This window comes from Jaculus jaculus, chromosome 12 (genome assembly GCF_020740685.1).
Source record: "Jaculus jaculus isolate mJacJac1 chromosome 12, mJacJac1.mat.Y.cur, whole genome shotgun sequence".
In the NCBI taxonomy this organism is placed as follows: Eukaryota; Metazoa; Chordata; class Mammalia; order Rodentia; family Dipodidae; genus Jaculus; species Jaculus jaculus.
In genome coordinates this window covers 18,071,006-18,214,467 of record NC_059113.1, presented here as the reverse complement: position 1 = coordinate 18,214,467, position 143,462 = coordinate 18,071,006, and the positions used below count along the sequence as shown (strand labels likewise).

Sequence of the window (143,462 nt, the reverse complement as noted above, 5' to 3'; positions counted from 1 at the left end):
TTTTATTGTACTTAGTGGAGGCCACTGAGAAAATAGAAATGATGGACTGCTGAAAGGAAAGTTCCTTTGAACAATTAGATTTGGTAGAATTCGTTTGAGTAAAGAAAACCAAAGCGAAAGAAAGCAAAACAAAGCAAAATGTGATCCAAGAATCAGGCAGCTTTCAGGGTCAGAGCAGGTTCTGAGAACTCCAGCCAACAATGCGATCTGACATTTACACAAAATAGAAGTGAGGTGTATAGACAATTTAATTGGCTATGGCTTAATTAGATAATTGGTTACAGAGCCTCCTGTAGTTAACTAAAGCTCAGCTACTGTGATTAAATTCCATCCTGGTTTGGCTTGTTAGACTTACTCCCAGGCAATGGCTCCTGCACGACTTTATTTAATAGAATAAGGGGTGATGAGATCTAGATTCGAGCCTTAACTCCACAACTCCCTAGGGGCGCCTATGTCTTCAGCACTACAAATCTTGTATGCCTTTTACTATGAGGATTAAACAAGATAAACGGAAAGTGGTTTACAGAGGCCTGAGAGATGGCTTAGTGAGTTAAGCACTTGCAGTACAAGCATGAATCCCCAGCACCTGTATAAAAACTTCTGGGCATCAGGCCCAGAAAGCCAAACGTCACATGTTCTCTCTCATATGTGGATCCTAGCTATGTGGATCCTGTGTGAGTAGGAAGAAAATCCAGTAGCAAAGGCCAGTAAGCTAGAAAAGAGATATAAAGGGAAGAGAAAGGAAGGGAGGGGGTACTTAATAGGATGGTATTGTATATATGTAAATAGAAGAATAGATTAATGGGGGTGAAAAGGTCCAAGTGAGGGCAAGGGAAGAGATTGAGTAAAGGAAAGGTGGAGGGAGGGCTAATCAAAATCTAAGAGGATATAAATAAATCATATGGAAACCTACTTTTTTGGACAATGGAACACTGAGGAGCCATAGATCATTACTAGAAAATTTTCAGTGCCAGGGATGGGATACCTTCCAGTGAGTTGTTGGCCAGGGAGGTCCCTGATGCCCCCAAAACATTACAGGTCAATGCCAAGGCCCTTGGTTTCCCACCAGGAATAGATGGTAAGACCCTACTGCTGAAGACTCCACATACTTGGGCTGCAAGGCCACTGAGAAATGTTGCTGGAACTGAGCTGATAACCTCCTCCATGTAGACCACCTGACAGAAAACTGGAAGAAGTCATTCTGCATGCAGTTCATTAGGACAGAGAGAAATTACCAGTGAAGATACTCAACAGTGGACACTGCAAGCCTTTTATTTGGCCAGCCAGGCCAAATGAGCCAATGGGTGCAATAGTGGCATATCTGTCATGGTGGAAACAAACTGCTCTCTAATTGGACTGGAAGCCTGCTCCATGGGAGGGAATATATCCCTGATACTGAATACCTAAAACAGGGGTAGTCATAAGCCATAGGTGTCTGGATAAATGTATATACTATGCTTATCAAACTGCCCAGTAAGCACTTCTCTTAATGTTCCTACCCTTATATTAATGCTACTCTCACTTTTTGTTAGAGAACCTTCTCTTTTCAGATGGCAGTGACCTTGGGATAATTCAGAAGGCATCATGGTGCTGGGAAGAAGTGACAGGAGTGTTCAGCACTGCAATATCTCTATCACACTTTCCAAGGCTCAGGGTCCACTGGGGAATATGTGGAGGAAAGAATGTAAGAGCCAAAGGAAGGGTAGGACTCCTTACAACGTGATCACCCCAGACACAAAATGGCCTGGATTTCCATGACCTCACAGTGCCTGACATTACCTACACAAGACCATCATAATAGGAGGAAAAGATGATGACATCAAAATAAGAGAGACTGACTGAGACAGGGAGGGGATATGATGGAGAGTGGAATTTCAAAGGAAAAAGTAGGGGGAGGGAGGGCATTACCATGGGATATTGTTTACAATCACAGAAGTTGTTAAGAAAAAAAGTAACAAAACCTGAGCATGATGGCACATACCTGTAAACCCAGTGTTGAGGTGGGGACGGAATCCCTGGGGCTCATGAGTTAGCTATGCTACCTCTATCAGTAAGGTCTAAGGTCAGTGAAGATCACTTGAGAATGACTCCTGACATGACCACTGGCCTCCATTCACACACACATGTGCACCCACACATGTACACGAGTGTGCACACATGCACATATGCCATACTCACATGCACTTGCAAAACATAAAAGAAAGAAAAGTGGCTTCCAAACTCTAAAGAGTTAGACAAGTAATATGTCTTGTGTAGTAAATTGTGGAAGACTTTGGTCTTTTGGTCATTATCATTGGAAATTGTGAGGACTCAATGGAAAATAAAGCGCAGTATAAAGACTTCAATAGATAAATTCTAGAACCAAAATGAATTGTGTTCCATTAGATCATATTCTTAGAATGGTAACAACCATCATCTAAATCTTCTAAAAAACAAAAACGAAAAAGAATAATAAGAAGAAAAGCCAGATGTGATCATGTACACCTTTGATCCCAGCACTAGGGAGGCAGATGTAGGAGGATCATTGTGAGGTCAAGGCCAGCCTGGAACTACATAGTGAGTTCCAGGTCAGCCTGGGCTACAGTGAGACCCTACATCAAAAAATAAATAAATAAATAAATAAAAAATGAAAAAGAGGACGGGGAGGAGAGGAAGGAGAAGATGAGAACACCACAGTGTTGTTTTTTATTCAATCATTTCAATGTGCGTTGTCTGCTTATCAGCATCTGCCTCCTGCTGCTTATGACACGGCAGTCACATAAGGACCTGTGGTGTGGAGAACTTCCAAACGTACTCTCTAGCCCCTGTCTACAGTTTTCTTGGTACCAGGCTGAAGTGCGCCGGGATTTGAAATGCAGGGAGCAAGTCAAGCTTCATGCTGGTTTTCTGCCTCTTCAACCACCTGCCATTAGCTCTCTGATGCCATCTACAGGCTACCAAGAGAAACAGACCTGAAGCTTCAGGGAAAATACAAAGGGTGCAGAGTCAAAATTAATTTGTTCTTTTTCTTTCCTTTTCTTTTTTCTTTTACTTTGTCAATGAGATAGGGTCTCTCTCTAGCATAGGCTGACCTGGAGTTCACTTTATCTTCTCATGGTGACCTTGAATTCATGGCGATCCTCCTACCTCTGCCTCCAGAGTGCTGGGATTAAAGGTGTGGGTTTTATCCATGCCCAGCTTCCAAAATCAATTTGGAAAGCCAGCAATGAAGTGTGTGTGAATCATCTGGGGATGTTATTCCATCAGTAGGCCTGAGGCAGGGTCCCAGAAATCTACACTTCTTTTTATTTTATTTGTATCTATTTATTTGAGAAAGAGAGAGAGAGAGAGAGAGATACAGAAATAGGGAGGGGGAGAAAGAAAGAGAGAGAGAACAAGCACGTTAGGGCCTCCAGCCACTGCAAACAAACTCCAGACGTATGTGCCCCCTTGTGCATCTGGCTAAAGTGGGTCCTGGGGAGTTGAGCCTGGGTCCTTTGGCTTTGCAGACAAACGCCTTAACCGCTAAGCCATCTCTCCAGCCCAGAAATCTACATTTCGGAAAAGCTCCCCAGTAAGGCTACAAGACTGTGTGTCCACAACCACTTGTGGAAAACTGTGGAAGTCAGAGGTAGAAAGATGAGAGGTCATTTTTCTTGATTGACCTCCTGTTTTATAGGTGAGGAAACTGTAAAAAGAGAAACAGGCACTCCCACAAGTTTATTCAATGTTTCATTTATTAAACGTCATTTCCTTGCCTGTAATGTCTATATCAACTCAGAAAGGCTTTCCAAAATATGCTACTTTAGCCAGGCGTGGTGGTGAACGCCTTTAGTCCCAGCACTCGGGAGGCAGAGGTAGAAGGATCACCATGATTTCAAGGCCGCCCTGAGACTACATAGTGAATTCCAGGTCAGCCTTGGCTAGAGTGAGACCCTTCCTCAAAAAAACAAAAACAAAACAAAAAAAAACCCTACTTTGGCTTAAGGATTGTTTTAAGCTGAAAGCAATAAGAAGACATAAATATAAGATGAGCTCTCTGCTCTCCCACAGAACTTTGTAAAGATGTCTCTCTTTCCCTCTCTACCAGCAGAGACTAAATAGGTCACTAGAGATGACTTGAGACCCTTATCAGCCTGGAGACCCTACTAGGGAAGCCTATGTGACAAACTAGTCTATATCTACCATTAGTTTCCCATTTGTATTTCCACCTTTGGCTGCCCTTAGAGACTCAAAACCAGTGTCCTTTTTTGACACTTGCCTAAAAGTATAGTTGTTTGTTGAAGATCTTATGTAAGCCCAAGGGCTAGAGAGATGGCTTTGTGGTTAGGCGCTTGCCTGTGAAGCCTAAGAACCCCGGTTCGAGGCTTGATTCCCCAGGACCCACATTGGCCAGATGCACAAGGGGACGCACATGTCTGGAGTTCTTTTGCAGTGGCTGGAAGCCCTGGCGTGCCCATTTTCTCTCTCTCTCTCCCTCTCTCTCTTTCTCTCTCTCTCTCTCTCTCCCACTCTCAAATAAATAAATAAAAATGAAGAAAAAAGTTGTTTTATGTAAGCCCAAGTTCTAAGCTACTTCTTTGAAAGTCAACCCTTCTGTGGGTATTTCCTCACATGCTAATATGTGTCTGGTTTTTCCTCTTGTCACTCTGTCTTTTGTTACAGGAAACCTAGACAAAACAAAAGAAGGCAGGAGAAAGTTATTGTCTCTTCCCCCATATTTTCCAGTTCTTGTGTTCAGTGGTAATGGCACGTGCCCAGAGCCACCCTGATCCTCACCTTATCATAGCTCCTCTCTGCCTCCTTTAGAGATCAGGTTGCATGGCAGAAGCCACCACTCATTTTATAACCCAAAGTCTTGGACGTGAAATGGCTGTTCTTAACAATGTATCATCTTCCTGTTGTTGATGCCTTGCTGATTGGGGAAATAACCAATTTTTGAGGCAGAAGATGCTCCTGATTTGGCACACAAAAGTGATATTTTCCAGATGGTTGAGGCCCGGTCTAGATGGTTTGGCAAGAGAGGAAGGAGGAGGTGTCAAACTTGGAAATAATGGTAAGTCCTTACTATCACCTCAGGCTGCAATGACAATGAGAAATCAGATTCCCAAACCCCTCGAGTCTGTCACTCACCAAGTGACAGGGAGGCTCCCTCAAGCCTGACTCTCATCACTCCCTGGGATGCCCACTCCCCGTGGTCCTGAGGAGACCTTGCAGCAGCATGTGGAAGCATGGTTACTGATCCCCATAACCATGCTATGGGGGAAACAAGGACATAGGGCTTGATGTTTTTTCTAACTCAAGGACATTTAGAGACAAACTCAGCTAGCCCTCAGATATGTTAGGCATAATTGGTCTAAGCTTTGGAATGAATAACCTTAAAAAAAAAAAAAAAAGCTGACACCACACTTTATAAAACAGATTACCCCCAAGCCACCATTAATTGGCAGAATATGGAAAATAAACACTGACTCATGGATTCTGTTGGCATTACCATTTAAAGAAGTGGTTAAGGTATATGAACTCAGAAAGGCAAAAATTGACACTCGTGTGTATAATCTGGCATGGGGCAGTGGAAAATTCCTGAACTGGGAAGCAGAAGATAAGAGCCTTTATCCATGAAACTGCCACTTACTAGATGTGTCCTTGGGCAAGCTATTTAGCCTCCATGGGGCTCAAATTCCTATGTTTGTAAGATGGAAGGAATTGTATTGGAGAGCTGGTCTTTCATTTCCAGTATTTTATTACCTCAAAACCCGTGCAGCCTAAAGTACAGTATTTGCAATTTCTTTGATTATTTTTATTTACTTATTTATTTGTGAGAGAGATGCAGAGAGAGAGAGAGAGAGAGAGAGAGAGAGAGAAAGAAAGAGAATGGGTACACCAGGGCCTCTAGCTACTGCAAACAAGCTCCATGCACCACCTTGTGCATCTGGCTTTATGTGGGTACTGGGGAATCAAACCTGGATCCTTAGGCTTCACAGGCTTTGACCACCAAACCATCTCTCTAGCCCTTCAATTTATATTTTTTTGAATATTGTAATCTATTTATTTGAGAGAAGGGGAAAGAGGCAGGGAGAGAGAGAGAGGGAGGGAGAGAGAGAGAGAGAATGATGAACTCCAGACACATGGGTCATCTTGTATAGCTGGCTTATGTGGGTACTGGGGAATTGAACCTTTGGCTTTGTGGGCAAGAGCCTTAATCACTCAGCCATCTCTCCAGCCCAATTTATATATTTTTTTCAGTGTTTGGCATGTGTGTGTGGCACACGTATGCATAGTACATGCACACTGTGCATGTGTTTGTGTGTGTGTATGTGTGTGTGTGTGTGTGTGTACAGATACATGCACCCATGTGCAGACATGCAGTGGCCAGATGAGCCCAAACCAGGAGCTGATGTTTTGGCAATCATGCTGGCTAAGTGACCAGCGGGCCCCAGAGATTCTGCAGTCTCTGCCCGCTCCACACCAAACCGGAATGACAGGCTTGTGTGTAGCCATGCCAGGTATTTTTACTTGGGTGCTGGGGATTGAACTCAGGCCCTCTCGGGCCCTCATGTTGGTGTTCTTACATCCACTGAGCCATGTTCCCAGACCCCTAGTATTTATAGCTTCTACAGAAGAAAAAAAAAAATCTGCTAGCAAGACCTCTCTGGAAGCTGGATGTCACACACAGAGCTGCTTGCTCTGGAGCACACGCAGGGCCACTGCACGCGCAGCTAGCTGCTTGTCTGTCGTCTGGGGCCTGGCCACGCTCGGCTTTGTGTCCTCAGCAGGTAGCCCAGTGTTTGGCACTTTGCAGGGCTTTGTGAATGTTAAGTATATGAGTGAGTGAAAATTTAAAAAAAAAAAAAATCAAGTCAATTTGGAAATCCTAAAATTTTGGCAAGGCTTAAAACAGCTTCCTTGATTACACTTCCAGTCACAACCCTGTTTCCTCTTTAAAGCCAAATCTCAGATGAGACCATCTGCTGGCTCTGCTTCCCCAGTCCCTTCCCATTCAGCATATTCCAGGCCATCTACTGGGATCGGGGTTGCTGGAGCAGTCCCATGATTACCAAAGACTTCTGCGTTGGTTAAAAACAAAAACAAAACAAAACAGCAAAAAAATAAAATAAAATAAACACGTCTCTCTCTAGCACTTAGGCTGGGGTAAACTATTGTTAAGCACTGAGAAACTTGTTGAGAATATTAAATTTTTGTTGAGCCTTCCTTCTGTATTTTCTATAATGACTCTTTGATGTTCTGCGAATGGATAAAACCATCAAAAGCGGAGCCAATCAACAGATGATTCTTTTAAGCCTGGCAGCCAGGAGCCGGGAGAGAGGCCAAACACATGACTCCAGTCCCTAGAGACTTTGTTCCAGTCACCGTCCATGCCAATGGGAAACTGTCACTCCAGGCAAGATAGGCCTAAGGTGACGATTCCCAGCTGCTGCCCCAGAGCTCAGCGGCTGGCTGCTCTGGGTCTTGGGGCGGCTGTCCTCCGGAGGGACAGAGGAAGATCAGTCTGCCAGTGACTCAGCAAAAAGCTTGGGCTTGAAAAGATTTGAGAGTTAGTGAGTTCCAGATAAGCTTGGGCTAAAGTGAGACCCTATCTCAGAAAAACAATAATGGGGCTGGAGAGATGGCTTAGTGGTTAAGACACTTGCCTGCAAAGCCAAAGGACCTCAGTTCAATTCCTCGGGACCCACGTAAGCCAGATGCCGGAAGTGGTGCGTGTGTCTGGAGTTCATTTGCAGTGGCTGGAGGAATTGGTGCACCCATTCTTTCTTTCTGTCTCTCTCTCTCAAATAAATAATTTTTAAAAAAAAAAGAAGAAAAGAAAAGATTTGAGAGTGAGACCCATGCTTGGCTGTGATTAGTCTTGGTACAACTGGAAATTGTGCTGCAATCAGTGTGAATTACAATCATCACATTTGCACTCCCATATCCCTGCACTACCCTTCCTCCTGACTGGATAACCAGGCTGTTTAGCTCACTTTTCATGTTAGCCTGGACAAATTTTCCTGTGCTATCTCCCGGCATGGCAGCATTAGGTCCCCATCAAAAGGTTTCTCCTGGGCTGGAGAGACGACTTAGCGGATAAGCGCTTGCCTATGAAGCCTAAAGACCCAGGTTCAAGGCTCGATTCCCCAGGACCCACGTTAGCCAGATGCACAAGGGGGCGCACGCATCTGGAGTTCGTTTGCAGTGGCTAGAGGCACTGGCGCGCCCATTCATTCTCTCTCTCTCTCTCTCTCTCTCTCTCTCCCTCTCTCCCTCTCTCCCTCTTTTTCTCTGTCTGTTGCTCTCAAATAAATAAATAAAAATAAACAAAAAAAAGTTTCTCCTGAGCAGTCTTTTCTTTGCCTAATTGTGATTTTTGTAATATTTTCTTTTTTTATTATTTATTTGTGCCGGGTGTGGTAGTACCACACCTTTAATCCCAGCACTCAAGGCTGAGACAGGAGAATCGCTGTGAGGTTGAGGCCAGACTGGGACTCCTACATAGTGAGTTCCAGGTCAGCCTGGGCTAGAGTGAGACCCTACTTCAGAGAAAAATAAAACAAAAACTTCTTAATTTATTTGTTTGTGTATGTGTGAAAGAGAGAGAGAATGGGTACTGCAAATGAACTCCAGACACATGTGTCACTTTGCACATCTGGGCTTATGGGTACCAGGGAACCAAATCCAGGCTGGCAGGTTTTGCAAGCAAGCTCCTTTAACCACTAAGCCTTCTTGTGTTGTGATCATTAGCAGAGCGGGCTGAGCTGCATGAAGCTGGGCTTACATTCTGAGCTGGTACAGGGAAGAGGAGACAGTTGGGCAATAGTCGAGAGGGTGGCTGGTGATTTCCAGAGAGAGGCTAGGGGCAGAGGCGGCGCGGGGCAAAGGCAGTAGAGCATAGATGGTGAGAAGCACAGAGGCCGTGGACACACAGAGGCCAAGGCTGGTGGAGAGCTAAAGCTGGAGAAGTCAGAAGGCCGGGAACAGACAAAGTCAGGAGAGCCCTGGCTTCTGGAACAGCACCAGGGCTCGGCCAAGGCTCCATCCTGACATGCAGGTAAGGGCTATAGCAGTGGTTGCCACTGTTACTGCCACGATCTGCCGAGGACCAGGCTACTGACCACTACTAACAACCAAAGGCCGGACCAATAAGCCCCCTATATGAGTAATTAAACCTACGAGTCCCTGTCTTCTAAGGCCTGGAGTCATAAGTCTCGAGATCTCAGTGCTCCAAGCTGGAAATCTGTATTTTCTATCCCAACCCATAAGCCTTTGGCACACTAGGGCCCAACAGGACCATGACTACTAGAAAGGCTATTCCTCACCTACCAGTGATTTCTATGCAAGTAGCACACAAGGACTCTAGCCAGCTCATTAGCGACATAACCATGGTTAAACTCTGTTGTTCACCTTCTTTTATGGGCAGTGTGCCCATTGTGATATGGAAATCTGGGGTGTCTTGAGAGCATCAGGGCCTTATCTCAGCTCTGGGGAAGGCCAGAAAACTCAATGGTCAAGCAAAGCTTCCATTGAGTCAGTAGCCTCTGGATTCTTATCTTATAAATTCAAAGAATTGAAATACACAGACCAGAGGATAAGCTTTAGAAAGATTTTAATAAGATATTTATATTTTATTAAATATATCATACACACACACACACACACACACACACACACACACTTAGTATAGATAGAACTTAAGGAAGGAAGGTATGGCTCTTGCCCACAGAGGCAAGAAGGGCTTTCCAGAAATGAGGAAACCCACCCTGAGACCTTTGAGACTGTCTTATATGTGAGCCCCCTGGATGTGCAGCTGATCTGGTCCTCACATCAGATGTTTGGGGTCAGAAATTCTGGCAAAGGACAATGTTCCCAGAAGTCCTAATTCTCTAGGAAAGGCTTTCTCAGAATGGAATAGAAGGACTCTAAGGGGCAGAGATGAGAAAAGTCGAGCCCTTTCCAACGTTTCTGACCTGTAGCAGAGTGAAATGTCCTAGACTATCTCCCTCAGGCTCTAAGACATTCCTTATTGTTACTTGCATGACTGTCACCCCTAAACTGCCTTGTCTGGACCTTCACACATACCTGGTTGCTCTCTAACCCATTCAGGCTCCCCATTCTCCCTGCCATCGGGTGCTGATACACCTCACAGTCCAGCACTAGGGATGTGCTTTGGGTTACCATCTGTACCTATATGCCCTGCCTCGTAAATGAACATCTACAGAGAAAGCATCTCTGAGCCTCCGGCTCATGTCTCCAATGGCCTAGATCGTTGCCTAGACATCACAACGGTATCTCGGATACAATGCAGCCATCACACCGATAAGAAAAGAAACCAATTAAAAAACTAGAAAAAAAAGAGTTCAACACACACTTTAACCAAGAAGATATATTTATGTCAAATAAGTACATAAGAAAATGTTCACTACTATTAAAGTCATACTCATGAGAACAGATAAAACTTAAAACCGCAAAGCTGGGCATGGTGGTGCATGCCTTTAATCCTAGCATTTCGGAGGCTGGAGTGAGAGGATCACTGTGAGTTGGAGGCCAGCCTGAGACTACAGTTCCAGGCTAGTCTGGGATACAGTGAGGCCCTACATTAAAAAAGACAAAAAACAAAAAAATGAAGGAAGGAAGGAATGAAAGAAGTAAAGAAAGAAAGAAGGAACAAATGAAAGAAGGGAAGAAGGAAGGGGAAACTAAGGTAAGGAAACTTGGGCTAGAGAGATGGCTTAGCGGTTAAGACACTTGCCTACAAAGACAAAGGACCGAGGTTCGAATCCCCAGGACCCAGGTAAGCCAGATGCACATGGTGGCACATCCATCTGGACTTCATTTGCAGCAGCTGAAGGCTCTGGTGCACTCATTCTCCCTATCTATCTATCTATCTATCTATCTATCTATCTATCTATCTATCTATCTATCTATCTATCTGCCTCTTTCTCTCTCTTAAATATAATGAAGTTTGTTTTTTTTTTTTTTTAATTGAGAAAGAAAGGAAGCTTTTCAGCCAGTTTCCATTGATGAAATTGGGAATCTGCAGGGTCGGGTTCCCCCACAGCCCCTTTGGACGCCTTTACCCTCTCGCTGTCTGCACTCCAGCCCATGGGCCTTTTGCTTTCTCTGAAGCATTAAGGTCAGGATCCACCTTCAGAGTCTTCTGTGTGCTCTTCCTTAGTCTAGAAAATCTCCCCATTTAACTATCATCCATTACAAATTTCAGCTCAAAAATTCTTTCCTTCTTAGAGACTTTTGGAATTCTCCTGGGCCAGGGCAGTAGGCTTAAAAAAAAAAAAAAAAGTTTTCATTGTTACCCTGGAATCTGTCTTCATGCACTTACCATAATTTGTTACAAGAATGAAAATGTTCCTGCTTTCTTGGAATTAGCCAACCAAATTTGACTCCAAGAAAAGATTTATGACATTAGAAAAGCATATGCCTAAAGGCTTTCAAAAGTTTTTAAAACATTGTTTAACTTCATTTAAACCATTCTTTTTTTCCTCTCTTTTTTTTTGCTCAAGGTAGGGTCTCACTCTAGCCAAGGCTGACCTGGAATTCACTATGTAGTCTCAGGGTGGCCTCGAACTCACGGCGATCCTCCTACCTCTGCCTCTTGAGTGCTGGGAGTAAAGGTGTGCGCCACCATGCCCCACTATTTAAACCATTCTTACCACTATAGTTACCTTGTCTTCATCAGGACAAAAACGCCCAACCAGAATCAGCTAATGGAAGGTGTTATAGTCAGCTCCACATCGCTGGGATGAACATCCAACCAGACATGGTTTATGGAAGGAAGGGGTTTATTTCAAGCTTACAGATCAAGGGGAAGTTCCACCAGTGGTAGAAGCTAGCTCCCTTTCACAGATCCAGAGAGAAAAACCAACAGCTATTACCACCAGGGAGGCACAAGCCAGCAGAACTAAAACTGTTCTCTACAGATAGAACCACCCCCCAGTGACACCCCCACCCCACCCCATAGCAGAAATCTGCCTGCTAGGGGATAAAGATACAAACTTAATTTTTTATTTTTATTTTTTATTTTTGGTTTTTCGAGGTAGGGTCTCACTCTGGTCCAGGCTGACCTGGAATTAACTCTGTCATCTCAGGGTGGCCTTGAACTCATGGCAATCCTCCTACCTCTGCCTCCCGAGTGCTGGGATTAAAGGCGTGCGCCACCAGGCCCGGCACAAACTTAATTTTTAAAAAATGTTTTCTTTATTTATTTTATTTGAGAGAGAGAAGCAGATAGAGAAAATGGATAGCCAGGGCCTCTAGCCACCGCAAACGAACTCCAGATGCATGCACCCCCTTGTGCATTTGGCTTACACGGGTCCTGGGGAATCAAACCTGGGCCCTTAGGCTTCACAGGTAAGTGCCTTAACTGCTAAGCCATCTCTCCAGCCCCAAACTTAATTTTAATAAAACACCGTAGTCTATAGAGCCATACGTTTACGATATTGTATTCAAACTACCACAGAAGGAAGGATTTAATTGAGTGTATAGTTTTGAGTGGCAGTCTCACGATGGCTGGGAAAGCGTGACAGTGATAGACGGCAGGCCATCACATCTTGTCACGTCAGCTGGGAGGCAGCAGCCAAGAGTGAGCCACTAGCAGTGTGGTGGGGGCTGGATTACAAAATCCTAAATCCGCCAGGCATGGTGGAGCACACGCCTTTAATCCCAGCACTCGAGAGGCAGAGGTAGGAGGATCGCCATGAGTTCAAGGCCACCCTGAGACAACATAGTGAATTCCAGGTCAGCCTGGACTCTACCTGAAAAAGACCAAAAACAAAATCCTAAGGCTCACTCCCAGAGACACAAGGCTTGAGTCTCCTATGGCTGGAGATTGAGTATGAGGCTTAATCATGAACACATGAGGCCATGGGGACATTTTTTTCATTCAGGTCACCACGCTACCCTCTTCCTAAAACTCCATTCTACCAGCTTTTGTCTTTTGCCTAGTGTGTTGAATCCTTTTACACTTAATGTAATTACTGACAAGGCAGGATCCGTTTCTTCCATTTTGTTATCTGTTTTCCACGCTGTTTGACCTGGGATATTAGTGCCTCTAAAACATGTCTTCTGAATGCTTGATTCCCAGCTGATGGCAATTTGGGAGGCGGAGCCTGGCTGCAGTAGGCGTGTTGCTGGGGGTGGACTTTGATGGTTTGTTAGCTCCAGCTTGCCAGCATTAGTTCAGCCCACTCTGTGGCTACTGTTTGACACCTGCTGCAGTAAGGAGATGATGTTTAGCCTCTGTTTCACCATCTTTCCCCTTCCATCATGGAGCTTCCCCTCAAGACTGTAAGCCAAAATAAACCCTTTCCTCCCACAAGCTGCTTCTGGTCAGGTGATTTTTACCAGTGATGAGAAGGTAAGTGCAACATGGGCTTTGCAACTAATACCTTTAACTGCTGAGCCCTCTCTCCAGCCCTCATTATTTCTTCAATTATTCTTTCTGCCCTGTTCCCTCTCCTGTCCTTCTGAGAATCCTATTATATGTATGCTGTCATGCTTGGGTGTATCCCACAAGTCTATGAGACACCTCTTTATTTTCATTCTTTTAAAAAATATTTCCTGGGCTGAGGAAATGGCTCAGGAGTTAAAGGTGCTTTGCTTGCAAAGACTTCTAGTCCATGTTTGATTCCCCAGGACCCACGTAAATCCGGATGCACAAAGCAGCACATGTTTCCAGAATTTGTTTGCTTTAGCAAGAGACCCTGACATGCTCATGCTCTTTCTCTCTCCCTTTTAAAAATATTTTCTGTATATTTTTATAAATACTTTTATTTATTTGTTTGTAAGAAGAGAGAGAGAATGAGCACTCCAGGGCCTCCTGACACTGCAAATGAACAGCAGACATATGCGCCACTTTGTGTATCTGGTTTTATGCGGGTCCTGGGAAACTGAACCCAGGCCATCAGACTTTTCAGGCAAGTGCTTTAACCATCAAGACATCTCTCCAGCTCCCAAATTACTTCATATCTCTTTAGTGATATTCACTATTTATTCAGACATTATTCTCATAATCTCCTTCAGTTCTTTAAACAGTTCTTCTTAGAAATAATTTGAAATTGGGCTGGAGGGATGGCTTAGCAGTTAAGGCATTTGCCTGCAAAGCCAAAGGAGCCAGGTTCAATTCCCCAGGACCCATGTTAGCCAGATGCACAAGGGAGCGCACGCATCTGGAGTTCATTTGCCGTAGCTGGAGGCCCTGGTGCGCCCATTCTCTCTCTCTCTGTGTCTCCCTCTTTCTCTGTCAAATAAATAAATAATAAAATATTTTTTTAAAAAAGAAATAATTTGAAATTATTTACAAATAGCTAATTTAAATTCTGTGACCAATGATTCCAGCATCCAGCCATGCTCAGAGACAGCTACCATGAATGCTATTTGTGTGTGTGTGTGTGTGTGTGTGTGTGTGTGTGTGTGTGTATATGGAGTACACCTTCCTATTTTTTTTGCTCACTTATTTTGTTGAAAACCAGGCAGTTAAGTAATACAATGCAGCAACTGGAGAAATTAGATCTTTCCTCCTCCCGAGCCCACAGGATTCATGGTACATGCTGTTTGTTGTGATTGTTACTGTTTGTTTAGTGATTTTTCTGGATGAATTCTGCAATAACTCTGTGTGCGGCCACAGGAGGAGTCTTTTTTTTTTTTTTTTTTTGGCTTGTTTGTTCATTTGTTAGCTTAATGGTAAGTCAATACTTAGATGGAGATTTTCATAACTATCATTTTCTTTCTTTCTTTCTTTTTCCTTAACTATCCTGAACCAAAATGTCTTTCCAGCTTTTGCTAAAGGGCAGTGTGTGTTGGGAAATGCCTTGAGTGCTCTGGCAGGTGAAATGCAATAGTGTTTCCGGCTTACATGAAACCTCAAGGTCAGCCAGAGGTGAGAGTATAAGGCCTACTTTGGGCTTCCCTGGGCATATGTGTATTATCTTCCAGATTTCCAGAACTGCTCCAAAGCTTTGCAGAGCCCTCCCTGGATATGTTATTCCCTAGCTCTTTCTTTTAACTGTTTTGGTCAGTTCTTAACTTGCTCCAACTGTCAGTGCTACTTGGGATGCGCATCTGTAATGTTAAACTTTCTCCTGATTATTTTTTTAATTTATTTATTTGAGAGAGAGGGAATGGGGGATGTGGGACGGGGAGAGAATGGGTACTCCAGGGCCTCCAATCACTGCAAATGAACTCCAGATGTATGTGCCACCTTGTGCATCTGGTTTATGTGGGTCCTGTGGTATCAAATATGGGTCCTTTGGCCTTGCAGGCAAGCATCTTTACCACTAAGCCATCCCTCCAGCCCTTGGTTATTTTTTTTAAAAAATTTTGTTTATTTTTATTTATTTATTTGAGAGTGACAGACAGAGAGAGAAAGAGAGAGAGAGAGAGGATGGACATGCCAGGGCCTTCAGCCACTGCAAATGAACTCCAGACGCATGCACCCCCTTGTGCATCTGGCTAACGTGGGTCCTGGGAAGTCGAGCCTCAAACCAGGATCCTTAGTCTTCACAGACAAGCGCTTAACCACTAAGCCATCTCTCCAGCCCCCTTGGTTGCTTTTTTTAAAATGCACTGGGGAAAGGCTGTTCATTCTGAGTGAACTCTTAGTCAGGTCACATTAAAGACAAGCTTTGAAAGTAGATGTGTCCAGGAAACTGCCAGGCAAGTCAAATACTGGCAATGGGGAGTTGGGGGAGCTCAAACCTGTTTCCCCTCCATTGGTTAACAGGCTGCTAATTTTCACTGCTAGTATGTTAGTGAGTGTGTTGGCTTTCAAGGCTACCGTGGAACAGGGAAGAGGGAGGTCAGAACAGAGAAAGTTGAGGTTTCATAGTGTGTAAAGGTGCTATGCAGACTGATAGCAGAAAAAGGTTTCCTGTGCTTTCACCAGTGGCAAATCCCGCATTCTACAATACTGATTCACCAGCTAAGACACTCCTGTTGCAATAATGGCAGAACTGTTATGGAGATAACCAACTGCTCTACGTAGATTTAAGCTCCATGGGAGATAATTCATTCCTGGTACTGAAAACCAGATCAACATCCCATAGGTGGGGAGAATATAGGGAAGAATCCACCATTGTTAAACTGATGAAAAAGCCGGGCGTGGTGGTGCACGCCTTTAATCCCAGCACTTGGGAGGCAGAGGTAGGAGGATCACCGAGAGTCCAAGGCCACCCTGAGACTGCATAGTGAATTCCAGGTCAGCCTGAGCCAGAGTGAAACCCTACCTCAAAAAACCAAAAAGAAAAGATGTGTGGTCAAACTGCTTCCTGCCTTTATACTCACAGATCAGCTCCAGTGAGAAAAGCATTTTTCGGGGGGGGGGGGGGTAGGGGATGGATGGCAGTTAATGCAAAGAACCATAACTGGCTAGCTGTTGAAAATGAGTGACTGATGAATGCTTGCCTTCCATGAGACATAAACAATCATCCCCCGAAAGTTGCTCAGGGGACACTGAGGAAGATGGGATGGAAAGAATGGAAGAACTGGAGGGTGGGGAGGAGCACTGTGGAATTCTCACCTAGACAGGACAAGGCCACTGTTCTTATGAACTCACGTAGCTGGGCTACGTGTATGACAGTTACACATGATGAGGCCAGTCCACATTCTAGTATAGATGGAAGAGGGCCTTGGGAGGCTCCTCCCCTTCCAGAAGAGCTAAAGGCAGTTAATGGTTGTCAGAGAGGAGGAGTCATCCTCTTCCATGTTGTAGCCTCTGGAAGGGATAGACAAAAATGAGCGCAGTGGGATAAAACAGAGCAGTATGATCAAAAGTGTGTGTGTGTGTGTGTGTGTGTGTGTGTGTGTGTGTAATTAAATTTAATTAAAAAAAGAATAAACCACTTGAAATGCCACAATAGTCATTCTTCTTACTAAGATTACGGTACTAAAAAAAAAAAATAGAAATGGGGCTGTAGAGATGACTTAGTGGTTAAGGCACTTGCCTGCAAAGCCAAAGGACTCAGGTTCGATTCCCCAGGACCCATATAAGCCAGATGCACAAGGTAGCACATGTATCTGGAGTTCATTTGCAGTGGCTAGAGGCCCCAATGTGCCCATTCTCTCTCTCTCTCTCTCTCTCAAATAAATAAATAAAAATAAATTTTTTTTAAAAAAGAAATGCTCTCCATTTTATTGCAGATCCCTGTTTCATTCCCAGAGTTCTTGAATAAGTTTTGACAGTATTTTTATTGCTTTGTTGGGGAGAAGATTTTGAGGGGCCTGTGCTGCATTATGCTACAAGTTAGACCCATAAAACTTCTGGTACCTTCCTTTACTTTGTTTTTCTATTTACTTTTAATTTACTTTTATTTATTTATTTGAGAGAGGGAAAGAGACAGAGGGAGAGAGAGAGAGGGAGAATGGGTGCACCAGGGCCTTCAGCTGCTGTAAATGAACTCCAGACGCATGCACAACCTTGTGTATCTGGCTTACGTGGGTCCTGGGGAATCGAATCTGGGTCCTTTGGCTTCGCGGGCAAATACCTTAACCACTAAGCCATCTCTTCAGCCCCAGTTCCTTTACATTTTGTTAGCATCGTTTCTTGTACTAGTCACTTTTGACAGCACTGTGACAAATACCTGATCAAAACAACTGAAGGAAGAAAGGGTTTATTTTGACTCACTGTTTTGAAGGGTTTCAGTGCATTGGGGTGGGGAGCAGCTCAGGTCCTAGAGGAGGCAAGTGCTATGAGGAACACAGAAAGCAGAGAGGCCAGAACCCGGGCAAACTTCAAAGGTCTGCCTGAGTGAATGACTTCCACCACCCAGGCCTCACCTCCTGAAAGCCTCATCGCTTTGCGAATAACACTACCAGCTGGGGGCCAAGTGTTCAGACTGGGAGTCTGTGAGGAACATTTCAGATTCAACCCATCATAAGGGCTTTAATCATACTTACAATGGCTGCTTTGAAATCCTTGTTGAATCCAACATTTGGGCTCTTTTTACACACAAGAACCTACTACATTTTTTTTTTTTAACTATGTATGGAAACATCTTAAGAAAACTTCAGATTTCTTTGGATGCCTTGTATTATTTTTGTTCAAAATTGGGGGTTTGGATAACATATTGCAGCAAATCAGAATGCTGCTACCCAGGGGCTAGTTCCTTGCTTGTTTCTTTGTTACATCCGGCCTGGGTTATTTTAATGAAGCCTATTTCTCATTGGGATGTGAAGCTTTGGATGTTGGTCCTCAGGGGGACAAAGCCTTGGGCAGGCCCAGTCTTCTTGGGAGGAAACTATTTTTGTAGGATTCTCTTTGGCAGTCTCTTTCCCCAGACCACACCCTCTGCTTCTAATTCTCTTTATCTCTCTATGGATTCTCAGCAATGCTCTGGGGCTAAGCTTCTCCACAGTCTTAACCAACTAAATATGAGGACCTTGGAGAGGATAATACTTTTTTTTTTTTTTTGAGGCAATGTGTGTGGGGGGGGGTGTGTATGTGTGTGTGTGTGCATGTGTGCGTGTGTACAGGCACACATGTGCCACAGCATACGTGTTCCATGGAACATGTTTGGCAGTCAGAGGACAACTTTCCAGTGTCAGTTCTTGTCTTCCACCTTGGTTGAGGCAGGGTCTCTCTCTCTCTCTCTCTCTCTCATTTCTGTTCACCATTGATTCACCAGGCTAGCTGGTCCACAAGTTTCTGGGAAATTCTCCTGTCTCTGCCTCCTCCCTCCCGGCCATGCTGGCAAGCCCACCACAACTTCGGGCTTTCTTATGGACCTGGGCAATCCAAACTCAGGTACTCACACTTGCATAGCAAGTGCTTAATGCATGGAGCCATCTCTCAGTTTTGAATAGAGTCAGTTCCTATGCGGAAAGCTTTGAAGAGTTACGTCTTTCAGACTTGCCTCTCCCCCTAACAACATCCTTTAGCCACAATGTGATCCACTTCTCTGGTTGACACCTTGCCTTAAGTAGAGAGCAGGGTGGAGATGTCAGCCTCTGACCTTCTGGCTTGCCGGGGCAGGGATGACAGGCACTCCGATGTCCTCCCTGTGATTTACCTCATAGGAACTTTGATCCTATGAATGGGTGCTGAGTAAGAAGAGAGAGCTGGGGGAAGAATGTAAGAGCCAAAGGAAGGTGGGATCCCTTCCAGACACAAAATGGCTTAGATATACATAGCCCTTCAGTGCCCGGCACTACCTACACAAGACCAGTTTAATAGGAGAAAAAGATGATGACATCAAAATAAAAGAGAGGGCTGGAGAGATGGCTTAGCGGTTAAGCGCTTGCCTGTGAAGCCTAAGGACCCCGGTTCGAGGCTCGGCTCCCCAGGTCCCACGTTAGCCAGATGCACAAGGGGGCGCACGCGTCTGGAGTTCGTTTGCAGAGGCTGGAAGTCCTGGAGCACCCATTCTCTCTCTCTCCCTCTATCTGTCTTTCTCTCTGTGTCTGTTGCTCTCAAATAAATAAATAATAAAATTTAAAAAAAAAAAGAAAGATTGATTGAGAGGGGGAGGGGATATGATGGAGAGTGGAGTTTTGAAGGAGAAAGTGGGGGAGGGAATTACCATGGTTTATTGTCTATAATTATAGAATAATTATATATAATAAATAATATAATAAATAAATAATATAATAAAAAAATTTAAGCCAGGCGTGGTGGCGCACGCCTTTAATCCCAGCACTTGGGAGGCAAAGGTAGGAGGATCACCGTGAGTTCAGGGCCACCCTGAGACTACATAGTGAATTCCAGGTCAGCCTGGGCTACAGCAAGACTCAACTTCAAAAACAAACAAAAAAGATTAGAATATCAGGGGCTGGAGAGATGGCTCAGCAGTTAATGCACTTGCCTGCAAAGTCTAATGGCCCAGATTCATTTCCCCAGTACCCACAAAAAGCCAGATGCATAAAGTAAGTGGTACGTGCATCTGGAGTTCATTTGCAGTGGCTGAAGATCCTGGCACCCCAATCCTCTTTGTCTCCATCTGCTTGCAAATAAATAAATGAAAATATCTATATATGTTTAAAAAAGAATGGACTATCAGACCTCTTGGCTGTACTTACCTGTACCTTGGCCCCTACAACCCATAACTGTGGGTATTAAAATTTTTTGATGGCCTGTTCCTCCCAGGAAGGCCCTTCACAGGAAGCTCTGTGTTCTCTGCTTCCTCTGCCTGTGGAGGTGTTGCTGACACTGTATTAACTGGGAGTAATGAGGGAGGGAGTCATGGTTCAAATGTCACAGACTCTCTCTCCATGTTCTAATCAAGTTTTAATAGTTTCTCTTGAATCAATGCTTCTTTATTTGCTATATGCCCTTAGGATAATTTCCAGAGGCTTTTAATTATGAGGCTTTAAAAATGACTCTCACCAATATGTTTGCTGGAGACTGTGGAATGCTTCATGCTGTCATTCTGTAAGTAGAAATCCAAACATTTGTTGTTTGAAGCTAATAAGATTGTGGTAACTTGTGGGGTGGCAAAGAAAATTGTTGTGTACAGTAGATAGATAAGTAAGTGGAAGGGCAGAAGAGTGGGGGCCGACTTGTCTAAGGGGCCAGGGGAGAGGAAGGAAGAGTAGGTCGGAGGAAAGATGTTATAAATAGCCATATGGAAACCTACTTCTTTGGTAGCTAAATTCTGTGAATGTGTGTGTGTGTGTATGTGTGTGTATGCATGCACGCATGTGTGTATTAAAAAAAGAGTGAGTTTGGGGCTGGGGAGATGGCTAAGCGATTAAGGTGCTTGCCTGCAAAGCAAAAGGACCTAGGTTCAATTCCCCAGGACCCACATAAGTCAGATACACAAGGTGGCACATGCGTCTGGAGTTCATTTACAGTGGCTGGAGGCCCTGGTGCACCCATTCTCTCTCTCTCTCTCTCGTTCTCTCTCTCAAATAAATAAATTCATTAATTAAAGTGAAAATATTCAAAATGAATTGTGGATCTAAATGCAAAATCTAGAATTACAAAAATTCTAGGATAGCTGGGCATGGTGGCACACACCTTAAATCCCAGCACTTGAGAGCCAGTGGTAGGAGGATCACCGTGAGTTCGAGACCACCCTGAGACTACATAGGGAATTCCAGGTCAGCCTGGACTAGAGTGAGACCCTACCTCAAAAAACCAAACAATAAAATAAAAAACAGTGAGTTTGGGCAGTAATACTCTGTGGGGTAGATAATGCTATGCCCAGAAGCCATAGTTTTTATAGGAAAATTTTAGTGCCAGAGATGAGACACCTTGCTGTGAGTTGTTGGTCAGGGAAGCCCTGGATTCCCACTAAACATTAGAGGCTATGGCCAAGGCTCTTGGTTGCCCATCAGAACAAGATGATAAAACCTATTGTTGAAGACTCCACATGTTTGGGCTGCCGGACTGAGAAATCAAGCTGGAGAGCTGAACGGGAACCTTCCTCCTTGTGGAATAGCTGTCATGATGCTGGAAAGAGCTATGCAGCCTGTTAGGAGAGAAAAATCATCAATGGTTTTAACTATCAACGAACTCTGCAAACCTTACAACTGGCCAGCTACATCAAGTGTGCCAACTGATGCAACGGTGGCATGTCTGTTATTGGGGGAAAGACTGCACTCACTTGAACTTGGATTAGAGGTCCCCTCCATAGGAAGGAATTCATGCCTGGTACTGAAAACCTAATCAAAAGTCTGTGGCTGGGAACCAGTTTGGTTCCTCCCTCACACACCTGAGCCTGGTGATGGGGCCCATTCTAAATGAATGCTGAATGTGTGAGCTATCTGATCTCTCTCTCTTAGCTCTTGTATTAGTCAGGGTTCTCTAGAGGAACAGAACTGATAGAAGGAATTGTATTAAAAGGGAACTTTATTGGATTGGTTTATAGCAGTCCACCAATAGCAGTCTGCAGGCTTGAGAGTCAAGGAACCTGGTAGCTACTCAGTCCATGTGGCTGGATGCCTCAGCAGTCCCAATCCAGCACCGAAGGCCTGGAGGATTTCTGGAGAGCCATTAGGATTTACTTACAGCTGAAGTGGGAAGTTCCACTGGGGACAGAAGAAACAGCTTCCATACTTCCAAACAGAGAGCAAAACTGCAACAGGCAAAATACACACACACACACACACACACACACACATGACAGAGCTCAGACCTCTCTACATACCTTAAAGCTGGAAATTAGATCTGGACCCAAACACACCTTAGGGCTAGACCCCAGGATCTGACTCCTCCAGCCAAGTTGCTGGAGATCTAAGTTACTTCAACAAAACACAGGAGTTTATGGGGGACATACATTCATACAACCAGAGCTCTCTTAGCCTCTTTGCTTCCTAGCCTCAGCTTGTCTCCTTCTCTATGTGAAGGTGGTCTTTTTGGCCTCCCATCTCCCTTATATTCATATATGTTTAAGAGCGAGAGAGAATGGGCATGCCAGGGCCTCCAGCTACTGCAAAAGAACTCCAGATGAATGTGCCACCCTGTGCATCTGGCTTATGGTAGGCTCTGGGGAATCAAATCTGGATCCTTAAGCTTTGCAGGGCAAGTGCCTTAACCACTAAGCAATCTCTCCAGCCCAGGGGGAGAATTTCTTTTCACTTGGGCTTTCCTGCTTACGTGTCCACGTGTATGAACATCTTCCCACAGACACTTGCCCAGGGGCGGGTGCAATGCTTCTCCTGCCTTGTGTTTGACTGGTGTGATACGGTCAGCATGCTGGGCGGTGCGGCCAGGAGTTCTACCTGGTTATGTCGCAGCTACTGGTTAGGAGCACATGCTGAACAGCCCCTGCCGGGAGTCTTCCATCTTGGAAACCCCTAAAGCAGCAGGATTTGCTTTGGCACACTGCTCAGGAAGTTGAAGGTTCTTCTGAGTCCATAGCGATGTCAAAGAGAAGAGGGATGCCGGGCATGGTGGCGCACGCCTTTAATCCCAGCACTCGGGAGGCAGAGGTAGGAGGATCGCCGTGAGTTCGAGGCCACCCTGAGACACCATAGTGAATTCCAGGTCAGCCTGGGCTAGAGTGAGACCAAAAAAAGCCAAAAAAAAAAAAAAAAAAAAAAAGAGAGAGAGAGAGAAGAGGGAGTCCTTGGCCTCCAGGAAACAGTGTCATCACCGCTGGAAGTAGCCTGGAGGTCCACTCCACAAGAAAGGCCAAGGGGTGCTGGCCCTTTAGGAGCAGGCCCACAAGTGTCAGGAGGTGCCTGAATACGCCCCTGAGGCAGGCCTTCCCAGATGGTCTGTGCATTTGAGCTCCCCTTTACCTTGTTTCTTTAACCTGCCAGTCTCCAGATGGTCCTTACCGAGCTGGCTCTGTTCTCCGGGCTGGTTTACTGGGTTCTGACCTTGAGCATTCCGTGGTAAAAGTTGGTTTGGACCTCCCGATTCTCACCAAATGACAACTGCAGGGACACGGATATTCCTCTCGGCTCATCCCTATGGCACTGTTTGGATGCTAGGGTGGTTTGAACGTGAATAGCCCCGTAGCCTTAGGTGTTGGTGACTGAGCTTCCTGTAAGAGGCATATTGCTTGCTGGGAAGTGGACCTTGGGGTTGGTGAATGTAGCCTACTGAGTGTTCAGAGCCTGTCCCGCTTGCTGCCCTCTCTCTGTTGTGGATGTGTGATGACCTGTCATGAGGAAGCTTTCCTTTGAAACTGTAAGCCTGATATGAACCCTTTTCTCCTGTCAAAAAAAAAAAAAAAGAAAAGAAAAAGAAAGGGCTGGAAGGATGGTGTGGTGGTTTGATTCAGGTGTCCCCATAAACTTAGGTGTTGTAGATGCTAGGTTCCTAGCTGATGGAGATTTGGAAATTAACACCTTCTGGAGACAGTGTATTGTTGGGGGCAGGCTTATGGGTATTATAGCCAGTTTCCCTTGCCAAATGTTCGGCACATTCTCCTGTTGCTGTTGTCCACCTTATGTTGGCCAGGGGGTGATGTCCACCCTCTGCTCATGCCATCGTTTTCTCCTGCCATCGTGGAGCTTCCCCCCCACCCCGAGTCTACAGGCCAAAATAAATCTCTTTTTCCCACAAGCTGATCTTGGTTGGGTGATTTCTACCAGCAATGCGAACCGGACTGCAACAGTAAAGTGGTACCGAGGAGTGGGGTTGCTGCTAGACACCTGACTGTGTGCCTTTGGCCTCTCGGAGCTGATTTTCAAGAGGAATGTGAAAGAGTACCTAAGAGATGCCTTGCAGTGCTCTAAGTACAGACTCATGGACTATTCTGGTCAGAGGTGAAAGACCTGAATGCACTAAGAACTATGGACTGTGAGATTTGGCTTATGAGGGTGAGAAAGAGCTTTCCTTGGACTGGGCTAGCAGTCTGTGTGAGAAGCTTGCTGTTATACCCGTGTCCTGAGAAGTTGTACATGGTTGCTTTGCATAGAAATGAACTGGTGTGAGCAGAGGGATATGGCACAGAAATAAATGAAACCTTTGGGCCTAAATTGCCGCCCCTCACTTGCAAATTGTTTGAGAGATGACAACCTTTGAGATGGGCAGATGATCTGCACTAGGGCCACAGGAAGAATGTAGACTCTTTTGGAGAGGCCTGAGTGCTCAAGAAGTGTCCTGCTCTTCAAAGTCTGCTTTATTCCCCCCTGGATTAACAAATTAGCACACTGCCTGGGTGTATAAGGAATGCAGGAAAAAGAGGGTTGTTGAGTTGGTCTTGTGTTTCGGAAATGGTCATGGGCAGTGTGAAGCACGTTTGCTGGATGCCTGCATGAAGACTCGTTGGAGCTGTGAGGATGAACCATGGGTTGCAGTGAAGACCCGGTGCAGATGCCAGGACCACGAGGTGGCTGCTAAGGAAAGCTGCCAGCCCCAGATGAAGTTTTCCAGGACTGTGAATAGCCTACCTGGAGGGGCAGAATTGGAACTCCAGAGACTTGTTGCTGCTTCGAATTATCGGACTTGGAGATTTGTCATTGACTAGAGTTGTTGTACTTGGAGCTATAGAGTTTGATGTTTGCCCTGTTTAAATCTTGTATTTGTTGAATGTTTCTTTGCTATGCCCAGTGCCATCTTTTGCAGTGTGGTTGTTTATTCTATGCCATTATGGGATTTGGGGGGATTTTTTTGATATTATGGCTCAGTTAAAAGACCTTGGACTATGGGGATGTTTAAACATCATTGAAATTGATAAAAACTATGGGAACTTTTAAAGTTGGACTGAATGTATTATATTTTGTATCATGGATGAATATCAGTTTATGGGGACTGGGGTGGAATGTGGTGGTTTGATTCAGGTGTCCCCCATAAACTTAAGTGTTCTGAATGCTAGGTTCCCAGTTCATGGTGTTTTGAAAATTAATGCCTCCTGGAGGCAGTGTGTTGTTGGGGGTGGGCTTATGGGTGTTATAGCCAGTTTCCTCTTGCCAGTGTTTGGCACACTCTCCTGTTGCTATTGTCCGCCTTACGTTGGCCAGGGGGTGATATCCATCCTCTGCTCATGCCATCATTTTCCCTGCCCTCATGTAGCTTCCCTCTCAAGCCTGTAAGCCAAATTAAACCTCTTTTTCCCACAAGCTGCTCTTGGTTGGGTGATTTCTACCAGCAGTGCGAACCTGACTGCAGTAAAGGGCTTAATGGTAAAGGTACTTGTTTGCGAAGCCAAAGGACCTAGGTTCAATTTCCTAGGAGCCATGAGAGCCAGATACACAAGGTGACACATGTATCTGGAGTTTGTATGCAGTAGCTGGAGGCCCTGGCATGCCTATTCTCCTTCCCTTTCTCAAATAAATAAATTTAAATTTAAATTTAAAAGCAGTCAAGCCAGGCGTGGTGGTGCACGGCTTTAATCCAAGCACTCGGGAGGTGGAGGTAGGAGGATTGCCATGAGTTTGAGGCCAGCCTGAGACTACATAGTGAATTCCAGGTCATCCTGGGCTAAAGTGAGACCCTACCTGGAAAAACTAAAAAACTTAAAAAAAAGAAAAAACAGTCTATGGCTTAAGAGCTCATAATCCCTATGGGGGGACTACAAATGTAATTTAGCTAAATGGATATATTATGTCTACCAAACCGCCCTCTAAACTCTTGTTTTTATGCCCATATATTAATACTACTCTCACTTTTGGTTAGAGAAGCTTCTCTTTTCAGATGATGGTCACCTCTGGGGTGACTCAAAACTCACTGCCACTCAGAAGTGACAGTGGATGGGCTGGAAGGATGGCTTAGCAGTTAAGGCGTTTGCCTACAAAGCCAAAGGACCCAGGTTCAATTCCTCATGCCTCATGTTAGCCAGATGCACAAGGGGATGCATGTGTTGGGAGTTCGTCTGCAGTGGCTGGAGGCCCTGGTACACCCGTATTCTCTCTCTCTCTCAAATAAATAAATAAATAAATAAATAAATAAATAAATATTATATATTTTAAAAGAATGTAAGAGCAAAAGGAAGGGAACAAGTGCTTTGCAATACTGTCTTCCAGACACAAAGTATCCTTGGTATTTATCACCTCACAGTGGTTGATGCTACTTACACAAGACCTACATAATAGGAGGGAAACATAATAACATCAAAATAGAACAAGGCCTGGTTGTAAAGAAGAGGTGATTCAGTGGAGTGGGGCAGGTGAAGGGGTATAAAAGAGGGTGGAAGGAGGAAATTCTAATCATGCACTATTGTGCATATGTATGGAGATATTGTCAATGAAAAGTTTTTAAAAAGAAAAGAAAATTATTGTGCAAAGAACTAATGCTATATAACATTTACATTAAGAAACATAGCTGTCGGGCTGGAGAGATGGCTTAGCAGTTAGGCACTTGCCTGTGAAGCCTAAGGATCCCCGTTCGAGGCTCAATTCCCCAGGTCCCACGTTAGCCAGATGCACAAGGGGGCTCACGCATCTGGAGTTTATTTTCAGTGGCTGGAGGCCCTGGTGTTCCCATTCTCTCTCTCTGCCTCTTTCTCTCTCTGTCTGTTGCTCTCAAATTAATAAATAAATAAATAAACGAAAAATAAAAATAAAAAACATGGCTGTGAGCCCAGCGTGGTGGCACACACCTTTAATCCCAGCACTCGAGAGGCAGAGGTAGGAGGATCACCCTGAGACTACAGAGTGAATTCCATCCAGGTCAGCTTGAGCTAGAGTGAGGCCCTACCTCAAAAAAAAGAGAAAGAAGCTGGGCGTGGTGGTGCACGCCTTTAATCCCAGCACTTGGGAGGCAGAGGTGGGAGGATTGTGAGTTCGAGGCCACCATGAGACTCCATAGTGAATTCCAGGTCAGCCTGGGCTACAGTGAGACCCCCCTTGAAAAACAAAAAAAGAAAGAAAAAGAAAAAGAAAGAAACATTGATGTGGGCTGGAGAGATGGCTTAGCAATTAAGGTGCTTGCCTGCAAAGCCTAAGGACCCATGGTCTATCTCTCTCCAGATCCCATGTAAGCCAGACTTACAAGGGTGACACAAGCTCAAGGTTTTTAGGATTTTTTTTAAATTAAGGAATACCTATGATCTATATTGGAATGATTTAGGATTAAGTCCCAGGACCCATTTGGCCAGCTTAATGCATCTCTGAGAATTTCTGCACTTGAAAAGCAGAGCAGCTGCTCTGGACTTCGCCCAACTCAGGCTAACATCTCTATAATTTTTCATGCAACTAATAAAGTCTCTGGAGCCTTCTTACTGTGATTAAATGCGAGCAAAGGTCTTGCCAAAACCACTTAGCCAAGAACTGGCACAGTAGGTTTCCAGTAACTGAGTGGCCACAGGCTGTCACACCAAAGAGCAGAATCAAATTCTGTGGAAAATACATCACATTTGAAAAAAGAGCCGGCTCCCTCCTCTGGCCTCGCAGATCCTGTGGTCAGGCATCCTCTATGCAGTGTTTGCTGAAGGCAAACAGAATGTGGTTCTGGTGCCTCATTTTCCATTTTTAATTCCATGTTCCTCCTCCGGAGAATACTAAGAGGTTTTCATTTTCTACTCTTTTTTTCCCTCTTTACAAGAGATATCAAATAATTAGTTCTTCCCACAAACTACTTGGAAGATGGGGATAAATGGAGCAGAGCAACATCGCCTCCAAAACAAATAATGTTGAGGTCTTAAATTCTCCCTTAGAATATAAAATGTTAAGAAATCAATCATAATTCTTGAAAAATCTCCCCTGCTGGACTTTCAGAGTAGGGAGTCAAGATCTAATCCCATCAAGCCAAAATGAGATCCACCTCAATGATACTCCGTGCTTCGTGGAGCACAGCGGCTCTTTCATGAAGCTTTCTGTCTGTCTGGGAAGGACCACCTGTCTGAGCAGTCAGCACACTGCAGGGATTTCTGTTACGAAGGTTCTGGCTGCAGCTTACAGTTGACCAGTCATGGCATGTAGGCATGTGCTCACTGTACATGTTTGTAACAGCTCAGTCTACACCAGAGTTAATAACTAAAAAGGTACACGCGTTCATCCATTTTTATTATTGTAGCAAAGTACCTGAGGCTGGACGGTTTGGGTGACTTAGTTCACAGTTCTGGAGGTTTAAGAGCCTCTGTTTAACTCTGGCATGGACCTCATGGTAGATCGCATTCCCATGGCATCCCCATCTACACCACAGTGGCAAGTGGTACATGCAGAAGAGGCATTCAGGAGAGGTGCAGGGATCCCTCACAGCACTCCATTCTTGAAGGAACTAATCCAGTCAATTGCATTCATCTCTTCTGAGGGTGGTGCCCATGACCTGGTTACCTTCCACGAATCCCCATCTTTTAAAGGGTCCATCTTCTCATCACTGACATGGTAGATAGACCACGCTCCTGGCACATGAGCCTTTGGTTGATCATACTCACTGTCATATCAAACCACAGTAAGATTCTGGGCCTAGCAGTCAGAAAGCCTAGATCAAATGAATGGTGTTGAATCTAAAGTATTCCCAGGAACATAGTCTCAAAATCTGGATCTAAAGCCCAAGTGAAGAGGAAACTGGCCGGGCGTGGTGGCGCACGCCTTTAATCCCAGCACTTGGGAGGCAGAGATGGGAGGATCACCATGAGTTTGAGGCCACCCTGAGACTACATGGTTAATTCCAAGTCAGCCTGGACCAGAGTGAGACCCTACCTCAAAAAAAAAAGAGGAAACTGCCAGGCAATACACAAAGGTAAACACTGAGATGAGAGGAAATATACTAGAATCAATTTGCCCCAGCATCTCCTGCTTTGAACCGTCTTGTCTGAAGCAAGTGCAAGAGAGGTACCCTTTTCCACAAGTATTTGTTGTAGAATAATAAAGACTATACATAATAATAGCAACATGGGGCTGGAGAGATGGCTTAGCAGTTAAGACACTGGCCTGGAAAGCCAAAGAACCCTGCTCCAATTCCTCAGGACGCATGTAAGCCAGATGTACAAAGTGGCATATGCATCTGGAGTTCATTTGCAGTGGCCAAAGGCCCTGGCACATCCATTCTCTCTCTCTCTACCTGCCTCTTTATATCCCTCTCTCTCTCAAATAAATAAGCACAAAATAATTTTTAAAAAGGAATAGCAATATGGCCAGGTGCGGTGGTGCACACCTTAAATCCCAGCACTTGTGAGGCAGAGGTAGGAGGATCCCCGTGAGTTCTGGGCCAGCCTGGAGCTACAGAGGGAGTTCCAGGTCAGTCTGGACTAGAGTGAGACACTATCTTGAGCTCCCTTTTCCCATCAACCCTCCCCTCAAAAAAGGATAGAAACATGTATGAGAGACTTATAGAAGTTACCTTTCAGCACTCAGGAGGCAGAGGTAGGAGGATTGCTGTGAGTTTGAAGCCACCCTGAGACTCCATAGTGAATTCCAGGTCAGCCTGGGCTAGAGTGAGACCCAACTTCGAAAAACCAAAAAAAAAAAAAAAAAAAAAAAAAGAAGAAGAAGTTACCAATAGGAGGGACAGAAGGACATTTATTTGAGAGTGACAGACAGAGAGGTGAAGAGGCAGATAGAGAGAGAGAATGGGTGCGCCAGGGCCTCCAGCCACTGCAAACGGACTCCAGACGTGTGCGCCCCCTTGTGCATCTGGCTAACGTGGGTCCTGGGGAATCGAGCCTCGAACCCAGGTCCCTAGGCTCCACAGACAAGTGCTTAACCACTAAGCCATCTCTCCAGCCCCAGAAGGACATCTTTTGAAAGTGGCAAACTGACACACAGGATGCCTGACCTGGCGGATATGAGAAGACTGAATGTTAAGCATGAAGTTTAGGACTCCTGCGGTGTCTGCTTCTAGAAGTTGGGTTGGAGGTGGCTGAGAAAAAGGAGGCCTAGGAACAGGGTTTTCACCTGAACCAATTATCCCTGGTCATGTTCTTTAAAGGTCATATCCCAGTATAGAAAAAAAAAAAAAAAAAAAAAAAACATGGTTATGTTTTTGTTTTTAGAAATAACCGGTTTTATTTAAGTCAAAGGCCAGAAATATACAAGATAGTCCCTAGACATGTTGCCATATAAATTAAAAGGAAGCTACCAAAAATCTGTCAAAATTAAGACCACAGGTTTCTTCCCCCTCCCACGCTGCTGGTGGGACGTGTTTGTGACGGAAGTTAAGGACGGGACATCGGCCAAGCGGGAGCACCAGCCATTTAAAGTTTTGGCGACCAAAACAGTAAGTGACAAGGCCATAGATGCAGATGTCTACAGTGCAATTCCAACAGAAAAAGTGGATGGGACATGTGGTTACATTACTACATACAAAGGTCAGCCATACCTTTGGGCTCGACTAGATAGAAAACCCAATAAACATGCTGACAAAAGATTTAAAAAATTTCTACATTCAAAAGAAAACTCAAAAGAATTTCTTTGGAATACTGAGGAAGATCTCAAACCTGTTCCAGAGTGTTGGATACCAGCGAAAGAAATAGAACACAGGGATGGGTAACCAGTGCCTGATGAAAGTGGACACATTCCTGGGTTAGGAAGCAAGAAATATCCATTACATTATCTTACACCGCATGGAGCATTTCAAGTGAGCAATCTGCCTATATTGAAGTATAGTGACCTGTTGTCCTGGTTTGAAGGCTGCAGAGAGGGTAAAATTGAAGGAATCCTATGGTATTGCAGTGATGGCTGTCTAATTAAGGTGCATTGCCATCATCTTGGTTTATGCTGGCCACTTCCAGATACTTACATGAATTCTAAACCTGTTATCATCAACATGAACCTGAACAATTACGACTACCCCTTTGATCATAAGTGTTTGTTTAATCAGTTTTCAAAAATAGACAAGCAGAGATTTGGTAGGCTCAAAGATATAATGCTTGATGTATAAAGTGGAAATGTAACAGATTGTTATTTTCTAGTCTTGATATTCTGTCATGTTTACAAAGGTAAAAAATACCTCAAGGCTCCTACTATTTGCTGTACAAATATCAATGTATACTAACATTTGAAGAAATTAATTTTCCACTTGCAAACACCTATTCAGATTTTTATTTATAATCATCCTTCTTAACTTCTGGAAGTTAGAATATGAAGAGGTAAGCTTCCCAGCTTATACAAAGGTTTGATTCTGTCCACTGTAACTGGAACACCAGTTAACATTAAGTCAATAATTTTATATTACTTACTTTCAAAATTAGATTGTTTAAGCTTAATTTAATTTTGCTAGATATTTAAAAACTCATAGCCTTTAAATGTGTACATACCCACATGTTTATATACTATATATATAGAATATTTGTAGGATTTGAGTATTTAACACAAAAATAAGTATGTATGTACTTGCAAAATTCTAATTTAAACATTAAAATTGTTTAAATTAAAAAAAAATTAAGACCACAGAAGCACAGCCAGGAGCCAACGTGAAGAGGCTCCCACTGGCCAAAGATGTTACAGGACAAGTGTTCAGCAAAGACTTTATTCTCTATGTATTAAACCTGCTGAAGGCCATGTATTCATGACGACAGTTCTATTTTCTGGTCATGCTGGAGATCAAATATAGGGCCTTAGGCATATGAGGCAAGTGCACTATCACTGTGCCACAATCTCAGCTCTTCCACCCTTTTATAATATTTTTTTTCAAACATCAAAGTGATCTCTTTTGGAGGGTAATAAGAAATTAATTCATTTTCTTGAAAACTGGGTAAATACTGAAAAAAAAAAACCTAAACCATTTATTCTGCCTTTTAAAACATAAGTAGTATAATTGAGTTCCAAAATTATTATTGAAAGGAAGTTAATAAATTAAAAGGAACTGAGTGAATTAAAATAGCATCACTTTATAACCTCTAAGACATGAATGGGGCTAGGGACTGAACATCAATAACTCCCAACATCATTAAAAGATAGACAACCGCATTTTTCCCTTTTGGAATGGAGTTGATTTGAGGAGGTAACCATACTCTGAGAAACTAACTTAGAAGGGGGAAGTATTGGCTAATTTAAAATTCACAAGTAAAACATACAAAAAAAAAACCCTGGTTTTTCAGACTAAAATTCTGAAATGAATTTGAATAGCAGCATTAATAGTGTTTTAAGATTTTAGCAAAGTACAAAATGAAGTCTAGTATTTGTTTAAATGCTGTGTTTATAGCCACACTTTAAAGCATTGTCTAAAGTTCCTGAGTTCTCAACATATGATTTTTAACTACCATCACTTTAATCCTTAAATTTAAAATAGCTGTGCCATTGTATATATGTTCAAATTTAAACCTTTTTTAAAGTGTGACACATGAACTTCATGCAAGTTGGCAAAAGTTCTGGTACTAAAGATTATACTCGTTTCTTCTTTTTACGTAACGTGTTTAGTATTGAATCCTCTACCAAGAGAGGCTTCCTAAGATGAGTGATGTCATTATTTGTCCCAATGTCTACAACCTGTGATAGGAGTTTTTTAAAGGGCTTCATGTGAACTATATTGTATTGTTTTTCTAAGTATTTTTTAAAAGGTAACAAAGTTATGTTTATGTACTAATTGTGATCAGAAAAGCCAGGAAAAGTTGATGGTATTCATTAGGTCTTGATGAAGTGGATCAGTTCCTTTTAACCATTGTATAGTAAGGATAAAACACTAACTTGATGTGTATTCAATTTAAATTGTTATGTATTTTTTAATTGCCAAGAAAATAAACAGTTTTTGTACATTTGAGGGTTTTTTTCCCAGCAGCCTCCATCTTTATTGTTTTACTATGGAGCTTTCCTGTACTAAAAAGAATGTTAGCAAAAGCAGCCTTCAGCCCAAACACTTTTTTAAATGAATAATGGTAGTCTAAAACTTAATATTTTTATAAAATGTTGTAATATTGTTTTGTGGATAATTGAAATAAAAATCTCATTGAATGCAAAAAAAAAAAAAAAAAGATAGACAACCGAGCCAGACGTGGTGGCACATGCCTTTAATCCCAGCACTCAGGAGGCAGAGGTAGGTGGATCTCCGTGAGTTCAAGGCCATCCTGAGACGCCATAGTGAATTCCAGGTCAGCCTGGGCTAGCGTGAGACCCTGCCTTGAAAAAACAAAAAAAAAAAAAAAAGAAAAAAAGATAGACAACCAGGGCTGGAGAGATGGCTTAGTGGTTAAGGAGCTTGCCTGCAAAGCTAAAGGATCCAGGTTCAATTCCTCAGGACCCACATAAGCCAGATACACAAGGGGGAGCACACATCTGTAGTCTGTTTGCTGTAGCTGGAGGCCCTGGCACGCCCATTCTCTCTCTCTCTCTAGCTGCCTATTTCTGTATCTCTTTCTCTCTCTCAAATAAATAAATAAATAAACAAATAAATAATTTTTTAAAAGATAGACAACCATGTTACCTACCTCCTGATGAAAAAAAAAAAATCCACTATCAATTATTTCATTTACGAATCCAAGTGTTCCGGGTATACTTTTCCAACTTTGTTGTATATTTAAAATCTTTAAAATAAAAGGTGTTTAATTCACACTTCGTGTCAGTACTATTCACAGGTGAATTGCACAGTGGATATAATTGCTTTTCATTTCCTGCACATTCTTTTACTTGCCTTTGAACTAATAGTAAGTTTTATTTTTAGTTTCCTACACATTTCCTACAATTCAACCTCAAACCCTTTATCACTCTCTAAATCTTTACCCAAGAATTTAAATGTGCCAAATATCTCATTTCATCTGTTGCTGCAAAACACACAGCTTTCATCTCAAAGGGAGTAACAGTTTATTTTGGAGCCTAATATGAGTGATCATGGCCCTGGAACACAGATTCAGGTTATCTCAAGTGCCAGGTTCCAACTTGTTAACAATTTATTGGGTTTTGTTTTGCTTTGTTTTTCAAGGTAGGGTCTCGCTCTAACCCAAGCTGACCTGGAATTCACTATGAAGTCTCAGGGTGGCCTCGAACCCATGGTGATCAAGTGCTTGGATTAAAGGTGTGCGCCACCACACCCAGCTTTCATGAAGTTTTTTGGGTTTTTTTTTTGTTTTGTTTTTCAAGTTAGGGTCTCACTCTGGCCCAGACTGACCTGGAATTCACTATGGAGTCTCAGGGTGGCCTTGAACTCATGGCGATCCTCCTACCTCTGCCTCCTGAGTGCTGGGATTAAAGGTGTGCGCCACCACGCCCGGCTTTTTTTTTTTTTTTGGTTGATTTTTCATGAAGTTTTATTTTTTTAATTTAATTTTTTATTTTGAGAGACAGAGAGAGAATGGGTACTCCAGGGCCTTTAGCGGCTGCTAACAAACTCCAGATGAATGCACCACCTTGTGCATCTGGCTTGCATGGGTCCTAGGGAATCGAACCTGGGTCCTTTGGCTTTGCAGGCAAATGCCTTAAGCCATCTCCCCAGCCCCTTTTATAAAATTTTTATAGTTACAGAACAAAAGGACCAAGGCACATGTCACATACATTGGTGCAAACATCAGGTAGGCAAATAAAGCAAACCAGAGAAATGTCTGTCATAGGCTTCACCTGCCCTCTGCCAGGGACACTGCGCTGTCAGACACCTCGTATGGGATGAAGTCTTCCTCATCGTTAAGCAGTCACACACTCTGCTCCGTGATATACTTATTCCACTGTAATGTATTTATTTGCTGATTAGTCTCTATAATCCCTGAAGACAGACTTTTTTTAATTTTTAAAAATTTTTTCTTTTGCTGTACTTATTTATTGATTTTTTTTTTTTTTTTTTTTTGAGGTAAGGACTCACTCTGGCCCAAGCTGACCTGGAATTCACTATGTAGTCTCAGGGTGGCCTCGAACTCATGGCAATCACCCTACCTCTGCCTCCCAAGTGCTGCGATTAAAGGTGTGTGCTACCACGTCCAGCTTCTATACTTATTTTTAATTGTTTGTGTATGTAATATTTTAGGAGAATATTGATATAGGAATATGGGGTGTCTTTGAGAGCAATGAAAGCTTTCTCAGCTCTTGGATGGCTTGGTTTTTCAAGATAGAGTCTCACTATGGCTCATCAGGCTGACCTGGAATTCACTATGGAGTCTCAAGGTGACTTCGAACTCATGGCAATCCTCCTACCTCTGCCTCCCAAGTGCTGGGATTAAAAGCATGTACCACCACACCTGGCTTTTGGATGGGCTTTTACCTCAGGAGTTAGGGTGACTGTCACACAAAACTTCCATGGAATCAGTAGCCTCCAGGTTCTTGTCTCATGAATTCAACAAATGAAATCCATGGATCATTGAGAGTGAGATTTTGAAAGGTTTCATTATCCAGCTTAAGATAAGGAAAGAAGGGCTGAAGACATGGCTTAGTGGTTAAGGCACTTGTCTGAAAAGCCAAAGGACCTAGGTTTGATTCCCAGTACTCACATAAAGCCAGCTGCACAAAGTGGTGCATGCATCTGGAGTTCGTTTGCAGTGGCTCGAGGTCCTGGTGCACCAATTCTCTATCCACTTCTTTCTCTCTCTTTCTCAAATAAATAAATAAAATATTTTTTTTAAAGAGAAAGCAACGGGTTGGGGGAAATGGCTTAGCGGTTATAGCATTGGCCTGAGAACCCTAAGGACCTGAGTTCGATTCCCCAGGACCCACGTAAACCAGATGCACAAGGGGGCACATGTGTTTGCAGTTCATATGTAGTGGCTAGAGGCCCTGGCGTGCCCATTCTCTCTTTCTCTATATCTGTCTCTTTCTCTCTCATAAATAAATAAATACAATTTTTTTAAATAAATGTTTAAAAAGAGAAAGAAAGAAAGCAGGGCTCCTGTACAGTGGGAAGAATTCCCAGAACTGGGATACCATTGAAGTTATTGCCATGGAGGGATGAGCTGGTCAGTCCAGTTCCCATGCCAGGTGACAAGGCACCTTGTAGTCTTAGTCTCTCTCTCTCTCTCTCTCTCTCTCACACACACACACACACACAAATAATTTTTTTTTCAAATTTTATTAACAATTTCCATGATTGTAAACAATATCCCATGGTAATGCCCTCCCTCCCCCCACTTTCCCCTTTGAAACTCCACTCTCCATCAAATCCCCTCCCCCTCTCAATCAGTTTCTCTTTTATTTTCATGTCATGATCTTTTCCCCCTATTATGATGGCCTTGAACAGGTAGTGTCAGGCACTGTGAGGTCATGGATATCCAGGCCATTTTGTGTTGGGAGGAGCACGTTGTAAGGAGTCCTACTCTTCCTTTGGCTCTTACATTCTTTCTGCCACCTCTTCCACAACAGACCCTGAGCCTTGGAAGGTGTGATCGAGATATTGCAGTGCTGAGCACTCCTGTCATTTCTTTCCAACACCATGATGCCTTCTGAGTCATCCCAAGGTCACTGCCATCTGAAAAGAGAAGATTCTCTACCAAAAGTGAGAGTAGCATTAATATAAGGGTATGAACACTAAGAAAAGTGCTTACTGTGCTGTTTGATGAGCATAGTATATACAACAAATAAATATTTTTCAATGACTTATTTATTTGCATGTGTATAAGTGTGCCAGGGTCTCAGTACTTCAAACAAAAGCCAGACACATGTGCCATTTTTTTGTGTCTGGCTTTATGCGGGTTCTGGGGAATCAAACCTGAGCCTGCAGACGTTTCGAGCAAGTATCTTTAAACACTGAGCCATCTCTCTAGCCCTGTGGCTGTTTGGCTGTAATATGTATCTGTGTGTACATAGCCGGGATAGCCCCTCCTTTACACTCACTTCCTTGAGAAAAGGGCCTGAGCCAGTGAGTTTCATGTCTTGAAAAGATGTTTGTTTTTTTCCTTTCTCGTCAAATAGTATGTTCCGCCAGTGTGTTGTCTGGGGGCCAGGATGATACCACTTTTTTAGCCCCTGACCACCCTATATGTGCCAAGTAGGCACTGAGCAGTTAAAGTGTAAACCACCAAATATTCCTTCCTATTACTCACTGTATTCATCCAACCTTGGAGGCCTAGAACAGAGACCATTTTATTCCGACTGATTTTGAAAGCAGAAAACGAAGAGCACTGTGGAGCAGCAAAGACGTCAAGATGCTGAGGCTGTGGCCAGATGTCGGGGCCAGCCTGGAGCCTTGCACAATCACTGAGGAGGGAACACTCAGCTTTGTCCAGCATGAGGTGAGCAAGGTCTTCCCTTAGGGAGGGTTTGAATTCTCTGTCCCATCTTCTCAGTTTGCCGGACCAAGGTGGAGGCAGCAACTTGTCAATTACAGGCGTCAGAGATTTCCAGTACATTTTCCAAAGCACATCTTGTTTTTCAAAGTCCCTGTTCCCAGAACCAGCAGTTTACTTCCTGGAGGGAGAAGTCAGAATACTGCAAATGGAAACATTTAGCTAGGGCAGGAGCGAAGGCTGATGGGACCCTGCCTTCCCCGCAGGCAGTTGAGAGGGGGACTGCCCGACCCAGGCTTTTCTCTTGGACTGTAGCTAGGCCTTCCATCCCAGGTGGCTGGCTGCTGATCCAAAACTCTAAATGCCCAGTGCTTCCGGGGCGATAGGAGAGTCTGCTTTTCATGTGTGACTCTGTATACGAGTTGGTCACCAGAAAGATTCAGCCATCACTACAAGCATAGAACTTTTACCTCACACCCCATACTTAGGGGAAAGAGCAACTGGTGACTGAGTTACTAACTGATCATTCTTATGAAATGAAGTCTCCATAGAAACCCCTAAAGGATGGGGCTGAAGAGATGGCTTAGTGGTTAAGTGCTTGCCTGTGAAGCATAAAGACAGTGGTTCGAGGCTCGATTCCCCAGGACCCATGAAAGTCAGATGCACAAGGTGGTACATGCATCTGGAGTTCATTTGCAGTGGCTGGAGGCCCTGATGTGCCTATTCTCTCTCTCTCTCTCTCTCTCTCTCTCTTTCTGTCTGTTGCTCTCAAATAAAAATAAACAAAGAAACAACAACAAAAAAACCAAATCCATTAAAACAACAACAAAAAAAGATCACAAAAGATCCCTAAAGGAAGCCAGGTATGAGGAGGTAGGAAGATCCCTGTGAGTTTGAGGATACCCTGAGACTACATAGTGAATTCCAGGTCAGCCTGGGCTAGAGTGAGACCCTACCTTGAAAAACAAAAACTAACAAAAAAAGAAAAGAAATCCCAGCCAGGCATGGTGACACACACCTTTAATCCCAGCACTTGGGAGGCAGAGGTAGGAGGATTGCTGTGAGTTTGAGGCCATCCTGAGACTACACAGTGAATTCCAGGTCAGCCTGGGCTAAGTGAAACCCTATCTTTTTTTTTTTTAACATTTTTTGTTCATTTTTATTTATTTATTTGAGAGTGACAGAGAGAGGGGGGGAAAGACAGATAGAGAATGGGTGCGCCAGGGCCTCCAGCCACTGCAAACGAACTCCAGACGCGTGTGCCCCCTTGCGCATCTGGCTAACGTGGGACCTGGGGAATCGAGCCTCGAACTGGGGTCCTTAGGCTTCACAGGCAAGCACTTAACCACTAAGCCATCTCTCCAGCTCAAAACAAAGGATGGGATGAGGGCACGTCCATGTTGGTGACTACGGCCATATGCAGTTCCTGCTCCTGGGATCCTTCCTGAACCTCCATGTGCCTTTTCCACTGGCTAAAATATCCTTTGAAATAAATCGACAATAGTAAGTCAACTATTTCCCTGGTTTATGAGTTGCTCTGGCAAACTACTGAACCCATGGAGTGGAGAGTTATAGGAAGCTTTGCTTTATAGCCAAATTGGACCAAAGTTATGGGTAACCTGGGGACCTACCACCTGTGATTGACATTTGACATGAAAGACAGTCCCGTGGGAATGGAACCTGTAATGTGAGGCATCTATGCAAAACACACCACGTTCACCTCAAAGGAAATAAAAGTTTATTCTGGAGCCAAATATGCGTGAACATGGCCCGGGAACTCAGATTTAGGTTACCCCAAATTCCATGTTCCAATGTGTCAACAATTTCATGAGGATTGTATAGTTACAAAACAAAAGAAGTTCATAAACCAAGTCACATTTCAAATACATTGGTAGAAACACCAGGAAGGCAGCTGATGACATTCTTGCCTGTGGGCTGGTGAAAGCTAGTGGTGTGTTAGTATATTTCAGAAAGGTTTCACCTGATCACCTGATAGTCACAAGGATAGTAGGTCAAACATAGTGGTGGGTGACAAATAGCTACTAAAAGGGCTAAAATTACTTCAAAATAATCTGGCTCTGAATCTGCAACATTCCATCTTTCTACAACCACATTCTGTCAATCAGCTTTGTAAGATGTTTGAGGCGCATCTGCTTAAGGGGAACTTCAGTTCCCAGTGTCAATTAAAGTCAGCGTCAAGTTGAACTGGCCGGTTTCTCTTTGTACAAGGACAGGAATCCAATCAGATCAGACCCAACCTTTCATGACTTCATTCAAACTTAATTCCCAAAGACCACAGCTCCAAACATCATCATGGTAGGAGTTAGGCAATCAAAATATGACATTTTCTGAAGGGTGGAGTGATGATGAACACAATTCTGCCACATAAAATGGCAAACATATGCTGCTAACTCATTAAAGTTACAGCTCACTGACTAATCCCAGACCAACTGGCATATTCTCTGACACTGAAAGAGATGGATTCTCTATGAAACAGTATTCCATTAATATATTTATTTATTTATTTATTTTGGTTTTTCGAGGTCAGGCCTCACTCTGGCTCAGGCTGATTTGGAATTCACTATGTAGTCTCAGGGTGGCCTTGAACTCACAGCGCCCAGCTCAGTGTTCCATTTCTTTCTGAGCACTCATCTAGTCACATGGAGAAGGCTCTAAGACTAATACTCTAGGGGAAAGATAAAAGTAGAGAGAATTCCAGGCCAGGCGTGGCGGAGCACGCCTTTGATCCCAGCACTTGGGAGGCAGAAGTAGGAGTATTGCTGTGAGTTTTGAGGCCACCCTGAGACTATATAGTGAATTCCAGGTCAGCCTGGGCTACAGCGAGACCCTACCTAGAAAAAAACAATAAAATAGAGCAAACTGGGTGTGGTGGTGCACGCCTTTAATCCCAGCACTCAGGAGGATCGCCGAGAGTTCAAGAACATCCTGAGGATACAGAGTGAATTCTAAGTCAGCCTGGGCCACAGTGTGACATTGCCTCAAAATAAATAAATAAATAAATAGGAGAGAGAGAGAGAGAGAGAGAGAGAGAGAGAGAGAGAGAGAGAGAGAGATCTCCACTGCACCAGAGTGTGCTGCACTAGAATTGGGAGATGCTCTAGCAGACCAGAGGAGGAGCAACCATGCGTGTGCACTGTGGGGGAGCAGAGAAGGCCCCAGGAGTGGATGGGCCTGAGCTGAGAAGTGAAGGGTGATGTTGATCCAGTCACGAAGGACTTTTCTAGAAACTGGGGAGATGGTTCAGTGGCTAGAGTGCTTGCCGAGTGTGGCGATTTGATTCAGGTGTCCCACATAAACTTAGATGTTCTGAATGCTAGGTTCCCAGCTGATAGAGATTTGGTAATTAACGCCTCTTGGAGGCAGTGTATTGTTGGGGCCAGACAGTGTCCCCCTGCCAGGGTTTGACACACTCTCCTGTTGCTATGGTCCACTTTATGTTGGTCAGGGGGGTGATGTCCACTCTCTGCTCATGCCATCGTTTTCCCCTGCCATCATGGAGCTTCCCCCTTGAGCCTGTAAGCCAAAATAAACCTTTTTCCCACAAGCTGTTCTTGGTTGGGTGATTTCTACCAGCAAGGCAAACCTGGCTGCAACACTGAGTAACCATGAGGATCTGAACTCAGATTCCCTAGCATCCCATTACATCACATGTGTGTAATCCCAGTGCTGGGGAGGAGAGGCAGGAGGAACTCTGGAATTCATTGGCTAGTTTGTCTTACCGAATTGGTGAGTTCTGGATTAAGTGAGAGACCCTGTTTCAAAAACCTAAGGTGGATAATGATAGAGGTACACACCCAGTATCAACCTCTGGCCGCTACATGTACACAGATACATGGGGTCCCACACGCATGAACATACACACATGCATGCACTCCACTCAACACATGCACACGTGACTTTTCTTGCTAAGAGGTAAGCGTATGGGAGCTGATTTGAAGGAACATGAGCGCTCTGGGCATTATTATGAATTTAGTCTAACCAGAGACCAGAGTGCCAGTTGGTTGGGTGCTGGCCAGATTTTGAAGGAATACCACATATTTAATGTTTCCCGCTTATGTTAGCTTAGATGGAATAGAACCAATGTACCTAGAAGAAGTGTAAATGCTCCTAGGACTTTAAATGTCGCACTTCCGTCTTCTGAAACTGCAATAGGGGAAAGATTCCTCTGATGCTAGCGAACAAGAATTCCGTGACTCTGAGCCTGACCCCTTTGGGCAATACATAACTGCGTTATCTCAGGAGATTCCTAGAACATAGCCACTAAGGGTCAAATTGAAAGGCCCAAGAATTCAGAAGCCCAGAAATACTATCACGCTCCAAAGGGAGCTTAAGCGGGCCCCTGCATACCTCAAACTCCAGGCTTTACTCTCTGTTGGAAGCAAGTAAAGAATCCCTCTTCGCATTATATCAGAGCCCGCTCCTAATATAAAACTAGGTAAAAAGGGCATGAGATAGCCCTCAAGGATGGGAAATAAGTAATAAAGTGAACCACTTATTTGGTTTCTGTAAATAGCCTGCACCATAAGCCTTAATAGCCCACACTGTAAGCCTTAGTAGCTCGCACCATAAGCTGTAGCAGCCTGCCTCAGACCACCAAGGTCATAGGAGGCTGATACCATACTCTGCTACCCCCACCTAAGGACCTGCGCAAATGCTGACCTCCAAGGTCATAGGAGACTGATACCACACTCTGCTACTCCCACCCAAGGACCTGCGCAAATGCTGACCACCAAGGTCATAGGAGAATGATTGGTCCACGAGGGGCTTGAACAAATTAAACTAATTGGCTTAGAAACTATGGGGTGGCACAAACTGACTGGCTCGCACCCCGTGGGCTCCTGATATTAAAAAAAAAATGATTGGTCTAATGCACAGGCTTTGTTAGAAACCCTATAAAAACTGTCCCGTTCCTGCATTCGGGGCTCTGCAGTCCTCTACCCCTGTGCGGTGTACGACTGTGGGCCCCAGCACGCTTGGAATAAAATCCTCTTGCAGTTTGCATCAAGACCGCTTCTCGTGAGTGATTTGGGGTGTCGCCATATCCGGGCAGAGCGTGGGGTCCCCCTTCCTGGGGTTCCTTCAAAATCACAAGGAGGGTGGGTTTTGCCATGAAGTTTAGGAGGTGCTCTGAAGGATTTCCAGCATGCGAGGTGACATGATGAAGTTTACAAATAAAAAGGATTAACTGGGCAGCAATGTGGCAATCAATAGGAGGGGAAGGGAAGTTGGGTGGGGGGCGGGGAAGGCAGGGCAGCAAGTCATGAGCATGAGCGGTGGGAATGGACGGCTCGTGGTCCAAGCAGAGGAAGAGAGTCAAGAGATGGAGGAGGAAAAGGTGTCTGAACCTGGGTGGAAGAAGAAGGGGTTAGCAGCAGTTCAGGCCCTGGGTATGGAAAGACAAAACAGCAAGGTAGCTTTCTCCTGACAGGTGGCTAGCTAAGGACTGATCCACAGAAACATGAATGCCACCTTGCCTGCCCTAGCAGGGCACATTCTCCCCAGGTGGAATCATGTCTGCTTCAGTCTCATCCAAGACGGCTGAAGGCAACAATTTCTGAGCAACAACTTCCTGTTTCTTCTCCAGTGTTCAGGGCTCCTGCGTGCGGACCCTTCCTAAGTCAATGTTCCCCTGGGGCTTACCCGCCAGGCCAGTCGGGGCTCTCCCTGCACACCTGGGCCTGGTGATGAGGCTCATTCTAACTGGATGTCTGATTCATATGTAACTGGGCCTGAAACATGCTGTGAGCCTCCTCTTCCCTCTCCACCAAGGAGAGAGACTAGCTTATGTGAAGGAGATTATTCCAGTCTCCTCATTCTATTTTATTTTATTTTTTTTCAGTACTTAAAGTCCTGTATGTCATTGCTTAGCCAAAGGCCATGGCGCTGATGTGTGGCTTTGACCCTACAGTCAAATACAGACTTATTTTATTTTTTTGGTTTTTTGAGGTAGGGTCTCACTCTAGGCTAGGCGATGATCCTCCTAGCTCTGTCTCCCAATTGCTGGGATTTAAAGGCATGGGGCACCACACCCAGACAGACTCCTCTTTTGATTTAGATCCTTGCCTGCTTTTCTTTCCTTCTTATCTTAACTCTTTTTAAAAGGAATCTTGCGGGCAGGAGAGATGGCTTAGCGGTTAAGCACTTGCCTGTGAAGCCTAAGGACCCCGGTTCCAGGCTTGGTTCCCCGGGTCCCACGTTAGCCAGATGCACAAGGAGGCGCACGCGTCTGGAGTTCGTTTGCAGAGGCTGGAAGCCCTGGCGCGCCCATTCTCTCTCTCTCTCTCTCTCTCTGTCTTTCTCTCTGTGTCTGTCGCTCTCAAATAAATAAATAAATAAATAAAATAAAAAATAAAAGGAATCTTGCAAGCCAGGTGGAGCACACCTTTAAAATAATAAAACAAAAGACCAGAGAGGATTAAGCAATAGTGAAGGACTCAGAGATCAAAGAAGAAGCATCTCAGCAAGACACATGGTAGAAGGCAAGAAGGAAAATGCCCAGACAGAAGTGCCCACCCACTTTTTTGGCAAGAAGGAGGGAGATTTACACTGGTGTTCAGGCAAAACCTTAGGAAGAAAGGGAAGCCTTACCTGGTCAGGCTCCTGTATAGGGATTAAACATACAATTAGGGTGAGCCTTGTTAACGACACCCATGTGTAAGGAGAGACCTGATTGGTTCCTGGGATCAAGGGAGGAGGAGCCAACCCATCTAGGAGTGCTGAGCTGAGGAAGAAACAGGAAATTCCTGCTGGGAAATGTTGCTAGCAGCCATCTTGGATGAGGCAGGAACAGATGCTGGTCCTGGTCCTACCAGGGCATGCATGATGGCATCTCTTTTGGGGCCTCTTTTCCTGTCTGTCTATAAAAAGCTATCCTGGTCTGGAGAGTGGTTAAAGGCACTTGCTTGCAAAGCCTGACAGTTTGGGTTTGATTCCCCAGTACTCACTTAAAGGCAGATGCACAAAGTAGTGCATGCATCTGGGATTTGTAGTGGCAAGAGGTCCTGCTGGGCCCATTCTCTCTCTGTGCTTGCAAATAAGTAAATAAATTTATTTATTTATTTTTAAAGCTAGGTTGTTTCTGTTTCTCCTTCAGGAACAAGATGAAACATTCTTCTTTTCTTTTTGCCTAAACATTCCCACCATTTTCCTAGCTAATCTGCAACTATACAGCTTCAAAGAGAATTATAATGTATAGCACAGCAGTAAAGAAAGAGAAAAAAGCTAATACTCTAAAAAGAAAGAAAAACTTTCAACTTAAGTCCTTGAAAGTAAAATAGGAAGTTTGGGGCTCCTTGCCAATCAATGCATGGGTATGATACAGAAACTTGGGGGTTTTGCCCAATATGAAACAGGCATTGGGGTCCTCTGCCAATATGTGCCAACATATTTATAATTTTGGGATGTCACTGGACTCTTGCCTTATGAATTCAAAGAACTGAAATCCACAGACCAGTGGGTAAAGTTTGACAGGTTAAAAAAAAATATTTATTTGAGTGAGAAAGCGAGAGAGAGAGTGGGCATGGCAAGGCCTCTAGCCACTACCAGTGAACTCAGAAGTATGTGTCACTTTGTGCATGTGGCTTTACCAGCAGGGCCTTAACCACTAAGCCATTTCTCCAGCTCTAGTTTACAGGTTTTATCAGATTATACATAGAATTCAAGAGAAGGAAGGAGGACAGAGCTCATGCCTAAGAGCAGGGTTCCCAGATAGCAGGAAGCCCAGAGTTAAGAAGTAAGGAGGCCAGTGCATGGTGGCACACGCGTTTAATCCCAGTACTGGGGGGGTGGGGAGGGTTGTGGAGAGGTAGTAGGATCGCCGTGAGTTTGAGGCCACCCTGAGACTACTTAGTGAATTCCAGGTTAGCCTGGTCTAGAGTGAGATCCTACCTTGAAAAAAAAAAAAAAAGAGCGAGAGCGAGAGCGAGAGAGAGAAGGATGGAACAAAGAATCTAGAGCTCCTGCCCATGAGAAGGCAGAATCAGGGTAAAGTCCACCTAGGGACCCGAATTGGGCTCATTTGTTAGTTTTGAATGGTGGCTGAGCAAACTAGCCACAAAGCCAGGTTCAGATTTTAATCCTTTCAGGAATCTTCATTCTCAGAGAGGAGAACTCCTTCTTCCTAGGGAGGGGAGGGACTCAGGTTGTTTATGGAAAAACAGTTCTAGGGAACTCCTTTAGGTAGCAAGACCTAAGGAGAAGTGGTATCCTTCTCTGGCCTCTAGCAATGGTAGGCCAAGGTCATTCACAACTTTTACTTGGGGGGAGGGAGGGACTGTGGTCCTAAAGTGTCTCAAAACTCCAAAGATGAGGACATGAATGTAGAAATTAGAATTTATATTATAAAGTAGGCCATGGCGCTGATGTGTGGCTTTGACCCTACAGTCAAATACAGACTTAGCCCTTTGGCTAAGCAATGACATACAGGACTTTAAGTACTGAAAATAAAATAAAATAAAATAACAGATCTCTGCTCGAAGCTGTTCTCCATGACAACTAGCTTGAATGTGAGGTTCTGAGATTAATGGATGCATTTCACAAGCAATCACATTAAACTTGTGAAGTTCAGCCATTTCCGTGGATAATCTCTGGAGGTATTTTTATGGTTAATGAGATGGGGAACAGAACAGGACAGTTATAAATCTTACGCAAGAGCCTTCACTTTCATACCTACTTTTGGCCTCATCTTACACCTGTGTCAATAATCTCATCTCCCCAGAGTTTTTTTTTTCCATAAGCAATAGTTAATTAAGGAGCTTTTGGGCTGTGGCTTTAGACAGCATTTCATTATCCCATAAGCATAGAACATAGAGAGCTTGTAAAATGTCATACTTAATAAAACTATAGACATTTAAAGATGGTGAGGTATGTAACACTATGCCTCCACAAAAAAATTAGAATGAGAATGGAGGGAAGGTGGGACTGCTGCAGATGTTCTTACTTAGTCCTTTGTCTCATGACCATGGAAATTTAGGCACAGACAAGATGAGGAGGGAGTAAAGCTAAGGACATTTGCCGAGAAAAAGGTGAAAAGGCCCTATAGTGTCAGAATGAGTATGTTTAGGATTCTATCCAGCAGCCAAAGAAGAGATAGAAGAAAAGGAAAAGTTATACTTTTTGAGTTAAACTCAGAAAAATAGTAAGTGGCAGACCTAGCAGTAAGGATCTATGAGGAACTGGACCCAAGGAGGGGCCCCTGGGTATCTCACCTTCTCAGCATGTCTTTAAAAAAAATTTTTTTTTTGTTTATTTTTATTTATTTCAAAGCAACGGACAGAGAGAGAGAGAGACTGAGAGAGAGGGAGGGAGAGAGAGAGAATGGGCAAGCCAGGGCCTCTAGCCACTGCAAATGAATTCCAGACGTGTGTGCCTCCTTGTGCATCTGGCTAACGTGGGTCTTGGGGAACTGAGCCTCGAACCAGGGTTCTTAGGCTTCACAGGCAAGCGCTTAACCGCTAAGCCATCTCTCCAGCCCCTCAGCATGTCTTTAGATGAGGCCTGGTCTCTTGATTGAGAGGTCTCCAGGGATTAACTTTTTTTTAAAATATCTATTTATTTGTATGAGAGAGAGGCAGATAGAGAGAGAGAGGATGGGTGCGCTTGGGCCTCTAGCTACTGCAAACTCCAGACACATGTTCCACTTTGTACATCTGGCTTACATGGGTACTGGGTACTGGGGAATTGAACCTGGGTCCTTAGGCTTCGCAGGCATGCGCCTTAACTAGGATTAACTCTTAAGGCAGGGGAACATAGCTCTGCTATCTCCACCCTCCTACCTTTCAAGTGGTATTTTAAATCCTCTTGCGGGGCTGAAGAGATGGCTTAGCGGTTATGGCACTTGCCTGCAAAGCCTAAGGGTCTCAGGTTCAATTCCCCAGTACCCACGTAAGCCAGATGCATAAGGTGGCACATGTGTTGAAGGGACCAAACTTATGCCATAACAGGCTTCAGTAAGGTGCCACCCTAACTAGGCCTAAGTTTCAGTTTCCCAGAGAGGCAGGCAAGACTTCTGGGAAAGGGCAGGCTGTTCATCAACAGTCCTGAGAAGACAGTGAATTCCAGGTCAGCTTGGTCTAAAGTGAGGCCTTACTTTGAAAAAAAAAAATTGAAATAACTTTTAAAAAAAGATTGATAGGGGCTGGAGAGATAGCTTAGCCATTAAGGCACTTGCCTGAGAAACCCAAGGACCCAGGTTTGACTCCCTAGCATGCACTTGAGCCAGATGCACAAGGTGACACATGTGTCTGGAATTCATTTCTGCAGTGGGTGGAGGCTCTGGCATGCCCATTCTCTCTATATATATCTGCCTCTCTAACAAATAAATAAAATATTAAAAAAAAATGATTGATATCCTAACTACACATCTGTAGATACAGCAAATCTATAAATACACGTTCATCTATTAAAAAAAGAGAAAGAAATGGAAGCCAGGTGTGGTGGCGCATGCGTCTTATTCCAGCAGTTGAGAGGCAGAAGTGGGAGAATGCCTGTGAGTTCGAGGCCAGCCTGGGACTGCAAAGTGAGTTCCAGGTCAGCTTGGGCTAGAGTGTGACCCTTACCTGGAAAAAACAACAACAATTTAAAAAGAAAAGGATCTATTACTCACTACAACCTGAACAGTGTGCCTTCTAAACAGTCATCCATATTCTTTCCATGAGGATTTGTTCCTCTGAAGGGCTTACATTTGTCATAAAATCGGTCTGTTTTTTCATCTCACTGCCCTTGAAAGCGTCTCTATTTTGGTTGGTGCAGAACCCAGCTCCGTGGAAAGAGCGAAGGGCGAATGCCACGTGTTCTGACCCTCGCGCCGCCCCGTAGGCGGCGGCGCGCGCGGCCTTTTTGAACGTGAAGGGCGGTTCAATCGCAACCGCTGCGGCTGCGGGTGGGCGTGGGCGGGGCGTAGTTGCGGCTGAGGACGCCGAAGGAGCCGTGGGGTCTGGTGGCAGACCCCGATTTTCAAGAGAGCCTCGGGCCGACCGCTTGTCACCTCGGAGCTTTTCTTGGAGGGCGCGGCCGGCCGTGGTAAGGGTCGCTGGGCGGGACGCGGGGAATCGTGGGCGCCCCGGAGATGCCGAGCAGGGTGGGAAGGAAGCTTGGGGAAAGACGTTCGGGTGCCCTCGCCACGTCAGAGATGACAGTCCTGTGGCCTTGGACAGATTTTCATCCTAAGGGGTTTATTTTTAAGTTTTGTATTGCGGAGGAGAGAGGATCGCTGTGAGTTCGAAGCCAGCCCGGAACTCCAGAGTGAGTGGCAGGTCAGGTGTACAGTGAGACCCAGCCTAAATAATAATAATAATAATAATAATAAGTTAGCAAGCAGGTGGGCGTGGTCACGCACGCCCGTAATCTCAGCACTTTAAAGACTGCGGTGAAGGCCATTCTCATTTTGTGTTAACGGCTCAGCGAGCTCATTCACCGACTTGAGCAGTTGTCAGTAATTTGAACCCCAAGCCAACGGAAAATATATCTAATTTATCGTCATCAAAAATATTCACTTTTGTGCTGTTATTTAATTAAGAACCCTGTGATTTCAAATTAGTGTAGTGACCTAACATCATCTATTCTAAGGCTCAGCTTGGATTCCAGATCTATATTCAGTTTCATATTTGACCTTTCCACATGGATATATAAGGCATCCAAAAGTGAATGCCCACCCCCTACAGTCTCCGGAACCCCGGCTTTTCTATTTGTGCAGTCTCGAAAAGTCAGAACCACTATAGACTTTTATTCCTAGCTACAGCCTACTCTTTGGGAAACCCGAGCATTTTCTGGACAAATCTACACATTTTCGATCAATGGACTCAGCATATCTGTGGCCATCTGTATCCAGGGGCTTTCATTTAGCATAATGTCTTCCAGGTTCGCTTATATTGTGTGTATCAGTGCCTTACATTATTCGTTGTATATATTATATATATATATAATCTCAGTCTTAGTTATGCATTTGTCATCTAATGGATATTTCTGTTTTGCATATTTTGGCTATTACGGCAGCTTGCGTATACAGTTTTCTACTTTTGTTTTGCTTTTCTTGAGGCAAGGTCTCATTCTGTTGTTTAAGCTAGCTTCAGACTCACTGTGTATCCCAGGCTGGCCTGAAACTCAGGACAATCCTGTCTCTGTGTCTCAAGTGCTAAGACAACAGGTGTGCACATAGGGTTTTCTTAAAGGATAAAGACAGCTGTTAACTTCTGGGAAGGGTGATGAGAGGCAGATGTGCTGTGTAGCTGTTGCCTTTTTCTAGTTGGTGAATTTAAAAAATATTTATTTATTTACTTACTTACTTACTTGAGAGAGGGAAAGAGGCAGAGAGAGAGAGTACGCTCGAGAGAGAGAATGGGCTCGCCAGAGCTTCCAGCCACACTGCAAACGAACTCCAGATGCATGCGCCACCTTATGCATCTGGCATATGGTGTCCTGGGGAATCAAACCAAGGTCCTTTAGCTTTGCAGGCAAGTGCCTTAACCACTAAGCCATCTCTTCAGCCCAGTGAATTTTTTTTTTATTATTTATTTATTTATTTATTAGAGAAAGAGAGAAAGAGGCAGACAGAGGGAGAGAGCGAAGGGCACACCAGGGCCTCCAGCCATTGCAAACGAACTCCAGATACATGTGCCCCTTGTGTATCTGGCTTACGTGGGTACTGGGGAATGGAACCAGAGTACTTTGGCTTTGCAGGCAAATGCCTTAACCATTAAGCCATCTCTCCAGCCTGAATTTTTTTTAATCCAAGTATAAATAATTGGAACTTAAACTCCAATTCACAAATGGTATGACCATGGGTAATTGTACTTTGATTTCAGTTTTATCATTGTAAATGAATTTGAAATAAGTATTTGTCGAGGTCATTTTCAGTTTTCACATTTTATGTTTATATGATAATGGTAAATGATGTTAGAAAAATTTCACCAATTAGAGTTTTTTTTTTTTTTTTTTACTGAGTAGAGATATCAAGATATTTTATTGGAATATAGTTAATTATTTTAATTACCAATACCATATTTAACACCACCATTTAATAATTAACCACCCAGTTACATAATTAGCATGTTCTCACACAAATTTCAGATGTTTAAAAATTTGAAAATTTTCTCAAAACATTAATAAAATTTGTGGTGACATACTTCTCTAATTCAAACAGTCTTGAGGATTATGTTTGGGGGTATGAATATCAGGAGAGAATCAGCTCAAATATGAGTTCACAAACAGTATTGATGAGGCATTAAGACTATGTTTCAAAAATAAACAATTATGAAACTTCATTTTATTGAAAATGATCATAGAAATGCCAGAGAGCAAGGCTTTATAAATTTCTTCACTTTTTTTTTTCCAGGTAGGGTTTCACTCTGGCTTAGGCTGACCTGGAATTCATTATGTAGTTTCAGGGTGGCCTTGAACTCTTGGCCATCCTCCTACCTCTGCCTCCTGAGTGCTGGGATTAAAGGTATGTGCCACCATGCCCAACCTTAGAGTTGTATTTTTAATCCTTGCTGTGTGGCTTATTTTCGTAGGACCTACAGTGATGGCTACAATGGAAGGAATCAGCAATTTCAAGACACCAAACAAACTATCTGAGAAAAGGAACTCCGGTAAGATTGTGGAAGCAAGACCTTCATTTCTCCTTACTACTAGAAGTGTTTTAGTACTATAACTTGTTTCTTTTGTATCTTTGTATAATGTTAATCATAACAGTATTTACCTAATAGAACTGAGTCTGGCATGTGTGGACTGTTTTTACTAATGTTCAGCTTCTTGCTGAAGAATCAGTTTAGCTTGAACCATTAGGGAGTTGCTTTACCTGCCTCCTCCTTTCATGCTGTGCTCTTATGAGGAAAAGGCATTTTCTAGGGTAGTTCAGTAAGCAAAGGAAAATCTTCTCAACAAACAATCGGATATCATATGCAAAAAACAAGCTTCTACCCTGAACTTAACATCACATACAGAACATTTTAAAAGTTTCTATATAGTTTCATAAAAAAATCTTACACTGTTCATTTCTAGTGTATACAAATTATATATATTTATCTAGTATCCTGAAGTCATGCTAAACTCACTCTGCTAGTTTCTTTTTTAAAATATTTTTTATTTATTTGAGAGAGAGAAAGAGGCAGATAGAAAATGGGTGCTCCAAGGCCTTTAGCCACTGCACATGAACTCCAGATGCATGTGCCACCCTGTGCATCTGGCTTATGTAGGTACTGGGGAATCGAACCTGGGTCCTTAGGCATCACAGGCAAGCACTTAACTACAATAACCCCCCACCCCACTACTAGTTAGCTTATAGATTGCTTAGAATGTTGTAAGTAGTTCATCATGTGTGAATGAATAAAGGCACTTTCAGTACTCCTCCTTCCTCCCAATCTCTATGACCTTGTTTTTCTTTTTTCTTTTGAGGCAGGATTTCAAGTACCCCAGGCTGGCCTTGAATTTGCTTTGTACCTGTAGATGACCTGAAACTCCATATCCTCCTGCCTTCACCTCCTGATTGCTAGGGTTACAAGCATGTGACACCACACCTGGTGGAGGTGTAACCTAGGGCTTCATGCATGATAGACAAGCACTCCATCAACTGAGTGCCATCCGTAGCCCTTTTTTTTTCTCTCCTTTCTCCTTCCTTCCCTCTCTGTCTCTCTTTCTCTTTCTTCCTTTCTTCTTTTCTTTTTTTGGTGTTTCACACTGCCTAGTACTACCTTCACAAGACCCTCTAATAGGAAAAAATGATGACATCTGCAAGGTCGTGGTTATCAAGGCCAGTTTCTTTCTGGACATTTGCTTTGTGAGCAGTCTTACCCTTCCTTTGGCAATACTTACAATTTATACACACACACACACACACACACACACACACACACACGTGTGTGTGTGAGTGTGCATGCGCATGAGTCATTGTTTGGCCTATGCTTTCCTGGTTTGGTGAATCCTGCTCACTGTGTATTCAGTTAAGCACTTAGCCAAGTACTCAGTGGGAGGTCTTTTCAATCTTTAGAATCCTCTTTTAGGTCTCTCCTTATTTCTCTGCTCCACAAATTCTGGCTGCAAGACCCCCCCTTAATGTTTGTCTGTCTCCTCAGTTTGACAGATCTGCTTGGTTGTGTTTCCTCTGTACTTGGAAAGTGCCTTTAAGTAGTAGGTTTGGGCCATTATACTTCAAGAGAGGTAACACCTCTGTTCTGTGGCTGTCAAGTATCTGAAAAGCATTGTATCACCAAGTTTTCTAGTTTATGGTGAGATGGCAGTTCCAGGAGCAGTCATTATTTATGACCAACAGTCTCTTTAGTGATTATCTAATATTCTCTAAAAGGCACTATAGTTACTTTCAGATAATAATCACACAAGGACTTTATTTTCCAACTTCTCAGCTTGTTTGCCATAAAAAGTCCATATCCTGACTTCTGCTTTGCTGTTAATGTATGATAGCATTCTAAAAGCTGACCTGGTAAAGGGCGTTCGTTTAAAATGTGGATGCCTGTCAATGTATGTGTTGAGAGCTCCAGATCAGTATCTTAAGAGTGTTAACAGGCCTTTGTAGAAGTCTCTCCAAATGCTAATTTTTTGCTTTTGTTTTTGACATTTAGTATTAGGTTCAACTCCACATATAAATATCCCTGCCTCTCCATTTATGCAGAAGCTTGGATTTGGGACTGGGGTCAATGTTTACCTAATGAAAAGGTAAGTGTGAGATTTTATATAAACTGTCTTATGTGGAATTATAGCTCTCCTGAGAGACAGAAAAGGAATATGAAAACTCACATACCTATGGGTGATCCCACCTTCCCGCTCTAGTCCAGACCCTAGCTACTGAGCTCTGCCTGGCAGACTCCCTCCTGCTGGAAGAGGAAAAGTGAAGTAGCTCATCTTCCTCTGGCTCCTATAGGGGAAAGGCAGAGGAAGGGCTTCCTTTGTGGTTAGTCTAATACCCTCAGCACTAAAATCTTGAAGAGGAAGCCAGGATGACATTGGCCAGTACTTGTCCTACCCAGAGATTTGTCCTCCACCTAAGAGATGTCAAATGTTTTCTTCTTATGGCATTATTATTAAGAAGAAATAACATGAATTTAGAGTAGGAAAATCGTGTTTGGAGAAAAATGAAGTAATTGAACAAGAAGGGTGCTCATAGATAGTAATATAGATATCAACAGATTTGCTTTTCCAAAATTTCTTTAAATTTCTTTAAATTGTTACTGTGGACTGGGCTTGCTGGCAGTTCCAGTTTTTAATCTCAGCCTTCAGGAGATGGGGGCAGGAAGATTAGGAGTTCGAAGCCAGCCTTGGCTGCATAGAGTTTGAAGCCAGCCTGGGCTACATGAGATCTTATCTCAACATCCCACCTCCTGCCCCACAAACAAACAAGTCCCCAAACCAAAGTCATGACTCTGAACTTACTTTCATGTTTGTTACATGGCCAACACGTCTGTATAGTGCATTCTTGGAATCAGCCTGACACACCCAAACTTTCTGAGGAAATTTATGTTTCATCTATGTTTATTGTTTCCAAATAGACACATCTCTTTTTTTTTGTTTGTTTTTGTTTTTTTGTTTTTTCAAGGTAGGGTCTCATTGTAGCCCAGGCTGACCTGGAATTCACTATGGAGTCTCAGGGTGGCCTCGAACTCATGGCAATCCTCCTACCTCTGCCTCCCGAGTGCTGGGATTAAAGGTGTGTGCCACCACGCCCGGCCGACACATCTTTTAAAAAGAAGCCAATGAGTGAATATTTTACCAGTTATATGTTAATAGGTATTCTAGAAGCATTTTTTCAGTTTAAACATTACCTTTGTGTGTTTGTATGTACTTGGTTTATTTTATAAATGATTGTTTTCCAGTGTTTAACTACCATTCTCACAGACTCATTATTGAATTCTTTTTTTTTTTTTGATTTATTAAAAAATGTATTTATTTGAGAGTGAGAGAAAGAGAGAGAGAGAGACTGGGTATGCCAGGCTGTCTTGCCACTGCAAATGAACTCCAGACACATGTGCCACGTTGTACATCTGGCTTTACGTGGTAGGAAATTGCACTTAGATCCTTAGCCTTTGTATGCATGTGCCTTAACCACAGAGCCATCTGTCCAGCCCTCATTTTTATTTTCTCACCTCTGTAATCAACTATTTTATGCAGCACTACATGTGGCTTATGAGAGCTTTCTGTGGGGCTGAGATGCAGTGCAGCTCAGTGGTGTGGAACTTGTGCTGAGCATGGAGGGAGCTCTAAGTTCTGTCTCCCTTAGCTAGTCCCCCCAAAAGCTTCATATATCTTATCTTAGAAAGCATTGTCTTTGACTTCTTTTTTTTTTAATTTTTATTATTTTTTTTGACAACTTCCATGATTGTAAACAATATCCCATGGTAATTCTCTCCCTCTCCCCACTTTCCCCTTTGAAACTACATTCTCCATCATATCCCCTCCACTTCTCAAACAGTCTTTTATTTTGATGTCATGATCTTTTCCTCCCATTATGATGGGCTTGTATAGGTAGTGTCAGGCACTGTGAGGTCATGGATATCCAGGCCATTTTGAGTCTGGAGGAGTATGTTATAAGGAGTCCTACCTTTCCTTTGGCTCTTACATTCTTTCCACCACCTCTTCCGCATTAGACCCTGAGCCTTAGAAGGTGTGATAGAGATATTTCAGTGCTGAGCACTCCTCTGTCACTTCTTCTCAGCACCATGGTGCTTTCTGAGTTATCCCAAGGTCACCGCCATCTGAAAAGAGAAGCTTCTCTAACCAAAAGTGAGAGTAGCATTAATATAAGGGTAAGAACATTAAGAGAAGTGCTTAGTGGGCAGTTTGATGAGCATAGTATATACATTTAGCCAGATAGCAGCAGATGTTACACCCCTAGGGCTCATGACTACCCCTGTTGCAGGTTTTCAGTATCAGGGATGTATTCCCTCCCATGGAGTGGGCCTCCAGTCCAATTAAGGGGCAGTTGGTTTCCACCATGACAGACATGCTATTATTGTACTTGTTGGCTCATTTGGCCTGGCTGGCCAAATATAAGGCTTGCAGTGTCCACTGTTGAGTATCTTCACTGGTGATTTCTCTCTCTCCCATTGAACTGCATGCAGTGTGGCTTTTTCCAACTTTCTGTCAGCTGGTCTACAGGGAGGCTGACTCTTGACTTCTTAATGCTCAGCACTGTGGACAAGGTTTTCTCTACTGAGAACCTGTAGATTTCTTTTGCTTCTCTGAATTGGATATTCTTTTTTTCTGTAGTTTTGTGTCTTATTTCCTGGTTTTACATTTTGATTGAAGACATTGGTAGCTCCCCATGTAAAGGTTCCTAGTGTATGTTTTTGAGTCCTTGTATTTCTAAAAATTTTTCATTTTAATGACCCTTTTTGTTTTTCTACACTAGAAATCATACTTTAAAAGCTGAGCATGGGCTGGAGAGATGGCTTAGCAAAGGCGCTTGCTTGCCTGTAAAACTTAAGGACCCAGGTTCAATTTGGTGGTACCCATATAAGCCTGAGAACAAGATGGTGTATGTGTCTAGAGTTCATTTGCAGTGACTAGAGGCCATGATGCCTCCATTCTTTCTATCTGCTTCTTTTCTTTGTCTCTCAAGTAAATAAAATGTTAAAAAGAAACAAAACAAAATAAAACAGGTTGGTGGGGTTGCTTGGCGGTTAAGGTGCTTGCCTGTGAAGTCTAAGGGCCCAGGTTTGATTCCCCAGGACCCATGTAAACCAGATGCACAAGCTAGCACATGTATCTGGAGTTTGTTTGCAGTTGCTAGTGGCCTTAGTACATCCATTCTCTCTGCCTCTCTCAAATATATATATATTTACATATATATATATGTAAAAAAAAATTTAAGACAAAAAAGCTGGGCATGGAGGTACGTTCCTCTAATCTTAGCACTTTAGAGGCTGAGGCAGTAGGATCATAAGGACAAGGTCGCTCTGGTATACATAATGAAACCCTGCCCTCCCCCCTAAACAAAAAGCTTAGAAATAATTTTCCTACAGAATTTTGAGAATATTAGGTACTGGCTTTTTGAGTTTACAGTGTTATAATTCAGAATTACTATTTTCCATCTTTCTGTCTTTCAAGTTTAGAGAGATTTTGAGATTAAGTGAAGAAAAGAGGAGAGATTATGAAGAGCTCCTGCCCATGAGAAGGGGGGAGGAGTGTGTTGCTAAAAGCCCCAGAATTAGTTCCTGATTGCCAGTTATTTGTAATGTGATAGTTTATGTACCTGTTTTTCCCACTCTCTTGGGTCCTCATGCGATTTTTTTGTCACCAGTGTTCTAAGAAATTTTACAATGATATGGATGTGGGCCTTTTAGAATCTGATTGCTCCTGTTAAATTTGGTTTTATTTATTTAGGGTTTTTTTTTTTTTTGTGTGTGTGTGTGTGTGTGTGTGTATGTGTGGTAGGGTCTTGCTCTAGCCCATGCTGACTTGGAATTCACTATGTAGTCTCAGGGTGGCCTTGAACTCCTGGCAATTCTCCTACTTCTGCCTCCTCAGTGCTGGGATTAAAAGCATGCATCACCATGCCCGGCTTCCTGTTAAAGTTTTGAGAAATTATTTTTAAATAACTGTTGATTTTCACCTAGCTTTCTGTGTCTGAATTCCCATAAATGGGATGTTGAACTTCAGGGACTGATCACTGATCTTTCTACTCTTATTTATGAGGGTTGGGAACAAATCCATTTTCCTATTTTCTATTTATCAAAAATCTAAAAAGACATTTTAGTTGAGAGACAGACAAAGAGGAAAAAAAAAAAGATTATGGGTTTGCCAGGGCCTCCTGCCATTGCAAAGGAATTCCAAATGCACATGTCACTTTTTGCATCCGGCTTTACATGGGTACTGGGAAATTGAACCTGTGACACCAGGCTTTGTGAGCAAGCACCTTTAACTGCTGAGTCATCTCTCCAGCCCTTAAAAATTTTTGCTACAATAATGAGTTTAAAAAATTAAAAATTTCGCCAGGCGTGGTGGCGCACGCCTTTAATCCCAGCAATCGGGAGGCAGAGGTAGGAGGATCGCCATGAGTTCAAGGCCACCCTGAGACTACAGAGTTAATTCCAGGTCAGCCTGGACCAGAGTGAGACCCTACCTCGAAAAACCAAAAAAAATAAAAAAATAAAAATAAATAAAAATTTCTACTATATTTTCTGCTATATTAAAAATAATCTTTGGTCATGTGCACAAGGGAGCACACACATCTGGATTTTGGCTGCAGTGGCTGGAAGCCCTGGCCTGGGACTACAGTGTGAGTTTTAGGTCAGACTAGGCTAAAGTGAGACCCTGCTTTGAAAGTACCAAGAACAAAACAAAACAAATTACATACATACAAGTAAACATGCATGTGTAGGTATATATACATGTGGTTGGTTGCTCCAGGGTCTCTAGCCACTCAACCAAATGCTGTGTGCCACTGATTTCATCTGGCTTTACATAAGTGCTGGGGAATTGAATCTGGGCTGGCTAGCTTTTCAGACAAGGACCTGTAACTGCTGAGGCATTTTCCTAGCCTAGTTCATAATAATTGGTTCTTTTTTTCACTTCTCTTCCTTCCTTTCTTTTTTATTTATTTGAGAGAAAGAGAGGGACGGAGAATGGGCACACCAGGGCCTCCAGCCACTGCAAATGAACTCCAGATTCATGTGCTCCCTTGTGCATCTGGCTTATGTGGGTCCTGGAGAATGGAACTGGATCTTTTGGCTTTGCATGCAAACACCTTAACTGCTAAGCCATCTCTCCAGCCCTCTCTTTCCTTTTTTTTGAGGCAGGGTCTCACTCTAGCCCAGGCTGACATAGAATTCACTCTAACCCAGGCTGGCTATGAACTCAAGGTGATCTCCTACCTAGCCTCTTGAGTAGCAGAATTACAGGCATGAACTGCTATGCCTGGCTTCATTTCCCTCAGAATTTAGCTATCATACATTAGTTATTACACTAGATACTTAATCTTTTAGTTGAGCTAGAACCATAATAAAGCTGTTGATAATCTAAAACATTTTAACTATATTTTTATTTTTATTATGTTTTAAATATATTTTTTAAAATAAATTACTATTAAGTTCCCTTCAAAACTCAAAAGTTCATATTTGTTTGAACATGTATTGTTTTTATTTATTTCTGTGTTTTAAATTTATACATGTAATTTTTTTTTAGATCTCCAAGAGGTATGTCTCATTCTCCTTGGGCTGTGAAAAAAATAAATCCTATATGTAATGATCATTATCGAACTATATATCAGAAGAGACTAACTGATGAAGCAAAGATTTTAAAAAACCTTAATCATCCAAACATTATAGGTAAGTTTGGTGGTAGTGTGTAGTACAATAGTATTTGTAGAGCCAAACACAGTGTATATGCTGTTAACTAGTTTTACTTAAAATGAAGAGACAGACCTGAAGGTATTTGTGAACCACATAAATGTAAATTGTTTAACAATTCACAGTTTACTTAATTATTTATTTGAGACAGAGAGAGAGGGAGAGAGCCAGAGAGAGGATGGATATGCCAGAAGCTCTAGCCACTGCAAATAAGCACCAGAAGCATGTGCTACTATGTACATCTGGCTTTATGTGGGTACTGGGAAATAGAACATGTGTCTTTCAGCTTGGCAGGCAAGCTCCTTAACCACTAAGCCATTTCTCCAGTCCCCAGTTTTTTTTTGTTTTTTTTTTTTTGTTTGTTTGTTTTAAGCTGACCTGGATTTCTGTAGTCCCAGGCTGCCCTTGAACTCATAGCCATTCTCCTACCTCTACCTCCCAAGTGCTGAGATTAAAGCGCGAGCCACCATACCTGGCCAAAAATATTTTATATTTAACCTCATGGAGTTAGAAGTAGTCTATGGTACTATCAGTATAAAGATTTCAAGAATAGTTGGGCATGGTGGTGTATGTCTTTAATTCCAGCATGCAGGAAGCAGAAATAGGATTGCTGTGACTTCCAAGACAAGCATAGGACTACTAAGTGCATTCCAGGTCATCCTGGGCTAGAATGAGAGCCGGCCTTGAAATGTTCCTCCCCACCCCCCCAAAAAATTCAGGAATATAAAATGATCTTCATTTAAATTATTTAGGTTCATTTAGGTGGCTTGTATTTTGCATTTTTAGTACAACTAGAGCTGAAGTCCTCAAAAACACAGTAAAAATGTTTTCATTTGTCGTGCTGTTGACAAGCACTGAAGGTATTTATGCTTGTTGCTCTGTAAGCCTGGTGGCTGGGGTTTTATCCCCAGAACCCTCCTAAAGTTGCACAAGAGTAGCACATACGCACCCGCAGCAATGGGAGGCTGAGTCAGGAAAATCCTGAAGCTTGCCGGCCCGCTAGTTTATTTTCGCAGCAAACAAGAAAGACCCTGTCTCAGACCGACACCTTTGACCTCAACACATGAGCCTTGACACGTGTGCGCACACGTCCTGTTTCTTAGTCTTCCTCAGATTTGTATTTTCCATCACATTACTGAAAAATCCCTACATGTTACTATTTTTCCTTATTCTAAAATTATATTTTCTTAAGGTTATCGAGCTTTTACTGAAGCCAGTGATGGTAGTCTGTGCCTTGCTATGGAGTACGGAGGTGAAAAGTCTCTGGGTGACTTAATAGAAGAGCGAAACAAGGACAGCGGCAAACCCTTTCCAGCAGCTGTAATTTTAAAGGTTGCTCTGAGCATGGCAAGAGGGCTAAAGGTAATTGTGCCAGGATATTTTAAATAATCTGTGAAACAAACAAACAAAAAATATTTGCTATATTTTTTTTTCTTTCCAAGGGTGAGTTTCTTTAAAGTTTTAATTTTGTTCAGTAAGTATGGTTTAGGGCCCTCACATAAGCCTGCAGTAGAAAACATGTTTTAGACCAAATGGACTAATAAATTTAAGTTGAACCCAGAACAGGAAATAGATCCTAACCCTTGTTGATAAAAGCAAACCTTAATAATGATTGAGTGGGGTATTAAGTTTTAGCATCATGAGTATGTAGGTGCAAATCCAAAGATCAATCAGTGCCTTCTCAGTAACATGCAAAGAAGTTATGTCTTTGGATTGACACAATATAAAGAATTTTATAAAATGTAAACTGGGCGTGGTGCGCACGCCTTTAATACCAGCACTCTTTAATCCCAGCACTCGGGAGGCAGAGGTAGGAGGATCACAGTGAGTTCAAGGCCACCCTGAGACTCCATAGTGAATTCCTGGTCAGCCTGGGCTAGAGTGAGACCCTACCTCGAAAAAATAAAAAAAAAACAACAACAAAAAAAGAATTTTATAAAATGTAAATATTAAATCACTTAATCCCAGTAAAAATGACTCCAGAAAACTGTTGATTGACTCACAATGTACTAATGATAGTGATGTCAAAGTTATATGTTAAGGTTTCATATGAAATAAGTTTATGAAACAGATAGAAAGGTAACATTGTATATATATATTAATATATTTATAAAGGATAATTTTAAGGCTGGAGAGATGGCTTAGCAAAACCAAAGGACCCAGGTTTGATTCCCCAGTACCCATGTAAGCCAGATGCACAAGGTGGCACATGCATTTGGAGTTCATTTGCAGTGGCTAGAGAGCCTGATGTGCCCATATTCTCTACCTACCTCTCTCTCTCAAATAAACTATTTTTAAAAACGGGGCTAGGGGTCTGGAGAGATGGCTCAACAGTTAAGGTGCTTCCTATAAAGCCTAAAGGCACCAGTTTGATTCCCTTGTACCCATGTAAACCAGATGTACCAAGGGGTACATTCATCTGGAGTTTGTTTGCATGGGCTGGAGGTCTTGGTGCACCTATTCTCTGTCCCTCTTCTCTCTGCTTACAAATAAAAAATAATTATTTTTATGTACGTGTGCACAATGCTTTTTTAATTTTTTTTTTTTTAATTTTTTGGTTTTTCGAGGTAGGGTCTCACTCTAGCCCAGGCTGACCTGGAATTCACTATGGAGTCTCAGGGTGGCCTCGAACTCATGGCGATCCTCCTACCTCTGCCTCCCGAGTGCTGGGATTAAAGGCGTGCACCACCACGCCTGGCTACAATGCTTTTTATTTAAACAATTTATTTAAAGAATTTCTAAAATGAGTTTTATTCTTACATGTATTTAATTTTTTTTCTTTTATAATTTTAGTATCTGCACCAAGAAAAGAAGCTGCTTCATGGAGACATAAAGTCTTCAAATGTTGTAATTAAAGGTGATTTTGAAACAGTTAAAATTTGTGATGTAGGAGTCTCTCTACCACTGGATGAAAATATGACTGGTAGGTAGTATTTAAAAAAATTTTTTTTTTCTTTTTTGTGGCAGGGTCTTGCTCTAGCCCAGGCTGACCTGGAATTCACTGTTGTCTCAGGTGGGCCTTGAACTCATGGTGATCCTCCTACCTCTGCCTCCTGAGTGTTGGGATTAAAGGCGTGCATGACCATGCCTGCCTTACTGATGTTTATATATAAAATGTTGTTTTTTTTTTTTTATTTTTGAGTTAGATGTTCATGCCTGTTTAACTCAAGCTAGCCTCAAACTCATGATCCTCCTCAGGTGTTATTATCAGTCTGCACTACCATACCTGACCTTTATTAGTAATCTGGTAACTTGAATGATTTCTATCATGGATTGTTGTTTTTAAGTTGAAAAGTATTTGAAAATAGATTTATTTCGTTTCAGCAAAGTGACAAAATTTGAGAAATTAGTAAAAGGAACTGGAACGGAACTAAAAAGGAGGGTGTTATTAAAAGCCAGTTCTGCTGGGCATGATGGCGCACACCTTTAATCCCAGCACATAGGAGGCAGAGGTAGGAGGATCGTCATGAGCTCAAGGCCCCCCTCAGATGACAGTGAATTTCAGGTCAGCCTGGGCTAGATTGAGACCCTACCTTGAAAAACCAAAAAAAAAAAAAAAAAAAAAGCCATTTTCCCCCCTCCCACCTCCCATACTCTTTATTGTGAACACCAACTATTCTCTAAGAAAATTTAGATATATTCTTGGTGACAATCAAGAGTCTTCTTTAAAGTAATGCTTCTATTTCTTGATATAGTATAGGTCTTACTCTAGCCCAGGCTGACCTTGAACTCATAGTGATCCTCCTACCTCTGCCTCCAAGTGCTGGGATGAAAGGCGTATGCCACCACACCTAGCTTGCTTCTGCTTTAAAACTGTTATTTCTCAGCTGGGCGTGGTGGCATACGCCTTTCATGCCAGCACTCAGGAAGCAGAGGTAGGAGGATTGCTGTAAGTTCAAGGCCAGCCTGAGAATGAGTTTCAGGTCAGCCTGGGCTAGAGTGGGACCCTACCTAAAACAAATCTCAAATAGCACTTAAAATTATTTATTTATTTATTTTAGTTTTTAAGACCTGAAAAGTCACAACAGGCCTTCTTTAAAAAAAATTTATTTATTCGAGAGCGACAGACAGACACAAGGAGAAAGAGGCAGAGAGAGAGAGAGAGAGAGAGAAACAGAAACAGAGAGAATGAGTGCATCAGGACCCTCAGCCACTGCAAACTCCAGATGCATGCACCACCTTGTGCATCTGGCTTACATGGGTTCTGGGGAGTTGAGCCTTGAACGGGGGTCCTTAGCCTTCACAGGCAAGTGCTTAACCGCTATGCCATCTCTCCAGGCCCCCAAATTTTAAAATATAAGAAGAGTATTTTTATTTATTTGCAAGCAGATAGGAGAGATAGAAAGGGTGCACCAGGACCTCCAGCCACTACAAATGAACTCCAGATGCATGCACCACTTTGTGCATCTAGCTTTATATGGGTGATGGGGAACTAGACCCCAGTTGTTAGACGTTACAAGTAAGTGCCTTAACCACTGGGCAATCTCTCCTGCCCTACTTATTTATGACAGAGGGACAGATATGTATGTTTGTGTGTGTGTATTATACACACACACACATATATGTTTATTATTTATTTTGGGTTGAAATAAGAGTCTCACTCTAGCTCTGGCTGACCTGGAATTCACTATGTACTCTCAGGGTGGCCTCAAAGTCAGTGATCCTCCTTCCTTTGCCTCTCTAGTGTTGGGATTAAAGGTGTGAGCCACCACACCCAGCAATACACGTGTGTGTATGTATGTATATGTGTTTATATGGATACAGAGAGAAAGAGAAAAGAAGGGGAGATGACAGGAGAGAGAATGGGCATGCCAGGGCCTCTAGCCACTGCAAACAAACTCCAGATGCATGCGCCACTCTGTGCATCTGGCTTTACATGGTTACTGGGGAATCAAACCTGGGGCCTTAGCTTTTCAGGCAAGTGCCTTAACCTCTAAGCCATCTTTCCATCTTGCTCCAAAATTTAAGTCATTAAAAGATGGCTCATGGATGCTGATTAGAATATTTATCTAAACTTTCATTTGTAGTATAGGAAAAGTTTACAGGTTGAAGGCAGTGGCCAGGACACCATCTGTGATCATCTGTATAAAAGTAGAATTGCAGCCAAGTATGGTGGCAACACGCCTGTAAAATCCCAGCACTTGGGAGGCTATGTGTTCTAGGCCAGCCTAAACTAGAGTGAGACCTTGCCATAGATGACAGATAGATGATAGTACAATGAACTGACATGACTGTGCTGAGTAACCAAGGGTTATTTCACAAACTGTAATGTTAGGGATATATTCTATATGGCTCATTTTTAGGACCTGTATTAGTTACTTTTGTGTTACTGTGACGATAGAACCTGGCAGAAACAACTTGAGGGAGCAATTATTTATTTGGGGCTCATGTGTTCTGAGGATTTCAGACCATTCTTGTGGAAAATGCATTGTAGAGTAGCTCAGTTCATGGTGGTGGAACATGTGGCATAGATGTTGCTCCCATCATGGTGGACCAGGTTGCTTGATAGAAATAAGGGGCCTTGGACAGGTCGCCTCCCAAAGACTGTAGAATCTCCCAGAACAGCACTACCACCTGAAGACTAAGCTTTCAAAGCTCCGGCCTCTTAGGGGCATTTCAAACCATCACAGGGCCTACAGTGATGGACAGGCACTACCTGGAACACTGCTATCAGTATACCGAGTAAATGTGCTCTAGAGCAGTGCTGTCTACCTCAGTAGCCACTAGCTCCATACAGCTATCTAAACAACTATTTTAAAGTGAAAACCATTTCCTCAGCCACCTAGTCTTATTTCAGGTGCTTAAGAGCAACATGTGGTTAAGTGTTGGTGTATGGACAATTCAGGTTTAGAACATTTTATCACATTGGAAGATCCCTTTAGACAGTAACAAATGCTCCAGTTCAGAAATGACACGTCACTCAGAATTTGCTGGCATGTCTAGGTGCTGGTTGTGACTCATGTGGTGGCACTTTCAGAGAGGGTAGTTTAGAAGTGCATACTTCAGGAATAAATCTTTTTAAAAGTTTGTGCCCTTTGATCTTGATACATTCCCAGGTATACATGCCACAGAAATAATCAGGTAATTCAGTATTTTTGTAATAACTTAGTATATACAAAACTTCACTTTGTGCCAAAGTCATGAATGAGGTTGGATTTTCAGGTTTACCAGCAACAATGATGATTCATCTGTGAATTCCTTGTCCAGATCATTTGCCCCTTTTTCTTTGGGCTGCTTGCCTTTCTCAACTATTTTTCTTGAATTTTCCATGTTTCAGTGACTGATCCTGAGGCCTATTATATTGGTACTGAGCCATGGAAGCCTAAGGAAGCTTTGGAAGAAGATGGGATTATTACTGACAAGGCAGACATATTTGCCTTTGGCCTTACTCTATGGGAAATGATGACTTTATGTATTCCACACATTAACCTTCCAGATGATGATGATGAAGGTACGAACAGTTTTGTAACATTTCTTCCCAGTATATACAATTGTATCTTTACATTAAGTTAGAGCAGCAAGTTGTTTTAGTGGCACAGTTAATATAAGATCAAGATTATACTTATAGTAGGGACTAATTTGGCTCAGTTTAATCTCATACAAATGATCAAGAATAGGAATTTAAGTTGAGATCTTATTTTCGTAACTCCTTGCCTGAGAAAAAAGATTGGAAAAGATTTTCATGGTAAGACTAGTAGCCTATAACTCCAAGAAAATAGAAAATATCTTATCTACTCAATGGTGGGGCACTTGAACAGACTGCCTACTAGTGTAATGGGAAGTATAATTGATGGCATAGTTTTTCAAATACTACCCCCCACCAGAAAGTCATGTTTTTGATATCTGAAAAAACTTGATAATTTTTATACATGTATATAATGTATTTTGACTATAATCCCCTATTTCTTTCTTATCCCCTCATCCCTTGAACGCCTTTCTTTCTAACTAGTTCCTCTAATGTCTTGTTTTTAATGTGTGTTTAATTAGCTTTGCCTACATGAGCATGGGTGGGAGTTTTTACCTGAGCAACTAGTTCTTAACCACTGGCTACAACTACTAGGGAGGAAAAAGTCTCTTGTTTCCCCAGAAACTACTGTGGGTAATGTATTTGTTTTAGGAAGTTATACCTTACATTGGTTTTTATCATCTCTGATCCTCTCAGGGGCAGATACAACTTTTGATGAAAGTAACTTTGATGATGAGGCGTACTATGCAGCTCTGGGAACCAGGCCACCTGTCAACATGGAAGAGCTTGATGAGTCCTACCAGAAAGTGATCGAACTCTTCTCTGTGTGCACTAATGAAGACCCCAAGGACCGCCCTTCAGCTGCACACATTGTTGAAGCTCTGGAACTTGAAGTTCAGTGATTGATTATGGTGGTGTTAGAATGAAGTATGCCTTGTGTGGCAACTGTGTGTAGCTAGCATGACCTGGTTATTAAACCCTTGAAGTCGTTTATTTTGGACTGCTGTTCATGGTTAACATTTGAATAACATTTTTAAAGAAGGCTATTTCTTATAAGCACATAGTATTGTATTAGGTTTTCTGTGAAGTTTAAAAAATTAGCTACATAGACACATAGATACTGCTCACAGACTTGAAGCACTAGCATTCAAATGTAACCTGTCTCTGAATTTGAACTGAATGACTTATTTTTATTAGGAGCTTTCACAGATGTATTTTAGTGGATCTCTAAAATTTGCATTTTATTCAGTATAAAAGAAGTCGCATTTGTTTATATTACGAATCATCAATTTTGGCTGGCCTGTCTTGGCTGATGTGCTTACTGAATGTTCACTGGAACCCAAGAAAAAGTCAAAAAGAATAGTTCCTTGGGTAGTCCTACACCTGGATATAGCTTGTCTTGTTGTCTTAGATCTCTTGGATCTTTAGTGTTTGCCTTAATTTATTAATTTTTTGTACTAAGATTACTTTAGTTTTTATTTGCTAACCCTTAAACATTAAAAGTTGTGATATAAGAATAAATCAGACAATATACAATAAAAGATAGTTTTGTTATCAGGTGTCTTTTGGATCTAGTTCATATGAGTGAATGTGTTCATGCACTTGCTTCTTGTATGTGACAAAATCCCAGCCAAACCACAGCATAGTAGACAGCTTCACAATGCTGGGATGAGCATCCAACCAAACCTAGTTGTGGGAGGGATTTATTTCAAGCTCACAGAATACAGGGGAAATTCCTTCTGATGGCAGAAAAAGCTGGCTTCCATACTTCCAAGCAGACCAGCCAGCAACACCAAAAAGCAGCAAGCATAAACCAGCAGCATCCAGGAACCCCAGAGCTCAAACCTCTCACTGTATCTCTGGACTGGAATTCAGATCTGATCCATAGCACATGTTTGGGCTGGACCCCAGAATCTGTCCCCCAAGTGACACCTCCTCCAGCCAGGCAGCAGAAGACCCAGGTTACATGTTTTACTAAAACACCTGAGTCTACATTCACACTACCACATATGGCATGCAGTTAAGAGACTAGAAGTAGGGCTGGAGAGATGGCTTAGAGGTTAAGCGCTTCCCTGTGAAGCCTAAGGACCCCAGTTTGAGCCTTGATTCCCCAGGACCCACGTCAGCCAGATGCACAGGGGGCACAAGTGTGTGTAGTTCGTTTGTAGTAGCTGGAGGCCCTGGCGCGCCCGTTCTATCTGTAGCTCTCCAATAAATAAAAATTTAAAAAAAGAGAGAGGTACTTAAAATACACATCTAAGACATAAAATGAATCAATCTATACAACTATACCTGAGCCCAAAGTGGGATTATGTGCAAGTCATTTCTTGGGGCACAATATTTTTATAGTAAATGAGTAGTTGTATTTTGCTTGTTTTTAAAGAATACTTATTTTAACCTTTTAAAAATATTTTTTTTTTAATTTTGTTTGTTTGTTTATTTGAGAGAGGAAGAGAGAATGGGCGTGCCAGGGCTTCCAGCCACTACAAACAAACTCCACCCCCTTGTTCATCTGGCTAACGTGGGTCCTGGGGAATCGAGCCTCGAATTGGGGTCCTTAGACTTCATAGGCAAGTGCTTAACCACTAAGCAATCTCTCCAGCCCATCTTTTAAAAATATTTACTTATTTGAGAGAGAAAGAGAATGAGCATGCCAGGGCCTCCAGCCACTGCAAACGAACTCCAGACATAATGTGACACTTTGTGCATCTGGCTTACATGGGTCCTGGGGAATCAAACCTGAGTCCTTTGGCTTTGCAGGTAAGTGCCTTAGCAGCTATGCCATTTCTCCAGTCCAAATATTTATTTTTTATTTTATTTCATTTTTTCGAGGTAGGGTCTTTATCTAGCCCAGGCTGACCTGAAACTGGAGTCTCAGGGTGGCCTCGAACTCACAGCAATCCTCCTACCACTGCCTCCTGAGTGCTGGAATTAAAGGCGTGCGCCATCACACCCAGCTCAAATGTTTATAATGACAAAAACAATTTAACAATATATCTGAGCACTCAACTGCATAAGAGACCAAAATGTCAAGATTTATTGCAAAGACAGCAAATGAGTATTAATAAAACTTTTAATAAAACATTTAAAAGAATTAACAGTAGTGCAGAAAATATCATTAAAATGTTTATATAACTACACACATTTTAAAACATCTCCATTAGTTGTAGAAGCCAGGGATATTAAATTTTGAAACAGTTAACTTTGAAATACAAAGGATCGTAGATGAACACAGAGCAAGACAACTTGGAAAATTATTTCTTAAAAAGTCTGATTGTCAGAAAGCAGTTACATTACCTTTTGCTTTACAAAGTGAGTATCCAAGATTTACCCTGGAAAGCACATGCACAGCTGGGAATATAATATTACACAGTATCATTGTGGCATCTGGTTTATTATTTTTGTTAGGCAAAGCACTCTACCACTAGCTAGATCCCCAGCCTGGTCCATTACTTTTGATAGATTTCATACCCTTGATAACCTTCTGTTACCATGTTTTGTAATGATATTTGCCAATTAAGGTGTACTTTTTTGTGATGTTTCAGGCAGGGTCTCATTTTGTAGCCCAGGTTGTTCTGGAGCTTGTGGCAATCCTCCTGCACCAGCCTCACAAGTGCTAACATTAAAGGGGTGAGCCACCATACCTGGTCAAATGAGACATATTTAAACAAAAACATATGAAGCCAAATTAATCAATCAATCCAACTAGGCATCCATTTTACTAGTGACTTCAATTACTAAGTTGCCTAAAAATTAGTACCAGCATTCTCATACAAAAAAAATAGATGAAATGACAAAATGATCATGTATAATTTAATAAGGTCTCACATCTGATTAACTTGATTGTTTAGCTGATTAAAATACTAAGCTATAGAATTCTGTTTTAAATGTACATGGGATATTGTCATTCCTTACTATCTTAATACAAACCAGAATTTCAAAACTCTCATCCAATATCTAGGCCTGACCCTGCTTACCTTCTGAAATCAGACAAGAGTAAGCATGACAGAACACTGTGTAAATATATACCCAACTGAGTTGCTACAGAATATGCCTGAAAAGAACTATGTAAAAGAGTGCAGGAATTGCCATTAAAAATTGGATATGGAAAATTACTTGCCTCAGTTTAGAACTACGTCTGCTTCTGATGGGCATGACAATACACTCCTGAGTCCGAAGTAAGTTCATACTACTTATTGCTCTGCCAGTAATCCTACTTAGGAAGCACCACTGCTTTCAAGTTGCAACTATAAAGTTTCATAATTAAGGATGTGGAGTACACCCAAATATATTTTCTTTGTATCCCAAATAATTTTGAACAAATTTACTCCTAGCTTTCTAACAGAAGGAACAAAACTGGTATACAAATTTGTGTATCAGTCTCAGTAACTTTCATTTTGATAACAGTTTACAGTGTATAAGGACCCATCTGAACTTATAAAACATGGCACCTGTTTTATGACTGCAATCAGCTTCTAACTATGAAAATTATATACGAGAAAATTAGGAGTATTGCAGTACTTGGTTGCAAATAACTTGCCATCTGGAGTCGGGTCAGAAAATGCTATTTCATTAGTGCTGAGAAAGCAACCAAACATGAAGCAATTCCTAAAAAAGAGGAAGAGACTATCAACATTCTGATTAAACCTGAACACAATTTAAAGAAATACTCCTGACTAAAATCATTATTTTTTTGTTAGAAAATGCTTGGGATTTTAGTGATAAGAACCTAATGATATCATCTCACAGATGAGAGAACTCGAGATCACAACCAGTTCTGAATTAAAGAAAAAAAAAAAAAAAGTAAGCAGCTAGTAAGAGGTGTTGAAAATTAGAAGGCACAGATGATGGAATTGACCATCACCAGTCTTATACATGTGCTACCTTGTGCATCTGGCTTATGTGGGTCCTGGGGAATTGAACTGAGGTCCTTTTGGGGCAGCTTCACAGGCAAGTGCCTTAACTGCTAAGCCAGGACTTTTTTTGTGTGTGTGTGTGTGGGGGGGTGGGTTTCAAGGTAGGGTCTCACTCTAACCCAGGCTGATGTAGAATTCACTATGTAATCTCAGGGTAGACTAAAACTCATGATGATCCTCCTACCTCTGCCTCCCAAGTGCTGGGATTAAAGGCATGTGCCACCATGCCCGGTCCTTTTTGTTGTTTTTAAGTTATATTTATTTATTTATTTATTTATTTTTGTTTTGAGGTAGGGTCTTGCTTTAGCCCAGGCCTGGATTCACTATGTAGTCTCAGGCTGGCTTCAAACAGCATTCCTCCCTCCCTCAGTCTACAGAGTGCCTTTTGTTTTTGGGAAAAGGTTTCACTATGTAGTCTAGGTTATACTTGAACATATGACACCTCTTCTCTCTACCTCACAGATACTGCCAGTATAGGTATGTGAAATCACAGGCAGTCTCTACTACCATTCTCTCTCCTCCCTCCAAGTAGGCTGACCTAAAATTTAACTATGTAGTCCCAGACTGGCTTCAAACCAACAGTGATCCTCCTGCCTCGGCCACCCAAGTGCTGGGATTACAGTGCACCATGTCTGGCTCCCCTACCACCAATTTTAACCACAAACTTTATTTTAAAGGGGCCAACATTGAAGGATACTCTATAACTGACTATGCTTTAAAAATTATTCATTTGTTTACAGTTATCTGCTTGTGTGTGTGTGTGGGTGTGGGTGTGCCAGGGCCTCTTGCCTTTGCAAATGAACACTAGATACTACTATTTTATGTCTGTCTTACGTGGGCAGTTTAAGAATAAAACTCAGGCCAGCAGGCAGTGCACGCAAACACCTTTAACGACTGGGCCATTTTTTCTTAGCCCCTGTCTATACTTTTTATGATGGTCATGTCAATTTAATGAAGCTCTAGATGACCTAGTACAGCACAACTCTGTGTATGATGTCTGGACACACTAGATTATGAGCATTCCGATTTATCTTTTGCTGGATTTACAATATGGCATTAGGAAGTAATAAAAGTAGGTGGGTGTTTAAAAATAAGTTATGCATATATGTGGAAATTGTCAAGAAATTTTTCTTTTTTTTGTTTTTTTGAGGTAGTGCCATGCTCTAGCCCAGGCTGACCTGGAATTCACTATGTAGTCTCAGGGTGGCCTCAAACTGATGGCAATCCTCCTACCTCTGCCTCTGAAGTGTTGGAGGTAAAGGTGTGCACCATCACACCCAGCTCAAAAAATGTTCTTAAAGGGCTGCAGAGATGGCTTAGCAGTAAAGGTGTTTGCCTGCAAAGGACCCAGGTTTGATTCCATGCATGTGTCTAGAGTTTGTTTACAGTGGCTGAAGGCCCTGGCACACCCATTCTGTCTCTCAAAGAAATAAAAATTCAAAACAGAGAAATTTTTTTTTTTTTTTTTCTAGGTAGGGTCTCACTCTAGCCCAGGCTGACCTGGAATTCACTCTGTAGTATCAGGCTGGCCTCAAACTCACAGCAATCCGCCTAACTCTGCCTCACAAATGCTGGGATTAAAGCCGTTTGCCACCACGCCTGGCCTTTTTTTGGATGTTTTGAGGTAGAGTTTCACTCTAGCCCAGGCTGACCTGAAGTTAACTATGTAGTCTCAGGGTACCCTCGAACTCATGGTGATCCTCCTAACCTCTGCCTTTCCAGTGCTGGGATTAACGGTGTGCACCACCACACCTGGCTTAAATATTTTTACAGAAAGTAGATGGGACTCCATTAGAGGACATAGGTCACTTGAGCCATGTACTTGGGAGCTAAATCTTGCCTACCTCCTTCCTGTATTTCCCTTTCTTCACTTCCTGGATGTCATGAGAGATGCTTTTGCTATCCCAATACCTGCTCTTCCGGGGCGGACTGACAGTTCTGAAACTGAAAATATTCTGCACTTAAGAATTATACACTGAGCCAGGCATGGTGGTAAATGCCTGGAATTCTAGCACTTGTCAGGCAGAGGCAAGAGAATCACATTTCAAGGGTAGCCAGGGCTAATATGTTAAGAAGTTATTTTCTTCCAATGCCAACATCTGCCTTAGCCTGAGTTTGACAGTATTTATCCAGAGTGTTTTACCAATGTCCTTCCTGTTGGCTCATGAGCCACGAAAGTTTCTGGGAAAACTAAACAATCCACGGTTCAAGGCCTGCATCTACCTGTTTCTTACCTGACAGTATCTACCAGTCGTCTCGCAATGCGTTTTCTTCTTTTCAGTCTGAAAACCCATATTCTACTTATCCCACAGATGGCAGGTTCTGGTACATCTGAACATTGCCAAGCTCTAGAACATTCTTTAGAGCTTGAGGATTCTGGTGCAGCTGGTTCAGACAGGACACGAAAGGCCTGCAGTGATATAGGAGAACTTACAGCTAAAAACACAAAAGAGTTCATATTTCCAAGAAACAACCCTTAAACAAAACCTATCAATCGATTCCACAAAAATAAAAATTCTTGCCAGGCATAATGGTGCACGCACTTAGGAGGCCAAGGTGGAAGGATCAAAGTGAGTTTGTAGCTACCCTGAAACTATATAGTGAATTCCACATCAGCCTGGATTGAGACCCTATCTAAAATCACACAGACACACACACAAAACATGCAAAGAAAAAGCGGCATAAAACTAGTATTTTCTTTCTATCATCTCTATCTATCTGTCATCTAACTATCACCTATGAGAGAGCGTGTGTGTATGGGTGCATCAAAGCCTCCAGTTGCTACAAATGAACTTCAGATGTGTGCACCACGTTATGCATGTGACTTTATATGGGTACTGAGGAACTGAATCTGGGCCATCAAGCTTTGCAAGCAAGCACTGATGCCATCTCTCCAGCCCCAAGACATGTTTTTTACACAATTTCTTTGATGGTTACATCTTACAAAACTATATTAAAATATGTAAACCAAGAAATGAACATTAGTAGAATGTATGTACTATTGTTGACATTACATCATATGCGTCTTGAATGCACTTAGACACAACTACCATCAAGACATACATCATTACAGTCTTCTGCTTTCTCTCTACCATCCCCCTCAGGAATTACCTCCCCCAATCCCTGGCAGCATTATTTAATACAGCATGTATAAAATATATAAAATTGGCTGTGTTTCATGCTACACACTACCCTTAAGAACCATCCACCTGTTCCTTTAAAAAATATATATATTTATTTGAGAGAGAGAAAAAAGAGAGAATGGGTGCATCTCTAGCTACTGCAAACAAACTGTAGTCATGTGTGCCACCTAATGCAGCTGGCTTACATGGGTACTCGGGAATCAAACCTGGGTCCTTAGGCTTCACAGGCAAGCACCTGAACTGCTAAGCCATCTTTCCAGCCCCAAGTTCCTTTTTTATTTTTGTAAGTAGTAGTATTCCACTGCATGGCTGTACCATCGCTTTTGTAAGTACTCTAATAGTGAAGGTCACTATAATTGTTTGCAGGGTTAGCTACTTCAAATAAAGTTGCTATATACACTGTGTACAGTTTTTTGTTTCCTCTAGTCAGATGTTTCTTTCTAATGAATTGACCATTACATTTTCACGTTTCTGAAATAGCCAACAGACCATAGAAACAGGTTTCTTCAGGCTCCTCTTTGAAAACAACAGTTTGAACAAACTGCCAGCCTTGATTCCGAGACAATGTGTACAGGTTTTGGTTTGGATTTGTTTTCTTTCATCTCTCTAGAATATGACCACAGGGTAATAAGGTAACTATATGTTCATATTTTTTGGAAAGTATCAAACTTTCTCCAGAGCAGCTACAACATTTTATATTTCCACTACGTGTTATAACTAGTTTCCCTGAATCCTTGCTAACATTTGGTACTGTCATTTTTTTTAATAATAGACCTGCACTAATGGGTATGCATTTGATTGTTTGTTTACTTGACAGATGTGCCACTTTGTGCAAACTGCTTTTCTTTGAGTTCTTTAAAAAGTTTCTAAGGGAAACTTTTCTTTAAAACACTGCTAATTAGTATCTGTGGCAGTTTGATTCAGGTGTCCCCCATAAACTTAGGTGTTCTGAATGCTAGGTTCCCAGTTCATGACGATTTGAGGATTAGAGCCTCCAGGAGGTAGTGTATTTTGGAGGGCAGGCTTATCAGTGTTACAGCCAGTTTCCCCATGCAGTTTGGCACACTCTCCTGTTGCTATTGTCCACCTGATGTTGACCAGGGAATGATGTCCACCTTCTGCTCATGCTGTCGTTTTTCTCTGCCCTCGTAGAGCTTCCCCTCGAGCCTGTAAGCCAAAATAAACCTCTTTTCCCCAGAAGCTGCTCTTGGTTGGGTGATTTCTACCAGCAATGCGAACCTGACTGCAACAGTATCTAAAGAAGATTTCTAATTAAGGAATGTATAATGACTATTTTGTCAAGTATATCCACTAATCTGTATGTTCAATAACTGTATTTACAGACTTTATGTAAAATCATATTTTTATAGTTCCAGGTATTGAAATAGAGTACATGAACATAAGACTGACTTATTCTGCTTATATAAGGTAAAATACCAAATATAATGTAAATGAATTCAGTTGTAGTCAAGGATATTTTAATAGAAAAGTCATTAATGGAAGTCTTAGATGCTTCCTAAGCCTTCTTGCTACTACTTTATTTTTCTCACATGCTATGCCAGTAATGTAAGAGACAAACTATACCTGTTTGATGGGCTCTGCAATTAAACATCCAACTACCCTTTTTTCATCAGATATAAAGAGAAAAGTTTTGGTTTTGTTTGAACATTTAGGAACAACTTTCTGGAACCCCAATTCATGATCAACAAGTTCTTGGACATCTTCAACCTAATGATGTTAAAAGGAACAAAACATAAATGGTTTTAAAAAGCACAAGAAAAACAAAATATATTTCCACAAGACATGAGTACCATCAATTAGCTTCTTTTTATCTGTATTTCCTAAATTTACACAAATGCAATTATTTCAGGGTTGACACATGTATCTGGTACTTAGGACATAGGGCTTAAAAAATCTATTTTAACGATGATCATATATTCCAGAGAGAAGCTCCCACTAGTCTTTAGCCCAGAAGAGTGGTTACACTCATCAAAATGCCTCTTAACTAATTATATTTATACCCCTTAATCCATGATAACCTCACTATTAGTTAGAAATATCTGTTTCTTTTCGTTTATTTGTTTTACAGAAGGCAGTGAAAACCAGGGAGTGAAACAAGATCAGTCAATAAAATAAGACAAGATAACCACTGCCTACCAGGAATGACAGGTAATGGGCACACTGGGGCCTCTTGCCAACTGTAAACCAACTCCACATACATGTGCTACTGTTATGCATCTGGATTTATGTAGGTCCTGGAGAATTAAACCCAGGCCATTAGGCTTTGCAAACAAGTGCCTTTAACCACGGAGCCATTACTGCAGCCTGGAAGTGGCAATTTAAACCTAAGTGCTGCTTTCACTGCTAACCTAGAAACCCGCCCCAGGGAGATGGCAATAGACACTGAGGACGCTCATAACTCATCAAAGCAGAAACCAAGAAGTTGGAGACAGCTTAACACTAAAACACCTGCCAAGGCTCAGGAAACATGGTGTAAGAGGGAGCAGAAATACTGTATGAGCTACAGAGTGAGAAGGAGTTATCCTGAGGCACTCTGCAACCCTGCCCCATTGAAGAGGACTCTCAATGGAATGGAGATCTGGAGGTCAGGAGAGAACAGAGGAGCATAACACAGGGGAATGCGACCATTGTTCATATAGCAAAAGTTCATAATAAAATTAAAACCTAAAGAAGACTTTTAGTGAAATTTAAAATCCTAGGGGTGATAAGTTAGGAGGCACCAAAATATATTTGTTTTAGCCGTATTTATTGTTCTTGTGGGCTATACACTCAATTCAAGAAATACAGGCAACACCAATATAAGAAATAGATTGGACCAATAATTTTCCAAACCTGAAAAGCTTAGTTTATCCTCCACAGTGGAAGATGAAGATATAAATGAGCTATAGGTGGTTTATATAATCTCTAACAAAGACACTTTTATTTGTCTTGTAATTTTATTTTATTTTCCTTTGAGGTAAGGGTCTAACTCTAGCCCAGGCTGACCTGGAACTAACTAACTTACTCTGTAGTTCCAGGTGGGCCTCAAATTCATAGTGATCCTTCTGCCTGTCTCTTGAGTGCTGGAATTAAAGGCAATGACCACCTTGTGCCTGTGGCTTACATGGGTAAGGAAGAATGGAACTTAGGTTCTTTAGGTTCCATAGTCTAGCACCTTAAGTGCTAAGCCATCTCTCCAGCCCTTTAAAAAACATTATTTATTTTCTATGCTTATTTTATATAAACCACTAGTTACTACCCTCAAGCACTCATCAAGGTGGCTTATTTATCAGGAAGAAAGTGTACAATTCAACATAGGCTGTTTTCTTTGGGGTAAAGGAAGAATAAGAATCAAAGATAAGAGTCCATACCTTTCTGAGAGCATAGCTTGGATCACGTGGCAGAACCAACACAATCTTTCCATCCCAAAACTCTGCTACCACACGTTCTCTTTTCCAGCCCTGCCAAAAGGATGGTTGGAGGTGTTAATTTATAAACAACAACAACAACAAAACTAGAAGCTTGGTCTGGAGGCAGTGAAAGGACTATAATGGCTGACAAAAAAAAAAAAAAAAAAGATGAAATCCAATTAAAATAATAAGGCAGAATATATAAAGGTCACAAAACCAGGTGCCCTGAAATAAGACTTAATATGAGACACATGTGTAAGCAAAGTCAAATAAAGCCCCTTTATAGGTTCATAAATAAAGAAATGTTGAACTACTTGAGGTAGGCATGTGGGCAAGTAGGCTGTTCCAAGAGAAGTTTACAAAAAGGGTACAACTGGACTAAGGAGTGACAAACCCAGGCAGTCACAAGGCCCAAATGCCTTCTCCTTTCAGCAGCTCAGCACAGATCTGACCCAGTTAACCTGAATTAGCTCTGCAGGAAGGGTACAGAAACTCTTATCCTTACATTTCACCCTCAGTGGGTCCATGTGCTTATTCCTAAGCATGGCATAAAACACAATAGGGATACAGATCCAGAGAGCCCACTAATTGCACTAAGTTAATTCTCTACTTAATGGTTTCCATCCGTGAACCTTATCGGTGTATGTGCTGTAACCTGTGTGCATGAGTATCATCCTTACATTTCTGTCCCCTATACTTGATTACAAACCACAGGCTGTCTTAGGGCTTTAGAATCAATCTGTAGCAGTGCTTTAACGAACGAAGGGATATGACACCTGGAAAGGGTTTTCTAACTTGATATGATTTCAGTCATCACGGAGAAAATGGTCACTCTAGGCAACATAACCAACCAAATAAGCAAAGTTGAAGACAATAGCAAAATCTGGTGGAACTGACTGAGAATCAAGTATTTGGAAGCCAGGTATTGGTGGTACATATCTTTAATTACTCAGAGGTAGAGCTTGAGGTCACCCTGAGACTACATAGTGAATCCCAGGTCAGCCTGGGCTAGAGCAAGACTACCTATAAATAAATAAATAAATAAATAAATAAATAAATAAATAAATAAATAAATAAATTTAGGGGTCAGGGTCGGAGCTATCAATCAATTAATTAATCAATCATCTGTTTTACTTTTTCTTTTGTTGCTTTTTCAAGGTAGGGTCTAACTCTAGCCCAAGGTGACCTGGAATTCACTTTGCATTTTCAGGGTAGCGTTGACCTCACAGCAATCCTCCTGCCTCTGAGTAACAGGATTCAAGGTATGAACCACCACATGTGGCTGTTTTGTTTTCTTGAGACAAGGTTCCATTCTGTAGCCTAGACTGGCTTGGAACTTACTATATACCTTAGATTAATCTTCAACTCATAGTGCTTCTTCTGTTTAGATTACACCTTTAGTTTTAAGGACAAGGAAACTTTTAATGGCAATGAAATATTTGTAGGTATTTAGACTTTTCAATAGCTAATTTTTTTTTTTTTTAAAGGCAGAGTCTCACTCTAGCTCAGGCTGACCTGCAACTCACTATGTAGTTTCAGGGTGGCCTCCCAAGTCAGTGATCCTCCTACCTCTGCCTCTCAAGTACTGGGATTAAAGGTATGCACACCACACCCAGCTACAACAAAAGACTTTTTTTTTTTTTTTTTGAGGTAGTGTCTTGCTCTAGTCCAGGCTGCTCTGAATTCACAATTCAGGAATTCAAGGTGGCCTTGAACTCACAGTATGGGTGCTGGCACATGGATTGCACCCCCCCCCACCTTTTTTTAGGCAAGGTCTCCCTGCAGCCCCCAGGCTGGCCTTGAACTCAGGGTGATCCTCCAACTTTGTCCTCCTGAGTGCAAGGACTAGAGTGTTAGGTCTAAAGAGTGTGCCACCACACCCAGCTTGAAAGACTCTTTGACTTACCACATATTTAATTCCCTCCAGAAATCTGTGGTGATAGTGAGCATGTTGCATTTCATCTTCAGGGCTGGAGGCAGTATAGATCATGCCACAAGACTTACACATAGTCGTCCCAAAATGTTTCTGACCTGCATCCTGTGATTAAAGAACACACACAAACATGAGAGTCATGTCAATATTACCCCAAAAAGCTTGAAATTAGGTTCATGCAATCATCCATTCCCAGTTGTCCTTATTTTTCTTTTAGGCTTGCATAAGTGAACTACTCAATGAAGGTGGTTACTATATTCTCTTCATCACTCTCAAATGAAATGGAATGAGGAGAACTACAAAAGCAATAAATTAATGAAAATAATGAGTTTTCTCTCTAAATGGACAGTATACAAAATAATAATTTAAAAAAAACCTGGGCTGGAAAGAGAGCTTAGTGGCTGACACTTGCCTGTGAAGCCTAAGGACCCATGTTCAACTCTCCAGATCCCACATAAGCCACATGCACACAAGGTTTCCCATGTGTCTGGAGTTTGACTACAGTGGCTGGAGGACCTGGCATGTCAATTCTCGTTCTCTCATTTAAAAAAAAAAAGGGGGGGGGGCGCTGAAGAAATGGCTTAGAGGTTAAGGCACTTGCCTGAAATGCCAAGTGATCCAGTTTTGATTCTGATTTTACAGATAAAAAAGATTAATTGCCAGCCTCTGTATTCCAATTGGACAACTCAAAGCCTGGTATTATCAGGAGCATAAAGCAATGCTTCTTTTTTTTTTTTTCTTTTTTGGTTTTTCAAGTAAGGGTCTCACTCTAGCCCAGGCTGACCTGGAATTCACTATGAAGTCTCAGGGTGGCCTCGAACTCACGGCAATCCTCCTACCTCTACCTCCCAAGTGCTGGGATTAAAGGCGTGCGCCACCATGCCCGGCAAGCAATGCTTCATAAGAGAATAGGATTTGTAGATCTCAACTATTGAGGCAAAGTTTTTTTTTTTAAGGTAGGTTCTCACTCTAGCCCAGGCTGTCCTGGAATTCACTATGTAGTATCAGGGTGAGCCTTCTACTTCTGCCTCCAGAGTACTGTAAAAAGCCAGAAGTAAATATTTTAGGTTTTCAGACCATGTCTCCCATTTTTATCATTGTTTTATAATTTTTAATAGCTGGGCCTGGTGGTACAGGATTGCAATCCCAGCCACTTAGGAAACTGCAGGAGGTCAAAATCATTTTTAACTCTCAGACAGCATAGAAAAGGATTCAGTCCATGTCCAATTGGTCAAACCAAGTTCTAATTTAATGTAGTTAATTCCATTAAACTTTTGGTTGAAAAGTAATTATTCTTACCTAAAACGAATCATTCATTGGAATCCTACTAAAATATTAACATTGCCTAACAACCAGCTTAACAGTCCCTTGGCTAACTACCCAACAAAAGTGTCAATTTACAACTTAGAATATTTAACAATGCTGAGACAAATGTCTGATTGCATATTCTGCATGTGAAAGCCACACAAAGGAGGTGCTTTGTTTTGAATTTACTCACAATGAAGAACTGGTCTTTTGTTTCTTTATTTGAATCTCTGGTATTCACAATTTTCTGTACATTGGATTGTTTCAAGAAGTTAGTACATGTGACAGAACCCACAGGAGACTGCTCTTCCACTAGAGATCTGAAATACAAAAACTGTAAGTACTTACACATCAACAAGATAGTAATTTCTTCAACTAGTGCATTCCAGTGTCTAGACTCAAACTGTGCTGTTCAATGCAAGGAACTTTCCATAATTTATGGCATCAGATACAATTACATAGAGAATCACTTTGGAAGGTAACTACTCTGAAAAAGTTGTCCTAAGGCTTATTTTATTTTAACCTGATAAAGCGAATCCTAGGATAATATTTATCCATTTAAAGAAATCCCTATTATTCCACAATAGTAAAGTAGACTTTACTGTTGAGCATCGCAGACCCAAGGCAACCAGAGTCACCAGCAACTTTATACTTGATGCTAGTAAGTTCAAGTAGCGCCCTCATACTTTAAATTTTTAAGAACACAAATATTTTGGTCGAGTAGATATAGTTGGCTGTCCCACATATCATTAAAAACATATTTTAAAATCTAGAGTTTACTTGAAAATGTGTATTTACAGCTGAGTGTAGTGGCATAAGCCTTTAATTCCAACACACAGGAGGCACAGGTAAAAGGATCCCTCGTGAATTCAAGGCCAGTCTGGAACTACATAGTGAATTCCAGGTAAGCCTGAGCTAGAGTGAGACCCTACCTTGAAAAATAAAAAAAATTTACAAAACTGTATTTCCAATATCGTAAGTGACACTAAAAAGTCACTAAGACTTTTATTCGTTTGAAGAATCTTCTGACTGGTTGGAGTCAAATGACATTTGTCCTCTTAAATGCCGCAAGCAGGCTCCAGCTGTTCCCAGGCTACACCCAGCCTGCCTGATTGTAAGGCATTTCTATTTGTAGCCCTTGTCTTTGCATAAAAGGACTCTTGCAAGCTGGGCGTGGTGGCACAGGCCTTTAATCCCAGCTGTGATTTCGAGGCCACCCTGAGACTCCATAGTGAATTCCAGATCAGCCCGGGCTAAAATGAGACCCTACCTAGAAAAACCAATAAGTAAGGAAGTAAGTAAGTAAATAAATAAATAAATAAAGACTCTTGCATAAAAGGAATGCAAGATTTACAAGTAAAAGTAAATAGGCAAGGAAAAACTACTCTAAATTAGAAGTGCAGACAATTACTATCTAATGCTTTTAAGTCAAGCCTTAGTATTTGTCTGAAAGTGATTTCCAACTAATGTAACAAACATATAGCAAGAAATATGGCTTATTTTTTCATGACTACACACATAACACATATCCAACTAAAACCACAATTTCACTAAATATGTTTTTCAGGGAATATACTATTCCATTAAAAATGCCAGGCTTTTCTTTGGAGATGAGGCTGCCTTCTCCTCATTCTGGTCGCTGGACTCAAACATTTGGGCTCAAGTGATCTTCCTGCCTCATTGTCTCATTCATACTCCATAGGGCTGAATAAGACACTAGACATCTCCCCGCCCCCTTTTTTTTGTGAGGCAAGGTCAAATTTTGGGCCAGGCTGGCCTTGAACTCAGGGAACCTCCTACTTCACCCTCTCTAGTGCTGGGATTAAGGGCATACACCACCACACCTGACTTTTACTTTCAATATTATTTCCCATTCCCCAGAGTGGTGAAGAAAAACTGTTCTCCAAATTAAGTTGCCTTGTAAGAGAAAAAGGAATCCATGTAGTTAATAAAATCTGGGCATTAAAGCAAGAACATTTCCTACCTTTTTGTACTGACTGAAGATACACTGAAGATGGGATAGACAATGGACTTGGAAGAAACTGGCAAGGGGTAAAAAACAGCAATAGGTATATTACCAAGTAAAATCTAAACTTGAAACTAGAAGACTTCAATGGTTAATAAGCCAAAACATCCGCATCACCTGAATACAAGCCTTAACTATAACTAAACACATTACTGTATTGGCATGTAGATACAAGTAGTTCAAATACCAGTCTTCAGTAAACTGTGTTAGCACAATAGGCATTTATATTTAAAAAAATTATACATACTAACACTTTATGGAAAAGTTAACCCACAATGAATCATTAATCAAAATGTACCATATAGAAGGGCAGAATAAATCCTGTGGTACTCAGTTAGACACACTAACATGAACTTGTGAAAAGGAATACACACAGAAACAACTAGAGATATGTCTATATTAATGTATAACTCAAAGTCTAGGAAGCAGTTAACAGTAATATATTATTGCTAGTGTCTAAGCTTTTACAAAGGTAGTAGTAATGAAATATGCTAATAGTGGAAGAAATAAGTTGAGGGGTATATATAATTCTCAGAATTGTTTAATAACTTTTCTATAAATCTAAAAGTATAGAAAAGTAAGAAGCTTACTTTTTAAAGGTCAAAGTTAAAACAGCAGCATAATTTAAGAAAATACTAAGTGGACTATTTGTTTAAAAAATATTAATTTTGCAGTGAAAAATAATTAAAGCTCATCTTCTAAAAACAAGACCAAGGTAGGTGAGCCTTAACGGGCCTGAGTAAATTACTTAAATTTAATTCTCACAAAAAGAGCATAACAGAACCTACTCCCTAGGACTATGAAGAACTAAATGATATACTGCCTGAGTAAATTACTTAAATTTAATTCTCACAAAAAGAGAATAGAACCTACTCCCTAGGACTATGAAGAACTAAATGATATACTGTAGCTACTCAGTAATAAACTTCAGTCATTTGTATATGTTCATGCCATTATCTTTGTTGCATCTGTTTCATTTTATTCATTAAATATTTTCCTTTAAACTTAAGACTATGTGCTTGAATGAATTCATTTGAAAAGAAATGTATTACCATTGCAAAAAGAAACCATATTTTAATATACTCCATTATCTCAGTGGTGGGAGCACAACCCACTTGAAATTTATAACATATACTATCCCATTTTTAAAATTTATTTATTTGTAAGGAGAGAAGATGAGAAGAAGAGAGAAAGAGAATGGGTATCCTGGGGTCTTTAGCCATTGCAAACAAACTCCAGATACACACACTACTTTGTGCATCTGGCTCTATGTGGGTGCTAGAGAATCAAACCAGGGTTGTTAGACTTTGCAGGCAAGTGCCTTAAACACTGAGCCATCTCTCCAGCCCATTATTACGCTTTTAGCACTGCTTAGTATGTATTTAGTTAGCAGTCAGTAAATATTGGTAATAATGTATTTAAAAAAAAACCAATAATGTATTTAGTTAGCAGTCAGTAAATATTTCAGAATTACAAGTAATTCTATATACTATTAGATACTCTAAGGGTTATTATTCCAGATTATGCTTTTATTTTATTTTTTGTTCTTTCCACAATCTTCAGTTTCTTACAATAGTCAAGATGTCTATTTTTAGATTTTAATTCATTTCCAAAACTACAGATACAAATAAGGGGGTAAAATCTCAAGAATCTGATTGGAAAATGTTAACTAACCTCTTTACATATTCATAGCTTTAATATATACAGCTTTATTAAACAATGACACTATAAATTAATAATTTCACAACTCAGAGGAATTTTAAAAATTAAGATTAACCCTTTAGGATTTTTTCTTTCTTTTTTTCTTTTCTTTCTTTTGAGGCAGGGCCTCAGTCTAGCTAAGACTGACCTGGACCTCACTCTATAGCCCAGGTTGTCCTCAAAACAATCCTATTTGGGCTGGAGAGATGGCTTAGCAGTTAAGCGCTTGCCTGTGAAGCCTAAGGACCCAGGTTCGAGGCTTGGTTCCCCAGGTCCCATGTTAGCCAGAGGTACAAGGGGGCGCACACGTCTGGAGTTCGTTTGCAGAGGCTGGAAGCCCTGGCGCGTCCATTCTCTCTCTCTCTCCCTCTATCTGTCTTTCTCTCTGTGTCTGTCGCTCTCAAATAAATAAATAAATAAATAAATAAATAAATATATAAAAAACCCAATCCTATTTGCCAGGTGTAACCTTTAGGAATCTCTTCCTAGATCAACAAGCTAAATAGGTCCAAACAACAATCTCATGATTTCCAAAGCTCAATTTCAATGTCACTTTTATTGCTTAGCAAATTCTGCTCATAACTGGGCTTTAATCACAAATATAGTAACATAAATTGCTTGACTCCTTCCTATTATCTTGTGCAAGTAGGATTTTAAAAATGAGAATATCTAACTCTAGAGAACTTAGGTAATTTGGCCACAGCCAGAGATCAATTATGAATTAAGATTTTTCTGTCTAGCGTTTTAACTTAAAATTTCATATCCTGCTTTTCAAAACATACTGTACTGCTTGACCACAAGAAAGATACTGATAGGCACACTAGCTTTAAAAACAACCTAGAAAATATTGTATATGAATTTCATACTAACTATACATGTGAGTTTTCTCTTACTTACTCATCTTTTTCCCATCAAGCAATTTCTCGGAAGGAAAATTATTTGAAACTTCTGCATCTGATGAGTCCTGAAAATGAACAGGTTAAATTAAAACCATAAAGGAAATCCATTAACTCTTACTTAGTTTCTATTTTGTGAATGAATCTCAACGGATGTTTCTAAAATAGTACATTAAATTATACTGCATAATGTGAATTTTAAATCAATTTTCAGGCCTTTAGGAAAATTCCCTCTGCTAGTAAATGTAAATCATCTTATAAAAGAGCACAATGCAAAGTACAGAATAGGGCTGGAGTGATGGCTTAGTGGCTAAAGGCACTTGCTTGCAAAGATCAATGGCCTGGGTTCAATTCCCCAATACCCACATAAAATCAGATGCATAAAGTGGTGCACACATCTGGAGTTCATTTGCAGTGGCAGAAGTCCACTCTGTTTCTCTTGCATATAAGCAAATAAAAATAATTTTTAAATTGACCGAATTAAAGTTATAGATCATTTCTTTTATAATAATAAAATAATCTCAGAAAAAGTAAAGATGATAAAATAAAAAAACTTTCTCATACCAAACTGGAAAGGGACAATATTCATCATGATCTTAAAAAAATAAAAATCCAAAGACAGAAAAGTAACATTTTGGGAATCAGTGGAGGGTTTTCTCCCATAAAGGGTCTCATTTTCTTTTTTTTTTTTTTGGAGCAGGAAGTAGAAAAACAAACTTTGACAAACGTTACTAATTTACTACTAATCTTCCTGCTTGGAGAGAAAGAAAGAACAAAACCCTCCTCACTACACTCCTAGTCAATACCAAGATAACTCAGAAGAGGTGGGAAAAACCTGTTTACCCCCCTTACTAATGGTAGGTATTTAACAAAATCTTGAGAGAGGAAAGCCTAATTCTATAAATTTAAGATGCATAATAGCCTCACTTCTCACACTACTTAATAGAGATAGAACTGAATGCCTAGCCCCTTGAAGGGAAATTCAGAAAATAAAGATAGAAAATGGTAGTTCAGAGACTATTTACAATGTGGAGGTTGTATTTTCATTACTAAATTGATCAGAGAAATTGGGAGATTGTGAAACTAAACTTGTTTATTTTGCTGGATTGAGACTTCATTTTAGTTGGAGATGTACCCTAAATTTTTATTTTGTTATTTATTATTTATTTGTTAATGGGGGGAAGGGAAGAATGGACACTCCAGGGTCTCTAGCCACTGCAAATGAACTCCAGATACATGTGTCACCATATGCATCTGGCCCATATGGATTCTGGGGAATCGAACCTGGGTCCTTAAGCTTCACAGGCAAAAGCCATGACTACTAAGTCATCTTCTCCAGCTCCCCTAAATTGTTTTAAACCAAGGTAAATTTACATATAGTAAAATACATGGGCATAAAGTATACATTTCCATACAGCACTGACACATTTACATTTCCATATAACTAAAATTCCTATCAAGATGGGTTGGGGAGATGGTTCATGGATAAAGGTGCTTGCTTGCAAAGCCTGCTGATCCAGGTTTGACACGCCAGTACCCATGTAAAGCCAGATGCACAAAATGATGCATGTATATGGTATTCATTTGCAATGGCAAGGGCCCCTAGCTCACTCATACTCCTCTTCAAATAAATAAACAAATACCATTAAAGACAAGGGAGTTCTTTTGCAAGCAAATGCCTTTAACTGATGAGCCATCTCTCAAGCCCCCAAAGGGTATTCTTTCGTATAAACATAGTAACAATTACTTGTATTAGATTGCCACAGCCTAGCCAGCAAAAACATGTCTCCCATGATAGTACACCTGGCAATGTTTAACAGGAAAAAAAAAAAAAGACTTTTCTCTGATCTATATTACAGACAAGATAGAAGCTGCACACTCATACAGTTTAATATGTCAGCCTCCGGCCACATGTAGCTAATGAGAATTTGAAATATGGCTAGAATGAATTCAGATATATTGTAAGTGTAAAACAGATTTCAAACACATTTTGTACAAAAAGAGAAAATATCTGGTTAATAATTTTTACATTGAATACACTGAAATGATAACGTTTTAAATGTGTGGTTTAAAGAAATGTGAGCAGGAAAAAACTGAACTGAATATAGCTTGTGTCATATTTCAGCACAATATTTCAGGCTAGCTGTGTTGGCATACTCAAGATCAAATGAACAAGAACAGCAACTGTGAAAACAGTGTACAAAAGAAACAGAAGTTCAATGAGTATTATGTACAGTCATCAGTTCCAGGGACTGGGACTACAGTTTTACTAAAATTTCTGGTCACATTGTATGAGCTAAAACAAATGAACAAAAACTATTCTAACTGGGTGTGGTAGCATATGCTTTTAATCCCAGCACTTGGAAGGCAGAAGTAGGAGGATTACTGTGTGTTCAAGGCCACCCTGAGAATTTATAGTGAATTCCAGGTCAGCCTGGGAGAGTGAGACCCTGCCTTGAAAAACCAAAAAGCAAAGCTATTCTTATACAACCCCCCATCCCTAAAGCCCAAAACACCTTTGAATGTTTAGCACTTTTGGCTTTGTAAAAGCAGCCCTCCAAACTGTAAAGTGTTTTTTTTTTTTAAGTTTTGTTTTTTCTGTTTTTTTATGTATATATACTCTACAATGAAGTTTTATTATGTAGCCAGCTGTTTTTAAGTAATATATCTAAGGTTTTTTTTTTTACCTTTATTGATTTCTCTTCATTTTTACTTCTTGCACTGAGTCGCTGAATATTTAAATTCTCTTCTAGTAACAAGCACTTTGACACTTGCTGCTCAACAAAAGATTTTTCATGTACAGCCTCTTTATCAGCATCTTCAGACACTTCTGAATTATTTTTCTGCATGTGTCCCAGTGATGGCTTATCTTCCAGAGATGACTTTTTTAAAGGGATTTTTTTTCTACTAACAAAAAATGCTGCTCCACCCTGAAGTGTAACTTGTGGCTTGGTTTTTTGGCTTAGCACCCGAGGAATATTCAGATTATTTTCAGCGGGGTAACAACTATTCTCTTTGTCTGTAATTGGCTTATAGGGAATTCGATTTTGTTTGGAATTTTTAGAATTTCTTGACATGGGCTTGATATGCTTATATCTTGGATGACTTTTGGCAGCTAAACTCCTCTGTGGCTTTTTGTTTCTTTTCTTGGTACAGAGTAGCTTTCTCTGCAGTTTTTCTGTTATAATGGAAGATTTCTCTTCATTATTAGTTGTTAAGCAAGTGGATCTACTCTCTCTTATCAGTTTCCTCTCCAATGGATTGAGGTACCACTTATCCTTATTATAAAAAGATACGGTAGACATAGCAGATTTAAATGGTGAGCTATGACTGACAGAAGACAATCTATTGTTTTTAGTCGTTTTGAGTGGGCTTGAAGTGAAATAGCCTTGTTGACAGCAATGCTTTTCTTCCATTTTTTCACTGTTTTGACACGTGTTCAAAATTAATTTCTTTGATGGACTCTCTGATAAGCTATAAAAAGAAACAAAGTCTCTTGATAAGTTCATAATTTTACTTCAAAGTTTATTTAGTAGAACTACTAGTAAATGTCTTACTATAGCTCATATCAAAATAATACATCATCCTCCACCAAACAAGTATTATGTGGTAGGTTTTTTTTTTCTTTGGTTTTGAGGTACGGTCTCACTGTAGCCCAGGATGATCTGGAATTTAATATGTAGTCTCAGGGTGGCCTTGAACTCCCAGTGATCCTCCTATCTCTGCTTCTCTGCTGGGATTAAAGTGTCCACACCTGGCTATGTAGTAATTTTTAATGATTGAATTCTCAAACTCTGTATTTATCAAAGCATTGAAATATCTTTATAAAAGAACCTAAAAATAATGTTTATGAAAATGAACAGTGCTTACAAAGAAGCTCTAACCTACATCTAGAGTATTTCAAAACATTTTCTATGTCTAAGCCATATACACCTTTTACTTATATATTTCAACAGGCTACAAAAGTTCCCTATGATTAATTTTCTGTAATAAACTTACTTAGGAAGTAATTTGCATCTCTGGCATGACAGTGCAGTAAGTATGGGGTACTATAGTCTCTCCTTAATCCACAGGGGGTTACATTCAAAGACCCTCAAGTGGATGCTGAAAATTACAGATAGTACCAAATTATGTATATATAGTGTGTATATATGTATGTTTATATGTGTGCGTGTATATATATGTATATATATATATATATATATAACTCATTTCTATGATAAAATTTATTTTATAAATTAAGACTCAAAAAATTATCAGCAATAAAACAAGAACAAAATAGAATTATAATAATGAACTGTTATAAAAGTAATGTGAATGGCGCTAGAGGAATTAACGTACTTGACTGAAAAGCCAAAGGACCTAGGTTCAATTTTCCAGACCCACATAAGCCAGATTCACAAGGTGGAACATGCATCTGGAGTTCATTTGTAGCAGCTGAAGGCTCTGGTATGCCGATTCTCTCTCTCCCTCTCTCTCAAATAAATTTTTTTAAAAGGTTTTTTTTTTTTTTAAAGTTGTTTTTTTTTTTTTGAAAAGTAATGTGAATGTAGTCTTCCTTTCTCTCAAATGTCTTACCTTCATTGTACTTGCTTTTTTTGTTTGTTTTGTTTTTGTTTTTTTGAGGTAGGGTGTTGCTCTAGCTCAAGCTGAACCTGAATTCACTATGTAGTCTTACACTGTCTCTGAACTCAATGCAGTCCTCCTACCTCAGCCTTTCAAGTGCTGGGATTAAAGGCATGTGCCACCAAGCCTGGCTCCTGTATTCATATTTTTCATTTAATATTTTCAGACCACAGTAAACTGCAGGTAATTAAATCCTTGAAAAGTGAAACTGCAAATCAAAGGAATCATTGGGCATAGACTTTCTACCATTGCTTAGTAGAGATGAACATTTGCTCTATGCAAAATACTATGCTAAATATTACAGAAATGAGTGGAGAAAAGGAAGTAAAAAAGATTTGACATACTTCCCAGCCATAGCAAATAGCTCTTTCATTCCTCCAAAAGGACTAAATAATTTATTATAAAAGCTTACTGTGTCTGGCATGGTGACACACAACTTTAATCCCAGCACTTGAGAGGCAGAAATAGGAGGATAGCTGTTAGGCCAGCCTGGGACTACATAGTAAACTGCAGGTAAGCCTGGGCTACAGCAAGATCCTACCTCAACCCCCACCCCTGCCGCAAAATAAAATTAAAAAGAAAAAATAAATATATATAATCACCACATGGAAAAACTTCATACAAGAGTGGAAATTCTAAGAAATAAAAGAGAACACCACAAGATGGATTTTTTTTTAAAGAGTTTATATGCATAGCCTAAGACTTACCTATCACCATTCAATAAATGTTGCTTCCTCTTCCTTGGAGTAAAAGTTGCCATCTTTTAAAAGTGAATTCCTAAAAGCAATAGGTCAGTAATAAATAACCTAATTCATCAAATGGATAGAAAAACCACAATGCCAAAATTAGTTTTTCAAAGCAGGGTCTCACTTTAGTCAAACTGACCTGGAACTCACTCGGTAGCCCGAGGCTGGCCACCATGCCCAGCCCTTATAATTTATTTTTAAAACTTCAATTTTTCATTTATTTATGACAGAATGAATATGAGAATAGGAGCATGCCAGCTGCAAACAAACTCCAGCCACACACACCAGTCTATGGATCTAGTTTTTTTTTTTTTTTTAAATTTTTATTTATTTATTTGAGAGCGACAGACACAGAGAGAAGGACAGAGAGAGGGAGAGAGAGAGAATGGGCGCGCCAGGGCTTCCAGCCTCTGCAAACGAACTCCAGACGCGTGCGCCCCCTTGTGCATCTGGCTAACGTGGGACCTGGGGAATCGAGCCTCGAACCGGGGTCCTTAGGCTTCACAGGCAAGCGCTTAACCGCTAAGCCATCTCTCCAGCCCTATGGATCTAGTTTTAAGTGGGTACTGTGAAATCAAACCCAGGCAGGCTCTGCAAGTAACTACCACATCTCTCCAGCCCCATTTTTTTCCTTTTTAAAATTTATTTGCAAGGCAGATGGACAGACAGAAGGGGCACACTAGGACCACTTACCACTGCAAATGAACTCCAGAAGCATGTTCCACTTTGCACCTGGCTTTATGTAGGTATTGGGGAATCAAATCTGAAGCCCCAGTTATTTATTTATTTGTGTATCTGGCCTCTTGCAGTACAATAAACTAACACCAGGCCCTGGGGCCACTTTTTGGTCCAGCTTTGGTGGAAAGCTTGGGAATTGAACTCTGACCAGCTGGCTTTGCAAGCAGGTGCCTTTAACTTCTGAGTCATATTCCCAGTCCCAAATTTTATGTAAAAGCCTACAAAGTTTTCAGATAAGTGGTGGTACATAACATACTCAAAGAAAAAAGTGTGGCCTCAAACTTATGTAGCCACTATACTCGCCTTCAGAAATTTACTTAAAATTACTTAATGTTATTTAAAATTTTAAAAGTGTGACTGGGCAAGGTGGCTCACACCTTTAATCCCAGAACTTGAGAGGCAGTGGTAGGACGATCACTGTGAGTTTGAGAGCAGACTGGTACTACACAGTGAATTCCAGGTCAGCCTAGGCTACAGCAAAACCCTTCAGGGCGCTGGGAACAGCACAAAGTAGGGCTGGGGAGCCGGCTCAGGGCTTAATGACACTTGCAAAGCCTATCAGCCTAGAGTTCAGTTTCTCTGCGGACTGGCAGGGGTGTAGTTGTGCATGCCTACTCCCAGCCCTTGGGAGGCCGAGGTAGGAGTATCTCCGTGAGTTCGAGACTACATAGTGAATTCCAGGATCAGCCTGGGCTAGAGCGAGACCCTACGTCGAAACCGCCCCCACCCCCCGAAAAAAAGGTGCTGCCTGTTTCGGTCATTCTTTTCCAGTGGCAAATTGCACGCCCATTCCTGATCCTCCTGCCTCCGCCTCTTCAGCAATATCCTACCGACCTGCGCCACCACATCCGGCAGCCATTCCTATTCATATACATATTTTTCTCTCTCTCTCTCATGCACGCACGTAAGTAAAACATGTTTTTAAGCAAATGAGCCAGATGTGGTTTAATTGGATGGGAGGCCGAGGCAGGAGGATCCTGAGCTGGAGGGAGACCGAGGGAGCACAGTAGTAGCCGAGGGCAGGAGGCAGGGTCCCGCACACGCTTCAAGCTGGAAAAGCTTGAAAAAAAGCCTACCCAGGACGGCAGAGTTTTCCGCGGAATTCCCGACGGCCCGCACCTCCTCGCTCTCGGCACCCAGCTCGGGGGCGAAGGCAGGCGCGCGCGGGCCCAGCAGAACCGCCCGCACCCCGCCGGAGCCGAGCGAGGGAAACTTACTTCCCGTGGCTTCGGGCTCCAGCCTACGGCTTTTCCCTCAAGACACACTCACCTCCGCGTCCACGGCTTCCCGCGACGCTCGGCTCCCGCCCGCAGCCGCGACCAGCGCCCGGGAGCCTTCCCCCGTCCGCCCCGCACTGCCCTAGCTCCGTCTCCTCAGAAGCGCCAGGCGCCCCGCGGGCGTATTCAAAATAGCGCGCGCCACTTGAGACAAACACTGCCGTATTCTGATTGGTCGCTGCCCTGCGCTTTCACAGGCGCTGGCTCAGTGATTGGTTCTTCACTTACAGTTTGCCCCGCCCCCCCTAAGGGGCAAGCTCCTAGATTCTCCCGCCCTGGGGCAAAAGGTTTTTTCTCCTCAGGAAAACCAAGCCTCCTTTCACCCTGCTTCTTCCTTGAACCTCGCTGAGGTGCATTCTGGGAATTGTAGTTTTCCTATCAGCAGAACGCTTGGTCAATTTCTGAGGCTATTTGGCATATGAGGGCTCTGTCATCATTCCAAGACAGTAGAGGCATTTATTTTTGACATTTTAAATTTGTTTGTTCCACCTTAAAAAAATTAGTAATACTTCAAGCTCTTATCTCACTTCGAATTAAATCAAGGGAAGAACATTTGCCTGAGTTCAACGCATTCTTCGATGCTTTTACAAATTTTATTTCATCTACTCCTATGTGTCACCATTCAAATTATGAAGTAAATAATATATGATTCCTATTTTGTTTTCGAGGTAGGGTCTCACTGTAGCCCAGGTTGACCTGTAATTCACTACGTAATCTCAGGGTGGCCTTGAACTCACAGTGATCCTCCTACCTCTGCCACCCGAGTGCTGGGAATAAAGGCGTGCGCCACCACGCCTGGCCACATTTTTAATTCTAAATGAATTTACTTAAGTGACGCACTTTACTTCATAGAATGAAGTGACAAACACTAAAAACAAACTTATAAGCCTTTTGGCTACTATTCATGACTCATGAATGGGTTAACTTCCATTCTAAATAATGGAATAAAAGTCCCATTGGGTAATGGAATAGTTTAAAGTAGACTGTGGCCCTGGGTGCATGAGTGGGGAGGGGAGGTCCTGGCCTAGAGCTGAAAGTCTGATGCTGCCTCTACTTTACTCAGTGCTGAGGTTTCAGACCAACACCACCACACCCAAAAGAAGAGGATTTTGTAATGTAAAAAGGAACAGAATGGGGGAAACTAGTTGATATCAGGTTTCAGCAATTTATTTTTTAAAATATTTTTATTTATTATGCTGGAGAGATGGTTTAGGGATTAAGGAGTTTATCTGCAAAGCCTAACGACCCAGGCTGGATTCCCAGTGCCCTATGTATCTAAGCCAGATGCACAAGGTGGCTTGTGCCTCTGAAGTTCATTTGAAGTGGCTACAGGCCCTGGAGCCCACATATTCTCCCTCCCTCTCTCTCTCTCAAATAAATAAATAAAAATAATTATGTATTTATTTGAAACCAGAGAGAAATAGAAGAGAGAGAGAGAATGGGTACATCTGGCTCTTCATGTCCTTAAAGAATATCATTAACTACTTACTTGAGTGTCCATAATGTTCTATATATACCCTTAATGAATATCAACGTATTTAATCTTCACAAAATATCCTATTAGCCAGTTTATTTTCACCTCATTTGGGAGATGAAATGAAATCCAGAAAACTGAATGAATATGTATCTTACAAGTAATGGAGCTGGAATGAAAATATGTTCAAGAAAAAAATATACTAGAAGCCAGGTGTGGTGGTGCACGCCTTTAATCCTAGCACTCCGGGAGGTGGAGGTAGGAGGATCACCGTGAGGCCACCCTGAGATTACATAGTAAATTCCAGGTCAGCCTGAGCTAGAGTGAGAAACCAAAAAAAAAAAGAAAGAAAAGAAAAGAAAAAAAATATTACATTATTCTCGTTAAAGCATGCCAGGGAAGTATTTACTCAGAAACACTGCAAAAAACACAGTGGGGAAGAAAGATGGGGTTCAACCTGAAATACAGTGCAGGTTAGGGAGTACTTTTATTTATTTATGAGCGAAAGACAGAGAGAGAGAGAATGGGCACGCCAGGGCCTCCAGCCACTCCAAATGAACTCCAGATGTGTGTGCCAACTTGTGCATCTGGCTAACATGGGTCCTGGGGAATGGAGCCTTGGATTGGGGTCCTTAGGCTTAAGCACTTAACATCTAAGCCATCTCTTCAGCCCTAGGGAGAACTTTTAGACAGTAGAGGTCAGGAGATAGAAAAATTGGGGGTAAGGATTATTATAGCCAATCTGACCTGACAGTGCTCTTGCTGAAGACAGGCCAAGATGATAAGAAGTTGTCTGGAGGATGGTGGCCAATGAGAAGCCTGATCAGATATTGAGGATATGGGAAAAAATGGACTCTCTTGCTAAATGGACTTAGTTAAATGTTCTTAAAACCAGATTTTACAAGGAAGTGCCTAGATGGGCCAGCACAAGAATTTGAAACTTGCTGGGCGTGGTGGCACATGCCTTTAATCCTAGCACTTGGGAGGCAGAGGTAGGAGGATCGCCTTGAGTTCGAGGCCACCCTGAGACTCCATAGTGAATTCCAGGTTAGTCTGGGCTAGAGTGAGACCCCACCTCAAAAAACCACAACAAAAAAGAAAAAAAAAAAAAAGAATTTGAAATTTGACTAAGTTGGTCAAGAAAAAAAAAATTGTTAGCTAGACGTGGGTGCTGCACGTCTTTAATCTCAGCACGAGGGGGACAGAGGTAGGAAGGAAGATTGTTCTGAGTTCTAGTCCAGCCTGAGACTGCAGAATGCATTCCAGGTCAGCCTGGGCTAGACTGAGACCCTGCCTCAAAACAAAACAAACAACAATGTCTCTGACAAATAGTGGGAAAATATGAGTTCATTTAAAATGCAGTGTGCTCCTATTATTGTTAAGTAATGTGATGATCGCGACGAACTCTAGCTATGAAAAAAGGCAATTCCTGCTCCCAAGAACCTGTAGGAGGTTGAGAAGACACATAAAAGCAATAAACAACCCTCAAGATATAATTGCCCACTAAATATTGGTTCTGAAAATAAATAAATAGACAGATAGATATAAAAAATAAAGAAAGAAATAAATGTCTGCCCATAGCATTTTTTTCCTATGGCCTCAAACTTGGATCTCCCGCTATAATTTCTTACCGCCAATAGCGTGGGCTCAGTCTTTGACGTCATAGGTCACCCGCCCGGGCTAACGCGCTTCACCTTGCCAGGAGTAAAGATGGCGCCCACAGGCCGGCGTTGTGACGCCATCCGACGTCGACGGAAGTGCGCGGAGGAGTTCCGGGAAGCAGGCTGTGTCCGCGCTGGTGGTTTGTCCTAAGCTTGGGGATTTGAGTGCTGCTGCGCGGCGCCGCAGCCTCCTCACCGCCACCAGGATCATGGTGTTCTACTTCACCAGCAGCAGCGGTGAGTGGACGCCGGGCCTCCGCGGTCCCTGCCCGCTGCGGGCTCCGACGCGGGAAGCCCCCCGAGGTGCACGGTGCGCCTCGTCCTGGGCGCCGCTTCCAGCGCCCGCGGGCCCTCCCTGCGCGTGGGTCGCTGCGGCTGCCCGGGCGTCCCCGTGAGGGCCCCTCGTCAGGGCCTGGCGGGCGCCGTGGAGCAGCGTCCCGGCCGTGCTGACCTCCGGGAGTCGTTTTCATCCTGCAGTCCAAAAGACCTCCTGACCTTCCCGGAATCGGGCAGTCTGAGGGTTCCTTCACACCCAGCTCATGTTCCCCCCCCCACCTCGTTTTGCGGCCTTTATTGTGGCCAAAGCCTGGTAATGACCCACTTGGACAAAGCAGACACCTGCCAGCAACTGTCTGTCGCCGGAAGTGCACCTCACCGTTCTAGAAATGGAAATCCAAAAAAAAAAAAATCTGGAATGTTGATACTCCCGAGCTCATTGGGCAGCATTGACGTCCCTTGTTGACATATGATAATACTTAAGCATTATTTTTGACGGGCAAAGAAAGGGGGCCTTCTAGTTCTCAGGAAATGCTCCATCTCGTCTCTAGTGTTCTTTTAGTCCAGAATCACCCTCCAGTTAACTCTTACTCTGTTCAGAGACCTCTGACTTACCTTATCCAAACCGCCTTTCCTAACCTAGCTTCCACATCAAGATGTTAAAGTACACATTTTTCAGCACCCTCTTAGCATGCTGTATTCGTCATGATTCTCTGGAGGAACAGAAAATGATAAAATGAGTATGTATTATAAAGGGGATTTATTAGAATAGCTTACAGGAGAGGGACTGTGCAGTCCCAAATCTGAGCACTCCGTAGCAGCTCAGACCTCGAGGCTGATGTCATAGCAGCGCCTGTTTTGCACGGAAGGCTTGGAGGATTCCTGGGGAGCCACTGTTCTTCAGTCCATGTTGGAAATAAGATGAAGCTGGGTTCCAGTGTCCACAAAGAATAGCAGCAACAGGGTAGATGCACACACCAGAGAGTACCACAGAAAGCTCTCTGTTCTCTTGGAGGTATAGTGCAGCTCTACAAGGGCCACACACTCTGGGGGAATGTCTCCCTCCCTCCATCACTCCTTAAAGAAAGCCCTCAAAGACCAGCCCAAGAGTCATGTCGGTTACCTGATTCCTAATTTGATGAAGTTGTCCACATTTAAGTATCACACCTGCCTTTAAGAGCGCTGCTCTTACCAGTATTATTAAATGCTGTCTGTCTGAGCTACAGTGTAAACCTGGAGCACAGGCGCTCTTTGTCTTGTGTCCTCAGTGTAGAGCCTGTGGTGAGGTGAGAGGTGGATACAGGAGAAACCCCCACAAGCTCATGGACCAACTAACCAGTGAACACGACATAATCATTGAACAAGAGAACTTGGTTCAAAGTGGAAGGTGAGGACTGACTCTTGAAGTTATCCTCTGCCCTCCACATTCTCACCCACCTACACATACATACACAAATACAAAAAAGTTTCCCATTACTTTTGTTGTTGTTTATTTGTTTTTAGGAGGTAAGGTCTTGCTCTAGCCCAGGCTGACCTGGAATTCACTATGGAGTCTCAGGGTGGCCTCGAACTCACAGCAACTCTCCTACCTTTGCCTCCCAAGTGCTGGGATTAAAGACATGTGCCACCACACCCAGCTCCAGTTTTCCATTACTAAATGAATAGGTAGTCTCTACTTTAAGAATTTATATGAGGGCTGGAGAGATGGCTTAGCATTTATGTGCTTGCCTGTGAAGCCTAAGGACCCCAGTTTGAGGCTCAATTCCCCAAGACCCACGTTAGCCAGATGCACAAGGGGGCGCACATGTGTGGAGTTTGTTTGCAGTGGCTGGAGGCCCTGGTGCACCCATTCTCTCTCTATCTGCCTCTTTCTCTGTCTGTCACTCTCAAATAAATAATAATAAATAAAAAAATTTTTAAAAATTATATGAGCTGGGAAGATAGCTCAGTGCTTAAAGGCACTTACTTGCAAAGCTTGGTGGCCTGGGTTTAATTCACCAATACCCATGCAGAGCCAAATACACAACGTGGCTCTTAACATCTAGAGTTCACTTGCAGTGGCAAAAGAATCTGGTGTACCCATTCTCACACTTTTTCTTCACAAATACGTGGGGGAAAAAAGTTTAGATGAGTCTTGTTCCCTGGTCTTTTGACATCATTTTTCTTTGATTTTGGTTTTGATATATATTTTTTTAAATAAACAAGCATCTTTTAAAAATTTATTTATTAAAAATATTATTTATTAGAGAGGGGGAGAGAGCATGGGCATACCAGGGCTTCCATCCACTGCAAACAAGCTCCAGATGCATGTGCCACCATGTGCATCTGGTTTACGTGGGATCTGGAGAATCAAACGTGGGTCCTTAGGCTTCACAGCAAGCGCCTTAACCACTATGCCAGCTCTCCAGCCTGGTTTTGATATTTTTGAGACAGTGATATGGAGCAGAGGATGACCTTGAACTCCTGACCTTCCTCTACCTCTGTAGTGCTAGGGTTACAGACCCTTGCCACCATGCATTGCCATACGTGGGTCTGTTCAGTAACAGAGTATCCAGCCAACTCTGATCCCATCTACCAGGCATCATGCTTTGTAGACTGAAGACCCATTCCCATATTCAGATCCAGCTGGAGTCAGGGAATTTTGGTATGCTAGTTTGACAACCTAGCACCAAGTGATAGTTTCAAGTTCTTAGTCCTGACTTCACATTAAAATCATCTGGAAGGCTTGTAAAATCAAATCCTTTTTTGGTGTGTGTGTGTGTGTGTGTGTGTGTGTGTGTGTGTGCGCACGCACGCGCAGTGCTGGCGTTATCAGGCATTCAGCTATGCCCAACTTTTTACTTGAGTGCTAGGGATTGAATTCAGAACCTCATGCTTGCACAGGAAGTTCTCTTATCCACTGAAACATCTCTCCAGCCCCTAAAACTCACAAACACTCCCCTCCCTCCCTCCCTCCCTCCCTCCCTCCCTCCCTCCCTCCCCCCCCCCCCCCTCTCTGTTTATTTCTTTATTTTTTGGTATTTTGAGGTAGGGTTTCACTCTAGTCCAGGTTGACCTGCAACTCACCATGTAGTCTCAGGGTGGCCTCGAACTCATGGTGATCTTTCTACCTCTGCCTCCTGAGTGCTGTGATTATAGGCATGAGCCACTGTATCCAGCTTAAAAACACATGCTGGAAAACAAAACAACAACAACAAAAAAAACACATTCTGGAGCCAGGCATGGTAGTGCACATCTTTAATACCAGTCCTCGGGAGGTAGAAGTAGGTGGTACACTATGAGTTCAAGACCAGTATGAAACTACAGAGTGAATTCCAGGTCAGCCTGAGCTAGAGTGAGACCCTACCTCGAAAAAATTTAAAAAAGAAAGCACTTGCTTGCAAAGCCTGATGGCCCAGGTTCAAATCCCAGTACCCATGTAGAGCCAGATGCACAAAGTAGCACGTGAATCTGGAGTTTGTTTACAGTGGTAAGAGGTCCTGGTCTTCTCATTCTCCATCTCTTTCTCTTTGCTTACAAATAAATAATATTTTTTTAAAAAACACATAGGTAGAGCTGGGTGTGGCATATTTGGATGATTGGCATATAAATTAGAATCACTGAGTTTTTTGGGGGGGGGTTGGTTTTTAAGCAGGGTCTCACTAGCCCAGGCTGACCTGGAACTCACTCTGTAGCCCAGGCTGGACTCCAATTTATGGTGATCCTCTTACATAAGCCTTGCAAGTGCTGGGATTAAAGGTGTGTACCACCACACCTGGAGAGAATCACTGTTTTTGTTGTTGTTTTTGGTTTTGGTTTTTCTAGGTAGGGTCTCACTCTAGCCCGGGCTAACCTGGAATTCATTCTGTAGTCGTAGGATGGCCTCATACTCACAGCACTCCTCCTACCTCAGCCTCCGAGTACTGGGGTTAAAGAGGCATGCACTACTATGCCTGGCTGAGAATCACTGTTTCTGAAAAAGTATGAGAGTTGTGGTTTCCCTGAATAAAATAGGTATCCTATTAGTATAACACAGTGAAATATATCTAATATTAACTAGGTGAAGTTATGCATAATAAGTTAGCCAAGTATACCAACCTGTTTTTATCCCCTCCCCTAATATTTATGTATTTATTTGAGTGTGAGAGAGAGATAGAGGCAGAAAGAGTAAGTATGGGCGCACCAGGGCCTCCCACTACTGCAAACAAACTCCATATTCATGCACCACTTTGTACAGCTGGCTTTACATAGGCGCTGGGGAGTCGAACCCAGATCTTCAAGCAAGTGCCTTTAGCTGCTGAGCCATCTCCAGTCTGTTTTAAAAATTAGCCCCCCCCCCTCTGTGTGTGTGTGTGTGTGTGTGTGTGTGTGTACACTGCGGTCTTCCTGCTGCAAACAGTGCTAGGAGATTGAACCCTGCCAGCAGGCTTTGCAAGCTAGAGCCTTTAACTGCTGAACCATCTTTCCATTCCAGGAACTTTAAAAAAATTATTTATTTGTAAGCAAAGAAAGACAAGGAAAATGGGCTCACCAGGCCTCCATTAGCTGCAAGTGAACTCCAAATGAATATGCCATTCTATGTATCTCACTTTGCGTGGGCAATGGAATCTAGTCCAGGGCTTTTTAGGCTTTGTAGGCAAGTACCTTTACCACTGAGCCATCTCTCCAGCCCAGGAACCTGTGTTTTGTTGGGGGTGGGGTGAGGTGGGGGAGGGTTTCAGGGTAGGGTCTCTAGCCCAGGCTGACCTGGATTTAGTTTCAGGGTGGCCCCAAACTCACAGCAGTCCTCCTACTTCTGCCTCCTGAGTGCTAGGATTAAAGGTGTGCACCATCACACCCGGCAGGAATCTGTTTTTTTAAGTTTATACAGTGGATCTTTTTACTGCTATCATTTGGGGGTTTTGTTTTGGTACTATTGAAGAAAGCAAATTACAGGACTGAAATGGAAATTGCCATTGAATGGTGTCCCTAAGAAAGTAAGAAAGCAGCCATTGAATAAGTAAGGATTGATTGACAATTTCTTTTTCTTAAATATTTTTATTTGTTGAGAGAGAAAGAGGCAGATAAAAGAGAATGGGTGCACCAGGGCCTCCTGCCACTACAAATAAATTTCAGACACTTGCGCCACTTTGTGCATCTGGCTTTACATGGGTACTAGGAAATTAAACCTGGGACATTAGGCTTTGCAGGCAAGTGCCTTAACTGCTGAGCCGTCTCTCCAGCCCTATAGACAACTTCTTCTGGGGCCAACTATTAAGTATGCTTGGTTTGTTGAAACATACAGTCTTGAAGGCGTAGTCTCTGTTGTGGTTTAAAATGGTAAAAATCAGGCCTGTGGACCATGATTTGCAACCCTTAATCTAAGTATTTGTCACTTGTTTTTCCTATTAAGCCATTTGTGTGTGTGTGTGAAGTTAACTAATTACCTTTTCATTTTTGTTTTGTCTTAGTTAATTCATCTACTTACACTATTTACATGGGAAAGGATAAATATGAAAGTAAGTGTACAAAAGCATTTGATTTTGAAATTTCAAGCAGGTAAGTATTATGCTCCTTTTGTTGGATGTGTACTCTTATTCTTAATTTTTTAAAATTTTCTATTAAAAATGGTGATTAATTTAAAAAATTCACTGGACAGTTGCCCATATTCTGGGGGGTACAGTGTTGCTTTGCTATGCATATACACGGTACAGTGCTCAAACTGCGATTCATAGCATGTCCATCACCTCAAATACTTATCCTTCCTTTGCAGTGGGATCATGGAAAAATCACATCTTCTGGCTACTCTGAAGTGCACAGTATTAACTGTATCCATCCTGATGTGCAGTAGAATACCAGAGCTTACTCCTCCTGTCTAACTTATATTTTACCAGTTGACCAGCCTCTCCTGTGACTTCCCGGCCTCTAGTAACCTCTACTTCTGTAAGATCAGCTTTCTTTAGGTTGCACAGGGTGTGAGTTTTCATCCACTTCCATGAGTTAGGTACATGTGCATGTTTTAAACCTGGTGCTTTGAGACAGAGTTTCATGTAGCCCAGGCTGGGCACAAGCTCACAGCAGCCCTGCTTCAGCCTCTGGAGTTCTGGGATTACAAGTGTGAGCCTAACACCCAGACTCAAGTTGACCTTCTTTAACGCGAGAGCCTGAGTTTGTGCAGCGCTGGTCCTCAGAGTGTCAAGTCAGAAGATGCTTGGAGAACGTGGCAGCGTTGTTCCCAGAGCTTGCAGAGCCCAGCTGCTCTTCTGGGAAAGCCAGCTTTGAACTAAGGACAGTCTCAGTTCATTAGCAAACCAGCCATAGTTATTTGCCTTTTTAAACCTTAGATTTTTTTTTTTTCAGATGTAAAAAGAGGCATTTGGGAGTTGTACAGGTGAAAGAAAGGGGCCTGTGTAGAGTGCTTGTCCCATGTGGGCAGGTAGTCCCCCTGGAGCTTCCTGAACCCCAGATCCCCTTCCTGCCCCTGTGGGAACACGGCCCTCCAGGGCTGCATGCCTCCACTTAGTAGTTTAAGGGTGGGCAGCTTACACAGTTATCTGTCTTTAAACTTTTTTTTTTCTTGTTTTTGGTTTTTTTGGGGTAGGGTGTTACTCTAGCCCAGGTTGACCTGGAATTCACTATGGGGTCTCAGAGTGGCCTCAAAGTCAATGGCGATCTTCCTACCTCTGCCTCCAAGTGCTGGGATTAAAGACGTGTGCCACCATGCCTAGCTCTTTTTTTGGTTTGTTTTTTGTTTTTTTCAGGGTAAGGTCTTGTTCTAGCCCAGCCTAACCTGTAATTCACTATGTAGTTGTGTAGTCTCAGGCTGGCCTTGAATTCACACTGATCCTCTTACTTTAATCTCCCCAGTCCTGGAATTAAAGGCATGTACCACTACGCCCATCTTTTTTTTTTTTTTTAATTTTTAAGGATATTTTTATTATTTTCAAGCAGAGAAAGAGAATGGACACACTAGGGCTTCCTGCCACTGCAAACAAACTCCAGACATATGGATACTTTATATTTTATATGGTACTGGGGAATCGAATGTGGGCCATTAGGTTTTATAAGCACCTTGAACTACTGGGCCATCTCTCCAGCCCCCATCCCCTTTCTCTTTATAAAATAATTTTATTTAAGCCAGGTGTGGTGGCGCACACCTTTAATCCCAGCACTTAATCTCCAGAGGTAGGAGGATCACAGTGAGTTTGAGTTCACTCTGAGAATACAGAGTGAATTCCAGGTCAGTCTGGACTAGAGTAAAACCCTACCTTGAAAAACCAATGTGTGTGTGTGTGTGTGTGTGTGTGTGTGTGTGTATGTTTGTTTATTTATTTATTTGTGAGCAGAGAGGATGAGAGAGAGAATGAGTGATTCACTTTGTGCCTCTGGCTTTACATGGATACTGAGGAATCAAATGTGGGCCAGCAGGCTTTGCATGTAAGTGCCTTTAACCTCTGAGCCATGCTCCCAGCCCCCTTTCTCTTTCTGGAACCTATCTACTCTTCTGGCGCTACTCTGTTTCTCTTCCGGAAGCCATCGCTGTCTGCTACAGGTGTAGTTAGACATTGACAGTGGTTTGCACTTGATAGTTTATCCTCAGTAAAAGAAACAGGTATCATTCTTTAATATGAAACATTTTCAGTAATGAAATAAGACTCCGACTGGTTACCATGAAGTAGAATTGGTATAAGCATGACTATTATAGCCTCATGAAGAGAGAAACAATAAATAAATATATAAATAAAACAACTCAGACATTTGAAGCAACTTTTTGTAGCATTTTTTTATAGCACTCACTTCAGGTGTGATCCTATGGTGGAAAAGTGTTCAAATCTTAATACTCCAGCTTCAGATCTTCTAGTAATGCATAAATTGTGACGGTAATATTTGTCACTCCCCAGCATCCTCCCGCGATTGTGGAGGAAGGGACACCCTCTCCTCACGCTGTGCTTAACAGTGAACCACAGCAACAAGAGTCACAGTGGTCTGTAGGAGATAGGAATGCAAGCCGGCTGCCTGCCTGTTTTTCTTCTGTGTCAGGGTGGAGCGAGGGTTCAGTAACTTGGAAGCACCCACAGGCAAGCGGCTATATGTGACTCTTACAGTGAAGGCCCGCCCTGTTTCGGGTTCACGCAGGTGGGCTGACGGCGGTTCTGACCTCATAGCTGTGCTAGTGACATTCCTCCATGTCTCCTTCGCCAGTGTTACTTTACTCTCCACTGAGGACTTACCTGTGTGGACATATCGAAACAGGAAGGCTTGGGGTCCAGCTGTCATGGTGTTCAGGTGGACTCACCCAAGAAGTGTTTGTCAGTTTTGTTGTGGACCTAAAACTGCTCTGAAAAAATAAAACCTACTTAAAAACATGCACAAGATGAAACCATTGCTAGCATATGCTGTAGACGTAGAGGGTCTGAGAGGAGAATGTGATTGGGGCACCAAGCTGGGAAGTGTTCATGGAACAGGGTAAAGTAGATGGTGGTATCCTTGACATGTCTGTGGTAGGAAACAAAACTCAGATGTAGGCTTCCTGTTTGCAGCGTGAGCCTGGGTGGTCGGTGTCTTGATCCTTTTGGAGTGGCGCTCGTTGTGTATGTATAGAACCATTTTCTCCTCAGGAACCTTTGGAGTTATGTGAAGGTATGTCTTTTCCTGTTGGCCTTGTAGGAAAGCCTGCAACATTTTAAAGCCTCCAGTTGGGAGTACTCATGGTATACCCCATGTATTTCTAATTGTGGCAACATCACACAAATACTGGATAGAAACTTAAATGGAATTTTAAGTGGATTTACTTTTCATGACCACCAGGTGGCATCAGGGAGCTATGTGTAGCACACGGAAAAATGGTATCCTGTTCCCCCCCCCCCGCCCCCCCCCCCTGGAGGTAGGGTCTCACTCTGGCCCAGGCTGACCTGGAATTCACTATGCAGTCTCAGGGTGTCCTCAAACTCGTGGTGAACCTCCTACCTCTGCCTCCCTAGTGCTGGGATTAAAGCTGTTTTGTTTTTTAAAATTATTTTTTTGAGGCAAGTTCAACAGACTGGCTTAAAATTTTTTTTTTATTGTTTTACTTATTTGGCAGAGAGGGAGGGAGGGAGGAAGGGAGAGAGGGGGGAGAGGGAGAGGGAGAGGGAGAGGGAGAGGGAGAGAGAGAGAGAGAGAGAGAGAGAGAGAGAGAGAATGGGTACCCCAGGGCCTCTCCAGACGCATGCACCCCCTTGTGCGTCTGGGTAACATGGGTCCTAGGGAATCAAACCTGGGTCCTTTGGCTTTGCAGGCAAATGCCTTAACTGCTAAGCCATCCCTCCAGCCCCAGCTTTTTTTTTTTTTAAAGCAAGAGAGAGAGAGAGAGAGAGAGCCAGGGACTCCAGCCACTGTAATCGAACTCCAGATGCATGTGCTACCTTGTACACATGTGCAACCCTGCACACTTGCATCACCTTGTGCACCTGCCTTATGTTGGCTCTGGAGTCAAACATGGATCTTTAGGCTTTGTAGGCAAGCTAAGCCATCTCCAGTGCTCCTGCTTTTTTTTTTTTAACGTGTGTGTGTGTGTGTGTATGCATATCTGCTTGATTTGGGTACTGGGGATTTGAACCTGGGACAGACCTGGGCCAACAGAGTGCAAGAAAGTGCTTTAACCCCTGAGCTATCTCCCCAGTTCCTCCTTTTGTGGGTGTACTTGTTCCTGTTGAGTATTTGATCAGCTGTTTATTTAAAGTAGCGGAAAGTCCTCCAGAAAATTCTTGGTGTCTGCAGTTGCCAAAAATGCCTTCACCCAAAATTTCTATATACTTCCCCCCCCCCCAAGGGAGGGTCTCACTCTATCCCAGTCTGTCCTGGAACTTACTCTGTAGTCTCAGGGTGTCCTCCAACTCCTAGCCATCATCCTACCCCTGCCTTCCAAATGCTGGGATTAAAGGCGTACGCCACCACACCTCACTGTATATGCTTTTCTTTCAAGTTATGTATACTGTATTTCCTTGGGTATATTTTAAATAATCACATATGAATGAATCTTTTTACCTTACAGTTCTTAAATTGGTGTTTAATACTTAAATACTTAATCCTGATATAACCTTCCTGTCATCATTGTTTCCAAAGAAGTTTTGAAATTTTTATTTTATCTACCACATATATAGTGTTAAAAGTCATTTTTTATTTTTACTTATTAGAAAGAGGCAGTGGAGGTTGGGGGAGAGAATGGCGCTCCAGGTCCTCCAACTGCTGCAAATGAACTCCAGATGCATGTGCCACCTTATGCATCTGGTTTACGTGGGTCCTGGGGAATCAAACCTGGGTCCTTTGGCTTTGCAGGCAAGCACCTTAACCATTAAGCCATCCCTTCAGCCCAAAAATCGTTATAAAGTTTTTGCAAGACTGCTTTAACATTTAAGTACTATAAATGAGTCAGTTCCCTGGAGTTTTCAGCTAACTTCTCAGCTGCTGTGATTTTTTCCAGTGTTAGCTTTATTAACTGAGTAGAAATATCTTTGAGCTTTGGATTAGATGTGTTAAAATGATACAGCATATATCATCCACTTGTAAAAGTTATTTTTCTGTATTTTCAAGCTCAATGTTTCCCTCACCCTTTTCTCTGCTAAAGGGGAGAAGTTCACTCCTTTCACTCCTCTCCCCTCTCCTCCTTCCCCCTTGGTGTGGGGGGCGCTCACTTGGGGGGCACCCGCGGCTTGGTTTGGCTTGGCGGGGAGGGGAGGGGAGAGGAGGGGAGCGAGGAGCAGGAACGCGCGGCGGTGGGGGAGGGGCGGCTCGTGCCCGCGCGGGGTCGGAGGCCGTGGCGGTTTCGGGGGCTCGGGGGGCCACAGCAACGGCTGCGGGCAGCAGTTACTCGGCCTCCTCTTCAGCGGCGGCGGGGCCACCGTGTGACCAGTGAAGAAGCCAAAAGGGAGCACGTGCAGACTGAGCAGGAGCCCTTCCTGCAGGCCTTTGAGAAACCAACACAGATCTATAGAGTTTTTCCAACGCGAAATCTCATAGCACCGATATTTTTGCACAGAACTCTTGCTTACTCATTTCATCGAAACTGCAGAACAAACATCAAAAGGAAAGCATTAAAGTTGATAATATCAAAAGTAGAGAAAATGAGGAGAGCAAGAATCTCATCGCTTTGTCAGCTCATTTGCATCTTACATTTACTGGTTTCTTCCACAAAAACTATAAACCATCACAAAACTCAGAAAATGAACACAATTTTGTTACTGGAAGTCCTGCTTGTGAAAGTTTGCCACTAAAAAAAGGAAGGATATAAGTTGTTCAACAAGGCAAGATTCCTACAGGTAAAAAGTCTTTGAATCCTGACCTCAGTCAAACCAAACCAGGAAGTTTCCCATGCCTTGCAGTGCCCAGAAATGAATTTGAACTTAGTAACAGCCACATGGTAAAGTCTTACTCACTGCTATTTAGAGTGACTTGTCCAGGAAGAAGATAATTTAATGGACTGATTAATGGAGAAATCAGTGAAAATTTTGCTCATGGAAGACGTTGCTGTTCAAGTTAATACACATCTGTGTGGACATGAACAGATAAGCCCACTCCTCTGCCTAGCGGATATCTCCACCCAACCAGAGCCTTCTGGATGCTTTGAGCTCACCAAAGAAAATGCCAAAAGCCGAACTCTCCCTCAAGCTGCCTGTCCCACCTGGCTGGTGTTTCCACTGGGACTCCACCGCCACGCCCATCTTCATCCACTGTGGGACCCGTGGACTCCTATTCCTTTTTTCTCTTTTTGGCTCTGCACCCGTCCCTTCCTCTGCAGAGATCCTAGGGATTTCTTTCCGCTCCCATCAGCAGACTCAACCCCTTCTCACTTCATCCTAGGTTGTGCTGGAGTTTTCTACTTGTGTTCCTCTCTAAGTCACTATGGACATGGCTGCTAATGAGATCCTAGATCTGGTGTGGCGGCGCCTGCCTAAAACCAAGGCCAGGCGGAAGGCGGAGCACAAGGAAGGAAAGGCGGTTCTCACAAGATGACGAAGGTGCCATTGCAGCTGTTGGGCCCCCGCACAGGCACTTGGTGGAGCTTCTGCTCAGGGCTGAGACCAACACTCAGCAGTGTCACATTTTGGCATGTATAGAGCTCACATATGTTGGTGCCTGTGGTCACAGTTTGATGCTTTGACGCAGTAAATTCACTTTGGGAACGTCTAGAATACTCAGTCATAGTTCCCATGTCCAAAGGAGGATCAGTGACCTCACCTGGGTTTGGACTTTGAGTCTGACCCTGCTCTGTGGACGTCACCTCGGAGGGCTTTGGAGGAGGAGCTGTAAGTCTTTGGGGCCTCAGATCGTGCAGCCTGTGGGGTTGGTGACACTGGGCTCTGAGTTTGACCCTGACTTGATGCTAGAACTGGCGATTGAACTACAGTTTCTTTAGGTGGCTCTGGAGGCTGATCTGGAGCTTTCTTCATAGATGGAGACTGTTGAACCACAGTAGCAGCCTGTGGAGTTTTGGAATGTTCCACACATAACATCTGAATTATGATATCATTTGTGTTTGCGTGAGTCTGGTCTGGAGACACCACCTCAGGGTTCTTTCGAGGAGGAGCTATAGCTGTGGTCAGGGCTGCCATTCTGCCTCTATCTGGGATTCCGGAGTTACACCAAGTGTCTTTCCCAGAGGTTGGGACTGTGGAGGACACTGGAAGCTTGAGTCTGATCCTGCCCTGACATTGCATGTGCAAACTCATTCAATGCTGGTGCTTGGGCTATAATCTTCGTATGTGGCTGTGGAGGCTCAGTGAGGGTCTCCTCTAGGGTTGGAGAAATATTGGATCCCTCAGTTACGGAAAGTTCCAGATCTAAAGGTCAAAGAGTAACTTTAAGCAGATTTGGGTATTGATCCTGCCCCTGGTCTGGAGGTGTTGCCACAGGGTGCACTGGAGTGGAAGTTGTATTTGTTAGGGCTGTAGAATGTTGAGCCTCTTGAGTAGGCTCTGAACTTAGGGTGAGTTTGAGGTCCAAAGGCTGAGATGTGACACTGGCTGATGGTAGAGAGAGCCTGATCCTGACCCAGTGTTGGAACCGTCATGCCTTAGTGTGTTGGAGGTGGCTCTAGGAGCTCAGGCAGGACTAGCAGCTGGGTTGGAGCAGGTTCCACCTCAGAGATGGCTGTGAAGTCTGGGCTGGGCTGTGACAATGGAGATGGCTCCAGATTCTCAGGGGCTTCTACAGACTGAGATGTGGAAGGCTGCGCTTCCACAGTAGAACCCAGAGGCATACTTTGGATCTCCTGAGCTGAAGGATCTACCCCTTTAGGGGGCTCACTTGGTAGTAATATGCAGTCTTGCTGGACTGGAGAATATTCAGCTATAGGAAAGTCTGGAGGCTGAGAAGAGAAGTCATGCTGGACTGGAGAGAATCCAGCTTGCCTGGTGGGAACTACAGGCTGAGCAAGGTCCTCCTGCTGACCTGGAACTCCAGCCTCCATAGTGGGCTCTGGGGTTATGGTAATCTCCACATCCGCATGTTTAACTGTGCTGTGAGGCAACTCTGAATGTTGACCTCTGAACGTTGCTTCCAGATCTTGAAGAGAAAATTCCATGCTGTCAGAAGAAAGAACACTGTTCCCTGGGAGGATAGCGAATACTCATCTGAAAGCACTTGGTGGTTTGGTGGAAGTTCAAAACCATTCTCTGCAGGCAGGGAGATAGGCTCCTCCTGGGCTGGAGAAGGTTCTAGTTCCTTAGGTTCCTTTGGAGGCTCAGCTGGGGTCTCCTATTGGGCTGGAAAAAGATTTGCCCTCAGTGGTAGTTTCTGATGTTATGGTAAGAGCCACATCCACAGGCCTAACTGTAGCATTGGGCAAATTATATTGGTGGTAGTCATGTTGACTCTCCACAGGGGATTCTGGAGTTTAAACTGGAGCCTCTGGTTCAACTGGGGGCTTGCCTGCAGGCAGAGCTGCAGCTTCCAGCTGCCTTTCAGAATCTGAGTCTCCCTCCTCAGCATCCTCTGGTGACTGATCTGGGGACTCCAGGTGGCTTCCAGAAGGTTCAACCTCTCAAGTTGACTCAGAAGGCTGATCCGACTCCTGCTTCTGGCTGAGAGAAGGTTCACCTTCCAGGGGAGGACCTGGACGCAGAGCAGGGGGCTCCTGCTGGACCAGGGAAGAGTCAGTCTCCTTCGTAGGCTCTGATGTTATGGTAATTTCCAAGTCGGCAGGCTTAGCTATAAATGTTGGGAAAATTATATTGATCCTGGCTGGGAGTTTGAACTGTTGTTGGTAAAGTTTCAACTACATTTTCCAAATCTAGAGCTGAATCCTCTTTCAATAGAGGCCTGACTTCTTGAGAGGGTTCCTCAGGCAGACCTGGAGCTCCCAGCTGGCTTCCAGAACTTTCAAGGGTGCCAGGGGGCTCTGAAGGCTGAGATGGGAGCTCTTATTGGCGTGGTGGAGGCTCTACCTCCTCAGGACTCTCTGAGGATGGAACTGGGGCCTGCTGCTGGCTGGGAGAAGGCTGAGCCTCCTTACCTGTCTCTGGGGTTACAGTCATCTCAAATCCGCGTGTTTCCCTGCGCAGGGGTCAGCTGGAGTGCTGAGCCCCCCACCTACTTGGAGATGGCCCGCGTACCTCCGGAAGTGCAGGTTGTGCAAGCTCTCAGAAGCAAGTGTATGCTGAGCTGCAGCCTTCTGCTGCATTGGAGATTCAGCCTCATCAAGGAGCTGTGGGAGCCTGCCTGGGGCGTCTTGCTGAGGTGGCAGTGTCTGAACCAACTCAGGAGGTGGTTGGGTTCGAGTCCAGGTCTCCAGCTGGACCTAAGAAGGTTGGACTCGCTCAGGGGGCTCTGAAGGCTCACCTGAGTTCTGGGATCACAGAGGCAGGCTGTTCGAATTCACACTCTGATCATCACCACCCTGCCACGCATGCGTCTTCAGATGAGCTTTTACAAATTGTTTTGGTGATCCAGCCACAGCCTTGGCACCCCCTCCCATGCTGAGCTAGATCTTTCTTCAAGTTCAGGGGTGAATCAAACTGTTGCTTTTGAACTAGGACTCTTTAGAGGTGGAACATGCATTCCAAATGCCTGGTGATCTATTGCCTGATCATGACCAGAAGTCTGGATCTTACTTTTGATTCCCTGAAGATTAATATTTTCAAACTGAAGAGGCAAATTGGAGGCCTGATTTTTAATATCATTTAGCCTCAAAATGATTTCTGGGAATCCCCCAGGGTGAGTCACCTTGTTGTGCAGATCCTGATGAGGAACCAAGAACTGATCTGGCTCAAGTGGCAGGTCCCTGCTGTGAGCCCAGTGTGGCAGGGTGTTCATCTGGAAAGGAGCAGAGGGTTCCAGGAATCAAAATCCTCAGGGTCTGATGATAGTGCCGGCCCATGAGAAGATTTGGGTGGGAGATCTGACCAGAGCTGGGTCAGTTCCCAGGGCTTTAGAGTTAACCCTACTGGCTTTCCAGCCAGCTCCAGAGTTGAAGTGGCCTGGGCCAACAGCCACAAGAGGTGCCCGCCGAGGAGAAACCCTGGACTATGGTAGTGTCGTCGAAACATGACAAGTACTAGGAACATGGCATAAATAGGGACGCGCTGCCTCTTGCTGAAAGAGAGAGCCCCAGAGCCTTGGCAACCGCTGTCCCCGCCCTTCATTTATGACAGGCTCTTTAGTTACACAGCCATTACTAGGCTTCTACCTAGTTCTGCCCTGGGCGGGGAACCTTCTCCCACGGTGATAGGGCCTGACCTCCCTGACCCTGGCAGAGGAAGCAACTGGCTTCTGCTGGCACCCCTGCCCCATAGCCAGGCAGTATTGAGGAGGTCTCAGAACTGTGTGGCCTGCACGCCAGCAGCACGTTTGTTGAGCCCAGCAGAACTTCTCAAGAAAGTAACCCAGAGGGCCTCGGTGACTTTCAGAAGTGCTTTCCCAACTCTAACCTGATGTCTTCTCTTTTCTAGTCACAATCCCCAGTTATGGACATCAAAATAGGTCAAACTCCTGTCAGTGCTCTCGAATCCAGTACAGTTTTCATTAGCTCTGGAGGGCAGCAAACACTCGGAGACACGGCTCAATGTCTGCTCACCATGCCCTTCCCACCCCCAAGGCAAAGTCAGAGATGCTTAGAATGGTTTCATTTTTATTTTTTTGCTAAATACACCCATGTTCTCATTTGTTTGTTAGTACGATATTTCTCTAGAGAGACAAAAAGCCAGTTACTAGTATAAACACAAATCTTATCTTTAGAGTGATTTAAATCTCCTAATTGTTTGGACATCTATTGAATTGTCTGTTTCTGTTTTGAAGGTGGGGGGGTCACTCACCCTGTAACCTAGGCTGGTCTCAGACCTCAGCCTTTGCAGTGCTGGGATTACAGGCTTGAGCCATCAAGCTGGTCTCATGCATTGATGTTGGGACGTCTTTGTGACAGAAGATTAGGTAAAAAGAAGGAAGATGGGCTTTGTTTACATTGCGTATCAAATCCCAGCACCAAGGGTTATTTCTCGGTACTAAAATATAGTTCCTTCTTCCTGGTAGGGCCTGACTGCTTCTTTATAAATCAATTAGTTTTTCTCTGTAATTTTTACTCTGTTCTATTATGTTGGAACATGGTAGTAATTGCCTTGTTTGCTTTGCTTTAAAAAACCTTTATGTATTTGTACATGTGTGGTGCACGTGTGTGCATGTGTATGTGTGCACATGTATGGATGTGCCACGGTCTCTTGCCACTGTGAGCAGACAACCAGACACTTGTGCCCTCTTTTGCATCTGGCTTACGTGGGTGGCTGAGGATGTAAGCCTGTGCTGGCAGCTCTGCACACACATGCCTTTAACTGCTGAGCCTTCGCCTCCCCGCCAGCCCCCCCACCTTTTTTAAAATAACTTTTTGTACATGTATATATTTTATGTTGAGTGCATTTCCCCTCAACCTCCTGACCTCCCTTTTCTCATCCCCTCACCTCCCATTAGTCCCCTAGACAGTTTTGTTTCATGATGTACGCATATATTTTTATTTATTTGTGAGGAGAGAGGAAAGAATGGGTATGCTGTGCCAGGGCATCTTGCCACTGCAAACATACCCCAGACACATGGGCCACTTCTGCATACCTGGCTTTATGTTGGTGTTGGGGATTGAACCCAGGGCAGCAAGCTTTGCAAGCGAGTGCCTTTCATCTCTGAGCCATCTCCCCAGCCCCATATATATTTTGTACATACAAGATAGATAAAATCTAGGAATAATAAATGAAAGAAGACATATTTGTCTGAGATTGGTTTAATTCTTGATTATCTCTAGTTGCACCCATTTTCCTGCAAATGACTTCATGGCTAAAATAATTCCTTTGTATATAGATACCATATTTTATTTATTCATTCTTCTGTTGTTGGTTCTATAACTTAGCTATTGTGAATAGTGCTGCAATAAATACTGATTTAAAAAAAAAAAAAAGGAAGAAAGAAGTAGAGGATATGTCTCCCCTTTCCAACTAATAAGTCCTGGTATATCTCTATGGATAGTTTTTCTTAATTTCTTTTTGTTTTTCTTTATTTTGCTGTAGATGAAGATCTGATAAAGTATGGTTGGCCTGAAGATATTTGGTAAGTCATGGTTTTGATTTTGCATTACTCAGATTTCCATACCTTTATCTGCTCCCAGTGATTAGAACTAGAACTTGAGCATGGCGTCTGTGTTTGTGGCACATAGCCTCCTGTCCCCTTCATTTTTCCACCACTGTGACCCAGGCCGGCCTTTTTATCCTTTTTTTTTTCTTCCAAGGTAGGGTCTCACTCTAGCCCAGGCTGACCTGCAACCCGCTCTGTAGTCCCAGGCTGGCCTTGAACTCTCAGTCATCCTCCTACCTCTGCCTCCTAGGAGCTGGGGTCAAAGAGGGGTGCCGTCATACCCATAGCCACCTATGGCCAGGCCTTTTGAGGAGTGTGTGGGCTGTCTCCTGTCTCTCTCCCTCAGCTGCTTTCTTTTCACCTTCACCGTCTACCTCTTGCTCTGTCTCTCAGAATTACTCTTCTGTATCCTAGTCCTACCTGTTGAGTGGCACATTGTCTCCCTAACTCCCAATGGCCCCTATTAATGTTGGCCCTGGAGATGATAGGTTCACAGGTTCTATGTAATTGGGTGTGATAGAACATTTTTCAAATACTCAACTTATGCCAAATACTATCCAGTGTTAACACATGTAATTTCTCAACAACCTGTGAGATGAGTGTTGATATTATGCCCATTTCTCAAGTGAGGAACTGAGCAGGCCTTTCCTGGTTGCTATTGGATCTCTGGGTCTCACTGGTCTTAGCTCCTTAATCATTGCTTCTTTCTCCCCACAAGGTATTCCACTCTTCTGGCTGTGGGTCATTTCTTCCCCCTTGTCCTCACAACAGCAACTTTCCATGCTGTTGGTGAAACTCTCTGTAGACCTATTTTCCTCCAGTTATGGAACAGATCCCCTTAATTCCCTAGAGTGATAGAGTTTAGAGGGCCACTTTTCAGAAGAGCTGAAATGCACACAGCATTGAGCATTTGACAGTGGAAATGCTGGACAGAGGCTAGCTTCAGCTGCCCCTAATTGTGGCTTTGCTCAGAACCCCACCTATGTGCAGGGGCTCCCTGAAGGACCTCTGCTTGGGCCTCCACCTGCCTGGAATTGAAGGGATGTCGTGACTCCAGTGGGCATGTTTTTCCTTCTCTCCAGTTTCCACACGGAGGATTCAGAAACATGAGGAATTTTAAAGGCTTTAAAACAAAAATCTGTCATAGCACGTGTTATAGCCTCTGAATGCAAATGTGGCGTCAAGGCCGACTCTGCGTAGTGCTCTCTTATCTCAGGGGCACTTCACACTGCTGAACACTTGTCAGTTGGGTGCAGCCACCTTTCCAGAGGCCCTAGACTATAAGCCTTTGGACAATGATCCATCTTTTTTGTGAACTACTGTGTCCCCAGTACTGAGCATAGGTCCTAGCATGTAGCTCAGCACTTGAGAAGCTGAGGCAGGAGAATTTCTATGTGTTCAATCAATGAATTCATTTCATAATGGACTAGTTCTCTATGCTTTTAGAAAGTGGTCCCTACCGAATGCTTCCTCCCAGTAATGGCTTTCTTACCTCTCCCCGGAGCAAACTGTCAGCCCAGCTGGAATGGTTTCTATTGTTCCTGTCCCAAAGGTCCCATGTTCTACTGAGAGGGTCTGTACCTATTAGCAGGTTTTGTGCTCTATGTGTATCCTTTTCATTTTTAAAACAGGATCTCACTCTGTAGCCCAGACTGTCCTTGAGCTCACTCACTATGTAGTCTAGCTTGGCCTTAACATGTGACACTCATCCTGAGGCCTCAGCCTCCCAAGAGCTGGGATAACAGGTGTGAGTCATCTCGCTCTGCTTTGCTGTACATTTTCACATACAGGTTTGAGTCACAAACACCAATATAGAAAAGGTTACATATTGTGATACACCACGAAAGTCTTTTTATCACAACTTATAAACATAGTTTTGTTGGTGGTGGGTTTTTTATTTTTATTTTTTATTTACTTATTTGAGAATGACAGACAGAGAAAGAGGCAGATAGAGAGAGGGAGAAAGAATGGGCGTGCTAGGGCCTCCAGCCACTGCAAACAAACTCCAGACACCTGCGCCCCCTTGTGCATCTGGCTAACGTGGGTCCTGGGGAATCGAGCCTCGAACCAGGGTCCTTAGGCTTCACAGGCAAGTGCTTAACCGCTAAGCCATCTCTCCAGCCCCTTGTTTTGTTTTTTTGAGATAGAGGTAGAGTCTTGCTCTAGCCCAGGCTGACCTAGTCTCAGGTTGGCCTCCAACTCACAGCAGTCCTCCCACTTCTGCCTCCTGAGTGCTGGGATTAAAGGCATGCACCACCACAATTTATTTTATTTTATTTTGTTTGTTTGTTTGAGGTAGGGTCTCGCTCTAGCCCAGGCTTATCTGGAACTCACTATGTAGTTTCAGGCTGGCCTTAAACTCACAATGATCCTCCTATCTCTGCCTCCCAAGTGCTGAGATTAAAGGTGTGTGCCACCACTCCCAGCTTCACCTAAGGACTTATTTTGTAGGTAGGAAAAAAAATGTCTAATTTAGGGTTGTAGAAATGGCTGAGCAGTTAAAGGTCCTTGCTTACCCAGGTTCGATTCCTCAGTGCCTAACTGGAGTACATTTGCAGTGGCAAGACAGACAGACAGACAGACAGACACACACACACACACACACTTTGCAAGTAAATAAAAATTAAAAAAAGAGAAATCTCCAATTAAATCCCACACCTGGTATTGTGTTTGAGTGTAAATTGTGTGTGAGTTTTTAGTGTTGCTAAGGTTGGAATTTGCCAAGTTGGTGTCTGTAGATACCTGGAGATCCATCTTGATAGTTGTCAGTAGCCTGGGGGTTAATGACTGTATTTCAGCATGGCAGCCTTTACTTTCAGAAGCTATTTGAGAACTGATGGGAGCTGGAATAGCCCCAAACCACAGGCTGGTTCTGGTTCACATGCAGTCAGTCCTGGCAGTCTTCCAGGGATTGCCAAGAAGCAATTCTCAGTTGGTCTGCATTCCAGGGCAGAGGTTTAACCTGCTTCTCTCTGACGAAGCTTCTGGGACTTTACCTCTTTGTTTGAAAATCTGGGCTTATCCTAGTGAACCATCTAAGGCTCCTTTCAGCAAAGAATTTCTCTAGGATTAGATGAGATTAGAAATAAGTAAATTAAAAAATATTTATCTGCAAACAGAGAGAAAGAGAGAGGGTGAGAGAGAGAATGAGAGCGCCAAAGTTTCTTGCCACTGCAAATGAACTCTAGACCCAATATGCCACCTTGTGCATCTGATTTTACATGGTTACTGGGAAATTGGACCCGGACCTTCAGGCTATGCATGCAAGCACTATTAACCACTGAGCATTCTCTATAGCCTTGAAATAATTTTTTTTGTTAAAAAAATTAATGACAACTTCTATAATTATAGACAAACTATGATAATTCCCTCCCCTCCCCTACTTTCCCCTTTACAAATCCACTCTTCATCATATCCCCTCTCATCTTCTTTTCCTTCTAATTATGAAGGTCTTAGATAGGTAGCACTAGGCACTGTGAGGTTGTGGTTATCAAGGCCAAGTTGTGTCTGAAGGATTGCATTGTAAGCAGTCTTACTCTTGCTTTGGCTAGTCTTACATTCTTTCCGCCACCTCTTCCGCAGTGGACCCTGAGCCTTGGAAGGTATGATAGAGATATTTCAGTGCTGAGCACTCCTCTGTCACTTCTTCTCAGTACTATGTGCCTTTTGAGTCATCCCAGTGGTCACTGCCATCTGAATAGAGGAGCTTCTCTAACCCAAAGTGAGAATAGCATTAACATATGGGTATGAACATTAAGAAAAGTGCTTACAGAGTGGAGGCCCTGGCACACCCGTTCTCTCTCTTTCTGCTTCTTCCCCTCTCTCTCTCTCAAATGAATAAAATCAATAAAATCTTTTTTTTTTTAAGTGCTTACAGGGCTGTTTGGTGAGCATAATGTATGCATTTAGCCAGACAACTGCAGGCATTACACCCCTAGGGCTCTTGACCTCTTCAGCCATAGGTTTTTGACTAGGTTTCAGTAGCAGGAGTGTGTTCCTTCCCAAGGAGTGGGCCTGCAGGCCTGTTAGAGAGCAGTTGGCGTGCCGCTATTGCACCACTGGGTATAAATGGATTTTACGTGCGTACAAGTGAGATGGAGCATCTTTGCTGTGCTCACATCCCTGCTGGAAGAAGCTGTGCAGCTCAGCTCTGGGGCCCTGTCTCTGCATCCTCAGGTGGCTGTGGCCCTGTCGGCAGAAACTAGAACCTCTGCCTTGAGTAAAGGAGATGGGGATTGAGCAGGGATGGGAGCATGACAAGGACAAGAGGGTCAAATGGCATAATTTAAACTTGGGGCAATTTGGGAGGGGCTTTTTAAAAGAAGGGTTTTGGCATTTTAAAACCTCATGCTTCTGTCCATTCCTTTATAGGTAGTGATGGACCTATTATTTGCAAACTCAGTGTTTCCGAATACTGGCTAGGGTGCTCCCATGTGAGTCTGCTGCTTTGTTTACATAGATATGAATTTATTAGCTATATATTGAATTATTTAGGTATTCCTGTTAGTGGAATTTTTGCTTTTTTTTTTGAAGTAGGGTCTCACTCTAGCCCACATTGATCTGGAACTTACTCTGTAGTTCCAGACTGGCCTCGAACTCACAGTGATTCCTACCTCTGCCCTCCAATTAAAGGTGTGCACCACCACACCTGGCCACTATTTGTAGAATTTCACATCAGAGACCTTGAACAAAACTGAGAATGCAGTCGATCTGGCTGTTAGCGGTGTAGTAGAGAGTCGCCATGCTACAGGACCTTCTCAAAGCAGGCAGGTGTCGGAGCAGCAGGTGTCCTCAGTGGAGCTTAGTTCCTCGTGTGGTGTTTGCGCTAAGGTTCTGAAAGGATATTGAGACACATACTTCGTAGATTTACAAAAAATACATTAAAAATGTGGAGTTTTATGGGCAGAAAAATGCCCAGCTAAAGGTTGTAATTAAGATGAATGTTACATGGGAATGTAAATGAGTAAATGAACACTTTGGAAAAGCATGAATCAAATATGATGTCACGTCTATTTCTGGCCATCAGCAATGATTAAGAATAAAACCTAAAAAGTCAATGCCGATTGTTTGCCCAAAATGCCCAATACTTTTCTCTATCCAAAGTAAATAGCAAGAGATTTCACTACTTGGAAGGAGGGCATTAGAAACAGCATCATCTTAGCCTCTGTAGAACCATATGTGTCTGTATCTTATACCAAGTATAAACCTGTGGCTATTTTGACAACTAAAATACGCATTAATACTAAGAAAATATCTACCAAAATATATAATGGTAAGCCACTTTAACCCCAGCACTCGGGAGGCAGAGATAGGAGAATTGCCTTGAGTTTGAGGCCACCCTGAGATTACATGGTGAATTCCAGGTCAGCCTGGACTAGAGTGAAAACCTACCTCGAAAAACCAAAATAAATGAATAAATAAAATAAAAAAATATATATATATGTATATACACACACATAGGTGCCACCTTAGGTTTTTGTTGTTGTTGTTGTTTGTTTGTTTTTGAGACAAAATCTCATTAAGTGGCCCAGGCAGGCCTCCAACTTGTGATACTCCTGCCTCAACTTCTTGAAATCAATTACAGACAATTCCCACCCTATGTAGCTTCCTTTGGTTTTACTGAACATTGTTAGTCTGGAAAGTAAAGACTAAAGTTAACATCACAAAGTGTCAATCATGAATTACTTTGTTCTGTATGTGATGCTGGAATTCTAGACCCGTGAGGGGGTGCAGAAAGCTTCATGTGGTGACTTGTAAGCATGGGAAATGCTGCATTGAATTTAAAAGATTCCATTAAATTGATGGATTATAAAAGTCCTAATGAAAAGTCATTTTTTTGGAGGAGGGGGTGCTTTTTGGAGGTAGAGTCTCACTCTATCCCAGGCTGACCTGGAATTTACTATATATTCTCAGGGTGACCTTGACTCATAGTGATCCTCCTACTTCTGCCTCCCCAGTGCTGGGATTAAAGGTGTGCTCCACCATACCTGGCAAAAAGTAAAAAAAATGTTATTGTTTGAATATAGGCCAGAGGAATTACTAGTCTGGCCCATTGAATGAAGAATTATGTAAAGTGACTTCAGGGCTTACCTTGCTTTTCTCACTTGACTTTGAACTTGTCACTCCTTTTGATGGACACCTGGATGGATGTTCCAAGCCTAAGCCTTGTCTTTTCTCTGAACTGGGCTCCTGTAAATCTCCCAGGCTGGCACCATGGGACTTTCACTGGTTTCTTCATTCCTCCCCCCTTTTTTTAAAAGGAGGAGCTCCAGGATTTATTTGTTTGTTTGTTTGTTTGTGACAGACAGAGAGAGGAAGAGGCAGATAGAGAGAGAGAATGGGCACTCCAGGGCTTCCAGCCTCTGCAAACGAACTCCAGACGCGTGCGCCCCCTTGTGCATCTGGCTAACGTGGGTCCTGGGGAATCGAGCCTCGAACCAGGGTCCTTAGGTTTCACAGGCAAGCGCTTAACCGCTAAGCCATCTCTCCAGCCCTTTATCCCCTTTTCACTTGAAATTCTTTTCAATTTTTTTTTTTTCCTTTGTGCCCTGAACTGTAGTCTGGGGTCAGCCAAATCTCCAGTCTTCCATGAAGCCTTTGGTCACTGATAGACCTTTTTATCACTTGAAAAATCACCCTTCTCAGGACATTTCATTTTTTTAATCTTTCTCATCTTGGCACTTGTCCCCGCACAGCTGCATAACTCTCAGTGTTTGTCTTGCTGTCCATGTTGCTGGCCAGCCCTGGGTGCTGGCGGCTGTTTTATGCTCCCCGCGGTGTCTAGCATGTTCTAGGCTCCCAGTGAACTTCCTTGGAATGGGATACTTTAATGTGAGTACCCTAGGAGAGGTTGTCTTATACTTCTTGCTAAAACTGGTTTTCATTCTTCGTAGGTTTCATGTGGACAAACTGTCTTCGGCTCATGTATACCTTCGTTTACATAAGGTAACTGAATTTAACCATAGCATGATGTTTTCATTAGCAGTCAGCATCATGTGCTGCTATTTATTCTTTTTCTGCAATTAATTACTCAAAGTAATAAATATGCTCAAAACTCTAAAAGCTAATAAATGAAGAGATGTCTTCTGCCTACCCAGAAAAACCATTACAGAAAGTCTGAGACTCTGAAGGGACTGTAGTACATTTCCCCAGCTGCCAGCACTGCCTTGTCCTGCCAGTTCAGGTGTGTCTCCTGCCCTTCTGTTTTGTCTCCCACTCAGCTCAGTGAGCAGTAGCAGACTCTCCACTGTTCCTTTTTCACAGACTCATGTAATTCTGCCTCACTGAGGCAGGTGGCAATCCAGCACAGGAGATTTTTCCTGATTCTGGCTGAGGTCGGTTGGCCCATGAGATGTTGGAGATCTAGAACTCCAGGTCATCTCTTTGAGGGGAAGGTTGTAGGCCCCCCAGCCAAGAAGCCTTCTGGATGTCAAAAATAGGCACCATTTCCTCACATGGTTCCCTGAAGTGAATGAGAAGAACAAAAATTCCTGAGATATAATTGAATTATAGCCAATATCTTCAACATAATTATAGATATTTAAATTTACTAAGCATAATGATTTATGGTAGTTCCTTCTCTTAGTTTACATAAACATCCCCATGATGGACACCATAAACCTACTTCATTTTTCAATATTCTGTAATAAAACTGAATGCCCTGCTTGTAACAAGCCTGTCCTTAGCAGCTAAGGCAGCAGGTACTTGGAGTATGCTAGGGGCCACCAGCACCAATGGAGTGGACCATTGGATTTCTTCTGTGTTGCAGGGAGAGAAGATTGAGGACATTCCAAAGGAGGTGCTGATGGACTGTGCCCACCTTGTGAAGGCCAACAGCATTCAAGGTCAGTTTCCTTGCACTGTTTTCAAAGTCAGGATGCGCTTTCTCATGTCTGCAATGGGTTACACTGTAGAAAACTTGCTGTTGATTTGTCATTAGATTCTAAAATTAGAAGGGGATTTTTGTTTGCTTTGGTTTCTTTGGAACCAGAGTCCCACTATATGACCTAAACTTGCCTGAAACGCACTGAGAAACCTAGGCCGGCCTCAAGCTCAGTGCTGAAGTTAACAGATTTGCACTACTAGAGTCATCCAATCTTTCTTTTTCTTTTTCTTTTCTCCTCCTCTTACATACTTGTTTCTTCATTTGAGTTGTGAAGGTGTGCAGTCAGTCCTCTCCCCAGAGCTTGCTTCTACTAGATAAGACTTAATCTAATAGGAAGGACCACAAAGACAGTGGTTGGTATGAAGGGGAGCTGGGAGATGCTGCACTACTAAGAATGATTGCACTAATAGATATAATAGGGTAGAGGTATGAAGTTGAAGAATGATCCAGAAGGTTGGAAAGAAATAACAGTGTGGAAAATAAACATGGAGCAGACACATAGCTGATTATAGGTCCCAGGGTTTGTTGATTACAGGACAAGAACTGGGCAGCAGTCCCTCTTCCTTGTCACTTAGACTGATCTCCTCAGTCTTAACTCAGGCAACCTTAATAACAAGTCTGGAATATAGGCAAAGAAAGTGGAAATTTTGCCTTATGGAACCGCCAGGTTTCAACTCCGTAAATCAACAGCGGTTATGAGTTGGTGGCATTATTGTTATGTGTAGAATGTACTGACTTAGATCTCCAGATAGTGAGATTAAAAAATGTAGCAAACATCCTCCTTTTTATTTTTTTCACTTTTTATCGACCGCTTCCATAAGTATAGACAGTAAAGCTGTGATAATTCCCACTACCTCCGGTTTCCTCCTCCAAAAGCCACCCTCCTTTCAGTCTCTTCTTTCCAATTAGTCTGTCTTCCATTTCGATGTCATCATTTTTTTTGTTGTTGTTGTTGTTGTTGTTTGTTTTTTGGTTTTTCGAGGTAGGGTCTCACTCTAGTTCTGACCTAGAATTCACTATGTAGTCTTAGGGTGGCCTCAAACTCATGGCAATCCTCCTACCTCTGCCTCCTAAGTGCTGGGATTTAAAGGTGTGCGCCACCATGCCCGACTGATGTCACCATTTTTCCCTCCTATTGTGTAGCTCTTGATTAGGTCATGTCAACGGTGAGGTCATGAATACCACAACCATTTTATTTCTGGAAGACAGTCTTGTAAGCAGCCCTATCCTTCCTTTGCCTCTTACATTCTTTCAGCAATCTCTTCCACAGTGGACCCTGAGCCTTGGAGGGTGTGACAGAGATGTTTCCGTGCTCGACACTCTTCTGTCACTTCTTCTTGGCATTATTGTGCCTTTTGGGTCATCCTAGTGGTCATGGCCATCTGAAAAGAGAAGCTTCTCTAACCATTAGCATTATAGACATCAAAAAAGTGTTTATAGGGCAGTTTGGTGGGCATAATACACGCATTTAGCCATGCAGCCGCAGGCATTACTCCCCTCGGCTCATGACCTCCCCAGACACAGGCTTTCGGTACCAGGCAAGTATTCCCTCCTGTGGAGCAGGCCTGTAGTCCAATTAGAGAGCAGTTGTTTTCACCCATAACAGACATTCCACTATTGTACCAGTTGGTACATTTGACCTGACTGGCCAGTCTTCAGGCTTGCAGTGTCCACTGCTGTTTAACACAGTGGTTGACTTCTCTCTCCCAAAGGACTGTTTGCAGCATAGCCTTTCCAGCTTTCTGACAGCTAGTAAACAGGGAGATGGTTTCCAGCTTGATATCTCAGTGAGCTGCAGCCCAAGCACATGGGGTCTTCATCAATAAAGTTTTACCATCTAGTTCTGGTGGGCAACTAAGAGCCTTGACAATAGTCTCTAATGTTTTGGGGTATCAGGGGCCTCCCTGGCCAACAACTCACTAGACGATATCCCACCCCTGGCACTGAAGTTTTTCTAGTAACAATGTATAGCTTCTGGGTTTGCCCATCCTCCTCTTTGTTCTGCATTGACACTGCCTCTGGTGTGCCCACTTGTGTTCTTTCTCGTGCCCTGGCTAGCCGATGTGCCTGTGTTCAAAGAGATTTGGATGCCTTATTCTTGTCTCCGTGTCTTTCTTCTTAATGTCATTAAAGTTGATACATTTTAGAGGAAACAGGAGGGAAGCGTGGTGATCACCCCACTAAGCCCAGGTCTTACTCTGGCAGAGGGTGCCACTGAGGAGTAGAGAAGGTGGCTCTGCAGGGACGCAGAGGACACTCGCTCCACTAGCACACTGTGCGGTTTTCCTCCTAGCTCAGCACCACGGGAATGGGGATCAAGTCTGTCTGAGCAGTCTGTTCCGGGTCAGAATTACAGGCCAGCCTGTTCTGTGTCACCTGGTGAATCCTGCCCGGTTAAACTTTTTAAAAGCTTAGATGGTCTGTCACTCCCCTTACCTGATGGCTTAGTCCAGATTTCTTCTTTTCTTTTCTTTTTTTTCAGTACTGAGGATTGAATTTAGGGCTTCCTACATGCTAGACAAGTGCTTTACCACTGAGCTACACTCCCATCCCTCAGTCCAGGTTTCTTAAGCTTGTGTGTAAGCACCTCTGGTCTGACTGCAGACTTCACACTCCTCACACTCCAGCTGAAATGTGTTTGCCGTCTTCTGACCGCGCACCTTTGTGTGTTGCTCCCTGTGCTGTCAGAATTTCCTCCTCGGTCATCACATGAGCAGATCCCAGCCTAAGGTTCAGTGTGTTCACTGCACTTGCAGTTAGCGGTAGTAGTATTAATGACATGCCTGGCCTATGTTCAGACTTTCACAAATAATTTCATCTAACAGTCCTGAATAGTTAGATATTACCATTTTCATTTTATGAATGAAAGAACGGAGCTTTAAAAAGATTAAAGAACTTAGACTGGAGAGATGGCTTAGCGGTTAAGACACTTGCCTAAGGACCCAGGCTCAGTTCCCCAGTACCCTCATCAGCCAGATGCACAAAGTGGTACATGCATCTGGAGTTCATTTGCAGTAGCTAGAGGCCCTGGTGTGCCCATTTTCTCTCTCTGCCTCTGTTTCTCTCTCAAATAAATAAAAAAGTAAGTAAGTAAATAAATAAAGATTAAAGAACTTGCCTAGTGTAGGAGAAGCTGGATTTGAATGAGCCATCTTGTCTCTATAGTCTTCCTCACTAACCACGGAATTCCACCTTTCCTTCTCCCGCTCTGAGGGGCCCCTGCTTTCTTTGAACTAACTCCGCACCTCACCTCTACTTTCCCAACACCCTTTGATGTCTTCTCCTTGTAACTGAAGTTGTCCACATACTTCTCCTTTTGTGTCTTGGGAAGCACAGCCAGTTGCCTAGTCCATACTTGTATCCCACACAACACCTTGCACTTTATGATTTAAAAGCAAACAAAAAACTTACTTAGAAAAGAATTTCCAAAGTTTCAAGGGGAAAAAAAAGTACAGCTTCTCTATTCCAGGCACTAGGTTCACTAATCTTTATCTTTTGTGTCTGCTTCCTGTATCTTCTTACTCACCATGGACTGTTTTTAGCTGAACTATCTGAAGGGAAACTGTAGATAATGCAACCCTTCAATATGTATCTCCTGAGAACAAGGACCTTGTCTTAAGCAACTGAATTCCAGTGACCAAACTCAGATACTTCGCACAGATAGAGTACTGTTACCTGATACACAGTCCCTAAGTATGCTTGACCAGTTGTTGTCTTGCTATTGTTCCTTTGTAACTTTCCATCTGGGATTATGCTGCAGCTTATTTCCTTTTTTTTTTTTTTTTTTTTGGTTTTTCAAGGTTGGTTCTTGCTCTACCCCAGGCTGACCTGGAATTCACTCTGTAGTCTCAGGCTGGCTTTGAACTTACAACAGCCCTCCTGCCTCTGCCTTCCGAGTGCCTGTGCCACCACGCCCAGCTGTGGTATATTTACTTAAGTGGAGGTGCATTGCTTGTGAAGAGCTTGACTTGAAGGGCAGAGAGCAGCAGAGGGTCGGTGCAGCTGTGTCTGCAGCACCTTGCATAGAGGTCTGGTGCTCATGCTTGAGCAGGCATGCTGCAGAAGAGACATCTTGTGTCCTCCAGGCAGGCACACACAATGCCATTTGCTCCATTTGGGGCGTGGTAACTTTGACAGCTTGGCAAAATGGCATTCACCAGCTTTCTTGGTATACATAGGGAATCAAGTAACACACTCCAACCAACTAATAAGAAAGGGCGGTAAAGCGGACCAGAAAGTCACTTGTCATTCTCAGCTGCCAGGGAGGCTGCTGGGGTTGGAGGTAGGGGTGGGAGGGGCCAAGGAAGAGAGTCTGGTAACCACCACTCCTTTCATCCTGAGCATTTCAACTGTGATCATCTTTTTATTCTTTATGCCTTTTTTTTTTTAAGTTAAGAGTTTCACTATTAAACAAAACAAAAAAAGTCCTTCCCAACTAGTCAATTTTCTCATATGTTAGGTGAGATTCAGAGAGCCAAGGGGGCTTCCCAGAGTGGCACAGCTAGTCTCCCGTATTGCCAGAGTAGAGTCTGGGTCTGTGGGACGCAGGCCATGGCTGTGTATTATTGCTTAACCATGACTGACTAGGGGAGTTCTTTGAAAACCTAGGGAGCTTATTTGTTCCTTTTCTGCTGAAAAATAAGTAAATGATAAGATTTACATTTAATTTTACAGAGTGTTCAGAAGTCCCTGAAAGATAATCTGGGACCCCTGCTTTCCATGTAATACTTTGGTTTTCATTTGGTTTAATGTCATCTTTCTCCATTGGCCTTTGTGCTCTGAAATAGCAGGAGCTCTCTCCCAGATTGGATGAAGGCTGTTTGCTATGGGGGAGGGGTGCATTGCTCAGTTTGGTTCTGCCTGTGTGTTGAAGACAGTCTCTCTTGGCAGGCTGCAAGATGAACAACGTAAATGTGGTATATACGCCGTGGTCTAACCTGAAGAAAACAGCTGACATGGACGTGGGGCAGATAGGCTTTCACAGACAGAAGGATGTAAGTGTTTGTACCACCACAGGAAGCAGAGCCTAACACTGAGCAGATGCCTTCCTGTCCTGCCTGGCACTGGCCTAGCTGAGGGCCAAGTGTGATGTGTTTCCTAAGGGGTTAAGCTGGGCTACTAAATCCTTGGGAGGCCTTTCCCTTCTTCTGGGAGGAACCATTAGAGTAAAGACTGAGGACTTTTTCCCATGTCTTTCTGAAAGGTGAAGATTGTGACTGTGGAAAAGAAAGTGAATGAGATCTTGAACCGACTAGAAAAGACCAAATTGGAGAGGTTCCCAGACCTAGCAGCAGAGAAAGAAGGGAGAGACCGTGAAGAGAGGAATGAGAAAAAAGCCCAAATTCAGGAAATGAAAAGGAAAGAAAAAGAAGAAATGAAGAAGAAGAAGGAAATGGATGAACTTAGGTATGATGGTAAATTGACCACATGATTGTGCTCGCTCGTTCTGGTGATGGGTTTTCTTTAAGAAGGACACGCAACATTCTCAGGACCTTGAGTGAGTCTTTTTAACAGTTGCCATAAAATTTTGATGTTTTACTAATGTTATGTTTTAGTTAACATATTAACATAATTAGAAAAATACAATATATAATACCTAAACTGTAGTGAATTTTGGTGTAGAAATTGCTAGTGAGAGTTAGCTTTATTGAAGGAGAAAGACTTTTCCTTGGAAATTAATAATTGTTGGTGTTTTCATAATAAAGAAGTCTACTGTTTATTATTTTCAAGCTGATATTCCCCTGAGATTGGATTTACTCATGACTAACATGGGGGAGGGGGAAAAGTTTTTTTTTCCTTTATTTTAGAGAGAGAGAGAGAGAGAATTGACACACCAGGGTCTCAGCCACTGCAGTTGAACTCCAGACACTTGTACCGCCTAGTGGGCATGTGCAACCTCGCGCTTGCCTCACCTTTGTACATCTGGCTTACATAGGATTTGGAGAGTCAAACATGGGTTCTTAGGCTTTGCAGGCAAGCGCCTTAACCACTAAGCCATCTCTCTAGCCCTATGAAGTTTTAATTAATGTGTTGAGCTGCATATGAAAGATTAGAAATGCTGTTTCATGCAAAGCACCTTCAGGTTATAGCTGTCTTTCCTGACACAGACAGGTACTATCATACAAGCTCCGGGAGAGAGGAAAGACAAAATGCCCCTGCAATTTCCCAGGGTCCAGTATGTATGCATGTATGTGTGTATACAAATGGCAAATAGACCATCCAGATTTGAGAGGCATTGTAAGTACATAGGAATTTCTGAATGATATAATGAAAGAGAATGTGACTATAAACTTAATATCAAAACTCAGTCTTATCATTTGCTTTACTTTCTAATTATCTGTTCTGTATAGCATAGTATACTATTACACTATTTCAGTTTTTTAAAATTTGCAAACATTCAACTGGAAAAGTCTTTTTTTAAATCTTACTTCTATTACCTATATTTGATTCAAATGAATATATCACCCTTTTATATTTTAGTTATTCATTTGCAAGGAGAGAGAGAGAGAGAGAGAATGGGTGGGCCAGGGCCTCTAGCCACTGCAAATGAACCTCTTTCTTTCCTTCTTGCTTCCTTCCTTCTTTCTTTCCTTCCTTCTTTTCTCCTTCCTTCTTTCCTCCTTCCTTCCTTTCCTCCCTCCCTCCCTCCCTCCCTCTCTTTTTCTCTTCCTTTCTTCCTTTCTTCCTTTCTTCCTTTCTTCCTTCCTTCCTTCCTTCCTTCCTTCCTTCCTTCCTTCCTTTCTTTCTTTTCTTTTGTTTTCTTTCTTTTCTTTCTTTTCTTTCTTTTCTTTCTTTTCTTTCTTTTCTTTCTTGACAAAGATAGTGAGTTTGAGCACACCAGGGCCTCCTGCCACTGCAAATGAACTCCAGACACAGTACTTAGTGTGGCTGACTTTATCTGGGTACTGGGGAATTGAACCGAGGGCAACAGGCTTTGCTGCAAACAAGTACTTTTCACTGCTGAGCCACCTCTCCAGTCCAAGTGAGGTTTGTGGGGTTTTTTTTTGTTTGTTTGTTTTTTTGTGAGGTAGAGTTTTACTCTAGCCCAGGCTGACCTGGAATTCACTATGTAGTCTCAGGGTGATCTCTGTCTCACAGCGATTCTTCTACCTTTACCTCTCAAGTGCTGAGATTAATGATGTGTGCCACCACACCCAGCTTTTTTTTTTTTTGGTTTTACAAGTGAGTTTATTTATTATTTATTACAGAGAGAGAGAGAGGGGGGGAGAGGGAGAGGGAGAGGGAAAGGGAGAGAGAGAGAGAGAGAGAGAGAGAGAGAATGAGAATGAGAATATGGGCACACCAAGGCCTTTCACCACTGTATTCGAAGTCCAGACTCATGTGCCACCTGGTGTGTCTGGCTTATGTGTGCCGTGGGGAATCGAACCTGGGTTCTTTGACTTTGCAGACAAGTGCCTTAATCACTAAGCCATCTCTCCAGCCCGAGTTTTTTTTTTTTTTTTTTTTTAAGGCATTTGTCTTGACATGCTTAATCATCCTAAACCATGCTGAATTATCCTGGTATAGGATATGTGAATGAAATAAAATAGCTCATTTCCAAAAATGAAGAAAAAAAAAAGATAGCTAGTTTCCTGGGATAAGCTGGCATAGGGTTTTCTTAGAGCTTGGTTTATAAAGATCTTGGGGAAAGGAAAAGACACCGTGACAAGTGTTTAATACTGATTGGCTGTATGATTTGAACATGTTATTATTATTATTTAGTTTTGAGAGAAAGAGGCAGAGTTGTTTTAGCTCTAGTGACTGAGGCTATGACCAAGTTACTCTGTAAGTAACTATCAAAGTTGTTTTAAAACACATTTTCTACCTTTGAAAGTTTAAAATAATCAATGTGGCCTGCTCCAATATCCAACATTTTAAAATAACAGTTAAAATACATTCAGGGGACTGGAAAAATGGCTTAATGGTTAAGCCACTTGCCTGTGAAGCCTAAGGACCCCAGTTCAATTCCTCAGAACCCACGTAAGCCAGATGTATGTGGTGGTGCATGAGTTGAGTTTGTCTGCAGTGTCAGTAGGCCCTGGTGTACCTGGTCCCTCTCAAATAAATAAGTATTTTTTAAAAATACAGTTAGATTTTTGAAATGCATGTATAAAGACACTCTCAGTTTTTTGTTGCTTATATAAAAAATTGCCTCAGACTTGATTGCTTAAAACACCTTACTATCTTTTTTTTTTTTTTTTTTTTTTGGTTTTTCGAGGTAGGGTCTCACTCTAGCTCAGGCTGACCTGGAATTCACTATGGAGTCTCAGGGTGGCCTCAAACTCATGGCGATCCTCCTACCTCTGCCTCCCGAGTGCTGGGATTAAAGGCGTGTGCCACCACACCCAGCTTACTATCATTTTTTAATGGTCAACTTCCATAATTATAGACAATAAACCATGAAAATTCCCAACCCCTTCACTTTCCCCTTCTCAACTCCACTCTCCATCATATCCCCTCCCCCTCCCAGTCAGTCTCCTTTTTATTTTGATGTCATCATCTTTTCCTCCTATTATGAGGGTCTTGTGTAGGTAGTGCCAGGCCCTGTGAGCTCATGGGTATCCAGGCCATTTTGAAAACACCTTACTACCTCATAGCCCTACGGAAGTGCAAGGAGATTCAAACTATTGTAAAAGAAAGGCATGGGGCAGGGGTTCTGGAGGTTTTAGAAGAGAATCTCTTCTCCAGCTTCTAGAGACTGGGTCAGGATCCCTTCTTCTATCTGCAAAGCCATCATCACAGCTGCCTCTGACTGCTGCCCTCTGGTCTTGCGGAGCCACGCGACTGGACTGGACCCAGCTGTATAGTCACCCCCGTCTGTGGTACCACTTGTACCAGTGTGGTTCTGAGAGGAGGGTGGGGATGTCCTGTAGGTAGGGGAGGTTATGGTGGGGAGAGTCATCCTGTCTACCACATTGGGACCGTATAAGTAATGGGGTACTGGACTTGAACAGACCCCTTGTTTACTTATTTGTTTCTTTTTTATTTTCAATTTGTTCATTTGTTTTAGCTGGTTTTTTTTTTAAAAAGAAAGTTTTTGTTTATTTATTTGCAAGCAGAGAAAGAGAGAAGAGGGGCAGACAGAGAAAATTAGCATGGCAGGTCCCCCAGCTGCTGCAAACAGACTCCAGATGCATGTAACACTTTGTGTATCTGGCTTTATGTGGGTATTGGGAATTTGAACTCAGGTTGTTAGGCTCTGCAGGCAAGTGCTTTAATTGCTGAGCCATCTCTTTCCAGTGCATGTTTTAGCTTTTGTGAGACAGAGTCTCACTGTATAGCCCAAGCTAGCCTCAAAGTGGTGGCCTCCTGCACGCTCCCCTGGAGTGCTGATTACAGGCATGCACTCTTACACTGAGCTCTCTTTCTTTCTTTCTTTCTTTTTCTAAGATAGGGTCTCACTCTAGCCCAGGCTGACCTGGAATTCACTGGGTAGTCTCAGGCTGGCCTCAAACCCACAGTGATCCTCCCACCTCACTCTCCTGAGTGCTGGGATTAAAGGTGGGTGCCACCACACTTGGTCCTTGCTTTCTTTTTTCTTTCTCTTCTCTCTTCTTTTTTCTTTCTTTCTGTTTTTGAATATTTTATTTTCGAGGAGACAGAAAGAGAGAGAGAGGGAAACCGGGCGTGCCAGGGCCTCTTGCTCCACTGCAGACAAACTCCAGACACAGGCGCCACTTTGTGCATCGGGCTTTATGTGGGTACTGGGGCATTGAACCCAGGCAGTTAGGCTTTGCAAGCAAGTATCTTTAACTACTGAGCTATCTTCCCAGCCCCTCTTTTATTTTTTCCTTTCCTCTTTCCTTCTTCTTTTTCCCCTCTCTCTTTTATGTTCTCTTCTTTTTGTGGTGCCTGGGGTTGAACCCAGGGACTCATGTATGCTAGACAACATTTCTACTGTTGAGTTATGTCTCCAGCCCCCTCTTGTTTTCTTTAACCAAGGGAAATTGCTCCTATATCTTGTAGTCATAGAGCTTCTAGCCTTTTCATAAATACTACTTGTGACATATCAAAAAGGGAGAGGGGGAGGTATGGTTGACACATGCTGCCTTTGGGAATGCTATAGGGTGAGAAGTCAGTGGTCTTCATGCCCTAACCCAGCTTCCTTGGGATACCCTGAGTTTTTAGAAATCTTGTTGAGTCAGAGCAGCTATTACGAACATGTACAATTGTTCATTCACTATACACCTGCTTGTATGCCTTTGGGGTTCTTGTATAAACAGGAAGACTAGCTGCTTTTAAAATAGAACATCCCACTGGGCATGGTGGCACATGCCTTTAATCCCAGTGCTCAGGAGGCAGAGGTAAGAGGATCAGTGTGAGTTTGAGGCCAGCCTGGGGCCACAGAGTGAGTTCCAGGTCAGCCTGGACTGGAATGAGACCTTACCTTGAACAAAAATACAAAATGAAATAGAACATCCCAATGAACAGCTCTGAAAACGCCATCCTCAGTTCCATTCTACTACCACAAGACAGATAGATAGGTTTGTACACATGATACGTTCTGCAGTTGAGTCTGCTTGCTTTTGTGAATGAAAGAAAAGCACTGTGGTAATTAATGTGGTAATTCTAAGAGAGGCCAGACTTATGGCAGTTAATTCTGTTTTGCTTTTAGCTTAGAGTGGAGAAAATGGAAAACAGGCTTTTTTGTGCCCTTTTACAGCTCTAACATAATTTTCAGTTTGAGACATGGATGTTGTATATTAGGAGCATGTCACTTAGTTTACTTATTTAACCAGGAAGAATTGAATAGTTGCCATCTGCCAAACGCTGGACTACTTATAAGTGCTTCACTGCATTTTTCTCATTTATCTGGCAGATGTCAGACTGTATTTTGTAGAGGAGGAAACTGCGTCTGAGAAGCAAGTAAGCAGCTCACTGTGTTGCATGGCCCCATCAGACTTGGTCTGGTTCTCAGGTTCATGCGTTACTGTGCTCTGCTACCCTCTGCTCAGTGCAAGTTTTCCTGAGGGCTTATCCAGTAAGACTCAAGTCATTATAGATGTTACAGTTTACTTGGAAGTGACCACTTTTTGTACTGAAGCTACAAGTTATTAAAATTTGGGGGTTTTAGTATGGCTTTATTAGCTTGAAAATCTGCAAACATTTTAAACATTTCCTATCTTGTAGGCTTGTTTTCAGAGTATCAAAACATTTAAAATATTCATGTGAACTCTGGAAGAAAATCCTGCCTAAGTGAGTAAAATATCTAGAAGCTGATATAACCAGCCTCGTTTTCACTTCGTCACCGGTCGTTTGTACTTTACCCTAATCATCATGGGCTTCAGGAAACCAAAACCATTTTGTGTTTATTTCTGTTGATCATGTGCACATTAGCAGCTTTCCATCACATGCTGTGGAGGGTGGAGCGCGAAGCAGCCTGCAGTGAAGGATGGGGTACTGTGCTCTATCAAAGATTGCTCAGCATATCCAGGGCTGCAGTTTGCATGCTATTTCCTACAGTTTTGGTGACATTCCAACAGCTGGCTCTAAGCTTTTGACATTTTATTTGTTTATTTTATTTTTTATGTTTTGTTTTTTTGAGGTAGGGTCTCATTCTAGCAGAATTCTAGAATTCTGACCTGGAATTCACTCTGTAGTCTCAGGGTGGCCTCGAACTCATGGTGATGCTCCTACCTCTGTATCAAGTGCTGGGATTAAAGGCATGTGACGCCATGCCTGGCTTTCTCTTTTTCTTTTCTTTCTTTTTTTTTTAAGATAGGATCTTGCTCTAGCCCAGGCTGACCTGGAATTCACTATGTAGTCTCAAACTCTGCTTCCCAAGTGCTGGTATTAAAAGTGTGCACCACCACACTCAGCCCTAATATAACTTTTAATAGCTATCCTTGAATCTTCTAACCAAGATATTAGATTCTGTTCCTAATACTTGCTTTATTTTAATCTTGTGTTTTCTTTTTTAATTTTTTTGTCTTTGTTTTTTTGAGATAGGTTGTTGCTCTAGCCCAGGCTGACCTGGAATTCACTATGTGGTCTCAGGGTAGCCTTGAACTCATAGTGATCCTCCTACCTCAGCCTCCTGAGTGGTGGGGTTAAAGGCATGTGCCACCATGCTAATCTTGTGCTTGCTTCCTTCCTTCCTTCTTCTTTTTCTTTCTTGTGTTTTCTTGTTTCGCTTTTTGTGTTATCATACCACACACCTGTTGCTATGAAAATCAAACCCACGATGTGGAGAGAAGCAATAGCCAGGGGAATATAGTTAATAGAGGATGGGTGAATAACATATCCGAGATAGAGGCAGCCATGACAAAGGGTGAGGACTATGGCTAACTGAAGTAGGTATACTTAACTGTGAGTCTGGGAGATCAGAGTTGGAATATAACTGAGGTGAAAAACTAAGTAAAATGTTAAGTCACAGGTAACTGTATCATCAGTTTAAACATTTGGCATGAACTTGGTTTTCAGGCAGATTACTTTAGCGAGGTGATTATTATGTGGCTGGCCATAGCTGACAAATGGCCGAGCAGAAATCCAGACTTGTCTGTAGTTCTGAAGTTCACTCTCTGCCATGTTGCCATTGAAGCAAGGTCAGTTAGGATCTTACATGAGCAAGTAAAAGAATGAAAAGTTAAGTACATTGTAGTGACTTTAACTATTTCCCTTAGTCCACAAGGAGGCTTTACAAATTCTGTGGGGTATGATGGGAAGATAAGAGGTGAGTTCAGTGGTGGCATATCGAAGAGGTGAGTGTGAGCTCATTGATTTAAAGCATCTAATCTTGGGCTGGATAGATTGCCCAGTGGGTAAAGCATTTGCCTCCAAAGCCAAGTTTGATTCCCCAGTACCCATGTAAACCCAGATGCACAAGGTGGCACATACGTCTGGAGTTCATTTGTAGTGACTGGAGGCTTTGCATGTCCAGTCTCTGTCTCTGTCTATCTGTGTGTGTGTGTGTGTGTGTGTGTGTGTGTGTACATACATATATGTATCTGCCTCTTTCAAATAAATAAATAAAATATTTTTAAAGCATCTAATCTCAGAACAATGATTGTTTTGCCTATACCTCCTGTTATTTATCTCATATACTACTGCCTTTATTTATTTATTTTTAAATGTAATAATTTTAAAAAATATTTTATTTTTATTTATTTATTTGAGAGCAACAGACACAGAGAGAAAGAGGGAGAGAGAGAGAGAGAATGGGTACACCAGGGCCTCCAGCCATTGCAAATGAACTCCAGATGCGTGCGCTGCCTTGTGTATCTGGCTAATGTGGGTCCTGGGGAGCCAAGCCTCGAACTGGGGTCCTTAGGCTTCACAGGCAAGCGCTTAACTGCTAAGCCATCTCTCCAGCCCTATTTTTTTTTTTTTTTTTTTTTTGAGGATTAACCCCATGGACTTGTGCTAGACCAGTGCTCTACCACCAAGCTATATCTGCAGCCCTTTTAAAGTGAGACAGTCTCGCTAACTTGTCCAGGTTATCCTTGGACTCATGATCTTCTTGCCTCAGCCTCTGAGTAGGTGGTCTGATAGGCACATGACACCACACCTGACCTTCTACTCCCTTCTAGAACTGTCAGGAATTTTCTCTGTGCCACAACTCTTGTTCATGACAATACTTGTGCATCCTATGGTCTCTTGACCATGATAGTGTTTTGCATATGTATTGAGTTATTTATATTATGAATGAGCAACTGGAATCTTCCCTGATACAGTAATTCTATCAGCTGACATCAAAACTCAGTTAACTAGTTAAAAGAGTTGAGAATAAATGCATTAGCAGCCTTCCTATATATGAAGCAAGGGAAAAACAGGACCAGTGTCTTAGGCGTCTGCAGCAGAGGGAGGAGAAGATTCACGATGGAGCCAGTCCATGAAGCCAGGCTTTATGTGTCTGTCTGTCTTCATCCTAAGAAACTGATGGCATCATGTCTCAGGACTGGCTGATGAGGCTATTGATTGATTTAGATTTTATAAAAAAAATATTTATTTGAGAGAGAGAATGAACAGGCATGCTAGGACGTCTAATTGCTGCAAAGGAACTCCTGACACATGCACCACCTTGTGCATCTGACTTATGTGGATCCTGGGGAACTGAACCTGGGTCCTTTGGCTTTTTCAGGCAAGTGCCTTAACCACTCTGAGATCTCTCCAGCCCTAGATTTTTCCTTTTTGAGATAGGGTCTCAATGTAGTCCAGACTGGCCTCCAACTTGTAGTAATCCTTCTGACTCATCCTTCCTCTTGAATATTGGGCTTATAGGCTGAAGCCACCATACCTGATTTGGTGCCGGTGGTGTGGAAAGCTCACTTTGCTCATGTGATTGCAAAGGAAGACAGAAAGGGCGTGAATAGGCCAGTTAAGAAGTGATTGGCAGTGGTCCACATCACAGAAGATGTAACCCGGACTCTGGTGGTGACTGGGAGGCAGAGAGGTGTATGCCAATAAGAGGTAAATTCATAGTAAAATGATAGGCTTTGATTTGATGGTAACTTGGACTGAAAGGGGGGGATATTAATTAGGGGCTGGAGAAATGGCTCAGTGGTCAAAGGCACTTGCCTGCAAAGCCTGATGACCTGGGTTTAGATCCCCAGTACCCATGTAGAGCCAGATGCACAGGATGGTGCTGGTATCTGGAGTTCATTAGCAGTGGCAGAAGGCCCTGGTGTGCCCATTTCTCCCTACTGCTCCCCGTCCCCCTTTCTCTACTTGCAAATAAATTTAAAAAAAATTTTTTTAACGAGTCCTAGGTTTCTGGTTTGAGGCAAAATGGACAGTGATGCCACTTTCTGACTAGGGAACAGTGAAAAGAAACCAAATTAATTTCAGTAGGGAACAAACTTCAGTTGGATCTAGACTAACAATCTGAAAATGCCTTTGAGGCCTCTGAAAAGATGTAGAGGCAGCTGGTTTGACAGGAGAGCACCCAGAGGAAGTGTGACCTAAAGAAAGGTAATGCGTTACTTGTACCTAAGGTTGGTTACGGTTGGGTGATCCTTCAGCTGGGGTGCTCACCAGCAATGGACTCCATATAGCCTAATTTTAATATTTTTCTTTTCTTCTAGGAGCTATTCATCACTAATGAAAGTAGAGAATATGTCTTCAAATCAGGTATGGTCAAGGTATTTGCTCTAATGTTGTGCCTTACAGTAGTTCACTGAGACTTTGTAATAACTTAGTTACTGGCCACTATAGTGTTGTATTTCCCACAGTGATTGACACCTAGTACACTTGGGTTGTATCCCAGTAGTCAATTTCTTTTTTCCTACAGATGTTCTCTTGTGTTGGTTTTTTATTTATTTGAGAGTGACAGACTCAGAGAGAAAGACAGATAGAGGGAGAGAGAGAATGGGCACGCCAGGGCTTCTAGCCACTGCAAATGAACTCCAGATGCATGCGCCCCCTTGTGCATCTGGCTAATGTGGGACCTGGGGAACCAAGCCTCAAACCGGGGTCCTTAGGCTTCACAGGCAAGCGCTTGACCGCTAAGCCATCTCTCCAGCCCTCTTGTGTTGGTTTTTAAATAACTCACCTCATGCAAGAAGATTGTCACATACCTTTACTACTGTGAAGTGTAGTATAAATTAATATTCTATGTGTTAGTCATCTTTCTGTTACCATATCAAAATACCTGAGATAATACCTCAGAAGAAAGCTTTATTTGACTCATGGGTTTGGAAGCTTCAAAGAATGATCAGTTGATCCTGCTGCTTTTGGGTTCTACATAGAGTCTGGAAGCCATTCCCTTGCACAGTATAAGGATCCAAAGATGAGATGTATTTAATGCCTCTGCAAATTATTTTTAGATTTCTTGAAACTCAGAACAGTGTCATAGTTTACCCCAAGTCTTTAACATACTCCAATTCTAATATAATCATAAATCATCTAATATTCCACTCTGCTGAGCTTATTGCTACTTACAAAAGTTTTCTATCATTCAGAAACTACTTTCTACCAGGAATCTGGCCTGGGCATCAGGTTGTGGCCTTAGCTATGTGGATTTGTAAAGTTTGGATGATGTTCTAGAGTTGAAACACACACACATACCAGTGTCTCTTGATTTCTCTGGGGTGTTGGTTTAAAGACCCCATGAATATTAAAATCTGTATTTGTATATAACTTGAGTATATCTTCCTATATCTTTTATTCCTTAGATTACTTATATAAATGTAAATGCTGTATAATAATTGTACTATAGGGAATGACGACAAGAAAAAAGTCTGTGTGTTCTGTACAGATGGTCAGATAGTTTATTTATTTTACTTTTTATTTTGGTTTTTTATTTTGGTTTTATTTTGGTCTCACTCTAGCTCAGGCTGACCTGGAATGCACTATGTAGTCTCAGGGTGACCTTGAATTCTCTGTGACCCTCCTACCTCTGCCTCTTGAGTGCTGGGATTAAAGGTATGTGCCACCATGTCCGGCTGGTTATTTATTTTACTTTTATTTCCATTTATTTTTATGCTGAATTTACTCCCATGCCTTAAGTTTTTGTTTCTTCAGTTTTTTTCTGGTATATCTTTTTCTTCTGTGCAACCTTCTCTTCTGGCTTAGGAACAATCTTCCTTTTCAGGGAGGGTCATCTCAGTGTGCCAGGGGGTTAATCCGACTGTGAGCTCTGGAAGTACAGCGGCACATCTTGGGTACTTGGTTCACCTGGATATGTTAAATGACCAGAGGATCCACGTCTTTACATTCAGCATTACTTTCTGCATTCTTAAGCACATGCAGCAGAAATTCAGCCCTGTTTTTGGGCCACCGACCCTGGGTCCAGCCCCACTGTTTAGCCTGGACACACCTACCAACTCCACCATTGTATTGCCAGAGTGGCACACACTGCCTCTTTAAAGTGACACCTTTCAGGTGTTTGGTGGCTTTTCAGATATGCATACCCTTGATGGCCTGGGGGCAGTTTCATGGTTGTTCTTAAAGTGAACACGAAGATTGAACCCCTTGATTTGCATGACTTTGTAGGGTTTCCTGGGTCAAGAGAGTGGCAAACCATTTTCACAGGTCACCTCAGGCTGCTGACAGGAAGAGCCAGATGTTTTTTTTATTATTTATTACTGAAAGAGAGAGAGAATGAATGAATATGGGTATACCAGGGCCTCTAGCCACTTCAAACGAACTCCAGATGCGCATAGATGGTTTTTAAAAATGCTTTCTCTCTGTGGTTGGTTGAATCTCCAGATATACCCAGACACAGAAGGCCAGGCATGTTCATGTTCATATAGACACAAACCCTGTCTTGTTAGTAACAGGGTTTTTTTAATTTTTTTTTATTATTATTTTTTTTAGGTAGGGTTTTGCTCTAGTCCAGGCTGACCTGGAATTCACTATGTAGCCTTAGGGTGGCCTTGAACTCACAGTGATCCTCCTACCTCTGCTTCCCAAGTGCTGGGATTAAAGGCTGCGCCACCACGCCTGGCTAGTGACAGTTTTTAAGAATTCTAAATTGGGCTGGAGAGATGGCTTAGCAGATATGGTACTTGCCTGTGAAGCCTAAGGACCCATGTTCGACTCTCCAGATACCACATTAGTCAGATGCATGCTTCTGGAGTTCAACTGTGGCTGGAGGCCCTGGCGTGCCAATTCTCTCTCTCATTAAAAAAAAAAAAAAAAAAAAAAAAAAGGAAAGAGTTCCAAGTCGGCAATGTTGTTTGTAGACAAAATATCACCTGCCTTTTTCCCTTCTTTCCCTGTGTTACTTGCTACTGCTGTATGTGAGTCTTCCTCCACTTCAGAAGGATAGGTTTTAGTTTTCCTTAGAACATTTTCTGTTCTTTTACAATCAAGTTTGGCAGTGTATTCACCTGATTTTCGCTTAAAGGCTCATGTTTATGTAAGATATGACTATGTAAGTTTATCAGAAAGAATGTCAGTCTCACTCAGAAGTTGATTTTAATGTGAATTCTTTCTCTTCTACTTAGCATAATTGTTTTGGGCCCTCTTAAATTTTAGCCTGGGTTTGTGTGGCTTTGAACTCCAGTGATCCTCTACCTTAGCCTTCTGATTATAGGCGTAAGCCACCATGCCTTACTCAACCATTACTTTTAACATTTTTTTGCCCATAACTTTATTACTGGGTGACAAGAAGCCAGTGTTGAGTTGGAAAATTACATATGTGTGTATAAATACTTCTGTTTTCCCAGAACGCAGACTCTCAGGCAGGTGGGGACCCAACACGTCCAGTTCACAGCTCCATGGGAGGAGTGAACTTTCGTGGTCACCAGCCCAGCTGGCCTTGTAGAGGTGCTCATCCTCAGTGGCTGGGAAGGAAACTGGCAGTGGACCATGTGTGCTGACTCTTTCAGCCATCTCTGGTGCTGCTGTGGCAATTTGGGACTCTGGGGCAGTCAGCCCTGGTGCCTGGATAGAACGCAAACACGAACGAGCGGCTGAATGGAGCCGGAGATACGGAGACTTAGAGAAACTACTGTTTCCTGCCCATGCCTACGTTTCCAAGCTCTAAGAAAGGCTGTTAGGGAGGTGAAGAGTCTCATACGACTGAGTGTCACCCCATTTCTGTGCTGGTGTTAAGCAACAAGAGATAGAAGATGAAACTAATGCAGTGCCAGGTGATGGTGTTGCCACGCCATTGTAGCAGAGGCAGCACTGTCCTGGAGTGTTGGGAAAGAGCCCCAGAGGCCCACCTTTGTGCAAGGTCCTCAGGACTTGTTTGAAAGCCTGGTAGTAAGATTGGCCCCATTACCTTGTATGCCACTGTGAGAGGTTTTCTTAATCAAAAACTACGTAAGCTGGCTAACTTGGTAACTAGCCCATATTTGACTTCTTCAGGACATTGACTATTAAAAAGGCAGAAAGCGGGCTGGAGGAATGGCTTAGTGGTTAAGGCACTTGCCTGTGAAGCTGAAGGACCCAGGTTTGCCTCCCCAGAACCCACGTAAGCCACACGCGCAAGGTGACACATGCATCTGGAGTTCATTTGCAGTGGCAGGAGGTGCTGACACACCCATTCTCTCCCCCTCTCTCTAATAAATAAATAAAAACTTTAAAAAAATATTTATTTATTTGAAAGAGAGAATGAGAATGGTCACACTGCAAATGAACTCCAAATGCATGCGCTACTTTGTACATCTGGCATGTGGGTCTTGGAGAATCAAATTTGCGTCCTTTGGCTTTGCAGGCAAGTTCCTAAACCACTAAGCCATCTATCTCTCCATCCCTAATTTTTTTTTTTAACAAAAGGCAAAAAAAGACTATACTTTAAGGGATCATTTCTGCAGTTTCTTACTAGAGAAGTTTCTCTGACTATAGAGTCCTGGAAACCACAAGGAGGAGTGCCATGTTCTCTCCTGAGCATGAAGCTGGTCCTGGGGGTTGTTTGGTACAACTGCCCTTAGCCATTGATGAGCGTTCTTCTCTCCCCTGCGAGAGTTAGAGGGGGCAAATGTAGTCTGAGTGGCTTCTGTTTAAAAAAAAAAAAAAGGCAAAAAACATCTGACAACCATGAGGCTTAAAATATTGGAATTTAGGCTGTGTGTTTTTGCATAGTAACAACATTATTATAAAGGTATTGAGACACTGTTCAGTAAATTTGTCGAAGGATCAATTTTTTGGTGATATTCAAGGTATCCAATGTAATGTGCAATATGTAGGAGAGTAAAGTTATGATGGTGAGGCCTATTACCATATACCTCATCTCCCAGTTAGTTGTCTTTTAAAAGTCTGGGATTTGGACTGGAGAGATAATTTACTGGTTAAGGCAATTGCCAGCAAAGCCAAAGGATCCAGGTTTTCAATTCCCCAGTATACACATAAAGCCAGATACACAAAGTAGCACATGTGTCTGGAGTTCATTTGCAGTGGCTAGAGGTGCTGGCATGCCCATTCTTTCTCGAGCTGTCTTTCTCTCTCTGTCAAATAAGTTATATATATATATATATATATATATATATATATATATATATATATATATATATCTGGGATTCATGCTAAAATGAGTAGATTTTCACTGTTCTTACACAGGTATTTTTTTTTTTAATGGCCACTCTTGTTACCCTCTGCTAGATTGGGTGGCCTTACGTTTTAATTTGGGACTCACGGTGATTTGTTGCTTTGAGTCAGGTCACTCAGTGACACTGCAGAGACTTTGGCCACTCTCCCCAGACAGTCCCAGGAGCTGACAGTGATGGAGGAGTGATGTGTGAGCTTAATTATTTTACTTCTTACTCTCCGAACCCAGCAGTTAGGAATGAGGAGGAGGCCGGGCACTTAACATATAATTGTAGATGTAAAATTCTGGCTTGCTTATTTTCAAGGCTGTTATGGTTCCACATGTTTGTCTCCTGCAGGATGGCAATGACTCCGATGAATTCATGTGAAAGGAGAAAGGACCTCGGCTAGATGTGACAGCATAGACAGCTGCAGACCTTCCGATTTCATCTGTACTCTGAATTACAGGAAACAACCAAGCAAAATCCTGCCTTCATTCTACACAGACATTCATTGTGGAGTTTAAACAAATCATTCTTTTTGCTGACAGAAAAGGAACAGATATTGTGTATAATATAGTTGAACTTGAAGACAGGGTACAACTTTAGGAAAGCAAGAATATTTTTGGCAGAATGTGTCTAAGTACCTCACAAAAACTGACTGCCTTTGCTCTTGGGATGGACTTTAGAATGAGCCATCTTGTCCCTAACAACCGATGTCATAAGATGTTCTTTGTCCTCCTGAAATAAGACAGTGTGTTGATGGGTAATACGGGACAAGATTCTGTCCCTGATTTCCTGACTAGGGAAAAAAAAAAAGCATATAGGTTTGGAAGATGATAGTGGCGTTTTTAAAGAATTGTCGACTTTCATACTCACATTCCCTCCTCAGTGTCTTGTTAGTGTCTGAGCCTCACCTGGCTCAGCTCTTACAGCCTCTCAGAGCAAGAGCCTCCCTCCTAGTAGGTCATATTGAAAGAAAGACTTGATCTTAATCAAGTTGGGGCCATGGGTCAGCTATTACCTGAGTACTGTGACCCAGGCCACTTTCTAGGTTCTGGAGTCATTTTTCATTGTGGAGGGAGACAAGGGGTGCTGTCTGCATATTGTGAGTAATAAAGTCCACATTAATGATGATTTTAGACAGAAGCCTTTCTCTAGCCAGGCAAGTAATTTGCCTCCTTCCCTTGAGGTAATATTTATTTTGAACTGTCCCTGGAGTTGTAGGCTAATAGGTAACTTCCTGTGAAACACATGATCTGCCTGCTACCAGAAGATACATTCAGTTATAACGAGAAGGGACCCTGTGAGGAGGGACAAGTGTAACTGGGAGAGAAAGAACAAAACCTGAAGATTGGTAGTTTAGCACAACCGTATTGCTCCCGGGGCTGTTACTCTAGCCTAGAGAACGCCTCCTCCAGCGAGTATGCTCGGTGTCACAGCACTTTGGAAGTGTGGGCAGAGCAGGTTCGTGTTCCCTTTTATTCCAGGTTGGTGTATGAAATTGAACTGGAAAATTCCCTGAAGAATGTACGTCATTGGCTAAATGTTGAGGGTTATGGAAGCCAGCACCAGAGAACAGTAATTGTGTGTCTGATATTTAGACCAGAGTTCTGCAATGAAAAATTATAATAAAGTATCATTTTTTTTTATCTGAAAGCTATTGATAAATGAATTCTTTGAATTTCCTTGTTAGGCAGCCTCCATGCCCAACTGGTTTTGAGGATTATCTTATTGTAAAATTCATCAGGCTGGTAGAATACTTGCCCCACATCTATGAGGTCCTAGACTCAGTTCTCTAGCATAGCATAATCAAAGCACTTGGGAGGCAGAGTCAGGAGTCATCCTTGGCTATATAGCAAGTTCAAGGGCAGCCTGGTGTGCATGAGACCCTGTCTCAAAAAAAAAAAAAAAACAGCCACCACCAACGAAAACCTCATTTATCATGGGCTCATTCTGTGAATTCAGGGCCCTGTGCGGTAGAGGTAAGTGCTGTACCTCTTGGGCTACAACTCCAGTTCTCTGTAGGCTCCATGAGCAGATCCTATAGAATAAACCCCTCCTTTGATTGATGCCTCTCTTCCCTCAGTTGCCCACAGGGTTAGAGTGGATGTCTTTCTCAGACACACTCTTAGTGGAGTGTGAACGGAGGCTGAGCTGTGTAACCCTTCAGCACTCCTGTCCATCACTAGATACTCCTTTGTCAGTCATTCTTGGCCTTAAAGCACCTCAGATGGGAGACTTTGTTCCCCAGTATTGTCTGCGTCTGCCTCTGCAGGACTCTGCTGCCTCAGATTGGATGCACTGGAGATGTCTCCATCATGTGAGTGGTCAGAACTCAGCTTATACTGGCTTAGAATGTCCAGGCCTGTGTATTCTCTGAGTTAATGCCCGGCTCTCTCCCTCTCTGGTTCTTCTGTGCTGATGGTTCCCTCTCTACTTGGGAGTTATTCCTAGCTCCCTTGTTCCCCTGGGAAAGCAAGGACCTTTCTTTTTGAGTACATGCATACAAGTTCACTGCCCACAGATTGTTGGGACCAAAGTCGTCACATTTGCTGCTATTGGCATGTGTCCTAAGCATTTGATAAGAATATTCCAAAGTGTTCCTGCTTTTATGAGCTATGCCTTTGATCAGGTTCGTGCATCCTGGGGCTTCTGTGTGGCTCCAAGTCCCCTTGCGATCCTTCTAGTTTCTGACTCTGCTTTGTGTGGACAGGAGGGTTGCTTTCTGAGTTCATTAAGTTTACAAACTGCTGCTGTCATATCCAGATAGTCCTAGATCTCTCATTTCTTGTGTGTGTCTGTGTGTGTGTATACATACACACACACATACATGCATACACATACATATATATTTGGTCTAAAGTCAGGATCCTAGAGC

General features: G+C 42.7%; 3 protein-coding genes, 2 non-coding genes and 1 pseudogene across 8 annotated transcripts; 4 read left to right on the top strand and 2 right to left on the bottom strand.

The window, feature by feature from the left end:
• Positions 1-30,307: 30,307 nt before the first annotated feature.
• LOC123453536 lies at positions 30,308-31,146 on the top strand (annotated as a pseudogene).
• A 17,091-nt stretch (positions 31,147-48,237) lies between these two features.
• Pbk (PDZ binding kinase) lies at positions 48,238-66,665 on the top strand. Its single transcript, XM_045131230.1, has 8 exons — positions 48,238-48,371; positions 50,861-50,938; positions 52,925-53,018; positions 58,482-58,624; positions 59,838-60,007; positions 61,439-61,568; positions 64,923-65,096; positions 65,808-66,665. Exons 2-8 carry the CDS (start codon positions 50,872-50,874, stop codon positions 66,011-66,013), a joined length of 984 nt encoding a protein of 327 aa, XP_044987165.1. The 5' UTR covers positions 48,238-48,371; positions 50,861-50,871; the 3' UTR covers positions 66,014-66,665.
• A 1,501-nt stretch (positions 66,666-68,166) lies between these two features.
• Esco2 (establishment of sister chromatid cohesion N-acetyltransferase 2) lies at positions 68,167-91,924 on the bottom strand. Of its 3 annotated transcripts, none has more exons than XM_045131775.1 (11): positions 91,821-91,924; positions 89,775-89,844; positions 87,129-87,915; positions 84,443-84,509; positions 81,803-81,860; positions 80,012-80,138; positions 78,487-78,618; positions 76,542-76,631; positions 74,755-74,898; positions 72,262-72,437; positions 68,167-69,719 (listed from the first exon to the last, which is right to left on the bottom strand). In XM_045131775.1, the coding sequence occupies exons 2-11, from the start codon at positions 89,825-89,827 to the stop codon at positions 69,587-69,589; spliced, it is 1,767 nt and encodes a 588-aa protein (XP_044987710.1). In that variant the 5' UTR covers positions 89,828-89,844; positions 91,821-91,924; the 3' UTR covers positions 68,167-69,586. The 3 variants fall into 3 exon arrangements, with proteins under 3 accessions (XP_044987710.1, XP_044987711.1, XP_044987712.1); XM_045131776.1 differs by lacking the exon at positions 68,167-69,719 and adding an exon at positions 71,855-71,971; XM_045131777.1 differs by lacking the exons at positions 68,167-69,719; positions 72,262-72,437 and adding an exon at positions 73,560-73,776.
• On the bottom strand, positions 73,599-73,735 carry LOC123453923. The gene has a single exon (XR_006633093.1). It is a non-coding gene; the product is annotated as a small nucleolar RNA SNORA2/SNORA34 family (small nucleolar RNA).
• Positions 91,925-95,058: 3,134 nt separating the features above from the next.
• Ccdc25 (coiled-coil domain containing 25) lies at positions 95,059-142,240 on the top strand. 2 transcript variants are annotated; one of them, XM_004665842.2, is made up of 9 exons: positions 95,059-95,200; positions 100,669-100,716; positions 112,720-112,759; positions 119,677-119,728; positions 120,552-120,627; positions 125,559-125,662; positions 125,872-126,074; positions 135,692-135,737; positions 140,942-142,240. In XM_004665842.2, exons 1-9 carry the CDS (start codon positions 95,173-95,175, stop codon positions 140,969-140,971), a joined length of 627 nt encoding a protein of 208 aa, XP_004665899.1. In that variant the 5' UTR covers positions 95,059-95,172; the 3' UTR covers positions 140,972-142,240. The 2 variants fall into 2 exon arrangements, with proteins under 2 accessions (XP_004665899.1, XP_044987839.1); XM_045131904.1 differs by lacking the exon at positions 100,669-100,716.
• On the top strand, positions 139,843-140,053 carry LOC123453981. Its single transcript, XR_006633139.1, has one exon. It is a non-coding gene; the product is annotated as a small nucleolar RNA U3 (small nucleolar RNA).
• Positions 142,241-143,462: the final 1,222 nt, after the last annotated feature.

What these genes read in the sequence shown, in the direction of transcription:
- Ccdc25 (XM_004665842.2), top strand. Translation starts at nt 95,173, where the DNA reads ATGGTGTTCTACTTCACCAGCAGCAGCG. An exon ending in CTACTTCACCAGCAGCAGCG is followed by an intron (nt 95,201 to 100,668) that starts GTGAGTGGACGC and finishes GTTTTGTCTTAG; the next exon opens with TTAATTCATCTACTTACACT. An exon ending in GGTTGGCCTGAAGATATTTG is followed by an intron (nt 112,760 to 119,676) that starts GTAAGTCATGGT and finishes CATTCTTCGTAG; the next exon opens with GTTTCATGTGGACAAACTGT.
- Pbk (XM_045131230.1), top strand. Translation starts at nt 50,872, where the DNA reads ATGGCTACAATGGAAGGAATCAGCAATTTCAAGACACCAAACAAACTA. An exon ending in ATCTGAGAAAAGGAACTCCG is followed by an intron (nt 50,939 to 52,924) that starts GTAAGATTGTGG and finishes TTTGACATTTAG; the next exon opens with TATTAGGTTCAACTCCACAT. An exon ending in ACTGGATGAAAATATGACTG is followed by an intron (nt 61,569 to 64,922) that starts GTAGGTAGTATT and finishes TCCATGTTTCAG; the next exon opens with TGACTGATCCTGAGGCCTAT.
- Esco2 (XM_045131775.1), bottom strand. Translation starts at nt 89,827, where the DNA reads ATGGCAACTTTTACTCCAAGGAAGAGGAAGCAACATTTATTGAATGGT. An exon ending in TGGAGGGAATTAAATATGTG is followed by an intron (nt 76,632 to 78,486) that starts GTAAGTCAAAGA and finishes TCCTTTTGGCAG; the next exon opens with GGCTGGAAAAGAGAACGTGT. An exon ending in CGACTGGTAGATACTGTCAG is followed by an intron (nt 69,720 to 72,261) that starts GTAAGAAACAGG and finishes CCTCTTTTTTAG; the next exon opens with GAATTGCTTCATGTTTGGTT.